Below are 144,179 nucleotides of genomic sequence, written 5' to 3'. Positions count from 1 at the left end.
TATACACATGCATTACGAGAATGAATATTTGAACGATGAGGTATGTATACTTGAAAGAGGAGATATGAATAATTACATTACAAGATATTCACGACTATGTATGAATACTTGCATGACGAGGTATGAATACTTGCACGACGGACAACCTGAAAGTACGTCATCATCTATCTCATTTGAAAGAGAAAATTACATAGAATACGTTCATGGTTTTAGATTTGCAAATTTCCTCACAGATCGTTAGAAATATTGACGAGATTGAACGAAGAAAAAAAATCCAACTCTAAAAACGTGTAGAAGATGTGTGTATGATGTGTCTAGTTTTTTTTTTTCGAAATACTTGTTATCTTAGGTATGAATACTTGATATATTATATATTAACACTTGCGCGCATAAGTATCCATATTTGCACGTGTCACTTATAAAATCTATCAAATATTAAGTGGTCCCCTAAGTAATTAATGAAATACAGTTAGTTAACGCAAGTAGTTATTGACTGAGGAATGAATGAGAAAAATTGACTGAAAAATAGTTATTCGATCCCTTTTATCTTTTTCCTCCAGGACATAAGGAAATGAAATTCTTATACCAAAAGAAAAGAAATATGATGGATAGATTTATTGTGGCATGCAGGACGTCTTGCGTGTGGCAAGTTGCTGCCGCAACCCTCAAAGCAAGACATTAATTTTCTTTGAGAGTGATTTCGTAGAATTTTCTTTAGTATAAGAAAAATATTTTCTTCCTTTTGAGAAAATTTCTGATGTACCCATCAAAACATCTTAATATCCAATTTACCCATAAAAATTTAATATTTTATGATTCTGGTCCTTCAACGATAAGGATTAGAACTTTAGAAGAAGAATCAGATTAGTCTCCACCTCTGCACGTCTGTTCCTCCTTCCTGTATTGTACCCTCCCTATCCTTGATGGATCAGGTCAGTAGAGACAATGTCTCAAAAGAAATGGAATTTGAGAACTTACTGAGAGTAGAGCTGCTGATTTTTTTTATTTATATCCAAAAAAAATAATTAAATTTCAAAAAATAACCGAAGTTGAACGGGATTTCGAAGTCTACCCAAACCGGAAAAAAAATTTCCGGTTTCAACATTCCAAAACAGAGGCTAAAAAAAAAAGAAACCGTAAAAAAATTTCCGGTTTCAACATTTTTTTTCTTTTTTCAGATTTTTTTTTATTTAAATAGAAATATTTATAAATTATTTATTTTTTGTATTGAAATATTAGAAATATTTAATATATTTCTTTGAAAATATATAGAATACTATAATTTGATTTATTAGAAAGACTGCTACAAATAACCCGGATCAACATTTTTCATGCCGGATTTTTTGCGGCTGTAAAAAAAATTAATATATTTCTTTATGAGTTATTGGAAAAAAAAAATGCTTGAATTCTAAGTTATTGATCTCTGTTTAAAAGTCACTTCTAAGTAATACAGAAAATATTGTGATCCTTCTAGTACATTTAATTTATAAAAAGTTGTATCTATTTTGATAATTCTTTTTAATAATAATCATTAAATAACTTAAAATTTTTGTTTGTTTTCAAAAATAGATACCACTTTTTAAAAATTAAATGTACTAGAAAGATGACAATATTTTCTGTATTTACTTAGAAGTGACTTTTGAACCGGGATCAATAACTGAGAATCCAAACATTTTTAATTTTTTCCAATAACACATAAATAAATATATTAATTTTTCTTACAGCCGCAAAAAATCCGGCATGAAAAATGTTGATCCGGATTATTTGTAGCAGTATTTCTAATAAGAGGAGGGATCAAGTTACAACACTTGAAAGTTACAACAAAGTTACAACATCATTTTTTTTTCATTTTCAAAGTCCAAATCGTCGATCCAAACCGTTAGATATTCAATCTATATTAAAATGTGCTTACAGACCAAATTTTACATTTTTTGAAATTTTTTTGCTATTTATTAAGATGGGTACAAAATCGCTGTTTTTATTAAAATTCTGCACCATTAAAAAACAGCAATTTTGTACCCATCTTAATAAATAGCAAAAAAATTTCAAAAAATGTAAAATTTGGTCTGTAAGCACATTTTAATATAGATTGAATATCTAACGGTTTGGATCGACGATTTGGACTTTGAAAATGAAAAAAAATGATGTTGTAACTTTGTTGTAACTTTCAAGTGTTGTAACTTGATCCCTCCTCTTCTAATAAATCAAAATATAGTATTACATCTATTTTCAAAGAAATATATTAAATATTTCTAATATTTTAATACAAAAAATAAATAAATTATAAATATTTCTATTTAAATAAAAAAAATTCAGAAAAAAGAAAAAAAAATGTTCAGAAATTTTTTTTACGGTTTCTCTCCCTCTTTTTTTTTGTAGGTGCTATTTTGGAATGTTGAAACCGGAAAAAATATTTCCGGTTTTGGACTAAATTACCGGGAAAAAAAAAATTCCGGTTTAGGTAGATTTCGATATCCCGTTCAGTTTCAGTTATTTTTTGAAATTTAATTATTTTTTTGAATATAAATAAAAAAATCAGGTAGAGCTGTATCTGCACATGTGAGTCCTTAAAGATGACATAAAGCAACCTGAGATCTTTCGAATTCATTGCGAATTTCAAAAAGAATAAAAATAAAATATATAAAAATGAAACATATTCTATCATGAAAAATTATATAACACTCTGGGAATCAAATTGCATGTGTTTCTCAGTGTTTTAAAAAACTTTATTACTGGAACAACTAGCATTAATTATAGAAGATCTTCTTTTATTGCAAACAAAGCTATTGTCTCTCATCCTGCAGAGGCGGAGACAAATTTACATTTTCTTCTAATTCCTTTCGTTTAAGGTATGATTTTTAGCGGACAATCAATAAGAATAATGTTGCTCTCAACTTGTAACTTGTAACTTGTAAGGTGTTACACTAAGGGGCACCTCTAATTGCTCAAAAAACTGAAATTAAATTGCAATTGAAAGTAAAGAGATGAGTTTAGAGAAATTTGACATGCGGAGTGATAACAGAGTTCGGCAAAACAAAGGCCTACGTCTCCGGGGCTTCGCAACCTTGTGAGGTGCGCCTTTCTATTACCCAATACGAAAGGATTACAACTTGTGAACCGTTGAGCCCTTATACACCAAGCGGGAAGTCAAACGGCCAACTCAAAGAGATGAGAACAAGGTCTCGATTGTCTAGAAACACAAGAGAAACACTCAATAGATCACTCTAACCTAATCTATATCAAGATTAGTGAAGTAGGTTTAAGGTTGCTTGAGGGATTTTGAAGTTTTAAGCTCTCTCAACAATGGAGTAGGCTAAGCTCTCAGAAAATCGTTTTTGAATTAATTAGGGTCGGCTGAGATAATTTGGGAAGAGATCCCATCACTCTATTTATAGTGTCAGCTCAAAAATGAGCTGTTTGACATAAAACGTTACCAACGTTTTATTCAAATGCGATTTTAGGGTTTTAATTCTCTGATAGCTTAGTAAAACGTTACAACGTTTTAACCTGTAAAAACTTGATCAAAATAGAAGTTATTTGAAGCTTAAATATACTTAAAACGTTACAACGTTTTAAGTTGGTACTGAACAGCTGTGCTTCAATAGTTCTGTAGTTGTTAAACGTTACAACGTTTGTATAACGTTATGACGTTTGTATAACGTTATAACGCTGTAACATAGTTTCTCTTTTGATCAGTTTATTGTTTCAGACTAATGTAAAACGTTACAACGTTTTGAAAACGTTACCAACGTTTTATCCCATTTTAATCAACCTCACACATACTTTACCAAGTTTCTGATTTTACAATTTGTATTCTTGATAAAAGTTTTCGTGATTTCTTCAGTCCAAGCATATTATACTGCAGTTCTTACTCTTCTTGGACCTACATATTCTCAAAATAGAAGAAATCGTAAAATTCAATAATTGTATGTTTTTGCAAATTAGTCAAATAGACGTAAAAGATTATTGTACGAACAACATAAGGGACATCTCCATTTAAGAGGAAGGGGTTATATTTTTGTCAATTTAATATTTAAAATAACTAAACAATAAATTTAACGACTAAAAGGATATAAGAAATGATGTTAAATTTTTGTGGATAAATTGGATATTAAGATGTTTTGATGAGGAAATTAGTTATTTTTGAAAATTTTGATGGGTAAAGGGTTAGAGACTTAGAGTCGTTGCACTGATTCGTGGTATTCAGAATTGAAAGCGAATTAAAAACTCAAAAAAAATTATTGGCTTTCCTTTTAGAATTGAAAGCGTAATCTTAATGCTAATTTTTAAAACAGGACCCGTCAGCCATACATACTCATTTTTCTTAATTTTTTGTCTATCAGAGGGACAACTCAATGATGCAGATGAAGTAGCCTCAGCAGTATCTCTTGTATCAGCAGCAGTATCAGCAGTATCTTTTGTATCAGTGTTTCTTCTTTTATAAACGGTAGTAGGCTGAGACATATCTCTAATGAATTTCTCTGGGTTTGAAGAGGAGAAAATAGTATTTTGAAAGAGAAGAGAAGGAAGAGAGTGATAGCGAGAGAAGGGTTTTTTTTTTGAAGAAGAATTGGCAGCGACTGACAGAGACATATAAAGAGAGAAGAGTGAAACATAGAAATTTCAAAAGGGAGTTTGACACGTGTCTCTTCCACTCTTTGCAAGTACCATGGCCTTACTCTAGAAAGAAAACATTGCCAAGCGAGCTTTGGAAATTGAAACATGTCATTTTGGTCAAGTCAAATTTTGGTCAAGTCATTATTGGCTCTCCTTTTAGAATTGAAAGCGAATTGAAAGCGTAATCTTTTTCTTTTTTTTAGAAAAGAGTGGTATAAGACCACTAGTTTCATTAGAAACTAAGATATTATAATACAAGCAGTAAGCTAGTTCAGATAGTGCAATCAAAATATAAAATCAACCTAGTTGCTTCGCAACTAGGTGATATCTACCAATACATCAAAACATAGAAGCTAATAGTTTGCTAGAGGGGTATTATTACAAAACATCAAACATAATTTGAAAGATACACGGGTTTTAGAGAACATCATTAGAACTGGCATGAGAGATACTGGTATTGTGTCCTGAGGAATTGAGAAAAGCTATATCAGCTTCATCACAGTCTGCTCTATCTCTAAGATACTCATAAAGGTCTGACCCTTCGAGACTAAGACAGGGATCGTCCTCGGAATCCCATGAGCTGTTCTCTTCCATTGACGTATCGGTCTCCGAAAGGATGATAGCGTCTGCCTGAGACAAATTATTTACATCCATGGGCAAGATTAAGGATAATTTAAAGAAAGAATCATCTAAATTAGATTTGCACCAATATGATGTTAAAGAAATTATTTGAGATCCTAAAGAAGTTACAGATGGAATTGCTGTATTAGTAAAGCATGTTTTATTTCGTGCTAACCATACTACCCAGAGAGTAGTTGCTCGGGTGAGTTCTAGTAGGAACATATCTTTCAAGGATATCCATGCATCAAATAACCATAGATCAGATAAATTAAGACAATTATAGTTGAATGCTAATTTTTAAAACAGGACCCGTCAGCCAGATCTAGAATATATAGATGGAACAGATTAGAAAACCCCCTTATAAAAACTCAGTGGTGAGGATTCGTTCTCTCCACTTTAGATCGAGTAATCCAGATATATATCAACAGCAGATACAGACTCATCAAATCCATGATTTTGCATTGATTTATTGTATGGGTGCTCTGTACATGCCACTGAAAATCTAGGTTCTTAATTTGTATGGGAACATTTCTATGTTGCACAGATTAAAAGTACAGGAATATCTGGCATTCTCAGATATTGATTGTGATGTTTAAACTGATGGTGTGTCTTCTTCAATTCAAGTCATGCATTTATTAGGTATATATAATATTTTAAAAATGTAATTCGTGGAGCACATTTTTCTCTTTTAGTAGGGGCAGTGGTGATGTCTCCTTGAGTGTGACTAATATTCAACGGAGCTACATGAAATGTAATTAAAATTAGGGAAAATTTCTGGTGTATCCATTAAAACATTCAAATAGCCAATTTCTCCATCAAAATTTTGAAATTGCTTAGTTCCCCATTCTAAATTGAAATCATTTCTTATTTCCCCATGTGTTGATTAAATTTGAAAATATAAGCTAAATTTATAATTTTATTTTATTTTGAAGTCTAAATGTCTATTTTACTCTTTTCTAAAAGCAGCGTCTCATTTCTCCCTCTTCACCCCATCTTATAGACAATCACTCTTATCTTTGAACTATCGCCCAAACTCTCCCGCTCTCAGATCGAACAATAGTTGGAGAAATAAGAAAGGATTTTAATTTAGAATGGGAAAATAAGCAATTTCAAAATTTTGATGGAAAAATTGACTATTTTGAATGTTTTGATGGGTACACTAGAAATTTTCCCTTAAAATTAAGGTAGTTCTAATGATAACTCCAAATTTATGTACATCTATTTTGATATCTTTCATAATATTATATAAATTAAAATTTAGAATTATATGTGTGCCTTTTATTTCCTAAATAATAATACGTGTATCAAGTATTGACCGATTTGGAAATATTTAGTCTTCTATAAAAAAATATGATCGTTTATGAAAGATGACCAATTAAATTTTAAATTACTCAAATATGATACACATCTTATCTACTTGATTGAGCAAAATATGCGCTTTTTTGTAAGTCCAATAATTTTTTTTTTTTTTCAAAATGTCAAATATACGAACCTTGGATGTGCACTAGAATAATTATATAGTTCTTTTACACTTAATGTTGATTTTTTAATGACGAGGAGAAATAACGTTGTATTGATTGTTTGCAGTAATTCTTACAATGTTTCTAAGATCTATTTAAATAAGTACAAGGTTCAAAAGAGCCGTTAGAGAGCTGTTGAACCTATTTGCTGCCTTGGTACCTGTATAGTAGTGTACCGCTCATTTTTTTCCTAATTCTAGTAAGAGAGATGGAAAAAAAAAAAAAAAACAGATGCTTTACTCATTTGATTAAATCCTAACCGCTTGGTTTATGATGAATAAATCTGAGATCAATCCTTTGATTCTTTTTTGGTTTTCAACACTTAGTTCAAGTGCATTCTACGCACATGTATGACCATCTCAAAAAAAAAATTGCATTCTAGTATTCTACGCATTCCTCTGCATTTACTCACAAGAGAATCTTTTTAATTAATCAATCTCAACCGTTTAATTTTAAACGGAACCAATTCAGCTCTGCTTATAAAAATAGAGGGGTCTTTCAAAATTAGTGTAGATTTTATCCGCACGAATCTTAAAACAGATTGGACGATTGAAATTGATTAACTCAAAAGATTCCCTTTTGAGTTAATGCAGATCAGGATACGAATTCTCATGATAGACGGCATGCATGATTTTAGCCCAAAAAAAAAAAGCATATAAATAATACACTACAAATTTACAATGGTATTATATCGTTCAAGTATTTCATATGGCTGATGCTAGATAATAAAATTTTGACGCAGCAGGTACTTGAAAGAAGGGGATGTGCGGTAGTAACAGGGTGTGATCTCTGTTCGATAAATTTGGTGGAGACCAGAAACCACTTACTATGGAAGTGCAACTACGCAATGAGATTATGGAGAGGTTTAGCAACGCACTACCAATTATCAATAAACGGAGCTAGTGATATTCGAAGGAATAGAAGACTATTCTCGAACAGCCGAAAAGATATACCCCGCTTGGCGCTTGATAAGTGACACGGAAACCGAAATCGAAAGATGAATAAAGTGTGCCTAGCTCAACTGGATTTGTACTTCGAATTGCTAACCGATTGCGGTTAGAATTGTGATTAAATTGTATAGAACAAGGAGGAGTTACATTTTATATCTAGGAAACTTTGTAATTATACTTTTTTATCAATATAACTGTCGGTTGGCACCTTGCCACCTACCATCAAAAAAACTATTAACATGACCAAGAAACCAAAAAAAAAAAAAATTAACATGATCACGAATGTACGTTCCAGAAAAAATTATAATGTCTCCTTACCTAGCTCGTTTCATAATCTAGAATATAGTAGGTGGAGTATGTTTACCAGAACACAGAAACAAGTTGCTATACTGTAAGCCAACAAAATTGACTGTAAGCAAAAAAATAATAATCAACTAGCTTAAGTTTAGTTTAGAACACTTCAAATATCTCCTCAACTACCTACTATCTTCATTTTTAATCTGAAGTATATTCTATTAATTTGGATATTTTGTAGAGTTTGCCCTGATTGATCAGAAACTATACAGTAATACAGATGTCAGTCCCATTTAATTTACTGTACTATACTGGTAATGGAGAGATTTTTTTATTCGTAGAAATTATTATAATGTAATAGAGAAAAATAGAAAGAGTAATGAAAATTTTAGATGATATAGATGGATCAGAAAAAAAGAAATTCGAATCCAAACTTTGGATCCAAAAGAGGTTTTGGCTTCAAAATATTTCAGCTAATGTTTAAGTAAATATGTCAGCACTTTTTCCGTTACAAAAATATTTCAGCTAATGTTTAAGAAAATATCTCAGCATTCTTTCTGTTTAAAAAAATATCTCAGGTAATGTTTAAGAAAATATCTCAGCACTCTTTATGTTTAAAAAATATCTCAGCACTCTTTCTGTTTAAAAAAATATCTCAGCTAATGTTTAAGAAAATTCTAGCACTTTTTCCGTTACAGAAAAAAATACTCCGTCACTCTTTTTATTTCAAAAAATCTCAGCCACTCTTTCAGAAAATATATAAAAAATACTTTGGATTCTGAAAAAATAAAAATAAAAAAACAGTTCCAAAATTTGGACTCCAATTTTTTTTCCGGAACCATCTATGTCATAAAAAAAAAACGGCACCATTCTTTTTGTTTTAATAATTTCTATAAATAAAAATTTATTGGTAATTGAGGGTCCTGTGTTAATATGCTTCTTAATGTGGATTTTCTAAAATATATAAAAATTTATTGGTAATTGAGGGTCCTGTGTTAATATGCTTCTTAATGTGGATTTTCTAAAATATATAAAAATTTATTGGTAATTGAGGGTCCTGTGTTAATATGCTTCTTAATGTGGATTTTCTAAAATATATAAAACTTTATCAGTAATGGAGGGTTCTCTATTAGTAGTGTTCAGCAACCATAGCTTAGAGCTCCTTAGTGATCTAAGGAGTCTTAAGCTCACCGAACGGGTGCTCATTTTGTCCATATTTTTTAAATTTGTCCAAGTTTTTAAGCCATAGTTTCACATGGCTTAAGCATTTTGTCAAGTTTAAAGTGTTTTTAATTACTTTTTTAACTTTATTGTCGAACAGGTGTTCCTTAGTGCAGCTTAAAATTTAAGCTTCATATAGTTACTGGATACTACCCTTTTGTCATTTTTTCCAAGACGTGCCATATCAACTGCAGTTGCAGCTAATTTAATAGCTTAAAAACGTAGAATCCAACTGATAGATAATAAGTACTAAATTAATATTTTAGAACTCTTGAATTAAAGTTTCAGTGGACAATATATAATGAGAGATGTGAGTCATCTTCGTCATTCAAGTTTAAATATATAGTAAATTTTCAATTAAATGTGAGAGCTGATTAGTGATGCAGTTGCCATGTAAAAACAAATTTCAGATATTAATCAAAATAACATAAAAATAATACAAACTTTTTTTATGCAAAAAAAAAAAAAAAAAAAACTTTCTAAGGCTTTCTGTTGTCTATATGAACTTGTACACTACATTATGTTTAAGGCTCATGTTAAACCAGGCTTCTAAATAGCTACCTATAGCGGCACTATAGCTACGCTATAGCTTTTCCGGACCATAAACGCTAAGCTATGAGATAAAATTGAGCTAACTCAGCTACGACCGCTATTACCGCTATATGAGACCCGCTATAGCTACCGCTATGCTACATAGTTTTTAATTTATATGGACTTCTGTACTTCTATTCTTATTTCTAATGCTACATGGTCTTCTACGATAAGTATACTAAACCAAACTATATGCTTCTATTTTTATTTGTGATTTATTCTATCATTCTATATCGAGAAATATTCAAATACTAATTATTCATTTTGATTACTCTTTTTATAGTATTCGTTTGTAAAATTATTATCATTTGTTTCAATTGAAAGCTAATTTTGATTATTATTATAATTATAAAATGTTAAATATGTATATTGACTTCATTTACCTTATAAAATTAATTGTTCTTTGTCTATTATAATATGTAATACCATGAAGTATAAACTATTAAATAATGTTACTTTTTAGATTTTTTTTCATTCTTATTTGCGTAATTGATAAAAAAGTATAGACTTAGATTAGTTGTCATTTAGTTGTTACATCAATTCTCTAATATTGATTATATTGATAATTAGTAAAAATATAGAATATAAAGTTTGAAAAGGGAAAATCGCTATGTGTGATAATTTCCGCTATAGCTACGCTATTCGCAATAGTTTTTTTTTTTGTCTCCCCGCTATGCCGCTATAATCGCTATTTAGAACCTTGTGTTAAACCGAAACCCATGTGTTATGTTTTCTTTTTCAATAATAGCAATCAATGATTGACGTAATAAAACTTAGGATCCATGCACAGAGACAAAAGTAGAATGTGGGGTCTCTTAGCAGGAGAAAATACATAAAAGGAGGTGATGTGGGGTTCAATTATAATTTTTTTTTTATTTCTTTATGAGAGTTGATGTAGGCCTGTAGTGTGAAAGTTTGGTAAAGCAAGTCGTCGCCACAATGTTTATTGTACCAAGCAACTACTCCCCCTCACTCAAAAAAAAAGAAAAAGCAACTACTCCCGTGCTAAGCACATGGTATAGGGATAATAATTTGGTCTAAGAAAATTAAATAGTTACATCGATCTTGGAGAGAAAAAAATATATAATTTTTAATGTTGCATTAATCTTTTTTTTTTTTTTCAATTTGTCTATAGCAAGCACCTATCAATTTGTGCAATAATTGTGTTTGCTTTTCAATTATGAGTAAATTTTGTAAAATTCGAGAATTAGTCTTTGGTCTAGTAATAAAAACAGTGATATCTGTGTAGGATGTCGTGAGACGTGGGTTCAAAATTCAAAAAAGAATATTTTTTTTGTAAATATTAAATGTAGCTTGATCTCTAACTTTTAGTTTAAAAAATTAATAAATGCCTATATGTATGCATATCAACTTGAACAATAATAATAATTTAACTCTAGTTGACCAACAAATTTGTAATATTATTGTCAGAAAGCAAGCAGGACCAAAGAAAAGGGAAATTCTTAGATTAAAAAAAATAAGATTATAGCACTACAAGAGCATTGAGCAGTGAGCATCACATATGACCCACAAAACATGGGTCAAATAAGAGCATTATTAAACTTTTTTAAAAAGCACACTTGCTCTCCATAAATGGAGAAAGGGGAAAAAATAATTGCCAAGAAGACCTCATTAGGTTGTTTCACGCTTGCACTACTTATTTTATGTACGAGTCGGACAATGTCACAATTACATATCTAACGCTCACATTTGAGTAACATTTTCTGATCATCAAAAGTACCAAGTACCATCACAATTCTATATTTTTATCATAGTATCTTTTTAAGTTAGGCCCACAAAAGTACGACACAATTACGTGCCACAAGTCGCAAGAAATGAAAATTGCATTGATCGGTGGGACTATGCAATTGTCGGTGGAAGGATCCGCTGTGGTGTTTCTCGTACAACTAAGTGTGGTGTATTACTTGACGAATCATAAAAAAAGCGACAGGGTTCCAAAGTTTATTTTTTGGTTGAAAATTCGTAAGCAATTGCATTTATATAAAGAATTACAAAGTAACTGTTATATAAGATTAGACAACGAGTGTCTGTGAAAATATACAGCTAATCAAAATAAAAATACACAGAGATATATGCATCATGTTGATGCAAATTTGATCATCCTTAATTAATTGGAGTGATAGAAGTCTAGTGATGATTTCATCTAAATCTAAACCATACTGGAAACTGAATCGACTGGACCAAAACAGTCACCCATTAGCTGAGAAAACAATGAATCAAATTAGACTGAGAACTAAATCAATCAGTCCATAACAGTCACATCTAAACGAAAAGAGAAAAAGAAAGACAAATAAAGATGCATAAAGCAGCACAAAACAACACACAAACTAAAAACGGAAGGTATATCAACTGTATATAGACGAAAGACCACTCGCCCTTCCATCACCTAAGAAGAGAAGGCATCCGTGATTGATCCGTAACTTCAGTCTGATACTCAATACGATGGGATGAACTCAGTGATAGGGGCTTTGCTTTTTTCCTTTTTGTTTCGCCTCTGTTCGTCTTGCTTATCGCACCGCTTTGGGTTCCAAAGTTTTAAATAGGATGTGTAATAGAGAGAATTCTTTTTCCAATGCAATTTAATTAGTAAAAAAAATTGAACTTCATTTTGATGAACTAATAAATTTTTTAAGCAATCGAAAAAACTAAATATAATCAATTGTACTCTTTTGATAACAAATCATATAATTTGAATTCTGATAAAAAAAAAACGGATTGCACGGTTGTTTTCTCAAAATGAACCCTTCATAAATCGAATTCGCATCCTTTGAGATATCTCATATCTTGTGTGACTTTTTGGAAAATCTTAATCGTTTCAATACATTATGTGCGAATCTCAAAGCTCAAATAATACTGGCCCCCCACATCATCTCCGAATAGGCACCGGACACGTCGGTCACGCAAAATATGAGATATCTCAGAGGAAACGCACTCTCATAAATCGCCGCAACCTTGCATCATGCTGATTTTTGTCTGGACTGTGTATTATTTATCACATGAAAACAAAACGATTATATATGCCAGTGAATCCCTCCTGTACTGATACAATTCTCACATGTGATAAATAAAATAATATATCTTTACAGGAGGGATTCATGAAAACTAAACTTTTAATTGATAATTTTTTATATGAAGAATATTATAGACTATTGGATATTTGGATATAATTCTTTTGGTTGGCTAAAATATTGTTCACAAGCCGTTTATCCCAAAATAAAGAGGCTTCTGAAACAATCAAGAAGATTCCAATTTGCAATTAATGTACTCAGCATTAATAGAGTAAGGTTTGTTAGATAAAATTCCTGACTTTAATTTGGACTCTCAACCTGCTTGTCATATTCTATTGCCTATCATATGTGACAGGAAAAAAAAAATGATGTCATTTTCTGAACTGCCTTTGGTTTTATTTCTATTAATACTACTGAAATAAGCATCTCAGTACATTAACAGAGATGTAACATGTTAACAGCAAACGCACCATGTAATTGACAAGACGGAGACAGCATCGTTTCTTGGAAGAAAACAACGGTAGCAAAAACCAAAACCAAAACTTGTTGTCTTAATTTTTATTGGTAGCATAAATTTGAAAAAAAAAAAATGTGACCACTGGTCCTAATAAGTTGTAATGACAGACATCATCACTATTTTATTTTTACTCATTCAATTAATATTTTTCGTCTATATTCGGTTGACTATCATTTTTTTTTATCACCATTTCCTATTTACCAAACGACAGTGGCCATTCTTTTTTACGAAAATAAATCTGCTGCAATTTCAAATCCTTTTCTTGAAATCTCTGCAATCTCAAATCTAGCCATTCAATTTTTTCGAGAACTCGTCTCGAAACAATTAGTTTTTCCGTACATGCATCTCGAAATAGTTCAACGGCTGGATTCAGATTGTAGAGATTCCAGAGTCACTGTTCACTGGTCCCAAATTACAACAGATTCGGAACCCTTCTTTACACGTTGGATATATGATGTAACTGTATTGCAAATTAATCAAACACGCCTCGTATTAAATACAAATATGTCACAATATATCAACCATAATGTCAGGGTCTCACTGTATGTGACCGTTCTCTGGCATGATTCAACAGTTCTGTGTTTTTTTTTCGGTGCATGATATTATTTTGTCTCTTGAGCGAAGACAGTGAAGAAAAATGTAATTCAGACAATATAAAATTTCAGCGAATTATTGTTGAAAATATAAAATAAATTTAAAATATTTGAAAAAAACCATAAAATGATTAAAGTACAACATATATTCCGACAAACTAGACGCTATTTCAACTAAAACTCTGCTTCAACTAATTCTTCCAACAGTGAAAAAATTATTTCGCTTGTGATGTTCGGGTGTACCCAGGCTGGTGGCGTGAATCTTATTACGGTTAACGAGCTGAACGATGCTTGTCGGCGATGTGCAGTTCTAGTGGCGCGAATCATTTTCACAGCTACTGGGCTCTACGAATCTACGATGCAGGTCGGCAATGATAATTCAAGAATCAAGAGAGATGAAAAATTCTCGAAGGTTTATAATTTATACTCTCCATCTGTTATAGAAATTAACAAACGGTATTGTAATATTTTGAATATATATATATTTTTTTGCCACAGTCCAATGTTGTCTAACGTTGACCGAATCTTACGTTGGCATCCATTTATTATTTTTGACAACAGTCTTTAAAATGATCTAAATAAAAAATAAGTTCAAAAGATGTGTCATTTATTAATTTAAATACTACGTACGTCAATTATATTTAATCTAATTAGAATTTTGTTCGATGGTATATTAAAAAATGGTTTAATCTTCACTGTTAAACGTTTAATTATTTTATGATATTCAAACATTATCAAATTAATATTATATTCGATGCATTACAAATTTGAGATGAACTATGGTGAGTTGCGAAGTAAAGCGATTATTTTACTTCACACTCATATTTTGCGATTTTATAGTTCAAAACGTCAATCCGAACTGCTCAACATGATCTCCATATTGAAATGTGCTTGGAGACCAAATTTTACATTTTTTGGATTTGTTTTACTATTTATTAAGCCATTTTGAAAATTGCCGATCTAGTGGTCCAGAAATTTTTACTGTTTTCATTGTTCACTCGGATTTTTAGATTTTCAAAGTGACTTAATAAATAGTAAAAAAATTTCAAAAAATACAAAATTTAGTTTTTAAGAATATTTTATTATGGAGATTATGTTGAGCTGTTCAAATCGACATTTTAAACTTTGAAAATAAAAATATTACATGAAATATAAACGTGTTTTACTTCACAACTCACCTCACCGTAACTCATCTCTACAAATTTAGATTATAACAAACATGCACTTGATCCTTTGCGTGTAGGAAAATTGTAGTGCAGATCACAGTCACAAATCACAAATCGTTTTTTTTTTTCCTTTTGTTCACCTTACATGTGATTTCCGTGCTCTTATATGCCAGTTACAGGGAGCAGAAAAAGGCGTCCACAAATGGCAGAATGCGCAGACAAAAACTGCAAAATTTGACCATGATTCCAGAACAATAGAACAAACTCCATACTTTCACTTCAGCGTTGCATAAGAAACCCATCGGACATTTCCTTTCATCTAAAGACTAAAGAGAGGATTACAAACCCGTACAAGAGGCATATTGCAGAGGACCTAGACGATTGTTCTCTGTTGTGCATATACATAATGCAATATTGTGTCACGAGTCAGAGAACCTAGTTTTGATTCTTGTTACACGCTGGATACAAGGAGTCTGTCTCAATGAATCAAAGTCCTCACAGTACACTTATTTTTTTGCTAAATCGCCATTTCCAAGGACGGACACCTGGCATCTCTGATCTCTGTTTCTCTACTGTTTGCTCACGTTTAAATACAAAAGCATAATTCAGTCAGCATCCAATCTCCTCTTTTACCAATGTAATTACGCGGCGCTTCCCTGTGACTCAATCTCCAGCGAGTATTGACTATTGATGCTCGACGTAATTAAATGAACTCGAGTAGTTTACTATGTAATATAATTGAACTAAGAGCTTTCATCGTTAGCTGCTACATAGAGAGTTTCAGAGAAAAATCCCCAGAGGAAACGAATCTCGTCCGTTCCTTTTGGGTTGAATCTTTACCACGGCACGTCATTATCACCTGCTTGCCACCTCCCCTTCTACCTTGGGTCACACTTACTAGCTCCACCTGTCAACTCTCTCTCTCTCTCTCTTTCCCTCGCTTCGCCCTGCTTTTTATTATGCACACCAACAAAATTCCACACCAAACTCGCCAAATTATATTCGCATAGAATCAAACAAAAGCCACCCATCATCTGCACTATCATCGCCAGTGTAATCCCACCCTTCTCTTTCTCTCTCAAAAGAAAAAGAAACTTCACCATCTTTACATTCTCACCCCACCCCTTCTCTCTCCCTCTCTGCGCAATTTTTGCGCATTATCAGAAAACCTCTCTCCTTCTCTCTCTTTCTCTTTCTCTTTCTCTATCTAAACAATGTGTACGCCATTATTACTCTATCTCCTCTTCCTCTTCTTCCAACTTTCTTCTTCGACTCCGAACAACAGAAGAACACTCCACCAACCTTTCTTCCCCGTCGACTCAACTCCCCCGTCCTCTCCTCCCACACCCCCGACTTCTTCCTCCAACAACGAGCCTTTTTTCCCTTCCTTCCCCACCCCTCCCCCTCCTTCCATCCCTTCTTCCTCATCCGTACCCTCTCCCCAACAACCTACCTTCCCAGCTAATATCTCTTCACTCAATTTACCAAATTCCAATCCTGCCCCTTCCCACCACTCTAACTCCAAAATTGTTCCTGCCATTGTCCTCCCTGTCCTCACTCTCTCTGTACTTGCCTTATCAATTGCCTTCTTCTTCAACCACAGGAAGCGAAAAGAATCTGGGTCCCGACCTGCTCCTGACAGATCCGAAAGCCACCGCCTTTTTCCACCCGGTTCAGCCCTCTCAGATTCAGAAAAACCACCTCCGGCTTCGAATTCAAACCCGCATAGCTCTGAATTCCTCTATCTGGGTACATTAGTTGATTCGAGAACCCGTCATGGGGAAGACTCGGATCTACAATATGGATCCCCTTACAGGAAACTTGGGTCACCTGAATTGCATCCGTTGCCACCCCTTTCGCGGCAATGCCGGTACAATGCTGATGTCGGTATCACCTCTCCTTCCTCATCAGAGGAAGAGTTTTACTCGCCAAGAGGCTCCTCAGCAGACAAGACTAATTCCAGCTCCAGACGAACTATACCGACCATAACGGTCCGGGTAGAAAAATGCCCTTCACGGAGCTCCACTATGAGCACACCATCGTACCCGTCTTCGAACTTCCCATCCCCAGCAGCCTCATCCCCACCGTTACTCTCCAGTCCGAATCATTCCAGCCGTAGATCTTTCAAATTGAGCAATGCCACACCTTTGAAAGCTGCACCTCCTCCTCCTCCGCCACCTCTGCCCCTGTTTGCGGGCCTGCGCCCGTTAACCCCTTCTCCGCCGAAAAGGAAACTACATTCACCGTCTCCCCCTTCTTCACCAATAGAGAAAGACTCCGACTTGAACTCCAGGAACTCTAGTTCCAGCAATTCAACTTCAGGGAACTCAAATTCAAGAATTTCAGACTATGCTGCCCCCCCTGCATTGATGCAGACCCCACCACCTCCCCCTCCACCGCCGCCCCCACCTCCACCTCCAGTTGGGTATTGGGAGAGTCAGGTGAGGAAGCCAGATAAGAACAGAGGAGTTCCTGTTTCACTGAAGAAAGCTGTAGAATTGAAGAGTGTCAATGCCAAAGAAGAAATGGAGAGCAGTGAAAAGAGTGAAGAGACCACTCCAGTTAAGTTGAAACCCTTACACTGGGATAAGGTGCGTGCAAGCTCTGATAGGGCAATGGTATGGGACCAGCTTCGATCCAGCTCTTTCCAGTTAAGTTATTGTTTTTTTTTTTTTTTTCTTACCAATAACTGTGTTTGTTCTGCAATCCCCCTTTGCATCTTCATATGTTGATTGAAAATTTAGATCAGGTGAGAAACTGAGAACTAAATACTTTAAATCTGAAACCATGTCCATCAATATTTCTTTCATTTACCAATTTCAACAAATATTTCTTTCAGTTGCCATTGTTGAGAAAATGTCTTTTCTTGTAATGGGGAGTCTAAACATTTCTCTATTTTCTTGAATTTTTTTTAATTTTTTTTGGAGTAATGGTTGGAAGGCAAGCCACCCAATTATTTATTACCCTTGTTATTATAACAAAGAATTTCTTTCATCCAGGTTTCAAATCATGACCTCTCACGTAGAGACTACGTGACTTTGTCATAAGGAAATTTTTATTTTTTTTATTGAGATGAACAAATAACAAAAAAAAAAAAATTATATTAATGGAAACAAATAAAGAAAGTTTTCTGCATTATTTTTCTCATTATTTATCATATTTTCTTTTCTAGGGTTAATGAGGAGATGATAGAGACTCTTTTCGGTTGCAATGCAGCAACTAATAGTGCAAATAAAGAGGCTATTAGAAGGCCTGCTATTCCAATTCCAAAAGCGCAAGAGAACAGAGTACTTGACCCAAAAAAATCACAAAATATAGCAATTTTGCTGAGAGCATTGAATGTGACCAAGGAGGAAGTGTGTGAAGCTCTCTTGGAAGGTAAAGTTTCTCTTTCTCTGCTTAAATTAATTATTAATCATTTTATTTTCTTTGAAATTGTTGAAGTTGAGAGTTTACAATGTGAAGTGGAATCTTTTGGGTCATTTATTCACTACACAATCCCCATAATTGCCTTTGTTACAAAGTGGAATCTTTGAAAATGTTGAAGTTGAGGGTTTACAGTGTGAAGTGGAATATTTTGGGTCATTTATTCACTACACAATCCCCATAAATGACTTGATACAATCTTTTGGGTCATTTATTCACTAGTAGAACAGAATTTCTATTTAAATTGGTTGCTAGGCACTTGTCTTGCTAAATTCTTTTTTTTTGTTACAATTTCTCCTTCGATACAAGAGAAAAATTAAGCTGGGAAAAATTAAGTTAATTTCCCAATTTGGAAATTATATCTGTTTAGGGTAAATAACTTGCGTACAGAATTGAAAACGGTCAAGTACAGAACAGTATGTGTGAAATTTTCATTTAACATTTTGTTTTATGTCAGATTTTTAAGTTCATACATTTTGAAAAATATTTTAGTGATGTGTGATTGACAATTTTAGTATTTAATCTTATTACTTTTTAGTGCATTCAGACAAGTTCGAAGTGTGATTGCTTTTTTTTGTTCATTTTACATGGAATAGACCCAACAACCAATCAAGTGACATAGACATGCTTAATTCATGCTTTATTAAATTGCCATTGGTCTAATGCCAAGGTGTAGCAATCATCAGTTGGTTTTCTTTATTAAAAATAAAAGAGAGATATTACCTTTTTGTCATTGTCTTTGGGGCTTTTTTTTCTGCCATATGGCCGTTAGATATGAAAACTTCCTTTATTTTTAAATTTCTTTTCTTTTTTGCTATTTGTTCTCATAACTAAAAACAAAGATTAAAGTAAGAACAATAACTGCTGGTGTTTTTACGTTCTTTACCTTGCAATTTCTCTAAAATAAAAGCTTCTCTCGTAATTCAAGTCTTTTGGAAATGTTCATTCAAACAATGTTTTCTTTGATATTCTCTCCCCTTGTTCCCACGGTACAATTGGTTAAAAGCATACAATGTATATAACTTTATCTAATTTTATTTGATTTTCCAAATGAACGATGGTTTGCCTGGTACAATCTCTTTAGCTGATAAGAAGAACAAACAAATATGCATTTTAATCTTATAAAACACTTCGTTATTTTCTATTAATATAAATAGGCATGTGCCTTTTATTTATATACTTTTTAGTTTCTCTCTAAGAATCAATCATGATTTAGTTTTATGACTTCTTTGTGCATGCTACTGTAGTTGTATTTTTACAGTGATAATAGCAATCATATCATCTTGCTCTTGTATAATGATTAAAGTAATCATCTTTGTTAAAGCAAAGATATCAACTTCTCCTTCAGATACTTTATGCCTTTCTCAGTATATGCAGATTTTCTTACTTTATGGGCCTTCTATATTTTTACCCATCAAAATTTTATGTCAGGTACTTATAATGTTCCTTTGAACATAACCCAAGAACAAAATTTTGATCAAAGTACAATAGGCTCCCCCCGCTCGGGAACGCAACTGAACTGGTTAAAGGACAGTTTCTTGTTTGATTTTGAATGCATCAATTTTCTAGTTCTGTTTACAAATAAATCTCTAATAAGTAGCTATTTTAACCATTAAATTGACTTGCAAAATCCTTGATAATTCCTGAAAACAGGTAAAACCGATAATTTGGGGGCTGACCTACTAGAGACATTGCTAAAGATGGCACCAACAAAAGAAGAGGAGATAAAACTGAAAGCATGCAAAGATGACGATTCGCCTAGTAAGCTTGGCCCGGCTGAGAGGTTTCTCAAGGCATTGATTGACATACCATTTGCCTTCAAACGGGTCGATGCCATGCTTTATATTGCAAGTTTCGACTCTGAGGTGAAGTATCTCACCAAGTCCTTTGAAACTCTTGAGGTACATCCTTTTGCTTCCTTGCTTACTAAACAAAAAGAAAAATCTTTTCGGTAGGTTTTAAGTTTATATTTTGGTTCTCCCTTGTGAGGTCAAACTTATCAGTAACACTGACCATGAGATCAGCACCTTTTATTTTGGAGAAAGAATTAGTCTCTTAAATGGCTAGCACACATCTCTTTAGTCCAACACACTATCTTTTAATAAAATACTTATTGTATTAAAAAAATTTTATCCAAAGTTTCTAATTTTTTTTATTCTTGATTCATTGTGATAGACTGCATGCGATGAGCTCAGAAATAGCCGTCTCTTCCTAAAACTTCTAGAAGCAGTACTGAAAACTGGCAATCGAATGAATGTTGGTACAAACCGAGGTGATGCGCATGCATTTAAACTTGACACCCTGTTAAAGTTAGTCGATGTGAAAGGAACTGATGGCAAAACTACTCTTCTCCATTTCGTGGTACAAGAAATCACCCGATCAGAGGGGTCCCGCCTGGCAGCAGCAAGTAGTCCAACCCAAAAGGATGACATACAGATCAAGAAATTAGGTCTTCAGGTTGTTTCAGCTCTAGGGAATGAATTGAGCAATGTTAAAAAGTCAGCAGCAATGGATTCTGACGTGTTGAGTAGTTATGTTGCAAAATTAGCAGGAGGTGTGAATAAAGTTAGTGACATTCTTAGTTTGAATAAAGAAGGGTATGAAGAAGGAGGGTTTAATGAGGCTATGGAAGCATTTTTGAGAAAAGCCGAGGATGAGATCATAAAGGTTCAAGCACAAGAAAGTGTAGCACTTTCTTTAGTCAAGGAAATAACAGAGTACTTTCATGGTGATTCGGCAAAGGAAGAGGCGCACCCATTTAGGATATTCTTGGTTGTTAGGGATTTTCTAGCAGTTCTTGACCGAGTATGCAAGGAGGTTGGAAGATTTAACGAACGAACCATGGTTAGTGCAGGTAGGCAGTTCCCCATACCAGTTAACCCTAGCTTGTTGCCATCATTTCCCCGGTTTGGTGCACATAGACCAGTGAGTTCAGATGAGGAGAGTTCATCATGAGATTTCACTGAGATGTGAGCATTCTTTTTTACTAATGAGGCAGCAGAGAGGATGCACAGTAGTAGTGGGTTTTTTTCTTTTCTTTTTTCGTGTATTTGTAGAAAATAGAATGTATAAGAGTATTTATTTTTGTATTAATTATTTCTATATGTATACAGCATGAAATCTATAGTCAGGCCTTGGGGGAATAATATGGCCTGTCGTATGTAGACTAATGTTATTTAGTAAATTATATATTCCTTCAGCAAATATAGGGGAAATACATGTTTAGAGTAAATTTATTGTACCTTTTAGCATCTAACTTGTTAAACATCATGTCATCACATTTCAAATATCATAGCTTGATGTTATTTAATTTGGTTGGCATTTTCATTATTGATGCTTTTGGAAAAGGATCGAGTTATTTCAGTTAATTTTCCAAGAATATTAAACTGATATATAAAATTTTGCTACATTGTTTTCTTTATTAAACATTTTTTTTTACTGTTATAAGTACTGACCTACGCCGATTGGTTCGCAGTCTAATTTTTGGAATAAGATTATAATGTTGCATTGTTTGTGTTCCGGTTATGCTTCACATTTTTATATTTCTCGGAATTTTTACCATTTTTTAAATGAGTATAAAATCAATGTTTTTTCATGAGATTCTGAACCATCTAAAAACAGTGATTTTGTACGATCAGAGAAAATAATATACATATTTTTAAAATATAAAATTTGGTCGGTTGAGATTCACTTTTAAAAACGGACATACTGTGAAATATGATTACAATACGAAAACAATAAGGTAATTTAACCGTACTCATTTTTACAAAGCCTAAAAATTTAGTGAATCACTACCTAACCTAACACATGTACTACTATCTAAATGAGTATCTTTCTACATATTTATTTATTTAAAAGGTCGCATTCATGACTGTAGGGGTTTGGTAGGCGACCATGCTCCCTTGTCTTTCTTGTAGCCTGTTGCCTGTGTGATACTCGAACTTCGAGCGTTTTTCAGAATCTTAGATGTTCATGTGGAAAATATGACCATTTTTAGGATTAATAAGTGTATAGGGTTTTACTTTCTAAACTTCCCTGTACCTCACACTTTGTACTAGTGTGTGGCACCATTTTTTCTGAATTCGCATCCTCTGAGATATCTCATATTTTGCGTGACCTTTTGGAAACTCAACAGTTGCAATACGTTCTGCGCGAATCTCAAAGCTCAAATAATACTGCCCCCCTGAGCCCTAAAGGCAAAATGCAGCACATATTACTGCATACAGTCCATTTCCCTGTTTTTACTGCACCGTCCACTGAGAGGAAACAGTTCTGAGATCCTAAGACCGGCATGGATTCGTATCCTCTCAAGTATTGCAGAGGATTACCCTCACTTTACGGTTTGAGATTAAATAAATCTCAACCGGTTTGGGATTCGGGCTAACATAGGGGGTAGTATTATTGGGCTTTGAGATTCGTGCCAACTTAAAAAGAACGGTCCAGATCTAGTAATTGTAAAAGATTCCCTTATCAGGTATTCGGACATTTTTATTGATACCCTAAAAAAAAGGTAATTTTAAAATTAACCCTGTATTTAATTTTTTTTCAAATCTAACCTAACCGCCAGGCCCACGGGCGGCCCAGTTAAATACCAAACAGCCTGGCCCTCGGGCGGTTTCCTTAGGACCAAACCGCTCCCCCCACGGGCGGTTTCCTATGGAGACCAACCCCCCCACGGGCGGTCTGGTAGAGAACCATTTAACCCAACCCGTGAGCTTCCTCTCCCTCTCTCTACCTTTGTCCTCTCTCTGCCTTCGTCCAGAACAGAGAAACAAAAAAAAAAAAATCGAAAAACCCTAGCTGCACCGGCCACCACTACCACTGCCATCCTAGCGACTCCGCCACTCTTCCCTCCGCCCGACAACCCCCTCTCTCGCTCTCTCACTCGCTCGACCAGCTGCCACCCTCCTCTCCCTCTCTCTCGGGTAAGTTTTTGATTCGATGATTGAATGTGATTAGGTTATAATTGTTCGATTCGATTGGATTCGATTTGATTGAATGTGATTGAATGCGATTGAATTTGATTAAATGTAATTTTGATTGTGATTAAATGTAATTGTGATTGTGATTGTGATTAAATTGTTCGATTCGATTAGTTGGTGACATATATAATAAAAACCAAAAAAATAAGTAGAAGAATTTGATCCCTCTTCATTTCATGATTTTGGTGTTGATTATCATCAAATTTTGGTAATTTTCGAGTAGAAATAATTATAGTTGGTGACAAGAGCATTGAGATTTTTTTTCATATTATTAATGTTTGCATGTTTAACCATAGAAGAATCCGACCATAAACCCTAAAAATAATTATGTTTTTTTTCATCTTATTAATGTTTGCTTGAATTGTGAGATGTTAATAAAACATTAGAGTTAGGATTTATGGTTAAAAATTATATAATTATTATGTTGTAAAATTATAGTTTAAGTAATTATTACAATAATATTGTGATAATTATAGATATTATTAATATATAGATAGTATATAATTAGTATTTTATTAACAATATATAACTATATAATTAAGCACCGTTATATAATTTATATCGTATTTTGTTAATATATATTATTAATTTATAATTATATAATTAATATCCTATGTTGTTAATATATATAATTAATTATTATAATAATATTATAATATATTATAGTTATATTGTTATAATAAATTACAGTTTTACTGTTAAAAAATAACATATCCACCATATCTCCCTTTACGTCACATAAGCAGCACTGTCCCCATCCAGGGGGAGGGACCCTGTCTACCCAGCCTTCCATCAGTATTTTTCTAATTGATGGATCAAGAGTGCTAATAAATTCTTCATTATTTTTGGGTGAAAACATTTTTTCCAAATTCCTCACCGCGTAGGCTTCAGCCGTCCAAAAATTATCAATAAGTGTTCTTTTTTCTTCACGTTCGATTTGAGTTCTTCCTCTATTTTTTTCAACTTTGGGTGCCATTGTAACTAGGATTTCAAATGACAGTAATGGATTAGACTTGTATTGATTCTAAATAAGGAATGGATTAGACTAATTGAACAGTAATGGATTTAGAAAATAATTAAAAAATATTAAAATTATTAAAAAAAATTAAAAAATAATAAAATATTTAAATTACTTGTAGCTGTAGTCGCCCTCAAAATCGCCGAAAATCGTCAAAAAAATCGCCTTCAACTCTTTCTCCCTTCTCTCTGCCTTTGAGGTGGGGTGGTAGAATGAGTTTGGAGTGAGGAGAGAGAAAAAATCGGGTTAAATGGGCACGGTATGAACCCCTAGGAGACCGCCCGTGGGGGGGGGAGGGGTTGATATATATGCAATTTACTTGAAATATATTGATATACATGCAATTTACTTGAAAAATATATATATACATATTTTTTTTTTCAAAAATATTGATATACATGCAATTTACTTGCAAAAAAAAAAATATATATATATACATATTTAAAAAATATATATTGATATACATGCAATTTATTTGCAAAAAAAAAAATATGCATATTAAAAAAAATTATGCAATTTTTAAACAAATATTGATATACTTCAAAATAATTTGTATTGATGTCATCCGGATTTTGGGTTTAATGGGTACCATACCAAACCGCCTGGGGGGGTGGGGTTTTCTCCCTAGCAGACCGCCCTTGGTCCAGGCGGTTTGCTTATTTAGTGGGCCGCCCGTGGGCCTGGCGGTTAGGTTATTTTTGAAAAAAAAAACAGAACTGATGGTTATTTTTAAAATTAAGTTTTATTTTTTGGATATTAATAAAAATGGCCGTCAGGTATTAGAGAGGATGTGAATTGGACCAGCACAGCCAGTAAAGGATATAGATAAATTTGGAATCTAAGTTGGATTATTTAGTGCTTTTGGTTTCCTACAATTTAAAAAGAAAAACAATTCGACTCGTCCAAGAAGAATATTTTTCCGAACTTATCCAACCTTCATTATGTACTAGGTGTGAACTCTGTACCGTTAAGAGCAAAATACAGCACAAACTCTTGTATAATTTTCAGCAAATATAAATCATTTATAAACAAAGATGCGGATATGACATGATACGACAAAACTGATAGCTGAATTCAGAACGAAATTATCTAATATACCTCGTTTAAAAATGGATAATTAATGCTAAGTTGAGACAAACTAAAGGAGTCGCATAGTTTATGCTAATTTCTACTCTAGTTTAAGAGTCGTCCTACTGCAAGCTCCTAATGGAGATAATACTTGTTAAAAGTTTAAAACCCCTCTTCCGTACCAATAACAATTTGGATCATGCAATAAAACACATAAATATTGTGAAAAACAAAATGCTGCTGTCATGGCAAATACCTTGTCTTTTTTTTAGAACTTAGCAGAGGCTGCCAGCAAATACCTCGAGTTATAACAAGTTTATGACCGATTCATGCATTTATATACATATTTGATATTTGTACAAAAACAGAAGTGAAATATGAATGGCAAATACCCTGTCATTACGAGTTATAACAAGTTTATGATTGATACATCATACGTGCATTTGTATACATATTTGCACAACTACAGAAGTGAAATATGGTACCAAATGTTTATGACATTTTCTACTACGCACATGTACATGTATTCATACAAGTCCAAGCGACATCATTCCTTGATTCACTTATACCAGTCAAGCAACAAAAACAACAGTAATATCATACAACTAGCAATTATTAATTCGAAGGAACATTACACGATCATTAGTTATTAATTATTAATTATTAATTATTAATGATGCAAGGGAGCAAAATATATAAACCAAGTGAAAGAATGAGGAAGAGCTAAGCACCAGAAAAATGAACCTCGATGCAAACCCAACGGTAATGAGTTTCCCAGTCCAATAAAAACTAGCAAAATTAGCTCCTATAACCAAATACTTAAATTAAACAGACAAGGTAATGAAAAATCTGAAACATCTTTCACATACGAACCAAATTGCTACTAAACACACAATAGCTGTTTATAATTACTGACCTAACCGAAAATAAGAGAACCACCTACAACAAAAGTTGTCGGATAATTAACTTTACATGGAATATATATACACAAATGATGCCACCTGAATGGTAAGCTTCATTTATACTACAACATGCATAAAACATCTAATTAACTTGACAAACTAAAACTAGGGTTACAAGAAAAGTCGCAGGAGGGAGGTATAAATGACAAGAATAAATTATACTTCCTTTTATCTATGAGTCATATGGTATGGTATGGCCTGATAGTGTATCAGAACTCAGATTGCATAAGCTTTACTCCTGGCTTGACATTCACAAATCCAAATGGAACTTCTTGGTTCACATGGATATAGTCCTTGGTAGTTAGAACCTACAAAACATTTACACAAACAAAAACTACATGAATAAGACCAAAACTAAACCAGCAAACAGTTCACTACATTTTAATGAAGGTCTGAACAATTAAGTAAACACTTACACTAAAAAGGAAAAACAATACTACACTGAAACTGCACCATTTTTTTTTTAAATGGTTGCAAGCCTTGTTTACTCATATGCCTAGAATCATGGAAAAATTATTGACATACCAAAGTTTCAAAGAACATTCTAGAAGCTTCCTTGCGGGACTTCCCAACTAAGAGTTGATCAACAGCGACACTCTTTCTTCCATGCCCTGTCTCTTCATCAAACAAAAGTTTTAGGTACCTACCAACTCCCCTGCAGCGAAACAATTGAATGTCATCTTACAGTTGTAATCACACCAAAAATCATCAACTACCTTGCAACATTTTCCTTAAGTTATTACCATTGCAAAATTCATCCATTGAAATCTCTAATTTCGAAATTAGCAAAAAAAAAAAGGCAAACAAGTTTTGCTTGTATAATATAAAAGAACTAATATTTTTTGTCCCAATTAACCAGAAAAGAATTTCTTCCCCTTCGCAAAAATAAACACTAAGGCATGATCAACAAATGTGGATATTAGCTAATTAAAGGATATAGAGTTAGTAATGATATAGACAACTTCATGAGTGGCACCAATTTTTCCATTTTCTTTCTTTCTTTTTTTTTTTTTTTTTGACAAACACCAATCCATGAGTAATTATTTTGAGGTTCCTTACCATTAGCAAAACACAGTCAGTGATGTTATTGCATATAGCTCCCAAAAATTCTCCTAATTGTAGCAAACTACTATTTTATGTGCTATTGCATTAACACAACTGCTACCAAGGTTATAAAATATAATGGTAATAACAAAAAGAATAAAAAATATGCAAGTTACCCTATAACCCAAAATCTAAATCGATTTCACCTCATTTTATTTTCATTTGGCTTTTAAGATTAACAGAAAAAAAAATTAGCTCATTTGGAGGGGCACATTTGTGAAAATTTAAAGAAAAGTATCCCACATGTTTGCATAACAGTCATGGGCCACTGTCGAATAATCTAAAATCTCAGTTGCCAGTCACAGGAGTGATTAATGCTGGTAGCTATTTGCAGCAGCAAAAGAAATAGTATTTTATTTTTTTGTGGAGAGCTTCCTGACATGCATATGAAAAAATTTATCACTGTAGCAATGTAGGGTATTTTGAAACCTGGTTCTAGAAGACCATCCACTATTGTCGAGTGCCCGAATCTCTCCTGCATCATCGACATCATCATCTCCTTCTTCATGACAGTCAATTTCCTCATCAGCATTTAGAAAATCTGGGAAGCAAACAAAATCAAATGAAGACCAAAATGAGAGAATAGAGTAGTGAACCGCAAGTGCAACCATGGACTTGAAGGCACTGCTCTGATGGTATATATACTCTATTCAAATCTTGTCAAGTGGACATGGTGATAAAATGATTGATGCAGAATAACTTGACTTTAGATGTAAAGGCTTGGTTAATTTATTTAGCATAGTGAACCATGGACTTGAATGAGCAAAATCGCGAAAACAAAATAAACAAAGGTCACATAAGTGCAAAAATGCCCATTTCCTAAAGCACTCTGTCTGTCTGTGTGTGGGTGAGTGGGTGGGCGTGTGAATATAAATAAAACCAAGGATAGAACATTACCTGTATCCACACCTTCTATTGCACTGCAAAAATCCTGTACCCCAAAAAGAACAGACAAAACAAAGCTACCATATTAGCCACTATCAGAAAAGTTGGCCTTAATTAACAAAGAATGGTACGACTGTTTGGGGTGATTTCTTTCATTATTGAGCTATCATTTTGTGTGTGGCTGTGCATGTGTGCATTAGGTGGGGTTGTTTTCTTACAAGGAGGTGGAGGTGCAGATTCTTAACCAAGTATTATAGAAAAAACTTTTTCTACACTTTTATACCCTTTAATCATTGGTCAAGACACATTAAGATTCTCTTGGGTAAGAAAGCTAAACTTACACTGCTCTCCTTCGGTATAAAGTCATTATGCCCCATGCCCTCCATATCAACAAACCCCCCTGCATTAGTTTCTTGCAATACAGAATTCTCCCCTGCCACTGATGTGACATTCCCGTCATTTTCAACCTGTTGATCAGGAAAGAGAAACACTTCTTCTTGCATAACGCCCTCACCTTGAATTAAATTATTCACATTCTCGACACTACCATCCTCAGTAGCAGGATTTTTCTCTGGTTCAAACAACTTATCCATCTCATCTTTCATCTCATCAATGTGTATTAAACCAGATCCACTCTCTGCAAGGTTCTCCTCAGGCACAAGGAGAGGTTCACAGTTCCCTTGGCCGATTTCAGTGCTTCTATCGTTTTTATCCAAATCTGTTGGTACCTCATCAGAAGGTTGAACATGTTCATTGTTGCTCTCCAGTTGTTGCTCTGGTATAAAGTTGTCATTATTGAGCCCATAAAAGGGTTCATCATGTGGCGGAATAATTAGACTTGAGTCGACTGGATATGCATAGGGTGTACCAGCATTGTTGCTGCCTTGTTCCTCAACTGCTGTATGATATGGTGTATATGGTATTTCCTCATTTGTCACCTTAGGAGCATCTGTTTCTAATTCTTTCCCCTTGCCATCTCTTATTAGTTGTTTCAAAGGTTTAAAGATGTCTATCTCGTAAGCTTGGCGTTGTAGTTCACTTAGCTCCTCTGTAGCACCTGGAGAAAAGGAGCAAAATTGAAACCTCCAAACATAAATACAAGTCCACCATATAAGACCAATAAATAATGCTAGATGAGTTTTCAACTTGTACTTGCAACAAACAAACAATTTCCAGTAGCACATGAGAATAAAACAACAACTCTATATAATACTGTAATGAATTATGCACTAGGACAATAAATTATGTAATGAAATTAAAACAATGCTAATCTCACTTTTATGTTGAGTGGTGTTCTTTGGGGTTATTTTGGCTTGACATTCAGATTTTGATTTTGAGTAGTAAACATATCTGGCATAGATCATACATTTAGTCCTCAATTACTGGGAAGTTAAAAGTTTTAAAGCTGTTAAAAATCAATGGTACTGATGCATTTTATATGCAAAATCAATATTTACAACACAGATTTAAGGATCAAGTGAAACTATTTTTAATTCATCTTCAACCAATTGTTTAATTACATACTAAAGCCAGGTGGATATTTTACAATAATGTCTAATTACTTCAGCTGATTCCCGTGCAATCAAGATCAATAGGAAAGAATTTCTAGAGGAGAAAATGAAGTCAAAAGACATACCGCTGAATAATGTTACACTGAAAATCTCATCTTCCAAAGGACCCTTCTCAATCATCCATATCTCAGCACGAGTACATGGAGCCTTCTTCCTCAAACGGCATATGTCTTCTGTATTTATTAATTGCTGACGTATCACACTGAAAAGTGAAGAACAAAAAAATGAGAGGGGGGGGGGGGGGGGGGGGGGGTAGGGAGCAGGAATGCCAGAAATAGAATTTGGAAGCTATTAGCCAAAAACACTAAAACAAAATGAAACATTTACACCAAGAACACAGTACAACTACCATAAAAAAATGAGATGTGTCAAGAGCAACAATAGAAATAACATGCACAGTAACTAATATTCAATGCCTCTTTACTATTAAGAAATATTTTTATTTCATTAAGATCAACTTTTTAAGAATGAGAACATTATAAATATGACCATCATCATCACAAATAACATGAAAAGGATGTTTTTTGGTTTCATGACGAAGTAGATAATAGACATATATCTTCAGTTGTTATTATTATTATCATCATCACTGTCATCTACATTTAGATGGAAATAGAGAAACATCATTTTCCATTCTATTATGACAGAAATCTGGAAAGTAGTTAACAATTGTCTATTGAACCTAGACTTGTATACATCTGTACATAAAACTGATTTTATCCCACAGATATCAATATGCATTAGAAGAAACCAAAACGAAAACATAAATATCCAACATAATAGCAAATGATAAAGAGCATTTACTCTGCATGTAAGACCATGGCATCATCCATCTGCAACTTCCGCTTGTTGATACCTGTCTTAGGTGTCATCTTCTGACGCTTGAGTAAACTCGACTTGTTAGGAGTGGACCCCAAACGCAGTCCTGGGGTCCTCTTGCCAGCTAACAGAGAGAGAGAAATAAATTACAGGTTACAGTTAGTCCAATAAAGGGATGGTGCATAAATGTGCACTCAACTAAAAAAGGATATATTGTACTTGCAAGGAAACCAAACAATTTACTGTATTTTGGTGTTTTATAGTAGAATAATTGCTGTGTTCTTTTTAGGAAAACACTGGTTGTTATGGATGGTAACAAGCTGAATTTGGACTACCATATTATGAGCATCAACTGTCAAGACATTCAGCTAGTTTAGCTACAAGTGATCCTCCATTGGATCAGAGCAATTAGTTTTTCTTCTTTTAAATTTTGCCTGCCATTTCCCAAGTAAACATGCTAGCTATTTACTTGGTAGTTTACCTATTACTACTTATTTTTACTTCATTTCAGTTTATAGTCCCACATGTCAAAAATGAAAGAATATTGAGTTTGTGAAAATTAACTATTGCAAGCCTAACCATAAGGTTCCTAACTAAAAGATGCCATTTTCTGAAAAAAATAAAATAACTTGGATAAACCAAAGAACTCTGGCAGTGGAGCATTGATATCATGAAATGTATGGAGTACGAAAGGACAAAAGATAAAATTAGACAGACTAAAAGGCCACGAATAATTTTGTTTTCAAACAAAAATTGGATAATTAAATTACAATAGAGAAACAACAAATCTAAATGAATAAACAGTGAGATTACCTAGAATAGAAGCCAATACATCATGGTCATCAGTAAGGAAATCACTATTACTCTTCTTAACCCGCTGCCTGCTGGAAACTCTTTCTGTACTACTCTTTTCAAAATGCAACAACAAACTGTCATCTTCCAAAGGCCGTTTCTGGCCAATCAAACTAACTGTCCTGTCAATGCTCCCATCCAACTCTGATACAGCTCTTTCCACTGTAACCTGTCCCAATTCATCAGCTCGATTTGCAGTATCAAATACTGGTTGTTGAAGCACTTTCTCTGGCTCTGGAAATACACTGCTTGTCAACGAGAAAGCCACATTATCCATATTTGGTGTAGTCAACGAGAAAGCCGCGTTATCCATATTTGTTGTTGTCAACGTGAAAGCCGTGTTATCCATATTTGGCGTTTCTTTAAATTGTAGCTGTTCAGGGGTTTGTTCAACCTCCAAATTGTTCATTGCTTCATCATTGCGAATTGTTTCAGCACCTGAAGAGAATACATCGACAGCAACTTAAACAATATAGCTTCCATATTTCACTTTTTATTTATTTTATATTTTATATTTAGATATATGAATATATGATCCCTTAGAGTTTTGTCTTAAGGAGATGGTTTCAGACATTTGGAAATATATTTCCTTGTTAGTTTAGAAGAAAGGTAGGCTCCAAATTATCAGAAGTAACACAAGAGTAAGTTTGAAAGGACAATAACCAATGCAAAAGGGTACACCAATCTAGTGATTAGAAAATGGCTAGTTATCATAAAAGCTAACTTTACAGATAGCAAACCCTGAAGTCCTAAAGGTAGGCTACAAAAATCAAAATTGCAAGATGAAATGTGGATTTGGAGCAATTAAAAAGGTCAGAATACATAATCAGAGTCAGAAAATTACCAAAAAGCCCAACAGTAGAATCTACGGCAGCTTCATTCAAGTTCACCAAATCTGAAGCATTTCCAGGAATCACACCTTCAACAGGCATGTTCTCTTCACCAAACCGGTCAACACACATGTCAGATACCTCACAATTCATATTAGGTGCATCAAAACTTGGTAAAGGCTTTTCAGCATTACCCTCCAAAGCAACCTGTTGAGCAGACTCACAAGCATTCTCAATTCCCTCTTCAGTTGTTGTATTCTCTCCTGCAGAAGCTGCTTTCAAAGCAACAGTGCCATTAGCGGAGCAAGGTTGGAGAAATGGAGCAGAATTATTATCAGCCTTTGGGGCATCTTCATAATTTACAGAAGGCGATGCATCATTGACCCTGGCATGAGCTGTCTCTTCCATTAACCCAGGAGTAGAAGGAGGGGCGCACTCAGTGGTTTCTGGTGAGTGCACCTCATCATGAAAGGGAGTTTCTGGAAAAGGTGTTGCCGGAACCGAAGAGCCATCCATGTGGCTGCCTTGACCTTGAGAGAAGAATATTTCATTAAGGTCGGGGGTCTGTATATTATAAGCAGGTGTCTGTATATTATAAGCGGGAGTCTGTATGTTGTAACCGGGTGTGGCAATGTTGTACCCCGGAGTCTGGATATTGTACCCGCTCCAATTAGAGAGATCTGTGCTAGTTTTGTGATCCTCGTCCTTTTCAGCATTGACAAGTTCGTTTTGATCCTGGTCTAAGTCCATGTTTGTTGGACCTGCTGACGACTGGCCTTGATGAAAGGTACTGTTTGAGAGAAATGTAAAAATGTCAAGATACCTACCACAGTAATTCCTATATAGAGATTTAAAGCCAAGGATTTGTTGACAGTAAATATGGCTTGAACAGCCAAGAGTAGGGGTGTTCAAATGGTTCGGTTTATTTGGTTTTGAACCGAACCGGTAAGATTCGGTTTAAATGGTTCGGTTGTTCGGTTGAATTGGTTCGGTTCGGTTGATTTTGTGACTTAGTTCGGTTTAAATGGTTCGGTTCGGTTTTTATTTCTCAAAACCGATTAAACTGAACCGACCGATTTTATTGATAGGGTCAAGACTTCTAGTATTATTTTGGTTCATTAATCAAAACCGAAGTTTAAATTGGTTCATTAATCAAAACCAAAGTTTAAATTGAGTATTATAGATGTATTGAGTTTTGATTTTTGAGAAAGTTCGGTTCAACCGAACAAACCGAAGTTTAAATCGGTTTAAATGGTTCGGTTTTAATTCGGTTTGCTATTTTAGTTCAGTCGGTTCGGTTGGATTTTCAAACTTCGGTTTTAAGTTCGGTTTGATTATTTTAGTTCGGTTTAAACCGAACCGACCGTTTGAACACCCCTAGCCAAGAGATATTAATGGGCAACACAATTGATTCTCTCCCTCTCTTTCTGAAAACCTCACTTGCTATCTATACATCTCTATGTATATATGTGTTCGCGTGCGCGTGTGTCCATATGGCACCAGCAGCATGCAAATTCATTCTTTTGGTTATGTACTTATTTTGTCCTCATTTGCTTGAAGTATATTAATTAGGATTTACAGGTTGTCTTCGTAGACACGCATATTTTTTTTTTGTCTCAGACAGTTTTATATGGTATGAATAGAAGTACTATTTATATACCACAAAAAGGAAGAAAGGGAAAAAGTTGGAGAGGCTGAGTTTACCCATTATCATCTGAAGGCAGTCGAAATGAAGAATGATCCATTGCTGATTGATCCTTTGGTAAGAATAAATCCTGAGGACAATTAACTCATCAATTTGGTATAAGAAGCATCTTATCTATCTGTTTCGAAAGTAAAATTTATTACGGCTGAAGAGTACATGCTCATAACAAGAGAAGAAGGATTCAAAGGGTAAATTAGATTTTACTACAAAGATAACAGGCCATTTTCAGCCAAGTAGGCCTTGTTTCTTTCAACAGAAGAAAGAAACTCTAAAGGCACTATTCATACTAACCATTAGAGTTACAAAGGGCCCTTGAATTAGTTTACCACAACACAAGACTACTATAGCGATATTAAACAATACTTAAAAAATAAAATTACCATTTTAATATATTAACAATCAGACAATTATAAATAGGCCCAAAAAAAACATCCAATGTTGTCCATAAAAATAAAGCATCAAGCCCGTCCCAACATGTTAAAGAAAACAATGCAGTCCAACAATCAACCAAGTTAACAACAAAAAATGAAATGATTAAGCAGATTTGTTACTAGGTCGACACAGAGAAAAACATAGCAAATAGTAGTCAGTGATATATGAATCCCTAATTCCATACATTTCTTAGTACAACACATAAAGGCTATATGGTCAAATTATTTACCTCTTCGAGATCCAGGCCAAAGTGGGAAGCATTTCCATCACCAAAACGCTCTGCAACACAAAACACAAAAGTTGTTAAATTCTTAATTAACTGTTAGCATCTAAAGGAAAATTTGATGCTTCATGAGGAGTACAAACCATCCAATCCAAACTTTGAAGTTGAGAACTCAGTCTTCTCCAAGTTATCTTGTAGTGTAATCTGCTCTTTAGTGCTAATATGGTGATCGACATAGTCACTGGAACATAGAGAAACTAAATAAATAACAGATGGAGTCTTAATTTATTATCATGGTGGTATTTCATTTGAAGATAATATTATGCCATACGAATGTGCTTTTCTACTAATAAGCACCCTTGCAAACCTTTCGTTGACATGGTATCACTTTGTTATGTTTGCATTTGCTTTTATTTTTTCTGCAATTACTACATATATGATAAATAAATTATAACCCTGGCCTAAAACTAGTAATTTATCACACCATAGCATTCTGCTTTGTCTGATTATACCCATCACGAACTCTGCTGGTTAGCACAATCCATTATGCACAGTCAAGATGCAAAACCTTAATATCATAAATTCAACTCTACTCACCCCTGAAATGCAGAGTCAGGCAGCACGAAATCATCAAGATGGAATGTCTCGGGCAGAGTGATGGAATGGTATGGAGCTGTTGACTCCTCTGGTGGGAGATCAACTGCAGTTGACCTGAAGGCCTGTTTTATCTTCAGCAAGGCCTCACTGCAGTCATGGAACAAATAATTCACCTTGCGGGAGTATATTCTCACCACACCAAGCAAGAGATGGCTCGATAGACGCAAAGCAATTGGCACATCAGGAAAGAGAATAGAATCTGCAGTGGTTAAAATATGTAAGGATGGAAAAATCCATAGATTACTCTCTGACTGAAATCCTGGTCCCCTGTGTATATTTATATGTTACCAAATCATAACATTTGCAAACTATTCTGCATTGATTTTAAGTGTTGCACCATATACGGAAATAATTTCTCTTTCAAGGCTTCTATTTTACTCTCCCTAATAAACAAGGTTCTTTCATAGTCTGATCCTTTGTTTCCTAGAAAATCTCTATTTTTATAAATCAACCAATTTCTCCTTTTGATCATTAAACACAATTTCTCCATATACCTCTCTATCCTTGTAGAAACTATCCTCCATAAACTGTTCCGTCCTCTATCAAATTTGTTTTACCTCATCAAGTTCAGTATCTCAGCAGATTTTTGAATTCTCTCTTTCTAAATAACAACTATATGTATTTTCATCCTCAACAGGTGTATTTCTTTATCTGAGTTTATTTTATCTATTCACAGTTTTTACCACTTGAAATATAACTATCCTGCTATGTTCAGACTTCATTGACTTCGCTTTAATTTGTCCAAAACCTCAATCTTTCTTTTACTAAGACCCAATTCTTGGGTAACCTTTCTTGTATGTTTTACATGGCCATCATATGCGAAAACACTTACTAATTCTGCACAGTCCATCTGTTATGCCGGTTCCCTTAGCAAATAATAGCAACGTTCTATAAAAGGCCATAACTAAGCACATATAAAGTCTTGTTTTTTGAGGTGGGTTAAACAAAATTGAATGGAGCTAGATTTTTAATCCTCAATAAGCTATTGAATTAGAATAAAACTTACCAACAGAAACACCAATGTCAGTATCAGCAACCTGATTCTTCCGCAATTTCCTCTCTAAATGGGCAGCAATCCAAATCGTGCCAAGCGGCCCTTTTTTCGCCAAAATAAACTGAGAATAGAACATTTTGCGGCTGTTACTTCACAGAAAACTCAAATTTTCACAAAACGCCCAAATTCTCATCCGAATCCCTAGTTCAGGAGCTCCCGTCAAATTTTAAGTGAAGGAAGCTCGCTACTAAGTGTTGGAACCTAACTCAATTTGTCTCGTTGGAAACGCAGCGGAGTTGAGTAGAACACCACAGCACGGTACTCCAAACCCTAAGGGAAGAAACCCTAATTGCGACGAAAATTGGAGTTTCAAGCCAAAGTAATTGAAGGGATACTGACGAATTCTAGCCAAGACTGAAGATCTACGATTTCGAGTAAGAAAAGTGTATAAAATTTAAGTGGAGAGAGAGAAGATTGATTCGAAATCTGGGGTTCGTTTGAAGTTCACGAAATCGAAACCGGGCTACTCTCCTTCTCTCTCCCCTCCCTAATAGTCAAAATAGGTTGACTATACAAAAACTCGGTTTATATTAGGACAGTATACACCATCAAACAGTTGGGACCTGGTAATTAATATGAGATAATTTATTGGTCAACATTTCCCGTACAGTTTGCTCCGTGTCTTACAGAATTTCTAACAGCGAGTGTGACTGGAAAATTTTGAATCAATCTCCCAAATCTCAACCCTCAGTTAAAAGTAGTTGTTATTGTTCCGTCCCCAGTTCAAATTTATAAAATAGCATCTTTTATTATACAAAAATAATTATTGTTATTTTATGCAGATTTAATTTAAAAAATAACATCTTTTTATCCCCTGAAGTAATTTAAAAATTCTAAACCATTCAAAAATGAATTCTGATACAATCTCCGCACCTCAATTCCCGCATTTATCCCCGCACTAACTTCCACAACTATTGTAGGGACCATTAAATCATTAATAAAAGACAATTATTTAACATGAAGCATTAAAGTATTTATCTGGAATGTATAAGTATTAATCCTTATGTAATGAATTCTATTTATGTAAGCAGAAAAAAGTCCATCAGTTATCCAGTGCAAAATTTCTTTTTTCTCTGTATCGTCCCCACACTACGAAGGACCACTAAATAAACATCAGGGTCCAAACTTCATAGGGATAAATACTTGCCGATACAAAAAAATGAATATTTTATTCTTGAACTTGTCAACAAGTAATGTATCTTCATGTTATAAACAATGATAAATAGTTAAATACTTATCAGGCATAATGATAAATACTTGTCATAAATAATGATAAGTATTTTCTTGAACATCAATAACAGATAAACATTTATTTCTAAATATTTTAATTGCAACTTTCAGTAAAACATCTATGACTTAAATAAATTAGATGAATATTTTATGATACATTGATAAATACTTGCCAATACAAAAATGAATACTTTATGCTTGAACTTACTAACAAGTAATGTTTAATCAAATCAATGTATCATTATGTCAGAAATAATGATAAATAATTGTCATACATAATGATATATACTTGTCAAGACATAATGACAAATACTTTGTTGAACATCAATAAACATATAAACCTTTATTTCTAAATATTTTAATTGCAACTTTCAATAATACATATATGACTTAAATAGATTAGATGAATATTTTATGTTACATAGATAAATAATTGACAAGACAAAAAATGAATACTGTATTCTTGAACTTGCCAACAAGTCATATTTAATCAACTCAATGTATCATAATGTCAGAAATAATAACAAATACTTGACAGACATAATGACAAGTCATGTTTAGCATGGACAGTATAATTTAATTCAAAAGTTAGTTAAGGCAGTTATTAGCGGGACCATTGGCAGTTGAGGAAGTTAATATTTGATAATGATAGTGCGGGGAAAAAGTGGAGACAGAAGTGAAGGAAATAATATAATTCTTCTTCAAAATAAATGGTTTTCTATCTATTTAAAAAGTGAGTAAAAGAATTAGGAAGCGTCTAATTGTCCACAGACCTTTGTCCACCATTTGTCTACAGATTTGACTTGCGCGAATACTGTAAAATTACTTCTACATGTTGTATAATTATACAATATATCACATAAAATATATCAGTTAATCACAAAACATCCAGCAACTATTTGAAGTGGTCTCATGATAGTTAGAAACAGATTGCAACTTGCACAACAGGACAAAAAATGTACTTTCAAACTGTACTTTCAGAAATAGCAGTTATAGGAAGTTATTGGCAGTTAGTGTTAGTTATTAGCAGTTATTTTGACAAAAAACGTGATAAAAATGCAAAATTAAATTTTTCGATTATTTTTTTTATTCTTTTTTCTTGATTTAATGAACACACAAATAAATCATCAAAATAATGAATACTGTAAAATTGCAGTCATACAAAATTCACAGATGAAAACGATAAAATATAATGTTAAAAAATATTAATTTTCAATATTGTAAAAATATAAAGTTATACTGTAAAAATAACATGTAAAAACTATAAATTTTTAACAATGTAAAATTAGCAGATGAAAATGATTAAATAAATTTAAAAAGTATCAATTTTCAATACTATGAAATTGTAAACTTAAAATGTGAAAACAAAACGTAAAAACTATAAAATTTCAATAATGTAAAATAAGCAGATGAAAATTATAAAACAAAATGTAAAAAATACAAAAATTTAATATTATAAAATTGTCAACTTAAACTATAAAAATGAAACATACAACCTACAAAAACCAATACTATAAAATTGATATATCTAAACTATAAATCAATTGCATATATACAACATCCAGAACATTCAAAATAAAAAGTCAAAAAATAAAAACAACAATATTGTAAAATAACACATCTTAACTACAAATATAACAATTTCAAACTGTAATACACAATTGCTCAACAAAACACATAAGTTCAACACATCCATAATATTCACCACACAATACTAAACATAAGTATATCATTCAACATCCAAAATAGTATCAAACAAACTATGGAAAAATAAATTTCTACATTAACAAACTCCTGTGAACATTGTTGGGATAAGTAAGAAGCTTTATCACAAGAACCACACGTTCTTTCGAGATATCATCATGCATACAAATAAAATAAACAATGTAACAAATTGGATTTATTACATGTAGGTATTGTAAAAGTAAAACTGTGAACTATATCATATAAAACATTCTATGTATCATGTAAAACAGTGAACTATATCATGTAAAATTGTGAACTATATATTGTAAACCTGTAAACATCAATAATAATAGATACTATAAAATAGTGTATATATCATGTAAAAATGTGAACTATATCCTATAAAAATACTCTACATATTTCACCAGATCTGAAGTGGTATATGTTAATTGACTACTTCAAAGTCGACAAAATCCTGTCGTGTTCTTCTTTCGAATGTGAAATTGAATACTGTAAAATAAAATATAGAATCATGTAATTTTGTACATCAGACAATTCAAAACAACGACATAAAGAAAATGAACTATGCATTTCAAATCAGACCATCAGATAATAAGAGATTTGTTATTGAACAATAAATGATACAATTAAAATTCAAATCAATGTTCATATAATGCATACACGCCTGAGACTATATCAATTCAAATGAAACTTCAATAGAAGCAAGGAAATCATGATTATCAATTCAAATCAATAGAAGGAACAAAACTTAAATAAATTAGTAAATAAACAAGTTGTTTTGAATACTGTAAAACCACAAGATGCATATTGTAAAACTACAAAGTGAATACTGTAAAATAACCCAATTATGCTCCAGATCGTCTCGCTCTTATCTCTTCTCCAGATCGCCTCGCTCTCATCTCTCTCCACTAGATCGTTCCTCCAGATCGCCTCTCTTAGATCGTCTCTCTCCATTAGAATCTAAGAGAGATGAGAGCAAATGATGAAGATCAGAGATGATTCGTCGTGTTCTTCTTTCAAAAATGAAATCAAATATTGTAAAACAAAATATCAAATTCTGTAAGTTTTTAAATCAGAAAATTCAAATCGACGACATTACGAGAACTATTTATATAATTTTGAATTCAAATATCAAATTTAGAGAAGAACAAGGTGAATATAAAAAAAAACTCGTAGATGAGTACATCAAAACCAAAACCAATTGAAGCCTATTTAAAATATAAAGGTTCATTGTGAAATTTGTCTCAAGACTGCAACTAGCAACTCAGATCTCATTCTTGGATTCTACTTCCTATTGCATTGAATGATGGATGCTACCAAGGCTTTCAAAAAAAATGCATTGAATGATGGATCTGAATTCGCATCAGTTAAATCAATGCAAAAAGACTAGATCTAAAGTCAGGGGTTAATGGCCAGTGAGCAGCTTTTTTTTCACACAAGTTGAAATCACCTCCAGCACATGAAGTGTCCAACTCAGATCCCACCCATAAATGATTTCAATTCGTACTAATTCTACCTCAAAAGTTCCTCCAAATTCATAGCAAGGATCCGCACGCGTCGGGCGTGGGAGAGGATGACCACTTTCGTCTTCATTGGATTGATTAGCATGATGACTTAGAGTCAGTCTCACACTGAAATGATGGATTCGAATCCAACCGTTGATTACCAACGAGAATGTAGGCACACGAATTGATTTATTTTGTCGAACTGTTGAGGAGGACGTTGACGACGACGGCCGGACCGGTCAGAGATGGCCTGATCGGAGCATTGGCTGATCTGACGATGATGATTGGTTTTGGTGAGGAGGAAATGGACACTGAAGTAGTGACGGTGCTAAAATTTTAGAAAATAATAAATAATGTGTGTTAGAGAGAAGGAGATCTCGGAGGAAGATTATTAAATAGGTGAAATTTGAAGATCGACAGTTAAAAGCAGTTAAGAAGCCTATCCAAATATTTGTGGACAAATGGTGGACAAAGGTCTGTGGACCATAACCTTTTCTCAAAGAATTATTAAAAATATAAAATTTTGTATGTAAATATATTTTCATATAAAAATAATATTAATAAACAGTTTAGATTGATTGTTTGAACTTTAAAAATGAATATGAATTAACCAAATTGCAATATGTACAATACTGTAGCCTCACTCGAAAAAATTTGTCTCACGAGTAATGTGAATCTTTTACTGTAAAGTCAAAAGAGTTAATCGATTAAAACAAAATTAATGCAACAAAATGATCACGAATGATCAAAAATAAATATTTAAATAGTGTTTATCGCGTCATAACAGAATGGCTAAAAAAACGATAATATGTCCATATAGCGCCATTATAATGCGAAATAGCACTGATAATATCATGACTTTTATGGTCTGAAAACGCTATAGCGAGTGCTACTATAGCACTCTATTTAGAACCCTGATCAAAACAAAATTTGGACTTGTAACATTTTTTTTTCCGATTCTAATTGTACGAGAAGTGATTTCAGATGTATGCCGCGAAAATAACTCGCGGTTCTGGGAAAACCAATCCTATGAGAACAACTTGTAAAACTGAGTTGAGATGATTCTTTTGTCTCTGAAGGAAAGTGCTTATGGTAGGAAGTCCGATCTCTTTATCAGGACCTAGGTCAAGTTAGGATTGAACTAGAGACTTTTCTTTCTACTTTACTAGTGTAGAAATTAGGGATGTTTATCTGTCCGATTTGTTTAAAGAGAAAAGGTCTTTGTCCATAGACCTTTGTCCACTATTTGTCCACAATCTTATCCACTCTCTGGTTCAATTGTCTTTAACGACCTTTGTCTCTATTTCATTTTCCTACAATTCCTTACGCAAGTTGCAAAACTTAGTCTCCATCTCTCTCTTGCTTGCGGGGTGTCATTCTTTTGCAGTGGTGACACACCAGTCCACCGTTCGCCGGTGCCGAGGAAGATCTAGACTCGACCTGCCGACTGCCTTTCCTCCGACGGCCTCCCCTCAACGGCCTTCTCTCTGACAGATCTCCAACCTGATTCTTGAATCCATCGTGCGGCACTTAATTCTTGGCCGCTTTAAATTTCCACCTATTCATATTTTTTTTCTTATTCGTATTTTTTTCTTTGTTTCCATAAGGCGCTACTTTTTATGAATTATTCTATTCAACTTCGTGGAAATATGAACTATATGCAATCTTACTGGCAGGATTACGATCACATCTGAGCCTCTTATTAGTGGAAATCTGAATCATTATATTGAACCGACGGTGATAGGATCTGATCCCGATTACGATTGCATCTTACTTTGAAGCTGATCTAATCTGTTCTAAAAGATTAGTTGTCGATTTCATCTGATTTTGTAAATTTTTTATCTTAATGTCTAATTTAAATTTTTTTTATTTTGAATTTGATATTTGAATTCAACATTACATAGATCGATTTTGTAATGTCATTTTTTGATTTAAGAACTTAAATGATTCGATATTTTATTTTACAATATTCGATTTCATTTTCAAAAGAAGAACACGACGAATCATCTCTGATCTTCATCATTTGCTATTTGGATTGAAGAGCAGCGGCGAAAATCATTTGCGATTTGACAGATATATTTGTGTGCTGAATATTATGGTTGTGTTAAACAGATGCTTTTGAACTGTTATTTTTTGTTGAATAATGATGTATTATAGTTTGTAATTGTTATCTTTGTAGTTAACATAAGTCAGTTTACAGTATTGAAGTGTTATAGTTTTTATTTTTTTCACTTTTTTATTTTTTATGTTTTGGATGTTGTATACATTCAATTGGTTTATAGTTTACATCTACCAATTTTACAGTATTGACATTTTGTAGTTTGTACGTTTTGTTTTTATAGTTAATAATTTTATAGTATTGAAATTTTATATTTTTTACATTTTTTTATCGTTTTTATCTGCTAATTTTGCATTATTGAAATTTTATAGTTTATACATTTTGTTTTCATAGTTTAAGTTCACAATTTTACAGTATTGAAAATTTATATTTTTTAAATTGTATTTAATCGTTTTCATCTTCTAATTTTACAATATTGTAAATTTATAGTTTTTACCTTTTGTTTTCACAATTATAGTTGACTATTTTACAGTATTGAAAATTCATATTTTTTAAATTTTGTTTAATTGTTTTCATCTGCTAATTTTACAATTTCGTAAATTTATAGTTTTTATCTTTTGTTTTCACAGTTTAACTTGATAATTTTACAGTATTGAAAATTAATATTTTTTAACATTTTATTTTATCGTTTTCATATGTAAATTTTGCATGTTTGCAATTTTATAGTTTATACATTTTATTTTTACAGTTGAAGTGGTCTATTTTACAGTATTCATTATTTTAATGATTTATTTGTGTGTTCATTAAATAGAGAAAAAAGATAAAAAAATTATTCGAAAAATTTAATTTTGCCTTTTTATCATGTTTTTTGTCAAAATAACTGCTAATAACTAACATTAACTGCCAATAACTTTCTATAACTGCAATTTCCGAAAGTACAGTTTGAAAGTATATTTTTTTGTTCTGTTGTGCAAGTTGTAATCTGTTTCTAACTATTATGAGACCACTTCAAATAGTTGTTGGATGTTTTGTGATTAACTGATATATTTTATGTGATATATTGTATAATTATACAGTATGTAGAAGTAGTTTTACAGTATTCGCGCAAGTCAAATCTGTGGACTAATGGTGGACAAAGGTCTGTGGACAATTAGATGCTTCCTTGTTTAAAAGCAAGATAAAATAGTTAAATTACAATTTTATCCGCTTTTCAACAATACAACCGAACCAAAAAAAACTGAATCTAACAAATTGAACTAAATTTTGGTGTATTCGGTTGAACGAACATAAGAAGATTACTCATAAAAGTAAATATTTATGTTAATTTTTTACTTTTTTTAAGATGGATTGTAAAATTTTGTTTAGTTCGGTCTAACTGATTTTAAACCGAACCAAACAATATACATTATATTGTAATTTTTAAATTTTTTTAACTGTTTGGTTCGGACAGAGTTAAATTTTTTGATTAGTTCAGTTAACCGGTTACAAAATTCTAAAACTATTAAACTAGTTTTTTAAATGAACCGAACCGATCTATTTAACTGAAAAACCAAACTGTTTAATCTTAACTCTCTTGATTCGATTTAAAAACCGATTAAATCGATCAGATGAACACCTCTAGTAGGAACTGAGTAGTTTCCTATTGGCGGATCACCAACGGGTTTCCTCTCAACCAAAAAAAGTTTCCTATTAGTGGGGGATATCATCATATCAAATATAAGAAACAGGGAAAGACAGTAGGGGTAGGTGCAAAAGCCCAGTATGGAGGTTGTTTAAAGTGGATCTCGGGCTTAATATTATCAACTTAATGCATCTTGCTGCCTACGGGCCTGATCCATGCAAAAAAAAGCAAATAAAAAAAAAATGTGTATGCATCTTTGTTAGCAAGCAGGTCGTGTACAAGAGAAAACGAAGCTCTGTAACCACTCCATGATTTAAATTTTTTAATTATGTAGATTAAAATTAAACTGTATTTTTATTTTCTTAAAGTTCTTATATAATTCACTTCACTTGTAAATTATTACATGTGTGCTTGTAACTTAATGATTAAAATTCCAATTTGTTATTGAATTTGTTATTGTGAAGATATGAGTTTAAGCGAAGATACGAGTTCAAGTCCGATCATGTATATGCATTTTAAATTTTAGTCCTTTCTATCTAAATTTTTTTTCTAGTTCTATCCCTGCTAGCAACGATTAAAAACCCAAAACTTAGCTTGAAGAATTGAAGAACTATTTGGTTATATAATTCATTCATCAATACACAAATACTGGGAATCCAAGGTGGAGATCAATAAGACCATGCTTTATTGCTAGAAATCGTCTACACATGGTAAAAGAAATGGATAACACTTGAAACTAAAATGATTAGGTACAACTGTTCATCTTAGCGTTGCAAAAGACTTTTTAATTCGTTCTTACTCTTTTGCAACGCACACCACCTGTTTGCCCACATTTCTACCACTAAACAACCCCACCAGTGCACCCGGTGCACTCTCCAATCCCTCACTGACATCTTCAATGTAAGTTATCTTCCCTTCCTTGTAATATGCTTCAACACAATCTAAAAACTTTGGATAAAGGTGGAGATAATCGCTCTGTAAAAATCCCTTGATATTCACGCGGTTTTTGACAATAGCGAAAAGATTATGTATCCCTTGCATATCAGAGAAAGAGTGCTGAGAGACCATCCCGCAAACAGCTATACGTCCATGCACCCTCATATTGGCCAATGCCGCATCAAGCATGGGTCCGCCTACATTGTCAAAGTAAATGTCTATTCCTTGTGGAAAGTACCTGTAAGTGAATATTGAAAACATTAAATTACCGGCAATAATATCTCATTTTAGCCATCTTATTGTTTTGCTAGCTTGGCTGTCAATAAGTCTTAATTGGTATATAATTTTTGTCTACTCAACATCTTTTATAGAGAATTTAGATGCATTATTTATTTGGCACCGTCATCTGAACATTTCCTGCTAATTTTGTCAAAGGCCCATAATAATAGCCACCAGATACAAAATTCTTTCAGATGTGATGGTCCTAAGAGGCGTTTTGAGCTAGAAATAAGAAACCATAAAAATTGAATATACCCTTTTGTTTGATAAATACTGTGTGATTTTAATGTAGTATACTTTTGGCCAGAGTGTACTTTTCTCTGACCTGAAAGCTGCTTTGTAGGATAAAGAGACTACTTCCTATGAATAAATCAGTTATAGGTATTAGTATAACGGGCTGAGGAAAATCACCAACCTTTTCAATGTGGCTTCTAGATCAGACTCCTCTTTGTAGTTGAAAGCCTCATCAAATGATAGTTTGTTCTTTAGAAGTTCTACCTAAGTAAAATCACACAAGAAGGAAGTCAGAAAAACCCAATTATAACTGTCAGTAATGCAAAGAAAAATTCAGAACTGTCAGAAAAACCCAATAAAACAAGAAAAGAACTGTCACTAGGAGACCAATACCAGTTTACGGTCTGACATGGTAGCATTACCCATCAATTTGCAATAAACAAACACTAGCCCAATTAAATCTGAACAATGAAAATTTGCCTATAACTAAGGTTATTTTTACCTCAGTTAGGCCGCCCCTAATTGTACAATTGTGCCTTCAGCAAGGAATCTATATTTTTAACCCATTTGTCCTTAATTTCCTCTCAATTATGCAAGAACCAACCAACGCCTATAAGGCATTAAGTTTTGATGTACAACATAATTGCAGATCTCAAAAATGTATATGATGTTGATAAGAGGAGATTTTAGTTAATCCTAAGTTAAAAAGGACAACCTTCTGTTTTGAACCGGCACTTCCAACGACATAACAGCCATGAAGCTTTGCTAACTGACCCACGATCTGACCAACTGCACCTGAAGCAGCTGAAACAAACACAAAATCTCCTTTCTTGGGCAAACATACCTCATGGAACCCTGCATAAGCAGTAAAACCTGGCATGCCTACACCAAATTGATAGAACTTTAGTGGGAGACTGGGAGCTATAAGTAATTAGTTTATTGTCCATATTTCAAATGACACATGTACTTCCAAGGAACATTCAAAATGGTTTGGGTTATAGCAAGTATCAATCTGTCAGCCTAGGTTTAGGAAATGAGGTTTTTAAAATGTTGAATGTTTTGCTTACAACTTTAACAAGCCCATTTTTCATTCCTAAGCTTGATTAATATAAAATCAAGGCTGGTAGATTTCCATGTTGGTTTGTAAATTCTAATCTCAATTTTAATGGTGGGTACTTTTGCAGAATATTTTAAAGAAATAAAAGAGCGCCACACGTGCGAGAAAGGTCGAGTGATTATGTGCAGAAATAAAATTCAGGAGTACTTTGCAAATGGAACAATTTTCTACAATTGTAATGTTGGATACCAGTACATACTTGTATTGAATACCGAAATCATTAATAGTACATTAGTACCAATTTTTTTTTTTAAGTACTGTTAAGAAAATGCAATCAGTCAATCAACTAATTTTCTCCACAACTTAAGGTACTTACCAAGGAGTCCAAGATAGTAGGAGAGTGGAAGGTCAGTATTCACAATTTTTCTCAGCTTGTCAGTACTACGGATCAAGCTGTACTCTTCCCAACCTGTTATCCCAGAAACCAGGTCTCCTTTACTGAAATTGGGATCAGTAGAGTCGATCACTTTGCACACTCCAAACCCCTCTATTACCTTCAAAAGAAGAATTTTAACAACTGACAGAATTAAACCTACATCCTTTTTGTACAAACAATATTCACAACAAATAAGATCAAGCTATCAATAAAAAAGAGGATGAAGTAATAGAAAAATGTACCGATCCGGGCTGGAAGGGAGGGATGTAAGATTCGTAGTATTCTCGCATCCGATTTCTCATGTATGGATCGCAAGAGAGGTACAAGTTTTTCACTAACACTGCTCCTTTCGCCTCTTCTGGTACTTGAAGAACTATTTTGTCTCCTCCTTTGACCTCCATGTCTGTCTCCTTCGGAGCTCCCGTTATAAACCATTTGAGCACAATTTTTCTGTTTTCGACCTCCATTGTTTTTCGAGAGTAAAAGAGAGAAAAACTTGGTTTCTGTTTAAAGGAGGATACTTGTTTCTGTTTAATATCCTCTGAGGTAATATAATATTTCTGTTTAGAACCCAACTGTAAGATCAGAAATGGAATGATCACGTCCCTTTAATATTCCTGAGGATTCTAATCGGACGGTCCGATCTAAGCAGAAATATTTTGTTACCTCAGGTGATCGCCGGTCACATTAACAAAGAGAAAGAAGCTTGTATTTTGAAAACAGAAAAAGAAACGTGATTCTGACTCGAGCACTTACATATTTTTCAAAAAGCCCCTGAATAATTAACACGTTGTAATTTGGGCGAAAATTAATTATATTTGTTAATTTGTTATGAGAATATTACATGCGAAAAGCATTTAAAATTTTCAATGACCTAGTGGCTGGATTTTTTTTAAAAGCCATAAATAAAAAATAATATTTTACTAAACCAACTTGATTGCTTTGGTTTTTATAAAAGCAATAAGAATCGAAATGCCATTTCGGTCTGATTTTTTTTTTTGGGACGAAATGATATTTCGGCCCGAGCCATTTTCACAGATTTCGATAAAAAAAAGATGGTAAAACTTGTGAAAATACCTCGGACCGAAATGACATTTCAGTTCCGGAAAAAAATTCAGACTGAAATGATATTTCGATCACAAAAAAAAAAATTCAGACCGAAATAAAATTTCAGTTCCAAAAAGAAAATTTTTTGGACTGAAATAATATTTTGGTTCTTATAAATTTTTTTTATGGTTTCATAAAAATCAAAGCTGATTAGGTAAAATATTATTTTTTATTTATGGTTTTTAAAAAAATTCTAGTGGCTGTGCCGTAATGTTTGACGATCGAGTTGATATCTCCTGTGTTTGACCAGTCTTGTCAATTAAGAGCAATTTTATACACACAAAAAAAAAAATTGAGAGTAATTTAAGAAAAAAAAAGAAACTCTTGAATAACTTGAAATTTGATAATTAAGCTTTTTTTTTTAACTTAGAATCAATCGAACTATTGGACTTCTATTAGCTAATTTGTCGGCGATAATGAAAAATTATTTAAAATAGTATTGACAATTAAATTTAGTTATTAATTCATTGATAGCCAATGTTCTTAATAGCGCGCTATAGCGACACAATAGCGTTTTTGGACCTTAAACGCTACGCTATGAATAAAAGTGCGTTATTTTAGCTACGACCGCTATAGCAGTAATAGCGGTCCGCTATTTGCACTACACGCTACGCGCTATAGTACACACTATGCTACATGGCCTTTTATATAAAGACCCAAACTAAAAAATTTATTTTATAGATAATTTTTTTCAAAATCCATATTGATTTGGCTTGTAAATAGAAAAATATAGATAGTTTATTTCATGATGTCTATGTTTTTTTTAATAAAAAATATATAATTTATGCCATAATGCTTAGGTTATTTGAATGGAAAAGTTAAATAGTTTATGATATTATTAGTGATATTTTGAATAGTAATTTGGACTTTATACTGGTTCAATATGAATATTCTAATTCCTTAATAAATTTTGTGTTACTTATTGCTCTATAAGACTTTAGATAACGTTGATAATTAGTAGAAATGTAAAATATAATTTAAAAAAAAACGTTATGTAGGATAGCTTTTGCTATAACTACACTATTCGCAATAGCTTTTTTTTCTAGCATTTCCGCTCTGACGCAATAATTGTTATTTAAAACCTTGATATTATATAGACGAATGAACTCATTGCAGGAATGGAATCCCAGGCACCCAGCTCAGATAGCCAAGTTGTGCACTCCACTGATGAAGAATGATACAGCTTTTGAAGCATTGATTTTGCATGGCTGTTATCTATTTTATAGCTTCCATCTATCTCCTGTAATTAAAATTTTGCAATTTTTTTTTGGGAGCACCTAGCTATCCTTCGTAACAATTCTCTATTTATCCCCCAATTATTAACTACTTGAATAACTACTAACTACCTAAGGGGATCACTTACTATTTGGGGACCATATAATATTTAAAAGATTTTACAACTGGCGCGCGCAAGTATTCATCTATAATGCATTAAGTATTAATCTATAACACATCAAGTATTCATCACTAAGATATCAAGTATTTTAAAAACAAAAAATGGACACGTTTTTAGAGTTTTTTTTTCTCCGTTCAATGTAATTAATATTTCTAACGATCGGTGAGAAATTTTTCAAATTTAAAACCACGAATGTTTTCTACATAATTTTATCTTTCAAATTAGATCCATGACGACATACTTTCGAGTTATCCGTTACACAAGTATTCATCCTCATTGTGCAAGTGCAAATATAAAAACTTAACACATCACTCATCCATTTTTTACACGTTTTTAGAGGTGATTTTTTTTTCTCTGTTCAATCTAACCAATATTTCTGACAATCTGTGAGGAATTTTACAAATTTAAAACCATGAATGTTTTTTACACAATTTTATCTTTCAAATGAGATCCATGATAACATACTTTCGAGTTGTTCGTTGCACAAATATTCATATCTCATCATGCAAATATTCATATCTCATTGTGAAAGTATTCATCCTCGTCGTGCAAGTATAAATACAAAAACTGGACACATCACTCATCCATCTTTTACATGTTTTTAGAGATGATTTTTTCTTCTCTGTTCAATTTAAACAATATTTATGACAATTTATGAGGAATTTTGCAAATCTAAAATCACAAATGTTTTATACACAATTTTATCTTTCAAATGAGATCCATGATAACATACTTTCAAGTTGTTCGTTGCACAAATATTCATATCTCATCACGCAAATATTCATATCTCATCGTGAAAGTATTCATCCTCGTCGTGCAAGTATAAATACAAAAACTGGACACATCACTCATCCATCTCTTACATGTTTTTAGAGATGATTTTTTTCTTCTCTGTTCAATTTAAACAATATTTCTGACAATTTATGAAAAATTTTGCAAATCTAAAATCACAAATGTTTTATACACAATTTTATCTTTCAAATAAGATCCATGATGACATACTTTTGAGTTATCCGTTGCACAAGTATTCATATCTCATCACCCAAATATTCATATCTCATTGTGAAAGTATTCATCCTCGTCGTGCAAGTATAAATACAAAAACTGGACACGTCACTCATCCATCTTTTACACGTTTTTAGAGATGGTTTTTTCTTCTCTGTTCAATTTAAACAATATTTCTGACGATTTGTGAGGATTTTGCAAATCTAAAATCACGAATGTTTTCTACACAATTTTATCTTTCAAATGAGATACATGATGACATACTTTCGAGTTATCCGTTGCACAAGTATTCATATTTTTTCACGCAAATATTCATACCTAAGATATTAAGTATTCATTCATACGCATTGAAGTATCATTCTAAGACATCAAGTATTCATTCGTATACCTCTAATTTTTTTCAAATTTTTTTTTATATCATTTCTTAGTACACAGTGGCTTAATTTATCATTAATAAAATTTTGTTCTTTGCAAATAACTCTCTACTTTATGAGGATAGAGAACATAAACATGAAATGGATTAATTGCATCCACAGATACAAAATATTTTGATACGGTCGACAGTGGTGGATCTGACTCGGCAGAGACGTGCTCAAGTATTCATCTCGGCAGAAGCGTGCTTGATTGGGATGGAGTGACGGATAATCTCCGGCAGAACGTCCGTTGGGGCGGGAGCTCCAGGCATAGATGGAAAAATGGAGGCAGATGCGGAGGTGGAGGTACGAGAGGGAGGGAGCTTATCGTATTTACTATTTCGAGATGGGAGAGGGAGATAGCTTATCGATAGAAAAACGGAGGCGGAGGCGGAGGTGGGAGAGGGAGGTAGAGGCGCAGGTGGGAGAGGCAGAGGTGGGAGAAGAAGATGGATGTGAAAAAGGAAGATGGAGGTGGAAGAGAAAGAGGAAAGAAATAAAGATTGTTAGAAATGATAGTAATAATTAAAATAGAAAGTTAGTCAGTTAAAAGATAAACGAGGGATGAATATGTGAGAATATTATAATTACTTTTTTTTTTATAACTCATGAAAGTAGTACCTTAAACATCTACAAATATATATAACTAGCACCAATAATACAGAACCTGACATCACTTTTGCTCCCAGGAGGAAACTCGGAAAAGTGATTAGACAGTTCGAATGTGAACTCAAACATTAGGTTTAGAAACTTTAAATCCGAATCTTCTAACATAACTCAAATTTTGAGTTTGAAGCTAAACTATCTGATCAGAATTTAAATTAATCTTATCCGAAATAAAATGTACGTTCCCTTTAATAATATTTACGTCAAAGCAGATAATTGGACGGTCACAGATCCAAACTCAAATTGAGTTACTTTTAAGGGATCCGAATTCCTGAGGTAGGTGGAGTGTGTAACATCTCAACTTTTGCGTGACCGACGTGTCCGGTGCCTATTCGGTGAAAGTGCAAGGCCTGTATTATTTGTGCTTTGAGATTCGTGCAGAACTTATTTAAGCGGTTCAAATTTTCCATAAAGTCACGCAAAGTTTGAGATATCTCAGAGGATAAGAATTCAGGTAGGTAGAGGTTTGCAAATACCCTAAACGGGATATTCGAACCCGGTCCGCCCGTACTCGTTACCCAAGGTATCCGTACTCGTGCCCGGGTATAGGGGGGTAAACGGGTACACGGGTACGGGTTTGAGACGGACCGGACACCAATATTTGAGAAAAAAACCCGTCCAACCCGTACCCGCCTACCTGGACCCGTTGTATCCGTACCCGCACCCATTTACCCGAACCCGCATACTTTACCAGTTCTACCCGCACCCTTTATCCGTTTAACCCGTACCCATTAACCCGTTTAATTTTGAAATTCAAATTTAAAAAAAAAATTACCGCCGGTTTGTAAAAAAAAACACAAAAAAAAGGAAAAAAACACAAAAAACAGTAAAAAAAACAGAAAAAAACCAGAAAAAAAAAACTCATACCCTACCCAAGATATCCGTTACCCGTACCCGTTATCCGAGACGGGCACGGATATAAAACGGGTAGGGTACAGTTTTTAAAAAAAATATCTGTCCTATCCGTACCCGTTCTATCCGACTACCCGTCTTATCCGTATCCACTCTACCCGTTACCCGTCTCGGGTTTACCCGAGGTACCCGTACCCTACCCGGGAGCACAACACTACAGGTAGGTGGGGCTTGTGGTTGGTGAAGCTACACGACATTACGAAATATTGACACGAGTTGTCTGTCCACTCGTCGAAATAGAGAACCGACGGTTTAAAGAAGATTTATTATAAGATGTACTTTTCATTGAAGTGCAGAAAACCAAAAGCTGTATATTCTGCGCCTTATTCTTCCATGTTTAGGATTGTCAACGGGTACGATACGGATCGGGTGGAGGCGTTATGATAACAAAAATAAATCTTTATCCTTCCTCATCTTTTTAAATACAGTATTGGTCAGATAAACGGATTAAAAAAATATCATTAATATCTTGAATTGTATTTTTGATAAAATACTTTTCAAGAAAAAAAAATAATGAATATAGTTAATTTGTATTATGAAAATTTAATAAACTACAAAATTTTATTGTGTCATGTATCATCTTCATATAAATATATATCTATATATATAATTTTATTTTTAAAAATTATCTTATCATGATAACGGGTAAGATAACGAAAAAAAATTGTTACCCTTACCTGCACCCGATAAGCTAATGAAAAAAATCACCCTTACTCATATTTTCAGATACGATGCAGATCAGATAAATGAATAAAAGAGTGCCATTAACACCCCTATCCATGTTGGTCAGTTGGTGGTATTTTACACTGAATACCCATGAAAAAGAAGTCGTACATTGATTCATACTGTAAATTTATATCTTTATTTTTAAATTCTAGGCATCAATCTAAATTGCTTAATATAATTTTCATATTAAATTGTACTTAGAAATACAATTTTGTATTTTTTAGAATATTTCTATCATTTTAGATATATAGAGAACCACTTTGTTTAAAGATTATGAGCCAACTATAAGTAGTAATTTTCTACCTATAAAAAAGGTAGAAAAAAATATAAGAAAAAAACATGTATAATTTGACTTTGTAGTACATTTTCATATATATATTATATTGAGCTGTTCGGATGGATTATTTAATTTTGAAAATTAAAATATGAATCAATAGTATGGATTGATGTGCGCTATGCATAGTAATATAGTAACAATGGCCTCACTCCTAGGGGTGTCAACAGGGGCCTCACTCCTACCCATATCCATTAAGAATTGACTTTACTATATCCTACTCTTATCCGTTAAAATTATCGAGTAACGAAACAGTAGCGGGTGAATAACGAATAATACTAATATAATAATTAATTTATTATAATTTTACAAATAGAACATTAAAACTAATTCATTTGGCAGATATGAAATAACATTACTAATTAAGAAAAATATGCAATCAATTTCAACTAATTATTTTTTTACAAGACAAGAAAATTAAAAAATCACGAATATCTCTTTCGTAAAAATTCAATTATTTAAGCAAATAACAAGACATAAAATAAAATAAATAATATTTCAACAATTTTCTTATACAATAAATTAACATACACTAAATAACAATAGTACATCACTAATTATTATTCAGATATTAATTATCGTATGAAATATCACACAAATCAATTTTACCATAAAAAAAATAGATTTTGTTATTGATGAGAATGCTCCATCAATTTCATTGGAAAATCTATCTATTCATAATATAATTAAATTAGAAAAATGAAAAACATAAAAAATACTACCCATATCAATTTTACCATTTATGTCCCGTATCAGATCTTGCTCAATCATTTTGCCATTTATGCCCTATATGAGAACTCAATTTATCATATGTAACTAGGGGTGAAAACGGAGCGGATACGGAGCGGATAATGCTAATACCATATCCGCATCTGTCGGATAATGAGCGGATACGGATACGGATACGGATAGTAAACGGATATCAAAATTCAAAACCAAATCCGCCTTAAACGGATACGGATAGTCCACGGATACGGATTCGAATACGGATATAAAACGAATAATGGTCGGATAATTAAGATATATGAACTTCTAAAATACAAATATTAATTAAAACATTAAATATAAATATTAATGAACTTATAAGAGATGAAAGATAATCTATTCATATAATATATATATATATCAAATAAGTGTATGGTAACAAAAGATGTTGTGGTGTAGTGGTTTGAAGCTTGGTCTTAAGGCATTGAGATGGGAGGACATGGGTTCAAATCCCACATATAGCAAATATTTATTCCTCTTTTATATGGGTTTGGCCAAATTATCCGAATCCGGATAATCCGGATATCCGCTCCGTTTAGGACTCCGAATCCGTATCCGGATCTTTTATGGATTTCCGAAAATTATCCGAATCCGTATCCGGGAATTATCCGAATCCGGATTATCCGGATTCGGATTATATCCGGATACGGAGCGGATATCCGCCGGATAATCCGGCTCCGTTTTCACCCCTATATGTAACATATTGGTTTGAATTTAAAAAATAAAGATGTAACTTTTACTACACGGGTTGCTCAGTCAAAGCCAAGCTACGCCATTTGTATCATATACATCTACATTTACATTTCATAGTACTGAGTATAGCATAGTTGAGAGAAAAAAAAAGGACAAGAAAATGAAGAGAAAAAGAAAAATATATCTGACACATTATTTGGAATGCACCAGAATAGAAGAGGCGCAATTTAGGTGCGCTGAAATGGAAATAAATTTAGGTGGGCTGCCGAAATTTTTAAATATATATACCATACCTAAAAAAAAAAAAAATCAAATAATCATGTTTTTAATTTTTTTTTAATTATAACACGGCCGCATTTAGAGAAAGCGGACTCCTATTCTGAGGACCGCATCTAGGGGCAACCCCCCCCCCCCCCCCCCCCAAGCACCACCACCATCTAGTATAAGGGTCCGTTGTTTTCATTTTCCTCACAATCTCAAACTTCTATCGAATCCCTTCGAATCGGGTAAGTTTCTTCTTCTTTTTTTATTTTAATTTTTAGTTTAGATTAGGAGTAAGAGTAGGATTAGGATTAGAATTAGGGTTTAGGATTTAGGATTTAGATTTGTAACCAAAATTTTAACTAGTTTAATTAAATTATAGAAATACCAATTGTAATTAGCTATTGATCAAAATAAATACGAATTGTATTTAGGTTTATTTTACCAAAATTAATTATTTTTACCAGATAAATTAAATTAGACCAATACCAATCTGTAATTGTTGTTATTTTGCTTAAATTAACCAATCTGTTGTTAGAAGTTACATTAAATTAGGCCAATACCAAATTTTGACTAGTACTTTATCAAAATTAATACCGATCATGTTTAGACCAATACCCAAATTTTAGTTAGGTTAATTTTACAAAATTTAATTGCATACCCTAATAAGACCAAAATATAAAATACAACATGGCATCTGAGAGAGATATACCGTCTTCTAGTAGGGATGTACCCTCTTCTAGTAGAGTGCAACCCCTATACCCACTCCGTTTGAGATGTCATAGTACATTGATACATCATTGACATCTGTGGTCCTCGGTATCTGACACCGCATTAATCGGGTATCCGACTTTCTCTAGTACCCGAACGAGGAGCACTGTATCTTAGAGGCTGCCACTCGGGTAAGTTTTATATTATTAATAAAATTATAATTTTATTTATATGAATATTTGAATGATCTGACATTTTTTTTTAATTTAGGAAATATATGCAATCACAGTACGCCACAACAAGATGTGGCTCAAGTACCAACTGACGCAGTATCCTCCCTTCTTGGACTTTCCTGGCACCTCCACACAGTATCCTCCCATCTCCTTGGAGGATCCTATCGTGAGATGTGCCTACTCTTTATTTACGCCGGTTGAGTTTGGACATACAGTAGCATTTGGTCCTGTAGTCCAGCAGTCGACAGAGATGGAGGAGGTTCATGCAGAGGATGCTTAGGCCGCTGACTCAGATGATTCTCTCAACGAGACGCCACTCGTAGTGCGGATTCGGGGTTTGAGGGTCAAGAAGGCGAGGCAGTTGTTCAGTCCTTCTGACTATTAGGTTGTAGTTTTCGTACTTTTTTTACTCTAGTGTATGTCACATACTGTGATTTATTATACATGATACTTATTTTGTTAGATACAATTTATTTATTGTACTATTTCACTTTTTGATTTGTTGTTTTTATTATTTATAGTTTTTTTCGTCATAGTAATATTTCTTCTTACATATGCTCAAATGAATGACATTTTCAACATAATATTTCTTCCGACACACATAAAATCTTTTCAAAATAATTTAAAAACTAAAAAAACAACAAAAAATCAAAACCACAAAAAAATATACATTCTGGAAAACAAAATGGGGGACAGCTGTCTCTAAAAGCGGTCAGGGATCGCTGCCCCTAGAAGTGGCCAGGGATCACTGCCCCTAGATGCGGACCCCAATTTACGCCGCTGCGCCTAGATGCGACCGTGTCAATTTTAAAATTTCCCAGAAAACGTGGTTATTTGATTTTTTTTTTTTTGGGTATGGTATTTTTAAAAATTGCGGGGTGGGCTGGAAGTGGAAGGTTAATTAAATAGATATAATATGAATTAGTTTTTATAATTATCCTATAAAGTAACAAGTACGAAATAGTCTTTATCTGTATTCTTATTCGTTTAGTTAACGAAAAAAATTCTTTACCTATACTTATACCTGATAAGCTAACGAAAAAATAACTTTACTCATATCCGTCTTATCAAATATGGTACGGGTAGGATAAACAATTAAAAGGATTTAATTGACACCCCTACTCACTCCTTAGAATCACTAAAATATGAAGGTTAATTGCTAAAGTTGTCATTAAAGAATATTCTAGAGTGATTCGATCTGCTCTGGACTCCAATTTTGAGCGAATTATTTTTCAGAATCAACTGCAGCTGTTGATTCTTTTAAAGGTAAAATTGGTATAATACTCTGTTAATTTCTATTAATATCTCAAATAGATAATGTATCAAACTTAGTGTGAATTCAAAATCAGTCAGAGATCAATCAAGTGATATGAAAAATTTAACAATTCGACTTTATCTATCAAGTGATATTGTAAACGTGCGATATTTCAAAAATTAAAATGACAGGCATTTAATTTTTCTCTCAAATGGGTCCCATAACAAATTTAATCGACTATTTAACAAATTGCAACTTTCATTTTTTTTTAAAAATAAGCATATTAATGTCCGTTTCATTAAGAAATTAGTAATGGTTACACAGTATCTAAAACCATCAAAAGTACATCCCACCCAAGTTTTCTCCTTTGCCTCAGCTAGGTATTTTGAATCCTTGGCCCACAAAATATATATCAAAATATCTGTAATTTAAAACTAACACCGGGCGGATCCAGGATTCTTGTCGGGAGGAGAAAAAATTATCGAATCGGGTTTAAATTCATTAACTAATTCAATACTTGATAAAAGAACAATGTTTTGACTTATATTTTCCAATACTCTGACTTATTTCCGTTACTCTAACTTATAATTATAATTACCAATCATAATTTAAGAAATTTATTTTAATTTTAACTCTAAATTTAACCCGAATTACAAATTAAATATTCATATGGGGGGGCAAAAAAATTTCAAGGAGGCAAAGTCGATCGGAACCGATAAATCACCACTAAAACGGGAGAGGGGATACACCTACACTTAATTAACTGGTACTTAGCAGCTATTGCAAGAAAACAATCAAATAGAAGCATGCATGAACCATTTATCGTAAAAAGGTCGAAACCCTGATTTCATCAGATGTTTTCCGATAGTTTCCTTATCCAACCATCTGGTACACCCACACTTGGCACATGGACACTTAATGTGATCACCACTAATTATATTTTTTTTGAATACCAAATGCATATTAAAAAAAACTCTCAACACCCTTAACAAATATGAGATTCATTCGCTTGTTCACGTAACGAGGACCGTACATCCGACTACGATCACCCTCTATTTCTCCAAATCATGACATACACATTTATAAGATATTGTATAAACATGACATAAATGCAATAATTAATATATGACATTCTTGATTATTTAGAAGAACAACAAATTATATTACTTTAGCATTCTCACTAGAATTTTGACTCAAACAAATAAACAATCCAGATCTATATTTTAGACTCTCCAGATGTCATCAATTGATGACGGGCCCTCTAAAGCAAGTCATGGAAGAAATTCACAATTAAAAAATTAAAATCACAATCAATTGTTGCATAATCCATGCAACAGGACTTGCATACAGCCATACAAGCGGCATCTACACTACATAAACTATGAATTTAAACATACGTACCAGATAGAGAGAGAGTACGCTTCGCTTGCATTGCCTTGCCTTGATTAGGTCTAAATAAAATAAAATGCACACGAGGAAAAAACAAAACTTAAGAGTTATGCCTTGCTTATTATTTTGACACTTCAATGAAATAATGACATTAAATATAAATAGGTCCAAAGTCGTTAGTCTTTTGGGACTTACAAAGGGATGGTGTACAATCATATCCCACTCTTTGAATGCTATGTCTCAGTAGTGAATAAATATATGTGGATTTAGTATTTAAGAAAAACTCGGCAGCATTTCTCCTTAGTTCCCCGAGTACGCGTTAGAAACACGTTCTTTTGAACATGTAATTCAATACGTACTCATAGGAACAACAAAGAAAAATGATACCAAATTTTTCTTAAATACTAGGTCCACAAATATTTTTTCACATCCTAAATGAGACAAAACATTTAAAGAGCAGTCTCAAAACGGGGACTATTCAAAATTAATTCCTATTAGATTAAATTTTGAACGGGTATAAACCTAAAAGGCATACTAAATGTTTCGGTTTAGTTGGATCATAAAACAATACTTTATTAATAACTAATGAATTGTACTATGCAATTAATAATATAATTAACTACCATTTCATTAAGAGAGAGAGAAAACTTGCCTGACTACAAGCAATTCTTCTGAGGCTCTTTCCTTCTGCACCTGTTAATTCAACATTTGATTGATTAGAATGCAAAAAAATATCAATCTAAGGCATCTAGATAAAGAGAAACTATATCCTAATAATCATTTAAACTTACGTATAAATGTTGTTCTAAAAATTTGGGCATATAGCTTCATTATTTATAAAAAAAATGAAGAAGCTTACAATAAGCTAGAAATTTCAATTTATAGTTGATCCTACCACTACCGCACCGTTTAATTACGCAATAGAGGATCTTGATTTTTTGGAGATCCCAATTTCTTAATGCTTCTGATTAAAATTTCCTAAAGTTAAGAGTTATTGTAGCCAAGACATGTTTTGAGAGCAAAATAAAAATACAAGCAACAGTGCAAGCTTTCTTAAATAATTTGAAGATAATAGTGAGATATTATTAAATGAGCCAAATGGAGAAAAATAGCAGAAAAAGTCTAACTTTGAAAATACTTTGAAAATTTCTAGCTTTGTATAGTATGTTGTTTTATTTTTGAAAAATCTAACTTTGAAAATAGCTAAAAAATAGCACAAAAATTCAAATGGAGAAGATTTCGGCTCTAAACCACTTGTTTTTTTTCTCCTCTATCTGATTGTGTAAGTCAATTTTGAATTTGGACTTTTGATCAGCCTGCACTGACTGATCTGTCACAGGAGTAGCCAACTTATTATATATTCTAACTTTGCTATTCTGCACATGACATATATTATATATTCTAACTTTGCATACGATTATGTAATAAGGAATCCAAATTCAACTTTACCACAACACATGTAAAATCAATCATGTAAATTAAAAATGAACCGCAAAAAAAAAAAAAAAATAGCATCATACCTATCCGAATCCAACCTCACCGCTTCTTGCAAAGAGGATACATGTCAGCACCGACTGCTGATACTGGTCGCAGAAAATCTGTTTTGCTGTAGTGCCTGGATGCACTATGTTGCATCATTTTTATTTTCATCAATTCATTAACGCACGTCTTGTGCATGCATTAGATAACGGATTGCACAAATTTATATTTTGCAAATTAACCCCGATTATTGACGTTGATTTGAATTCTGTTCTCCAAAAAGGAAATTAATATTCGCCATGTGGTTTTAATCCATGCTCCAAAAATAATTTTTATATTTTGAAAAATATTTTATCACACAAATTGTCGGAGAAACGCTAATGAATAAACTGGAGAATAACATTTATTTTTGAAATTAATTTAAATAAATAAAAAAAATCATCACATTATATCCCCAGACCAAATAGAAAAAATATATGACAATTGCTGAGAAAAAAATAATCAATCAAATCCATAAGAATCACCAATAGAATAATCAATTTGTTGAGCTTCAAAAAGTTATGATACCAATTGTTGAGCACAAAATGCTCGATACCACTTGTTGCATACATAATAGAGGTAAGCAAATAAGAAACCAAGAGCAATAAACAAGTAAGCATAAGAAATTAGAGATGACACAAGATTTTACCTGAAAATTATTTTGAAAAAAAAAATTACAGAAGCACACAGTACAAATATACTAAATCAAAGAGTCTTTACAAGTATAAGGAAGTTAGAATTCTCAATAACACTCTCTCACATGCTCTTTTAATTAAGTTTCAAGAAAAAGATAACAAACTTTAAAAAAGGCCAAGTGAAGAGGTAACAGACAGACAACAGACAAAGCAGCTCAATCTGAAATTCACGAAATATTGACTTAGATCTCTCTGGAAGCAGCGGCATACCCTTTAATTAAAATCAGAACAACATCGGTTGATCTTCCTTCCGATAGTAAAAGAGTCCAAATAAAATACCATAGGCAGCTGCTTAAATTGAGCGCCTTAAATCTTAATCAAGCACCATTGGTTGCCTTCTTTTGTCCGATATAAGAAATATCAAATAGCATCGGTGCAGCCCTTCTACCGATAGAAAAGAAAATCAAATCCAGTCGGTTTGGCTTTCTTATTACCGATGGCAAAGCAACAGAACGCCAACTGTTTTGTTCTCACCCGATGGCAAATGCAAAACGGACTGGACCGTTAATTGTCTTCAAACCAACACAATTAAATATTGGGTGATAGAAAAATATAAGCGTGACATTGCGAAGAAGAAAATAATCAACCACATCCATAAGAATCACCATAGAATAATCAATTAAATATTGGGTCATAGAAAAATACCGAATTTTTTATTAATAGAAATAAAATAAATAAAATATTTAAAAAGAACACTACTGTTGAGTTTTTTCGAAAACTAGGTAGACCGGGTCCTGTAAACCCGTCCCACCGGACGGGTCCAATTGACCCGTCCCGGTTAATCAGATTAGCTGTTAACTAACATCACGGAAAAAAAAAAAAAAAATTCCCGGACGGGTTTAAGCATCTCGTCCCGAGTCTGTAAAAAAAAAAAAAAAAAAAAAAAAAAATTCCGGACGGGTTTAAGCATCCCGTCCCGAATCTGTAAAAAAAAAAAAAAAAAAAAAATCTGGACGGGTTAAGTAAACCCGTCCAGAATTTGAAACGGTTTGAATTAATTTAGTATTATATTATTATATTATATTATATTATATTATATTATATTATATTATATTATTATATTATATTATATTATATTATATTATATTATTATATTATATTATATTATATTATATTATTATATTATATTATATTATGATTTTATATATATTATATTTTTTTGTTTTTTATATTATATTATTATATTATTATATTATGATTTTAAACATTTGAATTAATTTAGTATAAAGTCAATCGGTCAAGATTAAAAGATTAATAAATTAATTTTAGTGCATTTATTTTTTGAACGTTTTCTTACCGCTTGACTTTATACTAAATTAATTTGAACGTTTAAAATTTTCACATGTAGATGCATCACTCGCAAGATAGGCAGGTTCTAACGGTTTGGATTCGTCATTTGAAAACGATTTAATAAGTTTTGGAGTTAAGCTCACCAAACACTTTAGTGAACTTAAGCACAACTAAACTAGTTCTATTCATAATATAATATATATATATATAAGTATATTAATATAATAATATAATATAAAAAACAAAAAAATATAATATATATAAAATCATAATATAATATAATATAATAATATAATAATATAATATAATATAATATAATATAATAATATAATATAATATAATATAATAATATAATATAATATAATATAATATAATATAATATAATATAATAATATAATACTAAATTAATTCAAACCGTTTCAAATTCTGGACGGGTTTACTTAACCCGTCCAGATTTTTCTTTTTTTTTTTTTTTTTTTACAGATTCGGGACGGGATGCTTAAACCCGTCCGGAATTTTTTTTTTTTTTTTTTTTTTTTTTTTTTACAGACTCGGGACGGGATGCTTAAATCCGTCCGGGAATTTTTTTTTTTTTTTTCCGTGATGTTAGTTAACAGCTAATCTGATTAACCGGGACGGGTCAATTGGACCCGTCCGGTGGGACGGGTTTACAGGACCCGGTCTACCTAGTTTTCGAAAAAACTCAACAGTAGTGTTCTTTTTAAATATTTTATTTATTTTATTTCTATTAATAAAAAATTCGGTAGAAAAATATAAGTATGACAATTGCAAAGAAAAAAATAACCAATCAAATTCATAAGAATCACCATCAATAGAATAATCAGCCAATAGATTTCATCGCCCTGTTCCGTGCCATTTCATCCACTTTGACATACAACCAACCAACCATTTTCCTAAAAAAAATAAATAAAAAAATACAACCAACCATTTCGCTGCAAGTAGTAGCCTAGATACTTGGACAAATATAAATTAATACTTGCACGCAAATGTATCAAAGATATATGAGTAGAACTAGGGGTTCTTAAGTTCATCAAAGTATTTGGTGAGTTTAACTTCAAAATTCATTAAATTTATTTTAAATAACAAATTTGAACCGTTGCGAGTGATGAGTCTACATATGAAAATTTTAAATATTCAAATTAATTTAGTATAAAGTCAAGCGGTCAAAAAACGTTCAAAAAATGAATGCACTAAAATTAATTTATTAACTTTATAATTTTGGCATATTGACTTTATACTAAATTAATTCAAATGTTTAAAAATTTCACATGTAGACACATCACACATAAGATAGGCAGGTTCTAACGGTTCAGATTCGTCATTTGAAATCGATATGATGGATTTTGAAGTTAAGGTGTTTGGTGAGCTTAAGAACGCCCTAGTTCTACTCAAGATATATATAAATTGGTGCTTGGAGAAATATATATAAGCATGACAGTTGCAGAGTCTCCATTCGCTTCTGTTGTCAATAGAGGTTTGTTAAAACCCGTAACGGGGTTACCCGAACCAGGTCCGTCCGTACCCGTTGCCTGGGGTACTCGTACCCGAGGCCGGGTATAAACGGGTACACAGGTACGGGTATGAGACGGGTCGGACCCACCTTTTTTGAAAAAAACCCGCCCATACCCGTACCCGCCAATACCTGTACCCGCTAGTTGTACCCGCCGCCTGTTACGGGCGTACCCGCCACCCGTGCCCGAACCCGTTTACCCGTTTTCTTTAAAAAAAATTGAATTTTTCAAAAATTTCCCCCAAATTCATTTTTTTTCAGATTTTTTGTGACTGCACGTGTATATATATTCATGTATGAACTTATGGTACATATTTTTGAAAAATATTATTCAAATTAAAATTTTAAATTGTAAATGTGTTCTTAGTTATTTAGATAGGGCACGTATTAAATTTTGATCAATTTAAAAAACGTTTAGCCTTCCAGCAAATTATTTTTATTTTTAACCATTAAAATTCTAATAATTTTATGATGAGTGCAACAATCAAATTCCAAATTGTTCAAATATGATACACGACGTCCTATCTAAATAATTGAAAACAAATTACAATTTAACTCTTGTAATTTGAATAATATTTTGTTAGTTTGTAATAATCTAGAAGTCAATAATACGATAAATTATCATAAAACTTTGTTCATGAATTGAATGTTTATTTATATATCATTTTGTTGCCTTGAGTATTATTGAATTTATGGATCATTTCGAGTTCACGACTGAAATTGTAAAACTCCATAATATAGATGATATATACTCTTAAAAAGTCACTGACCAAGGTAATTAACAGGAACACTAATTATCGCGATAAAGTTAGTATGTGGATTAAAAGATGGTTAAGTTTTACAAACCACCTGACACGAGATGTCATTTTAATCACATAGATACATGTTCTAGGAACATGGCATTTGACAGACCCCGAATGAAACATTAAATAGAATTGTGTTCATGTCATTTATGTTTTCATTCAGTGTCAGGTTCTACAGTATGAGGTATTTATCGTTCCCACTGAGAAATATGTATGTGTGATTGTTATCTAACGCTGTCCGTAAAAAGCAGTCATAACGGTAGCTTTTCCATATCTATAGCTTAGCCGAGGAAGTGATAGTTTACAAAGAATACTATTTGTCTCTCGTATTTTATACGAGCTATAGCATCACTGGGCCCCTTGATAGAGTAAGATTATCTGCTAGCGGTTTAATTACAAGAGTAATTATATTTGATAATCTGCTCAAGATCAAGAAAAGATTCAGTTAGCAAGGATGTCACACATCTACCTTGAAACTAATCTGATAGCTATGAGACAGAAGAACAGACACAAGTAAATAGTTTACTGGATCGTGATATTGTACAGTACAACATCATCTGTGTAATTGGATGATCATGATGTATACTGCCAGATATCGCTCATGATTATAGAAGTTAAAACAATTTTAACTCTATTTACCAACATAACACACATCCTATTGGGTCACACCATATAGGAGTTAATCGGAGAATCTTATTGTGATTGATTATAAATTGGTTATGATCAATAGTAAGATGGTTATAATTAATTATACGTGTTATAATTAAATTATAAATGTCATATAAGATGACAAGCAAAAACAACGGTTAATTTATAAACGTACACGGTAGGTTGTATAAAAGTTATCGAAACAACAACCACAAGAAATATAATTGTTAAGAATAATTATACGAATATTATTTGTATTCGGGATGAGGGCATTCGGGTTTTTTCAGATTCGTCCTTATCCGCATGACATGTCATCGATCCTATCCAGATGACACGTCATCAATCCTATCCACATAACACCTCACCCCCTAGGTGGCATGCCTTGTTATAGGGGTATTTTGGTCTTTTCACATCATTTTAGAGGCTATAAATAGAGGGGTGCATGAAGAGATTAAAATTCTAATTCACTCATATCGTTTCGTGTCGAAACGAATCAGTATTTTCTCTCTTTCTCGGTTTCTCTCCCAAATAGTGTTTCGGTTGAGAAAAGAAAGTTATACGTAGTTGACGTATAATCTTGCGGGTTGTTGTGAAGTATATTTACGGGATTGATGAATAGTGTTTTCCCGAATTTCACGGTATTTCAGTTTTGCTCATTGATGAAACTGAGTAACCGAAAATTCGTGTTTACGGGATTTCGTTTTTTTCTTCGTGAATAGTGTTTTTGTAGAATTCCGCGGTTTATAGTATTTCTGGCAAAAGAAATAAACCGCTCTCCGGTTAGTCCTGGTGGATAACCGATAGAGGCATCAGATTTCTGATGCTCCGAGGAGAATCATTCCCGTGATGTAGCTCTACTCGCTCGGTCTGCATTCCAACTGTGATTTGGAAACAAGGTATAAACATGTTATATTAATCTATTTAATTGGTAAGTAGATTAAAGTTTTAGAAATCAATCATGGAGTAGATCTGTAAAAATGATTAAATTGGGTTTTGATGCCAAAGGAATACTGAAGGTGGACCGCCTTAGAAAGTTTCCTGACATACCCCGTTTAATCCTGAGCTTAAGTTGGCCGTAGAAAATTTCCGCAGCTTAAGCCTAAACGGGTTTTGGTTACCCCGAAACCCAACATATTTTTCATATATATTTATCTTAAAAATTGAATGTACACTGCAATTATCATAAACTAAATATAAGTTGTTACGCATAATAAACATTATGATATAAACTATCAGTATGATTACAAATAAATATTTTTCTTCAAATCTTAAGCTAAACTTCAAGCTTTATATTTATTTCATACATAAAAGTTATTATAATTAGTGTATAATTATATGAAGTGTAACATCATTTTTCTTGATGCCAGCATGGAGTTAAAATAAAAAAAATATAATTTAGTGTCTAATTAATTTATTAATAAAAGTTGTCATTTTAGTTTAAACTTGACTAATCTGAGTTTCTGATGGGTCTGATATATTTTAAAAAAATATTGAACAAAGATGATTTAATTAGAAGGTTAAATATGATATTATGAATTTTAAAGAAAAACATATAAAAATATTTTAAGAAGGTTAAATATGTATATATAATATATGTATATATAAATAATTAGAAGGTTAAATATGAATATATAATATATGTATAATATATGCATAATATATGTATATATATGTATATATACGTAGAGGAGGGATCAAGTTACAACATTTTTTGAGTTACAACAAGTTATAACAAGCATTATTTACATTTTCAAAGTCCAAATTGTCGATCCAAACTGTTAGATGTGATCTCTACAATAAAACGTGCTTGGAGACCAAATTTTACATTTTTTGGAATTTTTTTACTATTTATTAATGTGGGTACAAAAACTAGTCAAATTCATACCATTGAATTTTGTACCCATCTTAATAAATAGTAAAAAAATTTCAAAAAATGTAAAATTTGGTCTCCAAGCACAATTTATTGTAGAGATCATATCTAACAGTTTGGATCGACGATTTGGACTTTGAAAATGTAAATAATGCTTGTTGTAACTCAAAAAATGTTGTAACTTGATCTCTCCTCATATATGTATATATAATATATGTATATGTATCTCTGCTGGTAAATTAGCAAGTCTGTACTGATACAGGGACTAAACTGTAAAAGTGATTACACCAGCATCTAGAGCATTAAAAAATACACAGAATTGACACAAATTTCAATTTATTTGGATTTTTCTACAGTTAGTTATGAATTTCCAAAGTTCTACCGCAAGAAAAAACTTTAAACATCTATAACTTTGGCTAGGAAAGTCGGATTTGTGCGTATGACCACTTTTTGGAAAGGGGAGAACGAGACGGATCCAATTTTGCCCGGGGAAAACTCTGGACATCGTCAAATCTGAAGCATCAGAATTTAAAAAAAACATCGTTTAGTGCCTCAAAAATTCAGTTTAAGTTTTCGTTCGACGGTAGGCATACAACGATCGGTATTTTCAAAGTGGCTTAATAAATAGTAAAAAATAAATCAAAAAAATATAAAATTTGGTCTCCAAGCACATTTCAATATAGAGATAACATCTAACTGTTCAGATCGACTTTTTGAATTTTGAAAACGAAAAAATAACTTATAAGCATATAATATACTCTCATATGCTTATGTAAGTAGAGTATCCAACCTCTATATTATATATTATATATATTTTTATTTTTTAATCTATTATTTTAAAATAATTCATGATTATTTTTAAAGTAATTGATTTAAGATATTTTTTATTTATATTTTATTTAACCTATTAAAAATAAATGAATATTGTTTCAAAAAAATTTATTATAATTTATTATAAGCAATTTATTATAACATTGTTTTAAAATTATTGAGTTAAAAAAAACAGAAAAAAACAAATTTTTTTGAAGTAATAAATTGATTTAAGAAATTTTTAATTTATATTTTATTGTTTTAATTAGAATGAGAATTTCAGAATAAAATAAAATGACTCGTGTAAAGAAATAAATAAATAGATTTGTACTTAGCTGTATAAATATACAAATTTTCGCATGAATAATTTTTATATATAAGTTACAAATTTTATTTATTTAGAAATTATAAAGATGCGACTTGATAATTTTATGTATATATATATATACTATTTGATATCGAACTATTCAGATTTTAAAAATCGAATTATAAACACGTAATAATATTCGTACGACACTGTAAAAAAAAAAACAGAAAAAAAACCGGACCCTACCCGAGGTACCCGTTACCTGTACCCGAGGTACCCGTTACCCGTACCCGAGGTACCCGTTATCCCTACCCGAGACGGGCACGAGTATGAAACGGGTAGGGTAGAAAAAAAATCCACCTACCCGTACCCGTTCTACCGGAGTACCCGTCCTACCTGTTACCCGCCCTACCCTTTCCAAGTTTACCCGAGGTATCCGTACCCCACCGAGAGCAAACCACTAGTTGTCAATCATTGGTGCATGCATCATGCATATATATATTTATTGAATCTCAGTCCTGTACAGTGACCAAGTCCACTATAAATTAACCTGTCAAATTAATCTCATTTCAAAAGTAGAAAAATTGGAAGAGACCCTCTGTCTATAGCCTTTCATCTCTACAGTACCACCACATTCCAAATCTCCGTTTTCTCCTTGACCACAGTTCACCATGGGATCGAAGACTACCCTGCCACATGTGCTCATGATCTCCTTCCCTAGTCAGGGTAACATCAACCCGCTCCTCCGTCTGGCGAAGCAGGTCGCAGCCAAGGGTGTTCTCGTCACGTTCACCACTGCCTCCAACACCGGCCGCCAAATTATCTCCTCATCTGATGCGTTCCCTCCTGACGACGGGTTCCCGATCGGCAGTGGCCGCCTCCGTTTCGAGTTCCTTGACATGAGTTGGAACACTCGTCATGATCCGAAGCGCATTGGCGAGGACATGCTCCACCTGGAGACTGTCGGTCCAGTTGCTGTCGCCGATTTGATCAGAAAACAATCAATGGCTGGACAACCGGTAATTATAACATGTCAAATTAAGTCAAGCAGTTTATGGCTTGTATTTGCATAAATGACCAGCCGTATTTAGCTTGACTTTTTATTTACAACATGAGAAAGTTATAAACTATACCTTTTCTCTTACAATAAGTCACCTTTTTCCGTGCTCAGACAGCACTTCTACTTGATTTCAATGATACTTTTTTAACAATTTATTCTATTCGTGCCATATTTAATATTTAATAAGACGGATATAAATAAAAAAAATCATTAACTTATTATGAGTATAGATAAGAAACCTTTTGTTAACTTAATTATTAGATAAGAGGAGGGATCGGATGACACCGTGTATTTTCAAAGTCCAAACGGTCGATTCAAACCGTTCAACTTGATAGATATGTTAAAATATGCTTGCAGATCAAATTTTACATTTTTCTGAATTTTTTTACTATTTATTAAGATGGGTACAAAAATTCAACGGTCTGAATATAGCGATTTTGTTAATAAGAGTTATTTCGTATGAGTTACCTTATAAAATATATAATTAATAAAGATGAACTTATATATAATATTTTATTTGTACATATAAATATATAATTTTATTAGTATAATTAAATTGATTTATATTACATTTTATATAATTTTTTATATAATAATTTATGATAAAATAAATTTATCCAACATTTTATATAGTTCTTAATTATTAATTTATTATAAAATTGATTTATACAATATTAATTGATATCTAATAAAATAATGTGATAAAAAATTATAATAAATGGGGATAAAGAAATTATAATATTTTATATTTTTGTGGTATTAAATATATGATGTATATAATATATATTTATTTTTTTTATATTTCTGAATTAAATTATATATGATATCATTTATTTACTAATTATCATTATTTATTTCATTACTCGTTATTTTAATAAATAACAATAGAGTATGGATAAGTTAATATTAAATGAATAAAAAAGAGCATAAGTAAGATTAATTTTAAGTAAGTATGGATATGAAAATATTTCACATTAATTATTTTAAGCCAACCTGCTTTTCACGGCATATATAATCATAGTCATGGTCAACTGCTCGACTATACAGTTATTTCTATAATGATATACTAAAATTGTCATGGTCTACCATACGAGGCGACCTAATTAAAGCCACTGATTACTGCTTGGAGTGGCTCGACACGCAAGCACCTCAATCGGTAATTTACATTTCTTTAGGCAGTCTATGTACTTTTACCAAAGAGGAAATGACAGAGATAGCATACGAGCTAACGACCAATGGTCGACCGTTCTTATGGGTTGTGAGGCCTGACTCTCGCGAACTTTTGCCACAATGGTTCCTCGAAGAGGTCAAGGGAAGAGGCATGGTGGTAGGATGGAGCCCACAAGACAGTGTGCTAAATCACAACTCGACTGGTTGCTTTCTGACACATTGCGGTTGGAACTCAATGTTGGAAACTTTAACTGCTGGAGTGCCAGTGATAGCTTATCCACAATTGGGGGATCAAATAACGAATGCCAAGTTCTTGGTCGACATTTATAAGGTCGGAGTACGACTAAAGGGGCCGGTGCAGCGTAACGCTTTGCATGCGGCAATTGAGGGGGTAATGGGTGGACAAGATGCCGGGGCAATAAAAGAACACTCCGCAAAATGGAAGGAGGCCGGGAAGACTGTAGTGTCCAAAGGCGGATCATCTGACCGCAATATTCAGGCCTTCGTTCATGAGGTAATGAATAGGGCTACTGCATTTTGAGCTTTGAGCTTTGTGATCCTTCCACATTGTTTTCCCTTTTGCTCTTGTTTTACCTGTGTTTGTGATCATATACAAATGCGACACACATTGTTTTCCCTTTTGCTCTTGTTTTACCTGTGTTTGTGATCATGTACAAATGCGACACACATTGTTTTCCCTTTTGCTCTTGTTTTACCTGTGTTTGTGATCATGTACAAATGCGACACACATTGTTTTCCCTTTTGCTCTTGTTTTACCTGTGTTTGTGATCATGTATAAATGCGACACATCAGGAGCTTTCTGGACCTCAACAATAAATCAACGAGAACTTCTATTGAATAATTTCAATAACCCAAGTTCAGCAAATACGTGATAATCCCTACCTTCTGTGCATGCGTAATTGAGTTGACAAATCTTAAATTGATTGAAAGAAATTATTGCCCTTTATTCATTAAGTTGTGTCCTTTATTTATTAAAAAAACTAACATTTGATATCACTACTAGAATCCCCAATATTAGCAAGCGTTATTAGCAAGCGTAGGAAGCCCCCTTGCAATAGAAATAGAGCTTTTGAATTTCGCTGATTAAATTAATATTGTTTCAACGGGAGGCGCTTGCAAATAATCATGCTTGCTAATGTCTTCCACTGGCCCTTGCTAATGTCACATATTCCCCCTTGCAAATAATAAGACCCACCCCAAACACCCCAGACACACATTTGTTGCAAGGGCAACCGTTGCAAATAATGTTTAGAATTGTGTTTATATTATTTAATTGTGAATGCCTAAACTATTTGCAAGCGTCGCCGTTGCAAATGTATTTAGAGTGGGTTTTTATATTATTATATTCTGAAAGACCTTATTATTTGCAAGGGCCACCGTTGCATAAGTTCTTAGGATGCTATTTATAATATTTTATTGGTAATACGATATCTATTTGCAAGGGCCACCGTTGCAAATGTTTAACCATATTTTTTAATATTATTCTATTATTAAAGTCAAGAATATTTGCAAGGGACACCGTTGCAATTGAGTTTAGGTTTCAGATATATTAGTTTATTGTGAAGGGCTTAACTATTTGCAAGGGGCACCGTTGCTAATGTTTTCTAAGTTTCGGTTTATATTATTTTATTATAAAAGGAGGAATTTATTAGCAAGGGCCACCGTTGCAATTGTTTCTGACACCCTTAGAAAGAGAGACACACCTAAATTTGATATCTCCATTTGTGACACAATAAATATTAATACAACAATCACATAAATTCGAAATATTAATATAACCACAACAGAATAGAATGTTATATTTTGAAATACTAATAACCAAAATACCATATTAATTAGCTTGTGAAGATTATGGAATGAAAAAAACGAAAGGGTGCCATTTGAAGGGGTGGATTCATTGCTTGTAATTAACATCCACAACATAATACAATTTTATAATTCCAAAAATTAATATAAAAAAAAACATATTAATTAGCATTGGATGTGAAGGGGTGTCACCAGTAGATTCTGGAATGAAAAAAACACAAGTGTTTATGAAGGGTTTATGAAAGGGTGGCATGTGAAGGGTTGAATTCATTGCTTGGGCAATGAAGGGTTTATGCCTTGACACTATTTAATTAGAAATTGTTGCTGTCTTCTCCCCCATAGTAGTAATCTAATATGCAACAAACACCATATTAGAGTTTTCATTAGGATTAGAAAAAAACAATTTAAAGAATGGAAAATCCTAATCCTAATCATACTCCTCTTAATCCTAATCCTAATCATCGAAATTCTCATTCTAATCATCCCAATCCTAACCCGGTGCCCGTTATTGTGCAAGGGGCTGACGGGTTAATAATCTATAACAGGCCAGTGGTGACTCAACCCGGAGATGGTTCTGAATGGAGAGTACCGGATCCTCCAGTGCATGAGATTGGCTCTTCGGATGAAGAAGTGAATTTGTTTGGACAGAGCCCTCCCGGTTACCCTTACGGCCCAGTAGGAGAGCCTGTGAGTTTGGGACTGAGGAGAAGCAAGAGAGTTTGGAAAGGGGTGGAAAGGCACAATAATGGGCAACGGGTCAGATATTTCCCGGCTAAAAAGAAGAGACGCCCACGAGGGGGTCAAGATGACTAGTTTGGTTTGACATTACTGTTTTTTACAAATATAACCCTAGGGATGGGGTAATTTGTTTATTTGTAGATGATGTTTTTGGTTGTCAGTCATGTGATGGTTTTTAGAGTTTTTTGATAGAGTTTTTTTTATGCTTGTGATGTTTTAATTCTAAGTTGTTCCCTTCTACAAGCATACTGTTATGAGCAAAATAAGATTGAATGTTAAATGTTAATATTAACATAATAAGGACCAAAAGGAATAATACGGCAATGCACTGACCTCACATAGAAGCAATCGCACATGCATCAGATAGGCATAGTTGCTGATAATGTGGAAAAAATTTGAATATTTGTGAGCAATTAGATCATGTTAAATTAATATGTGCATTTATACTATGTGCCACTAACTGAGCCACAATAGAACACAAGAACAAAATGCATAGTATTGAAGCATCTATACTATGCGCCAGTAACAGCATCTGTCTAAGGCTGTGGTAATTGGTAAAAAAGGTGAGTGCTTACCAATTAAAAACCATCTTCCTCCGATTCATAGAATTGACCCCAATAAGCTTCTTGCTGAGCTTGATCCATTTCATCCATGTCATTATCTTCCTCACCATCCTCTACCGGATTGCTATCATTCGTCGCGCGTGGGGGTGTGACCTCCATGATGTCGTCCACTAGGTCGTACTCGTCTTCTTGAATGACGGCATTATCCCAATCAAAACCTGGTCCGTTCGAAACCTCGATGGGAATTGCCCCCATTTCCTCTTGGTAAAATTCAAGGTTTGTGTCGTCTTCATCATGACGAAACTGGCCTTTCGGGGATGTTTTGAACGCAACCCACCATTTTTTTCTTTCAAGAAGCATTGAAGCATAAGGAAGGTAGCTTACTTGGACTGCTTGACATGCCAATACAAATGGTTCATAAGTTTTCAGCCGAGACTCGTGTTTAACCTCGACAATCCCATGTTGGCGGTCGACCTTTACACCATTTGTTATATCAAACCAATAACACTTAAAGAGTACCACCTTGTTGCCTCCTTCATATGTGAGCTGAATGACCTCTTCGAGAACTCCATAGTAGTCTTGTGGGGTGCCACCTGATTCGGTTTCTCCTTTGATGCAAACCCCGCTATTTCTTGAACACTTGTCTTGCCCATGAGATTCAGTGTGATAGCGGTAACCATTGATTTCGTACCCTTCATAACAACTCACTCGTTTGAGTGGTTTCATTGCTGCCCTTCGAATGTATGGGTCGCATTCAAGGTCTTGTATTATATTTTGTCTTAACCACTCTGCGAACAGATCTTGACGTGCTTTCCAAAGTCTTTCCGGGGTGGTACCCTTGTTGAGCATAACTGCATCAAACTCCCTACATTGTCCAAGAGCTCTATTAAAATAATAATTTAAGTCATAAATAATAGTTAAATCATTGAATATCATGATATCAGATATCGATTCAGCACTTCTATTAGCACCTTTTGTATATTAAGAGATAATGGAAGTGATAAATAATAATATTGTACCCCAAGTATTTGTCACAGATCTCCGGGCAGTTGAGTAGGACATAAGTGTGTGCTGCCTTATATTCATCGTCAGTGAGAGTCCTTCGATTCTCTCTACCAATGTGATGACCAGTTTTGTCAAAAATCGAAAGGAATCCCCTTGAAGTGTTACATTTTTCATTTCCTTTTGGGTCCTTAATTGTTAAATCTTCAAAATAACACCTAGAAGTAGTGGAAATCTCTTTGACTATGGTAGCCTCAACGATTGATCCCTCAACACGTGCTTTGTTGGTCACTCTCAGCCGTTGTTCTTTGTTACGCCTTAAAATGCAAAAGTGTATTTGAGTTGAGTAATATACTACTATATGATTACAATAGTTTAATAGAAAAGACAATTTAGACTTAAACTTACCTTTCACATGGATACATCCATCGCGACCCTACTGGCCCACCCATTCTAGCCTCATGTGCCAAATGAACCACAAGATGTTGCATAGAATTGAAGAAACCCGGGGGGAAAATTTTCTCCATTTTGCAAATTGTGACAACAATATCTCTTTCTAATTGGTCGATACGAGATGGATCCAGTTCCTTGGCACAAATCTCTCTAAAAAAGCTTGAAACCTCACATAGAACATCCCACACGGGTTCAGGGACAAAATCTCGAAATGCAACGGGTAGTAGACGCTCCATGAACACATGCCAATCATGACTCTTCATCCCAAACAGGCTGTTTGTTGTTAAGTTAACACACCTTGACCAGTTCGATCCGTGGCCATCGGGGAACTTGACTTTATCTTTGATCCAAGTTAGAACTAGCCTCTTGTGCGCTTGTGAAAGTGCGAATGGTGCCTTCGGTTTTTTAATCTTTCCTGGGGTTGTGGTACTAGAGGTTAGGTGTTGTTTGGGTCGATTGCACAAGAGAGCCAAATCTTTGCGAGCTTTTTCGTTATCCTTGGTTTTCTTTCCCATGCTTAAAAGTGTGTTAACCAAAGCTTCCGTGAAATTCTTCTCCGTGTGCATCATATCAATATTGTGTGGCAAGAGATTGTCTTTCCAATATGGCAAACTCCAAAAGATACTCTTCTTTTGCCAATGGTGAGTCACACCATAACCCTCAAATTGTGCTAAACCCACATCTTTACCCCATGACATATCACCTAGTTTGTTCACTTCCTCGAGTATTTGCTCTCCCATCAATCTTGGTGGTGGCCCATCCCACTCTTCTCTGCCTTTAATGAAATTTGTTTTATCTCGACGAAATGGATGATCCATAGGCAACATGCACCTGTGACAATCGAACCAGCATGGTTTTCCACCATGTTCCAATTGGAATGCCTTTGTTGCACCTTGGCAATAATAACAAGCCAATTTACCTTTTGTACCCCACCCGCATAGCATCTCATAAGCCGGATAGTCGCTCACCGTCCAAAGAAGAGTTGCTTTCATGTTGAAATTTTCCTGTCTAGATGCATCCCATGTCATTTCACCGACATCCCACAACTTGTTTAATTCATCGATTAAAGGTTCTAGCAAAATGTCAATGTCCCTACCCGGATGCTTCGGTCCGGGTATGACAAGCGCTAGAAACATGCTTTCCTCTTTCATGATCATCCCCGGGGGTAGGTTGTAGGGAAAGACAAATACCGGCCAACACGAATATGGAGCTGCACTCGAGTTGAATGGCATGAACCCATCCGTCGTTAACCCTAAGAAGACATTTCTAACCTCTTTAGCGAACTCTGGATACTTCTTGCAAAAATGCTTCCAAGCCTCACCGTCAGCTGGGTGAACCATAATCCCGGGTTTGTCACGCTTACCTTTCTTATGCCACGTCATATGTACCGCATTTGATTTGGTCATATAAAGCCTTTGCAATCTTGGTGTGATTGGTAGATAACGAAGTTGCTTTTGTGGGACTGGTTTTGCGTTAGGATTAGGTCCCGGTGGCTTGTACCTTGACATACCGCAAACATCACATTTTGTCTTTTTCCCCCTCTCCTTGCCATAATATAACATGCAAAAGTTCGGGCATACGTCTATTTTCTCATGTTCCATGCCCATTCCCTCAATCAATCGCTTTGCTTGGTAGAAATTATCCGGCATATTCTCACCAGAAGGTAGCGTGCTCTTAATGAGAGCCAACATCCCATTGAAGGTTTTCTGACTGAGTTGGCTTTCCGACTTCAACGCCAAAGCTTGTGTCACTAAAGACAATACGGTTTGTTCTTCGCATTTGAGTTCACCAGTAGCATTGACTTTCCAAAGCGGCGTTTTATTAGCCTCTATCATGTCGAAGAACTTCTTAGCCGCTCCAGTAGGTGACTGGTCATCCCAATTGAAGTCCGGACCAGCAACTACCCTTACCATCTCTTCCCCTTGATCACTGGTTTGATTGTTTAAATCATCTTGAACATTCACTTGCACCTCCCCATGCTTGTGCCAAACAGTATATAGTGCGCAAAAGCCGACCTTATAAAGATGTACAGCAACAGTATCCACATCTCTCCTAACTAGGTTTCCACATTTTTTACATGGACACGGTATGCATTGCTTTGCATCATCGTCAACAGTCACAACAGAAGGTTTGGATAGTGCTGCCTCAAGAAACAATTCAACCCCATCAACAAAATCTTTGTGTAGACCCCCACCGGAATCAAGTCTAGTGCCGTACATCCACTGACGACAATCCATGTTTTTCCTATTTTACAATTAAATTGCAAGGTGTGAGCTAATATAATAGGTGTAAACAGCATGCTGGTACTGATACTTGACCAAAATAGAAGCAAAATTGGTACTGATACTTGCAAAATTGGTACTGATACTTGACCAAAATAGAAGCAATAGTGTAAACAGCATGCTGGTTCGATAAGCATTAGTGATATATTAATGATTCTGTCTATGGAAACAACAATTTGATAAAGCTCAAGAAACCCTTGCCACAGAGCTACGAACCTGATATCTGAAATAATGCTGGCAGTGATGATTCTCGGAGCCAGAGAGAGGCGGAGGGAGAGGCGGAGGGAGAGGCAGAGGGTGGGAGGTAGTGTGAGATAACGGCTGATAAGAGTGGGAGAGAGAGTTTTGAGGTAACCCTTCTTGATTTAGTGTGGCGGCTAAGGTGGGCGCAGATTTCTCAAAAACGAAAGGTTTTGAGTTGATGAGAACGGAGTCGCAAAAAAGCTCGCGAAGCAACAGAGGGTGGGCGTTATTTGCATCGGAATTCCATAGAAAATACTAGAACACCTCATATGAAAAACACATACAATTTTTTTTGCGTACCCAATTTGTACGCTTCAAAGAAGGGTTAAATGTGCAACCTCATTCATAAAAACTGGATTACACACCCTACATATTGCTAATAAAAATATAGTTTACTTCACATCCTATTTAGTGCCCTCTCATTAAATCCAATTAAATATTTAGTGCCCCTCATTCATAAAAAAGATTCACATCCTACTTACTGTTGGCACAAGGCCTACATAAACTTAAGGTACTTCTCACATTCTACTTGTAACAACACATAACAAACATGCTCAACACAACACTTATTACAAATAGTCACAACAAAGTTAAACTGTTCTTCCCAAGTTAAGGCATCCACATCTGTACTTGTACTACTCAACTACTTCACGCATTATCACCACCACCATTGTCTCCTGAACCAGTTTCGTTGTTGGATGACCCCTCCTAAAAATCAAATAAACTTAGTCACGTATTTAAGATTTAACAATTTGTATTTATAATTTTCTTGCATCTATTTAAATAAACTGAGTACTTACACCAAATTTGGGAGGCTTTGCTCCGAGTTTATTGTAGAGCGCCGCGATGCATGTTGCGCTCCATTCATTTTGTTTACGGACAGCTGCCATTTCGGCGGTGTGTCGCTCCTCTTGGGCAGCGGCATCATTTGCAAATACACGACGTTCGGCCGCTATCGTCTCAGCAAGGAGCTCCGCCACCTGTGTTTCTGTGAAGGTTTTTGTCGCACCCTCAGCAGATGTGGCCGTGCTCCTCGTTGGATCTGTTTGGGATGCCTCCATTGCCTGAAACATGCTGTTGGCTCTGCATGTCCTGGCCTTGTTACCAAATCCAAACACCCTTCCACGCCGGTCCTCGCCTTCAGCAGCCATCTCCCACAACTTCTCATCTGGCAATTCCCCTTGATGAAGCTCCTTTAGGGTGTTGTACTTGCTCTGCATTAGACATAAAAAACATGGCAATACATAAGTAAATTATTAACCATACCGAGGTGAGGCCCATTAAGACTACACAGGTAAGAGAACCTCAATTAATACAACAAAATACAAAGATTCTCTTACCACCACTCTTTGTGCCCTCTCATTAACATACACCGTGCCATCCTTTGTGTGAAGTCGATCAAATAAAGCCTTCATGCCAAAATCAGTTCCCATTTCAGCTTCCTGAAGTATAAATAGATAGAAATTTAAAAGATGCAAGTAAAATCAGTACTTACAAGTAATTACACCAAAGTATGGGATTATTGTTATGGAAAATAGCCAAAGTAATTTCTTCTAAAATAGCCAATTAAATTATTAAAAGTGGAAATCCAATTAAATTATTTCTTCTAAAATCCCCGTCAAAATATCATAGTGGAAATCCAATTAAATTATTAAAAGGACTAATTCACTAATATTAAAAGTATTAAAAGGACTTTATTTCTTCCATCCCCTTACACCTATGACAAGGCTCAAGCACTTTCTCAAGTTCTCTGGTATTAGGTCAAGTGAAAAACCTAACCTAATATTAGGGTAATGGCTATTTTAAAAGTTGGGCACACCAGAAATTTTCCCTTATTCAATACAAGAGTCATAATATTATTAGATTAGGGTGTGGGGATTACCATGGCCTCCTTGTGCTTGTATGCGCTCCTCGAACCACCCACATGGTTAATCTTAGGATCATTATCTATTTTGTTTTTGTGATTTCGGAACGACTCTTTTTCCCAATTCTCGTTGGACCAAATATCACACAGTGCCCTCCAGTTAGATTCATCCTTGCACCATAGTGGACAATCCTGTTTCCACAACTCCTTCACTGGTCCATACTTGTTGTCGCATGCTTTCCTTGCCTTATTCAATACACGAGTGTATGCCTCAGCAGCAATCTTTTCAAAAACCTCGATACAACGCCCCTCATCTTGACCAGGACCCCATGAGTACCTTTGCAGGAACCGTCGCAAGATTTCTATCCTGGACCGCGATGGGAACCGGCTGTATGTCCTACAAGGTCCCGGCATTTCGGTCACTGTCAGCAGCCTTATGGTACTTACCACCTTAGTGCACTTGGGAGACGACCTGAACTCAGCGTCACCCACAACATAGAGTTCAGGTCTACCCTCTGGCCGAGCTGGTTCACGAGCCTTGGCAAGACCCCTTCCACGAGGCTTTTCATCTTTCTTCCCTTTCCCCTTCCCTTTCCCTTTTCCTTTACTCTTCCTTTTCTTGCCAAAGAGTTCTTTCTGCTCCAAAGGATCAAGTTCTTTCCCAGAAAGGCCAGGAGCTTCTATACAGTAGCTTAGGGGCAGACGCAAACGGACCCTCCTACAACCATCATCCTCAACTCCCACTTGGTCTCCAACCATTTCAACGGATACTTCCGGATTACCACCATTCCCCGGGCACCCCTGATCAGATGACTCCGAGGAGAGGGGGGTGGATCCCTCTGGCCTCAGCAGTGATTTCTTTGGTTTAAAATTAGGATTGGTGGGGTTGGGTCCACGGAAGGTTTTCACCGAGGAAACCGACTTAGGACTATTCTGGGAGGAGAGGGGAGCAGAGATTGGAGCTTTAGGGGCTGACTTGGGACATTGCTGAGGGGTTGGAGCAAGTTTTTCACAATTGAGCCTCTTCGATCTTCTAGGCGGTACCTGCCGGTATTGAGGGGGTGTTTTTCTTTTGGGCTTTTTCAGCGGCTGCATTTCAGCACCCGTCGCTGCCTGGTTAGCCACTGGTAGAGCAGCCGTCCCAGCCTGGTTCAGTGGTGGCGAAGCATCCGAGGGTGGCTGAGTCTGCGCCAGCGGAGCACCCGATGCTGCCTGGGTCAGCTCTGACGGAGCAACTGTCACTGACTGGGTCGCCATTGGCGGAGCAGCCGTCCCAGCCTGGTTCAGTGGTGGCGAAGCATCCGAGGGTGGCTGAGTCTGCGCCAGCGGAGCACCCGATGCTGCCTGGGTCAGCTCTGACGGAGCAACTGTCACTTACTGGGTCATCACTGGCGGAGCAGCCGTCCCAGCCTGGTTCAGTGGCGGCGAAGCATCCGAGGGTGGCTGAGTCTGCGCCAGCGGAGCAACTGTCACTGCCTGGGTCGGCTCTGACGGAGCAACCGTCCCCGCTTGGGTTGTTGAACCCGTCGCTGCATTCAAATCAGATGGCTTTGACGGAGCAACCATCCCGGCTTGGGTTGTTGAACCCAAACCATCCCTCATTTTCCTTTTCGGCGGCTGCAGGGGTCTCGACCAAATATTATTACTGGGTCGCCAACCAGATCTAGTCACAACTGGAACAGTCCGAGTGAGACTCTCAGGTTCTCGTCTAACTTGGGGTGGTGGTGACTTTGGCAAGGGACAACGAATCATCCCCGTGTCAGCAGGCCCGGTACTGGGCTTGAGCCTAGGGGATTTCCGGCGCTGGTCTGTGTCAGCCATGATAATCTGTGACAGTTAAATCTGTTTAGTTACTGAACAGCTCATGAATTCATCAAAATGATGTAATGGGTTGTGTAAATAAATGCAATACTAAATGAACAATTGAATACTGTATAAATTTAACACTTATTGAATATATCGTTGTCTTTTGAGAAAATTCACAAGTATTACGTCATTTTTATATCTATCTCCAATCTTTAGTCTATAGTACAAAAATATTGGAAATATTGATGATGTATATTCATTATAGATTCTAAGTGAATAGAATTTAAATATAGTTTGCATTTTTATAACAGAACAACTCCTTCTCAGTACCTTAAAAAAAAAACAAGTGCCTTAACAGAAACCCTTGAATCAAACATGGTAGAATTTTCAAAATGCATCTAAATTAAGAATAAAATATTGGTACTGCTATGCACATAAATGACTCATCGGTAAATACAAACCTAACCTAATTATACTATGTACAAAACATTATAATATAATTACTGGTATCGTAGCTATGAATTAGATCAATGAGAAGAGCTAATTGCTTGGGGTATAATTCACTTACATCAGTGTTCCGATCTACTAATGAGTTGGACCAGAATTAACTCCTTGAATAAAATGCGGCTTGCTTAGATCTGGTTTAAGAGAAGTGAGAAAAAGAAATTAGGAATTAAGCAAACTAAACAACAAATGCATTTTTTATTTATATCTTCAACAGATACTTGCATTTTTGCGTAAATAATTCAAGTTATTTCAAATTAATAATTGATACAACTAATTTATGGTACTGAAAACATAATAGTGCTTTCTCGATTATTCAAAAATAACCAAGACCGACAAATCTATGTACTTATCCCTAAACCCTAATTTCACATTTCAATTATGAAATATAATTATAACTTGTAGACAGACCTGTTTCACCCAGTTGAAATGGAAAACCCTAATTTCACATTAAAAATTTGCTGGTAAAGACAACATATTTTGGTGAAAAATTAAAACCCTAGATCGATGAAAACTTAAAAAGAGTACCTAATACATGATTGCGACCTCCTTAATCAGAAAACGGCACGTTGTTTGTCGAAACTAATCCTATCTCCAATCGACGGAGTAGCCGCCGTCCTCTATTCAAGATGAGAGAGGCGAGAGAGTAAAGAAATGCTGTCGGAGCGGCTGAGAGAGGCTGTCGGAGCGGCTGAGAGAGGGATCCGATCGGGTGGGTATCGGAGCAGCTGAGAGAGTTTGCGCCAGGGAGAAATGGCGAGTTGAGAGAGGCGGTAGGGTTTTGAAAAATAGAGAAAGGTGAGAGGGTTTTGAAAAAATGCTAAGTCCAAACGATTTGAATGCCCTCTGCCTCGCATTTACTCAGATGCATCTGCTCCCTCCCCGTTGCTACCACTGCGGTAAAGTATAGTTTATTTTAAAATCTTAGCCATCTGATGCCATTATGCACGAATCTTGATTGAAGAAAACCCCATCACATGTGGCGGATTTGAATGAGCCAATCCTAGTTACTTGAGAGGAGAGTAAGCCCTTGCTCTTATTCCTACGGATGGATGCATCCATTGCGAATCAGAGCCATTGATTGCCTATCGAACTGCTCAGAATTACTGTCAAGCATATTTTTTATAGTGCATGTACATAAATGGTTATCAATAATTCATAAAATATAAATTATATATTTTTTAAAATATTCTCTACACAAATAATACATGTAGTAGTTATTTTTATTGAATATCAATATATCATCATCATTTGCGTGTTTAAACCTTCTAATAACTTCCCAACCGTTGGTTTTCGCTTTAAATCTCAACGGTCGATTTGCATTAGAACCTCGTTTAATTGGTTTCAAGATGATCAAAGTAAAGAATTTAACATAGTGAATAAAATAAAAAAAACATTTTCGACCCGAATAGGCCTCGATCTAGCGATAAGTGTTTATAGCCGTACGATATTCCGTTGTTCCGTTGGTTCGATGGATAGGGTAATTAACATCAAACTTAATCAAACTTTCCAAGAATCAATTAATTACGATAAATTTCTATTTGAACGGTTTCGATCGATCAAGGAAGCAATTATATTAACAATCCTTTAGGTTATCATGCAACCATAGTTCTTGTTACATGTTCATCTATATGGTGTAAGTGTTTTAGAGAAGACTATATATTTCATTATATCAACATCACTTGTCAAAATAAAATGATAATATAATTTACACCGTCAATCATCGATTATGTCCTAAATTTCGTCAATATCATTTTCAACTAATTTTATTCCAAAATAATGTGAATAATTTTATAAGTACTGTTGATTTATCTAATTATCAACTCAATTACGAGTTGTTACACACAAACAAAAACCTTATTCTTTTTACAAAATGTTAAATTAAAATACATATATATGGCTATGACCTTATTTACTATTACTTTACAGTATAAATAAGTGCAAATTTATTATTATGTTATTTACTCTTCTTTCTACAAAATAGTAAATTCAAATTCGAAGGAACAAAATAGTGAATTCAGATACAAAAATCATAATTTATTAAAAATAGTAAATTAAAATACATAAATTAAAAATTGTATAAATTTTACAAATTCAATTGTGCAAATAAATTTACTAAATCCCTATACCCCTAAATCCCTAATCAAGTAAGCAATGGCACAACAGATGATTTCTGAGAAATGATGACTTTTCATTAACAGAGCAATAATAGCTTTGTGCATTGCACGTCTTACTCTTTTAGACCTCCGAATAACACTACCAGTGTATTACATGAAGTGAAAGAAGCTCTCTGTATAGCTGCGAAATTAGGTTTTCCCCCCATAATTCCCCCCCCGAAATTTCATTTCCCTCCAAAGTCATCATCATATCGGAGCCCCTAATATACCTCACATCCTACGATATAAACATTAACGGTTGAGATTGGCAATGGCGCACGTGTCTAGATAATGTTCTCATCATGATTCGTGCCCAACTAATGTAACGACAAAGATTCGATAATTTACCTGTCGCCTTCGGTTAGATATCTCAGAGGAGAAAAAGACTTCCCCCGACTAAAACCCCTTCCCCCGCTTCTCTCATCCATACCCTCATTTCGTATCGACCCCCAATTTTTCAAAGAAAACCCAAGTAGTTGTCTCGCCTCTCTAGCAGCACCATTGATGACCTTGCTGGACTTTTAGGTCTCATCAGTTTCGAAAACACTGCAACAACAGCACCTCTGGTTGTAAGTAATTTGTACCTGGAACGTATTACCTCAAGTTGTTTATTTCTCGTTTAAGTACTCTATGTTGCAAACCAACTCGAAAACTTTTAAAAATGTGGTTTTGTTTTCATTGCATGCAAGTGCTAAAGTTTAGCTGAAATGGGTTTTTGTTAACATGTACCAATATTCACACACTTCTCTGAAATTAGAAAGAAAGGGTTACGATTTGTATATTTTGGCAAATAACACAATTTATCCATATTATTTTGGGTTAATTTTGGCCATCACCCTTCAATACATCTCCAAACTCTTAGTTGTTTACTAATTTAGCTATTTTTCATTTGGTAACACACTTGTTACAGAAAAAGGGCAAGTTTGTCTTCTAGTTTTTTTAATCAAAGTTTAATCAATATTTTTTATAATTTAACTAGAGATAATTTAGAATTGATTAAGTGTCTGTTAAATAAGACATCATTGTAAGAGTTAAGGGACAACTAAGTCCAATTTAAGACTTGAAGGGTAAATAAGAAATTGGAGAACACTTTTACCAATTCTAGGAGATTAATCCAATTTTTTTAATCATACTCATATTTATTTGTTAATATTTTACTAGTAATTAACTAATATATCATTAATTTCTGAATTTTCTTCTTACTTAAACGGTTCTTAAGGGTTACACTTAAATTGACAACAAAGTTAAACTTGGTTCTTGTTGACAATATTATCATAATTCATTCAAAATGATGAAGGGTTACACTTAACTTGGTTACACTCAAAACTAAATTTAATTTTGATAACATTTATCTTTCTATAGGTAGACAGAACAATATGCCTCCTCGGAAATTGGCTCTGAAAAGGTCAAAGGCAGCTACATACAAAAAGAGAAAGCAAGCAACCGATGCCTCTTTGGAAATTGGGGGCAGTTCAATGGTTCCGACAGAAGTTGAAGTACCACCACCAAAGAGAAAAGGAAGAGGCCCTGCAATTGTGCGAGACGCGACAGAGGTGGTCGAAGAACGTCCGATCATATGGGTGGTTGGGAAAAAGGAGTTCACCTGTGAAGAAACAGAAAATGTTAAACCAGGGGATATCACCAAATCGATCACTAGGCTAGCTCTCAACTACATGCCTGGACCACTAAGAAGTTATCACAGCTGGGATCTCAAACGGAAGAACAGTGTGGAGAGGGCGTTCTTGGTAACCAAATACTTTTATTAGATTTGAAAATAGAAATCATAGTTTTGTCAGAATGTGCTACAATCTATGATATAATATGTGCTTTTTAGATCAAGAATAAATTTGATAGTTTTCGTGTATTCAATCTCTTTACCACTCTTTCTAGCTGCCAACAAGTTTAGTTTTATATTTTGTCCGTGAAAGAGAAGTGGAAGACAAGGAAATGGTAGATTGGTCAATATAAATTTTATATTATGTGCTTGATTTATGAGCTGAAGTATATCTTTGTATAGGCCATTAAAAGCTTAGGTACTGGTTAAGTCCAGGAATTGTACGGTCTAACCTTGACTAATTTGGACTTTTTAAAGTTCTCTTTTAATGCATGTCTGTGATTTTAGTGTAATTATCTATTTTCAAAATATGCTACATATATTTTAGCTGAAGTATATCTGATTTTGTTGTGTATGCACTTATTTCTCACATGAAATGAATTCCATGCATGTCATAATAAGTTTATTACTGTTATTATTTTTAATTAAAATCCACACATAACCCATGATTAAAGTTATTCTCCAAAACAATTTTACTTACTAATATGCGTGTTGGATGATGCTCCTTATTTCCCATTGTTGACAGGAAAGATACAGGTACAGGGAAGACCAAGATGTTAGCCTATGTCGGACCGTCATGGATGCCATTGCAGCCAAACGATACACTGAGGAGCTAAACAAAGCGAGAGCTAAATGTGAGAAGAAATTTCCAGGCGATGTAAAATCATGGAAGACAATGGTTCCTCACTGGTGTCTGGACCCCCCCAATTGGGTTGCTCTGTGTGATATATTTGACACTGAGGATTGGAAAGAACTGAGCAAACAAAACAAAATGAACCGCACCAATTCTGGCACTGTGATCCCCCATTATGGTGGTTGTTCAAGCGCACACCAGCATCTTAACAAACTGGTAAGCTGAAATGCAATTGTGTTAAAAAAAATAAAATAAAGGTGTAATTTAGTCATTACTCAACTTGTGAATACTAATTGTCTACTGTTTTCGCATTTGGAGACAAAACTGAAAAAGGGAGGTGCGCCAACTATGAGGGAGCTCTTCGTCCATCTTCACAGTAGAAATGCAGAGGGGAAATCACCGGTGTTGGAAAAATACAAGGCATCCCAGGAGGAGGCTGCATCTGAAGCTAATGAAAATGATAATGGCGATGTATCGCTGACACCAACTACTGAGGAGACTGGCGCAAAAACTGAATCTTTCGACATCACCTCCTTGAAATTTACCACCCAGAAAGCAGAAAAAGTTCTTGTAAGTTTTAATAACTTGCAAATAATATATTTCAAATGATCAATTATAATAACTTGCAAATAATATATGATTTCTTGTGTCTACTGGCTGCACACAACATAATTGTCATAGACTTTGTCGTTTTCTTACTTAAAATTTACAACTAAATGAACGAGTTTTCAGAAATTGTGCTTCATCAAAATTGTTAGTACCCAACACTTCAAACTCCCCAAATCCATTCATGACATATATTTTGCATTGTAGACCCTGACATTTACCATATTTAATTCAGAGTATATAAAGCTGGTTTTAACAGACACTACACCAAAAGGATGCTGCTACATGTTTATAGCAGTAACAAATTAGAAACACAACTGTACCTCACCACTTTTAAACCCGTATTTAGTAATAATATATATTTCTCATCTGTTGTATATACTAGACAGATGTTCTGGACATGAGGGCTAACAATGTCAACGCTCATATGGATGAGGCTGACCTGTTTATGTCAGCGGTTGGCGGTCGCAACCATGGCCGAGTAAGAGGATTTGGATGCGTCCTAGACCCAAGGTTGCCAAAAACATTTCGAGGCCGGGCAACCCCTACAACATCCGACATTTCTGGGGTTACAAATATTGGAAACAACAGGGTCTTCACGGATGATGTCCTAATCGGAATGTTGAACGAACGTGATATGCAACTAGCTGAAGAAAGACAAGAGAGAAAAATAGAAGGAGCAAGATATAACATGCTCTTGAACAAATTATTCACCCTTGTTGGACAACAAAACCCAAATGTACAGGTAAGTAAGAATAACTTGGTCTTCCATGTTATAACTCCACTCACTGCCTTTATTACAAATTTTATTTATTTTGTCTTCTTCCAACATGACAGCTTGTCCTAAGAATGTTACAGTTTCGTTCATATGCTAATTAGGAATGCAAAAGGAAATATCAATTTAGTTTGTTTTTATTTCCTTTTAACTTTCTTGTTAAATATATATTTCTCATATGACCAATTTAATTTCACAAGATTGTGCAAGGGACTGCGCAAGTACAATAGAAAGTAGTGTACTGTTGCACTATGATGGTTAGCTCTTATTGGTTTGTCACCTATGTAATTTAAAAAGTACTCACTCCTTGATCCTATTAATTACTGATCTCATACCATTCTACATCCTAGTGCTAACCTTTCCTCTTGCAAAATTTTTACATAGGAACCACTTTACAGTTCTCATGCACTGCATGAGGGGGTAATGGGGAATATGCAAACTCTGCAGGTGACATCTTTCAACTTTAGGACTTGATCATTGTAATGTTATTCTATTATCAGATGTTGTTCTTCCAAATGCTAACAATGCCCTTGCATATGTAATTACTAGGGTCAGTGTCCTACATCTCTACCTCAATCTCAGGAAGGAGGCTCACTAATGCAGATTCCACACTCTCAGGTAAGGAGATTTACTAGTACTTGCATACTTACATACCTTGAAATTTTCAAGCAATGACAAGCACTGATAATGTAAAAAGACCCAAAAAAAAAAAAACTGGAATTTCACTGAATACAGTGACTAGGCTGCAAAATCGATTTCATCGAGGGTGCATATGGAAATCTAGCCTCAATAACATGTCACATTTTGTTTCAAGGGTTAATTTCTTATGTACCCTCCAACTCTTACTAAGTCTCTTACTCATCCCTCAAGACTTAAGTTAGCCACATGAAATGAATTATTTGGACTCGAATAAAATTCATTGGTGCTAGATTAATTGAGGTTCATACATTTCATTGGTGAAGCAATTTGCAATTTTGTCAGTGGGCATAGAGGAGATCAAGAGTAGGAAAAAAGAAGAGTATAATGGGAAAAAACATATCTTAGTAATTTTGAACTGTAGTTAACTATTTTTATGGATAAATAGAGAATAATAAAAAGAGTAAAGGGGTATATTACATACAATGAAATGTACAAGGGTAAATAGAAAATTGAATAAGTTTTGAAGGGTAAATTTTCAGATAAACCCTTGTTTCAATGCTTATACTGTACGAACAGTACTAACTTGGTGCTTACCACAATGTATACACAGGGTCTTCCATCTTTGCAGGCATCAACAAATCGAGATGGGGGATTCCAAGCCCTACTACAAGCAAATTCTGAACCAGAGGTGGCCAACCTTATGGGGGCCGAAGTGTCAATGTGTGAATGGTTCGGGCAAGGCAACTTGGACAACAACCCGCTTTAATTGTCTGGGGTATTGCCAATATTTAACCGATAATTATAGATTTTTGGATTTTCAATAGGAACATAGTGGATGTTTAATTTTGGTAAATTTTTGTTGATGGGTGGTGCTCATATTTTGGTATAGGTAAATGTTTCATATTATCTATGGTTGTAATGTTATAACACATGTAAGGTTATAACAGTTTTTATTTTGGTACAATGCATGCTTTGTACATGGTTGATTTTTTACTGTCATTGCTATTTCCAAGCTTTCCTATTCAATTTCAATGTGTTATGTTATGGTTTATTTATTTCAATGTTAAACGTATCAAATTACTGGTACCGGGTTGGTACAGGGTTGGTACCGGGAGAATTTTATAAACATGGCTACTGATATGTTGGCATTAATAGTAATTTTATAATGTTCCGGATTATCAAAAATAAATATGATTAAATTATATTGTATTTGCAAATAATTGGGTGGGACCCACAATAAATACCCTTGCAAATAAAAAATGGGCCCCACTAAAGCTAACCTTGCTAATAACCCGGTAGGTCCCACGAGAGTCACCCTTGCTAATAACCGGAAGGGACCCACGCTGGATACGCTTGCTAATAATCAAGTGGGACCCACATGGGACATCCTTGCAAATAATACGTGGGACCCACAAATAATATCCTTGCTAATACTATGTGGGGCCTACACTACATATCCTTGCTTATACTCAGTGGGACCCACAAAACATAACCTTGCTAATACTCAGTTGGGCTCCAAAAATCAATGTATTAGCAAGCGTGCTATTTGCAAGCGCCCCCCTTGCAGATACCCTGGACAAGAATATTAACAAGCGTAGCCCTTGCAACAAATCAGAATCCGAGTATTAGCAAGGGAGCTTTAACCAACGGTAGTTATTGCAAGCGCCGCGCTTGCTAATGGCCTTTTTTGGGCTTGTAGCAAGGGCACGCCGTTGCTACAATCAGAATCCTACCGTTGCTAATATTGGGGATTCTAGTAGTGTATAGTAGCAAATTATAGTCTCTATGTAGGAGGTCATAAAATTGAAATTCAGATGGAGAAATCATTTGTTGTAATAACAAGGGTATTACATAATTAGATGTCTTAATCTCTAACTTTACTAAAAAAGAAAATGTAATTATGTCAAAATCTAGCAAGTAGCAACTATAACATAAGTATTATATCAGCTTAATTTAGTGTCACTAATTCGAAAATTATCAAATAAGTTACAAACAATGAATTTAAACTGTTCACACCGATCTAATCCACAAGTGGTATATTTACATTCAAAATATATAAATTTCCGAATTCATTTCGTGTGAAGTCAAAGTGTTTTTTTTTTAAAAAAAAAAAAAAGGTTTTTAATAAGTTAATTTTAATGCATTTATTTTTCATATAAACGCATCACTTTCAAGGTAGAATGGTTTGAATATTTATAAATGAGTTCGAATATTTATAAATTTTGCATGTAAATGCATCACTTTCAAGGTAGAACTGTTTGAACAATTTGAGTTTATTGTTTAAAGCGTATTTGAAGAGTTTTGGAGTTAGTAGCACTAAGACTAAAATGACATTAATATCATAGCAGCTGGACTCATCACTATATATAATTTCTACAAGGCTACTAGCCATTGGAGAGAATAGAAAAGAAGTTTATATATCTTTAACACTCTCTTCAAGTTAGGATCATATAGATTGATTGAATCCAACTTGTGTAATATCAATCGTTTGGAAATGTGAAGTATCAAATGCTATAGTGAATACGTTCACTAATTGTTTCTTGCTTTACACATAAGGTGTTTCAATTTTCTTTGAATATTGTACTTTTTCTCTAACGAAGTGACCATCAACTCTGATATGCTTTAGCATATTGTTCATTCATGAAACATTGGGTTAGATATAATACGTCGGGCCGAATTATTGTCGCAGTACATTTTTATAAGACCGTGATGCTGAAATCTCACATCATTCAATTAGCACTTGCTTGGGCCATGTGAGTTCACTTATAGTATCCGTCATTGCTTGATATTCTGTGTATGCACTTGATTTTTTACGACATTTTGCTTTTTTGCTTTTCTAAGTTATGAGGTTTCCTTCGATAAATGTGGAAGCTGTCAGTGAACTTTCTATCACAACTTTCTGCCTAATCTGCATCCATATGAGTATCCTACACTAGTAAAGTCATAATAATTCTTAAACTGGAAGCCTTTATTATATAGATGAACCCTTAAGATATCTAAGAATGCAAACAACAACATTCATGCTGACTTGTATGAGGGACGTGCATAAATTGACTTACTATACTAATTGCAAATGTAATGTTAAGTAGATGTAGATTCAGGATTTTCGTTAGGGCAGGAGGAGAAAATATCGAATCAAATTTAAATCCATTAACTAATTGGGTACTCAATAAAAACCAATGCTTTAACTTATACTATTTAATGTTCTGACTTGTAATTGATGCTCTAATTTATAATTAGAATCACCAATTATAATTCAAGAAATTTATTTTAAATTTAGTCCTAAATTTAATCCAAATTACAAATCAAACATTAAGAGAGGGGGGCAAAAATATTTTTGAAGGAGAGCAAAGTCAATCGAGATCGATAGATCTCCACTAAATTAAATTCAAAATCCAGAAGGAGCGAGTTGCCCTCCCTAGTACCACATGGGTCCGCTCCATAATGTTAAGCCTAATAATGGTTAAAGTAAATTAGTTTGCCTACAAACCTTTGAAATTGTCCTACATTATCTAAGGTTCACCATTCTCAAAATTTAGTTTCTTTTTGTTGATTTTTATTGGTGTAATAATGGGCTTAGCACCCAATTTTTTTTTCGTATCTTTTAATAAATCTGATGTGTATTTTCTCTGTGATAAAATAATCTTTTACTTAAATATGCAAATTCAATTCCTACGAAATACTTAAGTTCTAAGTCATTAATATCAAATATATTATTTCAAATGAAGTTTAGTTAATATAATTTAATTTTTATAACTTTCAATAATAATTAAGTCATCAACATACACTGATGCAATAGTAGTAGAGATTTTGGTTAATTTTACAAACATGGACGAGTCGGTCGAGTTCTTGTTAAAACCAAATTCTAAAATGACTAAGTTTGGCATAGAAAGCTCGTGGTAATTTTTAAGTTCATAAATTGACTTATGCAATTTACAGTCTAGGTTTTTTTTTTCATATTCTATGGATGTTCTGGAAGTAAATTTATGTATACTTCATCTAAGATTCCTTGTAATTTTTTTTTTAACATTGATTTGGTACAAATTTCAACTTTTATTTACCGTAATCAATCGATAATAATATTCTTATAATTGTACTCATTTTTGGGGTAATGCAACAATTGTCCAAGTCTCATTTTCTTTCAAGAACATTAAACTCTTCTTTCATAGTATCTTTCCACAAGAGATTTTCAAGAACATTCAGCCCTAAACCCTAAACCCTAAACTCTTAAATACTGAGATTTGATATATATGTACAAAATTGAGAGGACATATTATCATATCATATGACACTTCAATTGGACTATTAATTGACGGTATGATATGTGACAAAATATTGTAACCTCCTTAGTGGAACATATTGACCTTCGAATATTATGTAAGAAGTTGATTAATATTTCCTTTAGCCACTCTAATAACCCTATATTTCATACCGTATGATCAGTTGTTTCTGAATTAATTATTCAGAAATTTTCATTTGCAGCATTCAGTGGAACAGATTTGTTGAAATTCTGTCAAAAAGGAGGGGTTTCACCGTAAAACAACCGACTTTTTCCATAAGTGCTCGGCCCGGCCCAGTTCCTTGAAAATAACTCGGCCCATCTCCCTGAAGAGAGTTCATGCTAGCCTGTCTAAGCCTTTGAATGAGTTTGGTCAGCGCTGAAATGGAGATAGTTTGGTTTAGTATAAAATCAAGTGGTAAAAAGATATCTAAAAAAATAAATGTATTACAATTAGTTAATAAATCTTCTAATTTTAACCACTTGACTTTATGCTAAATTAATTAAAAATTTTAAAATTTTAACCTATAAATGCATCACTCGTAAGGTAGAAGAATTTCAACTGTTTAGATTCGTCGTTTAAAACTAATTAAATAGGTTTTAGAATTGAATTCACAAAGAGACTTGATGAACTTACGAACACCCTAGTTTTATTCATTTAAATATACATTTAAATGAAAACAATATTTGACAAGTTTATTTGCTATAAGATTAAGGCGCCTAAAACATAAAAAAAAAAAAACCATATAAACTACTGAAAATAATTTAATATTTACGCCAAAGTTATCTATCCCCTTATTATATTTCTTTCTTAAATCTCGAGAAAACTTATTTTTGAATATTTTTATTCGAAAGCTCCATACGATTCCAAATAAATTTCCATCTTGTAGCAACCAACAATAAATTTCCAACTACCCTTTCAACACCCAACTATAATTCTTATAAAATAGATGAAAAATGTATGGAATTTTTTTGGGGATACGCCATCAGCCCATCACATGGCATTTATTTGATTATTCTTTCTGTAATTTGTTTTTCTTTTCAAGCACCCCTTGACACGTTTGGATAAGAATGTAATTAATCAGAAAACTTCACCAACACGTATTTATGTGATCTACTTGATATTTAATATTTATAATTAAAAAACTTGACCCCAATGCTAGTTTATAAAATCATTAGTGTTCAAACTAATAACAAAAAAAATATAAATTATTTTAGAATAACTTGAGAGTCTAATTGTAAAATTTTACAATCAAATTACACAAGTGATGGTCCATAATAAGTGATAATTTATTTATGAGATGGAATAACATGTTAATCATGAAGCTGTATAGAATATAAACACAAAAGTAGAACTGTGTTTTAAACTCACAGAGGTTTTTTTTATGAGCTTAATTAATTCTAAAAGCTATCAGATTAAATTTAAATAATAAATTCAAACTGTTGAAATTAATCCACTTCACAAGTAATGTGTTAACATATTAAATTTATAAATTTTCGAACTAATTTAGTATAAAGTATAAATCTTTTTCTTTTTTACCACTTGACTTTGTAATAATTTTTTTTTTTTGTAGAAATTTGACTTGTAATTGTGTTATTCATGAAGTAGATTAGTTTCACCAATTTAGATTCATCATTTGAAATTATTCTGATTGGTATTGGAGTTAACCTTACAATCATATGGTGAGCTTAAACACAATACAATCATTTTCATAATTAATACTGATAGCATGTCACTAACAAAAGCTGCTAGGGCACATCAAATAAAAATCAATTCCAACTAATCTAGTTTCATTTTACCTAACTAGAATCATATTTGATAATATGTTTGGAGTGAGTCTATGGTACTATGCATATCACGGGTTGTTACCGTGCTACGGCTCTATATTTGAGTTTTCAAATCCTAACGGTCGATCCGAATCGTTCATCTTGTTCTCCATATTAATATGTGTTTGGAGACCAAATTTTACATTTTTTGAAAATTTTTTACTATTTTTTTAGATATTTAGAAAATCACTTGATCTGAAAATTCTGGACCATCCAAAAACAGTGATTTTCAATAAATCTAAAAAAATAGTAAAAAAATTTCAAAAAATATAAAATTTGGTCTCCAAACACATATTAATATGGAGAACAAGATGAACGGTTCGGATCGACCATTGAGATTTGAAAACTCGAATATAGAGCCGTAACACGATAACAAATCACAATATGCATAGTACCATAGACTCACTCAAATTAAAATACAATGATCAAGTACATGCGAACACTTTTAGTTATCTCACGAGGAAATATGTTCATTCGGTGAAGGGAAATAAATCTGCTCTTATTCCAAAGAGATAACAAGACCCTGTTATTTCTATCCTAACCATCCAAAATTTTACATGCACGAATCTCATGAAAAATATTTTTCATACGCGCATCTCAACAAAGATCAACGGCTGTGATCGACTAACAGGGTCCTGTTATCCTTTTGGAATAACAGCAGATTTTTTTCTGTCTTTCAGGAGGTGATTTGGCAATAATTTTCTCGTTTCAAAATTAAAACATCGTCTATTTTTCACCGCGCATTTTAAATTCTTCTCTGTTTATGGCGAACTGTCGCTAACACATCCCCGCAAAATACGGGCAAAGAAAGCGCTCTATTGTCTCTCTCTCTCTCTCTTCGTCTTCATCTCCTCCTTCTTTTCTCTGTCTCTCTCAAAGAAAATCAATCATTCCCAATTCCAATCCCGATTCTCCAAATTTCTATTGATCGATCCTTTCATCTAGGGGGCTCATTGGAGCTCCGTTTTGAGCTCTCAATCCCCCCCAATTGAACCATCCTGCGAAGCATTGACCATGTAATAGAACATCCAAATATCAGATTATCTCCTTATTTTGTTTTGAGATATAATCAATGGAGACAGCGAAACGGGTCATTAGGCGTCAATTCTCCACCGGCTCAATAAAACACAGCCGAAAATTCAATTTTGTGCGGAGCCTGTCCTTTGACCCTCGGCTGGTGGGTCGAGTCCGGTTTGCATTCGGGCGCCAGTCGTCACTTGACCCGAACCGTCGGCTCCGGAGCCGAAGTCCGGTCAATGAGGGTTTGGGTGTGCCGGATAATTTAGATAACACCATGCAACTTCTCTTCATGGCATCTCAAGGTGATGCGAAAGCTGTTGAGGGGTTATTGAAGGATGGCGTGGATGTAAACAGCATTGATCTTGATGGCAGAACTGCACTTCACATTGCCGCTTGTGAGGGACACGTGGCTGTTGCCAAACTGCTGCTCAGCTGGAAGGCCAATGTCGACGCACGTGATCGGTGGGGTAGTACGGTAATTTTTTTTATCTCTGTTTGGTTAAATTGTTGCATATACAAAAAATGATATTTGATAGGAGTTTTATTTGATTGCCAACATCAGAAAAAAAATTATAAATTTGTTGGCTTTTTAAATGGTTTATTGTACAAATTGATTTTTTTCTTTAGAAATTTATTTGTTCCCCTGTGCCATTTTGAAATTTGCTATTTACTTGATCCAATTGTTGTGTAGGCCGCGGCTGATGCGAAGTACTATGGCAACATGGAAGTGTACAACATGTTGAAAGCTAGAGGAGCAAAAGTGCCGGTACTTGACACGATCAAGTCAAATCAAAATAAATCCTAGTTTATTCAAGTAATTGTATTACTAATTTCACAAATTTGATTGGTTCATGTCTCATTTCTCATTGTAGAGAATAAGGAAAACACCTATGGCCGTTTCAAATCCTCGAGAAATTCCTGAATATGAGCTTAATCCCGGTGAACTTCAGTTTCGTCGAGGTGAAGAGGTCTTGAAGGTAAAGACAAATTTTAATTATACATAATAAGTTACTTGAATATTTATATCTATACTTGTAACATACAATAGATTTGTAATGTGTTGGCATGTTCTACAATCTTCACAGGGGACATATCAGGTTGCAAAATGGAATGGCACCAAGGTTTGTGTAAAAATACTAGACCGAGAGAGTTATTCAGATCCCGAGAGCATGTAAGTTTTATATACAGTTCATTCTCGTTACGTAATAAGGCGCATAATCTTCTTTCTTCCGTGAAAATATCAAAACTTAAAAGTTAAGACTGGGGGGGTTGAGTTGATTTAGATTGTCCGATTTGTAATGGACAACCCAAATGTGCCTAAGACTCTTTACAAAATCAATTCAATTGGAAGAATATGAACTCATGGTGAGGGAGAAATTTCTTTTAGGGGCTAAAAGAACAATGGAACAATGTGCAAAAAAAAGGAGAAAAATAAAATTAAAACATATCTACCAGTATGCCTGGGCACTACTTAGCATAGGTACTGCTCAAAGTTGAGTTAATAGACTGCGCGCGTGCAATCCTTCAACATCTTATTGTATAGAATTTATGTTTATTAGTAAAAATGATTTTATTTGGAACAGAAATGCATTCAAGCATGAATTGGAGGTTCTGGAAAAAGTTAGGCACCCGAATGTGGTACAGTTTGTTGGGGCTGTTACTCAAAACATCCCAATGATGATCGTTTCTGAGTACCATCCGAAGGTAAATTCACCTTATTGTTTATTTTTAACTATTTTTCTAATTGTATATGGGGAGAACCAAAGAAATATTGTTGCTTCCAAACTTTGTATCTATGCCCATTTATGCACAACTTTGCATATAAAGCCCTAGTTGTGTTCAGTTTTGCAACTAACCCTCGGTTAATCTTCAAATCAGGACTATACCTCAACAAACTTTCAATTTAGCGCTTGCATACAATAGTAAGAAAAATTGAAATAAATAGTATTATGCTAATGTTAGAATAGATGTAGCCAGTACAGACAGAACATGTTAATGCAAATGTACCAGTACCTACCAAAATGGCAGAACATGTTAATACAGGTGTACCAGTACAGACCAATAGGCAATACGGAACATGTTAATACAGATGTATCAGTACAGACCAAAATGGTAGAACATGTTAATAGATGTACCAGTACAAACCAAATTGATAGAACATGATAATAGATATACCAGTACAGACTGGTACTGTGATATGCATAATGCTATTTTTAAAAAAAAATCTTTTTGGTAAACTATGAAAGGATGATCATAAATTCACTTAAAATTTCTCCATCAGGGTGATCTAGGGAGTTATCTTCAGAAGAAAAGGTTGAAGCCTCAGAAAGTTCTACGATTTGCCCTTGATATTGCTAGGTATTTCTCTCAATATTAATGAATTATTAGAATACGTTGATTTTACAGAATTTTTGATTAATTTCTTAAAGTTATATATGGACTGTCATAACAAATTAGCCGACAAGTGTGTATTTTGTTGTGTTAGTCAATCAATTTGTTTGTGTAATATAAAAACTTGTTAATATTTATAGCCTAGCTAAGAAAATATACATTTCTAAATTTTTCCCTTTTTTTGTTCAGGGGAATGAATTATCTCCATGAATGCAAACCAGACCCAATCATCCATTGCGACCTAAAGCCTAAGTAAGATGATCGAATAATTCACATAACTTTAAGATTTACTAAAACTGTGTTTATTTCATAATTAAGCAATTGTAATTTCGGTAAGGTGCCAGAAATATCTTGCTGGATTATGCTGGCCAAATGAAGGTTGCTGGATTTGGCCTGATCAGGCTATCAAAGATTTCGTCTAATAAAGTACGCTTGGCAAATATCAGTTCACTAGATGAGGTTCTAAGTAAGTTTGTGGGGGATGGATTCAATTGTCAATTCCATTTATTATTAGATTTCTGTTAAATTTACAAGATGAGGTTTATTGTTCATATTGGTTACTCTGTTGCACTCCAAAAAATATACTCAAATCAAACTGTGATATGCATTAACCAAGTAATATAATACATGAGATACATAAATATTTCCCTTAGAACATATAGTAATTAAAATATTAACAAAATGAGGAAATTTCATTATCGCATATATCATCATGAATGTTTATATACATATAGGTATGTATAGCGCACCTGAAATCTACAAAAATGAGATATTTGACAGAAGCATCGACGCGTTCTCATTTGGCCTTATTCTTTACGAGGTTAGTCCCTTGCTGATTTGGTCTAATTTGTAAAGGTTATAAACAAGAAAGTTTCTCTTTAGTTTTCTTTTGTTTGCACTGTAAAAGTAACTTACTTTGGGTTTAATAGATGATTGAGGGGGCCCCACCTTTTCATCCAAAATCACCTGAAGAGGTCATTAAGATGATCTGCGTAGAAGGTAATCGGCCATCATTGAAGAATAAAGTGAAAAGCTACCCTTCGGATCTTAAAGAGTAATTGGGTCTACTTTATCATCTCATTAGCAAATATATATATATACACTTTGGTGGGGTAGAACTAGGGTGTTCTTAAGTTCACCAAGTCCTTGGCGAACTCAAGTCTAAAACCTGTCAAATCTACTTCAAATAATGAATTCGAACTGTTGAAACCCGCCTACCTTACAAGTGATGCATCTAAATGTGAAAATTTTAAACATTCGAATTAATTTAGTATAAAGTCAAGCGGTCAAAAAACATTCAAAAAAAATAAATGTATTAAAATTAATTTATTAACCTTCTAATTTTGACCGATTGACTCTATACTAAATTAATTCAAATATTTAAAATTTTCACATCTAGACGCATCACTCGTAAGGTAGGTGGGTTTCAACGGTTTGAATTTGTTATATGAAACTGACTTAATGGATTTTAGACTTGAATTCGCCAAGGGGCTTGATGAACTTAAGAACACCCTAGTTCTACTCCACTTTGGTGCCTATTCTAGCACTTATTTTTGACATTTTGTTGTCTGTGTGGATGGAGAATAATCTTTGATGTCTTAAATTGCAGATTGATTGAAGAATGTTGGGACCCACAAACTGTGGTAAGACCTACATTTTCAGAAGTGATAATCAGATTGGACAAAATATATGCAAATTGTGCTAAGCAAGGACGTTGGAAGGACACATTCAAGCTTCCATGGTACTCATTTTGAAATTTCTTTCATTTGTGGCCATTGCATTTAGTTAATAGCTAGTAGAGTGGGAAAAATGGCACGGCAGAGCCGGCTCCGTTATGGAATGGCACGGCACGTGTGACTGTTCTGTTCCGTGACTCGCGTGTCCCGTGCCGTGATCAGCTTTTGAAAATTTGGCACGGCATGTCGCGCGAAAAATCTGGTCACGACACGGCACGTAATCACGTGAGTCACGTGTAATTAGGACCGTTAGGTCTTATTCAAATGGTGAATCTTGAATAAACTAACTTAAATTGAATAAACTAACTTAAATTATGAAAAAAAATAGTTAAACGTGAGAAACATAACTAGTTACGTTTGGACACGGCACGCGAGCCGTATCTCGCGTGCCGTGACCATTCACGTGTTGTGACCACTCCTCAACATTTTGGTCACAGTACGGCACGGCATGACACACGTCATTGTTCACTTGGTCACGGTACGGCACGAGACCAAAATCACGGTGTGTTAGTCACGGCACGACACGTTTTTTCCACTCTAATAGCAAGGAACAATTCAGCTAAAACAAGCCAAATTAACCAACAGTAAAAATGAAGTAAAGCAATACTGTTTAGCATCCAATACTAAGTACTTTTTGCTACCTGCATTCTACTTTATTTTTTATGAAGATTATCTTGAAAAATTCCCTTGGCTAACTACAAATTACATGACATGATTTATATTTTCCATTTGACAGGAAATAGTGGCGATTTTAGAGCTGTGCAATGAATTCTTTCTTTCATTTTTGCTTCTACATTTAGCACCAATCCTTCACCTGGAAATATAGTCCATTTTTCTTCTTCCCTGCAAAGGAAGGATCAGCTTAAGAGTTTCTTCATACAAATATCAAACCAAGATACTCTTTTCATTTGCATGAGATATCTTGTAAACAGTGGCAAAAAAGATGTTTCACTTGCTAGAAACATTGTACGACCATACAGTCTTCCTGTATGTTCCTATTTGATGATACATTTTTTTTTATCATTTGTTTATATTTTTCTATGTTTTTCCCACTGTGATGTTTTTCTCTGATCAAGTTGTGAAAAGAATGTTGGATTGGCAGGCTCATGGGCCCAAATTTGTAAGAAACAAATTTAAACCAAGTCTACTATGTAATTGGCCCACGCGACAAGAAAATTCTTTGATAACAATTTTTTTATGTTACTTTCGAGTATGGCTAGTATAACATCGGTGTCATTTCAGTCTATATAACACTAATTTCAAACAGTAAATTCAAACCGTTCAAACCCATCTATTTTATTAGTTGTGTGTTACATGCAAAATTTATAATTTTTTGAATTTATTTAGTATCAGGTCAAGCGGTCAAATGTGCGAGTTTTTAAGTTAATTTTAATGCATTCATGTTTCAACATTTTTGACCGCTTGATTTGATACTAAAATAACTAGAAAATATTAAAAAAATTGCATGTAAATGCATCACTCATAAAGTAAATTGGTTTGAACGGTTTGAATTAGTCGTTTGAAGTCTATCCAATCAATTTTGTAGTTTGTGTCATATGACACTGATGTCATACTAGCCGGACTCCTTACTTTCTCAAAAAATAATTTTTTGATGTTATTAATTTTTCTCCAACCAAACAATACTATTTTATTTCGAAAAAAGGATAAACAGAAATCCACCAAAAAGAAATCAAAGGAGTGTTCTTTAATGTCTTGTTTGGATGGTGCATAGAAAATATATGAAAAAGGGGAATATTTTTAATAAATATTTATTGTTTGATTAAATATATAATAAAAGATTAAATTATAAAGTTTATATAACTTTATATAACCTTTGAAATTTTATATTTTATTACTCCCCAAACTAAAGTGTAATGGGGAAAACAATAATTAAAAAAAAATATGAACAAATATGAAATATGTAACATTTTTGCCGTTTCTTTTCTCAATAATTTGAATGTTAAAATGAAACTGTTAAATATGATATATATTATTTATTATATATACATGTAAAAGGTTATGATATTTTTCAAATTATTAATATATATAAAATAAAATTGAAAAGTAATCTAATTGTTAGAAAATATACAACAAAAGCCGTAATTACAGAGACTGAATAATAAATTGTTATTTAAAATTCTCTAATGCACAACAGTACCACATGAATTCATATCACTTGAGATAATAAAATATTTCTGTTTAAAATTAGACCGTCTGATTAGAATTCACACAAAGTAAAACACCCCGTGCATTCTATCTTAGATCCAATTAATCCGAATTCTAATCGAACATCCGAACAGCAAGAGCATTAGGTAGTAGAACCGTTCAAAACAACTTCCGACTGTCCAATTATGTTAATATTCGTGCCTTCGAATCTCTAAAGCCCTTCCGCGCACCGAGCAGAACTCACAAAATACGAATCAACAGCTACTTCAGTTAAACCGAATGCGTATCCTCTGCATTAACTCACAAGGGAATCTTTTGAGAATCTCAACCGTCTGATTTTAAACCGTCTGATTTTAAACGGAGTCAATCCGACTTTGCTTATAAAAAATTGGGGGCCTTTCAAAATTAGTGCAAATCTTGTTCGCACGAATCTTAAAACAGATTTGACGATTGAGATTGATTAACTCAAAAGATTTCCTTTTGAGTTAACACAGAGGATACGAATTCAGTTAAACCACGCCGCTGAAATGGCGCGCTCTTTCTTCCTTCACATAACATTTCCTCTCTCCATTTTGTCTCCAATCAACATAAGTACGCACTAAAGATTCCATGCCCTAAAATGTGTTAACCTTTCTATTGTAGTTCTAAGACTTTTTTTTTTACATAATTTTCACACAAAAAAAATAATGGGTTCAAGAGCACTAATCCGAGGAAAAATACATCTTTGTCGTCAAATTAATGATCAGATAGCTTCATATATCAGCCCCTATTGCACTAGAAACGCAACCTCCTCTATCGTTGTAAACGGATTTGCAGTTGAAGGCCATTTTATGTTCATGAAACTCGGCAAGTTTCTACCATCAAGTATTAGAGAACTTTCACATTCAATGGAGGATAAGATGCAGATTAAATCAGAAGAGGACAGAAAAGAAAAGATAGATCAGCAAGCTAAAGAGAAGGCTGATAAAAAACATTTGCAGATTGATCCTCTAAAAAGTTCTGAATACACTAATAGGTCGGAACTCTGATCATGAGGAGAATTACATTTTTCTTTTTGGTCCCTCCAAATTTGAACTCAAGCATTCAGTATCACGTGCATGACTCTTGATTGTTTTGGTTTTTCATTTTGTGTTGACAGAGAGAAATTGGGCATCAATTTTCACCATTGGAAGGGGAACTTCATGTCGGCTGTGAGGCATTACTGGCATGGTACAAAGCTACTATGGACAGACACAAAAATATCATCAAAACTATTATTAAAACTTATCAATGGAAAAGAAATTTCTAGAAGAGAACAGAGACAACTGACTCGAACCACATCTGACATACTCAAGCTCGTTCCTTTCTCGGTCTTTATAGTAGTTCCTTTCATGGAGTTCTTGATCCCAATTCTACTGAAAGTGTTTCCAAACATGATTCCTTCGACTTTCAAGGGGGAGGTGCAAAATAAGGTTAATTTTTACAGAACTTTGTTTGTAGAACTTCTAGGTCGAATAACAATTACAAAATTTAATGGCCAAAGGTGCAATGTTCCAATTCATGGAGTGGCCTGGTTCCCCTCTGCACCAGGTTATATGGAGCTTCCCTCAGATTCCAGGATTGTAGACATGGTGCTTTAAGGTTTTGAAGGTTCATACATCAAAATTTATTCTTTTTTTAATTGTTTCCTGATTACTTTAATTGTTCATGCTATTGTTGTCTTCTTTTGATCCATAGGAAGTCATTTTTGTATCTCACCACTTTGAGTTACTGAGCCATTTGCAATTTTTATGTATTACTGCATGATGTTTTTATTGCTTTCTGCTGAATTAAATGTAGGAAAACTTGAAAAGAAAACTAAAAGCGAGAATGGAGTATACAAAGTTACTACAAGAAACCATCAAAGAAATGGAGATAGAAATTGGAAGAACACAGAGTAGTGAGATTAAAAAGACAGCGGAAGACCTTGATAAATTTATGAGCAAGGTCCGTTGTAATTTATAAGGGTTCTTTTTCATTATAATGCTTGATCAGATCGTATATGAAAATTGCACCCCACATTTCATAAATTGCCCACGTTAATGGACATATTGTGGTTTACTTATAGACGCCAAGGCAGGAAATAAATATTGACCAAATTATTCTTAAAGAAGAGGGGATATTACTAAATAGTTTTTTTTTTTTATAGAACTGGAAAGCTAGCAATTAAACATGCCATTTGCTTAATTTTATTCAATTTTTGTTCACTTCAACAAAAAGGTGATTGTTAGGAATATGTGAAACAATGTAACATTGTCCTAATTTTTTTTTGTCTCTCATTATGTACATAGTTGATATATAGTTTTTCTATTAATTTGAAGCAAGTACATCACTTTTGTTTTTTTTACCAAGTACAGCAGTTGTGAGACAAAATATCTAAATCCATTCACAATTGTGAGACAAAGTCCTCATACATCATAGTAAATCAAATAAAAAACACAAGAACTCCTACTACCAGAGCTAGCATAAGAGCTCCTGGTATGCTTGTTTAACTCACACGTATCACACACCAGTTTTTCCTTATTGGTTTTTCCAAACAAAGGAGGATACAACCTACTCAAAACATGAAATGAAAAATGACCTAAGAGCCTATGATAGAGCAGCAGTAAGTCATCCACACTCATCTCAACTCCTCCAGCTCTCTCTATAATGGATGAGAGGGTCGAGTCCATACCATCCCTATCCATGTACCACATGCCACTATGCCATGTGCCAGTCCCAAGTACCTTGCCCGTCCCCTTCTCTTGAAAGATTACCTTGGAAATATCAAACAAAACGACACATTTTAGTTGTGATATAATGACAATTATGAATAAGAGATTCACATGAAAATAAACATGCAAAATATTACACAGAGTCAAAGTGTTGGTACATTTTACCGTATCCTTACCAATTACGGGTTGGGCCGTACCATCGGTTGTCTGGATGTTCGCTGAGATTGCTAGATGAGGATAGGAAGAAAACTCTCTAGCAAAACCAGTCACATGGCGAGATGCACTAGAATCAACTATCCAATCTGGTGATCTAGTCCTGAGTATCTGTGAGGCTGCATCCATGATCGTGAGATCCTCCTCTAAAAACTCCACACCAACTTCTTCCTCTTCCTCTGCAATCATCAGATTTGTCCGATTTCCACCTCTTCGTCCCCCACGGCCGTGTCCACGGTTTCCAGACTGCCCCCTACCACCTACATCTCTCTCCTTTGGTGGCTTAGAGCAAGCCTTGATCAGATGACCTATTTCCCCGCAGTTGTAGCACCTGCGAGTCTTCCTCTGGACACCTGTCATACCTAAGCTCGAGGTGGCCAAAGCTGATCGCGCACCTGGAGGTCCATTGGGCTCAGCATGTAACTTCATGCGACTCTCCTCCTGCATCATCACAGCAATGGCCTCATCCAATGAAGGGATCTTTGTCTGGGCTAGCATAATTGATCTCATCTGATCAAAGGCCGGGTTCAGATGAGCCAAGAACTGCATGGTCCTCATCTGTGCAATAAACTCTCCATTCTTGCAGCTCTGATCACTACAGCTCGACACCTGTGAGAAGTGATCAAGATCTGCCCACAACCTCTGTAGATCTAAGGAGTACTCCTGAATAGATCTATCACCCTGCACCACGGCGTTTATCTCTTGATGAATCTGGAACACTCTCATGTGGCTCTCAGTCCCAGCATAGATCCTCTTTAGCTTCGCCCAGACATCCTTTACCTTCTCCATGCCATCCACTATGGACGCAATAGACGAAGGCAATGACCTCAGGAGCCAGATGTACACCTGCATGTGAGTGGACTTCCACTCATCTCTCCCCGGTGCACCCTCAGTTGGCTCTGCCTTCTCCCCAGTCAAGTACCCTTCTAGATTATTTCCTTCTAGAGTGTACCTCACTCGACGTGACCAGCTTAGATATGAAGCTGGTCCATCGAGTTTCATATCAATAGGTGGAAGATCCAATCTCTGCTGTGTCAGCTCAACAGGAGCTACAGGAGCTTGGCACATGGCAAATTGTCGTATCATGGCAGTTAACTCCTCAACAGTCAGCTTCGCGCAGGCCTCAGCAAACGGATTCCTCTCTTTCACCTCTTTCGACATTGATCCGACTCAGATCTACACCTCACGTATCGATCTAAGTCTAAATCACTCTTACAAATTCGAGTTCTTGACCCAATCTAGCTCCACATCTCTCCCTCTTGACCCGATCTTAATATATCGTATTAAGATTCGAACTCAAAACTCGATCAAATCTCGATTCAAATCCAATACTCGAGTATCGTGGGGCCACACCGGCCAAATCACTCAACAAGAATCAACCTTACCTTGAGGCCGGCTGACCTAGAATAGAGAAAGAGGAAAAAACGGGTAGGTTTCGGCTGGAAAGAGGAGAGGATCTGCTGGTCGGTGGAAGAGGAGGCTAGGGTGGAGCTAGAGGCCGGCGGAAGGGACAACTGAGAAGGGCGGAGGCTGGCGGAAGGCTAGGCGGGCGGAGCCAGCGGCAGATCTGACGGGGCGGACCTCAGCGGTCTGAGCAGACCCGATCTGTGACGGCCAGGGCGGAGCTCGGCCAGTGTTCAGCGGGGCTAGCTATCCGGCGAGCGGCGCTCAGGCGGTGGCGGGCGGAGTTGGCGGGCTGCTGGCGGAAGTTCGCTGGTTGACGGGAGAGAAAGAGAGAAAAAAAAATAACGGCTAGGTTTTGTTTTGATTTGATAAGATCGACAACTTACGTCCAAGTCTTTAGAGTTCTCTATAATTTTTTTTTTACCAAAATGACCTTCTCAAAATCTGAAATATTGAAAATATAATAAATCTCAACACCTTATTTTCGGCATAAAAATTCTCGATCCATTTTTATTATTGCTCAAATAGCTTTTGTTATTTCTTCACTATCTGTCTCAATGTCAACATGAAAAAGGATAACCTGGGTATCAGTAAAAAAAACCTTTCAGAAGAGGATGGAGAATAAAACACAGGCCATATAATATAATTCTTATATTATATTCTGCAGACCAAGGTTATTGAGTACGTGTAACATTATGGGAATCCAGCATATTATGTCAGATGATGAAATGTGAGTCTTACTTGCTAGTACATTGACCCAGTAAAGCATCTTTCATTGTATCATATGATTGAATTACATAATTAATTCTTTTTTATAGGCTAAAAGATGATGACATATTAATTTGGCGAAAAGGCATCAAATCGCTTTCTGATTATGAACTCGAGCAAGCATGCAGATGCCGTGGCTATCTTGGATTGTTATCGAAAAAGCAGATGTTGCTTAAGGTTCATTTTGCTTGAGTAATATTTATGTACATTTTAATCAGTTATGTCTTTGGATTTTATGCCTTTATAATTTCATTCAGCTTCAGGGCTGGCTGGATTTGTCTCTAAATCATGCTGTGCCAATATCTCTGCTTATACTTTCTAGGTATGAAACTTCTACAGCTGTTGTCCTTCTGTTTTGTGTTTTCTTTTATCGAATTGTTCCCAATGTTACATATTTCCAACTAAACCCAGAATTTGTCATGTTTCTAGGTTCCAACTGACCCATTGTTAATGCAGATTTTCACAGAAAAAGAAACAAACTTTACTGATTAATGAGACCAGGAGAGGTTTTTTCTGTGCTTGCTTACCCCAAAATAAGCGAGGTTGTTTATATTCTGTTTATAAAAGAAATTGGTTTATATGTTGAAAATTAAAGTTCCACAAACACATAGAAGCAATTGTTGGGTTGATATGAAAAATTAATTGGTTTATATGTTGAAAATTAAAGTTCCACAAACACATAGAAGCAATTGTTGGGTTGATCTGAAAAATTCAAGCCCAGAAAATATACTATTGTTAATTGCAAATATGAAAATGTTTGGTGTCCAGTTGAAAATACATGAAATTTAAGGTGCATAAATTATTCACTCCAATCAAACCAACATATATTGTTAAACACTTTAGTAAATGCACATCTTGTTAGGCCATTTGCTGTTTCTGACAAGGTGAGTTGTGTGGAGGCTCTAAGAGGTGCAATTTCTTCTCTACCTGATTCAGTGGTCAGTACACTTGGTACTGTCCTGCCTTCTGATTCTGAGAGGAGGAGGAAACTGGAATTCCTTGAAATGAAGGAAGCACTTATCAAGGTTTTGTGATCTCCCATAATTTATTGTCTTGCCGAAAACACCCCCTATGTGTTGCACGGTATTTTATGATAAACCAAATATGTACAGTTTTTTATCTACTGAACCTATTGAAAGGTGAAGTCAATAAAGCTGATAAAATAACCCTATTATTCTGTTATCCTGCTGAAAACCTTATTGGAAGTAATCTGCTTAATTTCTAGTGAATTCAAGGCTGATTACCTTATCAAAGCAGTATATTTTAATTTTTCCTTGGACATAAATGAAGATTATCTGGTGGATGGGTCAAAATTTGGGGAAATGTTTCCATTTAATAGTATTCGGATGTATGATTGGTATTTCCGTATAACATAATATATTATAGAGCAGGGACTAAGTCGCAAATTTGAGCGATGTAAAGTGACGTTTGCAAGGGTTAGAAACAATTGGGGGCTTCTATTGCAGATTTTATGCATATCATAATTCTTCATCCTTTCATGTTCAGGAGGAAGAGAGGGGAAGGTCATTAGCTGCTCAAAAAGCCAAGGAACATGTGAGAAGTAAAATGGAATAAAAACAGGTGGACTTTTGCAAAATTAGCTGCGCACTTTCTCTTCTGGCTTCTGCATCAGTAAGAGCAAGAACTCATTTCTTTTTATTTACTTGATGTAGACATTTCTTTGATATTGTTAGTACATTAGAGCAAGATCTTATTTGTTTTTTTTCTTTTGCAGTCTGTCAGCAAAGAGCGAGAGGAATTACTCAGTTTAGTCAATAAAGAGGTAAATATTAATTGAATCTGGTACCAAGTACCAACTAATGTGTAATGCACATAACCAGCAAGGTACAAGGTTGCCATGACTGGTTCATGTAAACTGGAAGTTATACTGATACACAATCCCTGAATCCCATCACTCTTGCGGATGCTGTCAGAAATCAAATCAAGGTACATTTTATGTTGCAGATAGAAGGATACAACTTGATGCTTGGTAAAAAGGGTCCAGCTAGAAGTGTACATGAGGCAAAAGAAGCTTATAAAAAAGCAAGGGGCGCTCTTGGATACAAGCCCTTGTCAGAACTTGCAGAAAAGGTAATATACCAGATTATGTCGCCAATTCAGGTTAACAATTGAATATTTTATTATTTATTGTTTCAGATGCAAAATGTTCTTCACAAGAAATTTTTCTTTCATACTGTTAGGTGTCTTGGGGGATCTGTAATCAACCAGAAACTTACACTCTAGCTTCTATTCTCTATTTTGTAATGGTTTTCTTTCTTATTTGGTGCATACTTTAGGTGGACTGCTTGCTTGAAGAACTTGAGAAGGAAATTGACGATTTAGATGCCATTATTGGCAGCCAGGAGCAACTACATGACAAGTAAATCCATATATAATTGGTTCAATTTTTATTTGTATTTCTTGAATCAACAAATTTTCTCTGAATTAGTTGGGAATAATATTGGTTCATATTTAATTTGGTACTCTAAAAGCTAACTCAGGGCAAGAAGGTAGTGAGGATTATTTGATGCTTTGAAAATGGACTCCACTGTTTTCCAATGTCTCGTTAATTATATTTTCAACAGAGATCGTGACGGGAAAGTGACATCAGAAAAACTGGCAGCTGCAGCTGTATACTTTAAAGAGAACTTGGATAAGGAAGGTGTGCAAGAAATAATTGCTAACCTCTCCAAAGACAAAAGTGCATACATTTTTAACTAAAAAATAATAAAATAGGAAACTTTGATGTGATGTTTTTACATACATGTAATAGATTTCACTAATTTGATTCCTTGTAACAGATGGGAAAGTTCTGGTTGAAGACATAGTTAAGCTTGGGTCAAAACAACAGGATGCTATTAATTCACAAAATGGATGATTTCTTTGTGGTAAATGACCTATTTGTCCATGCCGAAATGTTAATTTGTGTCAATCCAAGAACAATGAGTGCGCAATCCTAGTTAATTCTAGTAAAATTTAAATTTCCAGTCATTTAGATTGTGTAAGCTCTCTGAAGAGGTTAGTTTGTAAAATGAGGTAAATAGAGTGTATATATGCAAAAGGAGGATTGTTCTGTTAATGGATAAGTTCATAAGGGTGGATGTTTGCACTTTTGAAAAAATAAATAAATAAAAACAATCTGCTCTTTCTATTTTGTAAATATGTCATGTGCTCAGTTAACTTCGTTGAATGTATTTGCTAAGTGTGTTTTTTTTTTTTTGGGGGGGGGAATAACATTAACTTTGTAACTAGCCTCGCAACTAAAACTCGAGTTTAGGATGCATTACACGTTGTTAATATTCAGTTTTCGGTTTGGATATCTCCAAAAACACTGTCATTTTGATGGTCTCAGTCAGGGATCAATGCCAGAAAACGATTGCACAATTTATTGCCCATTTTCAAGTTCTCAACAAGATTTTAGGAGTTATGCTATTCGTATGGAGAGTTCTTTCGGAAAAAAAATAATATGGAGGGCAACATTGTCAAAATTACCAGCTATTTTAATCAAGTTGTCAAAAAAAAAAAAAAAAAAAAAAAAAAAATTTTCCGTTGCCGGGACTCGAACCCGGGTCTCTCGGGTGAGAGCCGAGTATCCTAACCAGCTAGACTACAACGGATTGTTGCTATTAATGCAAAATATAATAATATAATTAGTACCACATATATATTACTTGTAATTTATTAAAGGTTTTTAAAGCTAATTGTTGATGTCAAAATTGGTGCCCATTGTCCTCTAATTAGGATTTTTTTCTGGTGGCCAATCACGAGCAAAATGTAGATTATTGTCTCATCATATATACAACAAGCGCTACAAATCGAGGCAAGGTTTACATCATAGAAGCACCGAATGTTGTCAATTTTGAGAAAGTAGTAGGTTTGATGTCTATGGGACCCAATCTAATGGGCTCCATAACCGTTCGATTTATTTTAAGATCTGTGTGCACAAAAATTGATGCGAATATATACTAATATTAAGGTGGAGCGTACATATTTAAAAACGGATTGGACGGTCCAATCCGTTTTAAGTTGTTCAGTTACCAATAAATGTGAGGCCGACAAAGATGACATTACGGAGTACGTGCGGAAGCAAATCTGCTACGATCCTACAGGATCACAGGGTCCTGCGATTCCAATTTCAACCCTTCATTTATTACAATGTATGAATCGTAAAAGAAGATAGTTTTTGTGTACGGATCTCAAAATATATGAACGGTTGAGATTAGAATCACAGAGACCTGCGATCCTACAGCTCAAAACCAGGTCAATCCTACTCATCACTTATTTTGTTTTGTGGAGGGAGCGATGCTCGCGACTTTTCAAAGAGATAGACAAGACGGCTGAGATACATAAATAATTGGCACTGATCTCCCTCTGAAAATTATAAAAGTCGTACCAGTACTGGTACTGGACATCCCAAGTGCCCTTTTGGTGCTTCTTTTTTAATATTTAACTTTGTATTTGTATTTGTATTACTTGTTAAACGAGTTCAACTGTTTTGAGCATTTATCTTTCTTAAATTCTCATTTGGAGTTACATCTCTCTGTTAACTGAACAACTTATTTAATGGAATATGGGCATTGATCGACCCATGTTTTCCCTCAAAAAAAAAAAAAAATGTGTGTGGGTTTCCTCAAGTTATTATTTGTTAAGATCTGCAGTATATATCTTATTTTCTAAAAAACAATGATACAACCTTTATTCAATATATAAAATAAAATTTATACGTAATCTACGCTTAATATGATCTATCAATTTGTATATAATTTACCTTTATTTTATTGGATTCAAACTTAATTTGTATAAATTTAAATTTATACAATTCTAAGTTCTAACGCATCAACATTTGTCGCAGAATCAAGAGAGCATTTATTGGATTCACACTTAATTTGTATAAATTTAAATTTATACTTCTAAGTTCTAACGCATCAATATTTCTCCCGGAATCAAGAGATCAAAAGGTAAAACTTCAGATTTTGTATCTATTTTTGAAAGTTAGGAGGGTGAAAATGAGAGAAATAAACTAGCTGTTAAAAGGAATAACAGAAACCTGTTATTCTGATCTCAACCGTTGATCTCTGTTGAGATTGGTGCATGAAAAAGGTTTTTTTTGTTAAGATTCACACATATAGAAATTTGAAGTTTTGAACGGTTAGGATCGAAATAACAGGTTCATGTTATTCCCTTAGAATAACAGCTTATTTCCTTCATGTTATTTCTCCCTTAGAATAACAGCAGATTTATTTTTAAAAATGAGGTGGAGAACTTGAATTTTTGTGAGGGGTGGGAAGTAACCATGCAAAGAATAGAGAGTTCCTTGCTAAGATGATTGTAGTTCATGAGTTGCCGTTTATGTTTGTAGAATATCAATGGTTTAATATATTCATGAAAAAAAATTAAGATTAAAAACATTTGGAAGAATGTTAATAGGAGCTTTCTTGCATATCACTGTTGGATTTCAAATCAAACCATTGGTTACATTTGTTTGACAAAACATTACATGGATGCAAATGGAACTCAAAAGCTGAATTATTAGCTTTAATGAGCTTTCACAGCCACACGATGGTGAAGTTATTGCTGATGCAATTGCAAAATCACTAATGAAGTGGGTTGTTTAAAATAAAGTTGAAACTATCTCATTAAAGAGGACGGTTCAAATGCCTTCATTTTTGGTGCCTCCACCATACCTCCATTTTTACAAGCATTAATAAATCAAAATTTAAATCATAAATATCAAAATAAAACCGTTAAATGTGATTTATGTTATTTTCTCTATGTACCCATAAAAAAATATCACATTTCGATTTTGTTTTTATGTGAATCAATCATAAAAGATCCACATTAGTACGTTTTTACAAGCTCTTGATAACAGCCAAAACAAAGTTGAAATATCATAATTTTTTACACATGCATAAATAAAATAATATAGATTATATCCAATGATTTTATTTTAACTTTTAAGTTTTAAATTTTGAATTATTAATTTTTTTAAAAATGAAGGTATGATGGAGGCTCAAAAAATGAAAGCATTTTAACCCTCCCTGTCATTAAATAATGCATCTAATAATATTAAGGCAGCAGGCATTTTAAAGTTGAGTTTTGAGGCACGGGATAAGTTTTTATTTTCACATTAGATAATGTGCTTGTACAAGATGGGATTAACAAAATTGAAAGTTGTCTTTGCAAGATTAGAGAAGAGGTAAAATACCTTAGGAAATCGCAGAGGCAGCTTTTAAATTTGGAAGATAATCTTTCAGGTTCAAATGCCTTCATTTTTTGTGTCTGTATCATGCCTTCATTTTGTTAAAAATTATGACATTTCAACTTTGTTTTGGTTGTCATCTTAGACGTTGATTTTTTAACACATTGATTCACATAAAAGCAAAATTAAAATGTGATATTTTTTTATGGGCATATAGAGAAAATAACATAGATCACATCTAACGGTTTTATTTTGATGTTTTAGTTTTAAACTTTGAGTTATTCAAGTTTTTAAAAATAAAAGCATGATGAAGACACAAAAAATAGAGACATTTGAATCCTCTCATCTTAGATTCAATTAAAGATACTCACTAGTCACTGGTCGGTCTTAAAATAAAGTTGTGGTCTCACTAAAACCTCAAGCAATTTGCAAACCTTTTTCACCTTTTCTCATTCAGTCTCATCAGGAAGCCACTGAAAATTGGAATCTCTCAAGGCCTTTTTGTAATGAAATATCAATTCAAGCATGCGATGGGTTGAGTTTTCTTGTTGTGACATCTGTGCACAAAGACCATCCAGTGAGTATATATCTAATTGAATTACCAATTTTGTTCAACTCATCTCGTACTACCAAGTTCAAGATGTGAACACAACATCTAATGTGAAAAAAAGCCTTCCAAATGCAACTTATCTCGTGCCTCAATACTCACTTGTCAACATAAATTACATAGTTTAATAAAATATTGATAAGTTATCAATAAGGACAACTATTATACACAAACGAGCATTGAAGAATTGGTAGTAAAGCTGACCATAATATTTTTTTACTGATAAACTGTAAATTATTTATATTCAAAATAAAATTAGGCCTTCATATGGAATTCAGATATCAATTGACCATACTATTCGTAAAGCTAACCATAATAATAGAAGTAAACAGGAAGTAAACCAAAAATTTGCAGATATTGAAGTAAACCAAATTTGCATGAAAATTCTTACTAAATAGATTACAAAATAGAAGTAAGCTAAACAGTTCCTTAAATCTGTAAGTACCAGATTTAATTACAGAAAAAATTGAAACAGATGTAAAACTGGAAGCACCAGATTTAAGCTGGAAAATTTGAAAACTAAAAAATTCTTACTTAACAGATTAAAGGAAAATGTGAACAGTAACTTTATGGAAAATGTGTACGGGAACTTTATGGAAGTACAAAATAGAAATTTATGACAATATGACAAACTGCATACCAATTCGTTCAGAATTAAGCTTCCAATTTTCAAATAACCTTGCTATTTTTCTAGCAATCCAAAAACTCAAGAGGATGTACCAATGTTCTTGCAATCGAGTTCGTGTTCCCCAGGTACCTGAGGTGCAATTTAAAATAATAGACGGTCCAGATTAATTCCAGACGAACCAAACTCAATTGTCTATTAGATGTAAATAGTGTGGGAGAACTTTAAATTGTGCCAAGTTAAAAGAACAGTCTGAATCTAACACTTGCACCTCATATACCTGGGGTGATACAGATTCCTTGCAATCCTCTAACAATTCTACCATGAAATTTATATTTTTCAATTGTCTATTGAGGTTCAACAAAGAAAAAGGAATAAAAAAGAAATCAACTTAGGATTGGCACTAAGTTTCTCCATTAGATGTAAATAGTGTGGGAGAACTTTATGCTACAAAAAACTTTTGTAATTATTCTTTCTTATTAATATATAAACAGGTTGAATTGTTTCATAAACTGTGTTGAGTTGTTTGATCTAGTGCACTGAAACCAAGTCAATTTTCATCCATCTCCATGGACGTGTGTGTGTGTCGAATATGTCAGTAGTGGTTTGCTGATAAACTAAAATTTGTAGAAAAAATGCACAATCTACAGCTCCTTGGCTGATAAGTCTGAATATTAAAACAGCAATCCTACTTCCACATTCTGGAAATTGAGATTTACAATAGTACTAAAATAAAATAAAATAAATACATACCTTATTGTTGTCTGGTAATTTGTCAAGTGTCAAATCAAAGGTTGAAGCTTCCCTTCTTTCAACAAACTATGTAAAAAGAAATCAAGGAGAAAGCACAAAAAGTACAAAATGGAAGTTATGAAAATATAAAAATGAAAAACAAACAAAGAGAAATTATTGTGGAGACCTATCCCGCGGGTGAGGGTGAGTTGAACCAGGGCCCATTAACCTAACAATTTCATATATACCACTCAAAAGCTGTAATTTGAATTACATATTTACCATCCAAATTTCTATAATTACGCATTTATTATCTAAAAATCTAATAACTCACATATTTATCCAATATAACTTTATTATATATCAAATATATCTAAAATTCATATTAATTATGTTAAATATTTTTAAAACTATAATTAATTAAGGATTAACTCAGCACCATTTCTTTCTTTTTTTAGAAAAAAATATTCTGAAATGAACCTGTCAAGTGGAAACAATAACAGGATCTTTCATTAACTCCAATGAAATTGGGCACCGAAAATCATCAAGAATGAAAGGATCCTTTGAGTTCCCATTAGCTAAAAGACCTACTCTATTTTTAACTGAGCTAGTAACAAAATACGATGGGAGGAAAATCTATGCGTAGAAGTGGAAGAGATAAAGAAGGAGAAGAGACTAAATAACTTATTAATTATTTTTTATATAATATTAAACTTAATTAATTTTATTTTATGATTAATTGAGTAAATATGTGAGTAATTAAATGTTTAGATGGTAAATACGTAATTGTAGAAATTTGGATGGTAAATATGTAATTTTACTTTTTTTTTTGTTGGTATATATCAAATTATCCCAAGTACGAATATGTAACAAGTAAAATGAATAAATTGAGCATGCACGCACTAAACTATATATATTAGAAATGATCAATTCATCTATTAATGTAATTAGCATTTCAAGATAGCTTGTTGACAGTTATCTCGAGTGAATTTTCCATTAGCCTCACAAAATTGTATCAACCTTTTTTGTTTGTTTGTACTACCAACAAAGTTATTCCTATCATTAATTCATGAAAATTGGTGATTTAAACAAAAAATACACATACGCTCATTTCCTTTATTCCTATTTCGATAAGTTTGTCATATCTAGAGGTGCTATCAGGTCAGGTCGGGTTCGGATACTATTATATTTAGACCTATACCCTAAAAGTGCTCGGGTCCGAATTTCAATCCATATACTTATCTGTTTCAATTTGGGTCGGGTCCGGATCCGGATACCTATCTACCTATAGATATTTTGAGTCCAGTTTTTCAGTTCCGGGTAGATAAATATCTATAACTTGTTTATAGATTATCGGGTCCGGTTCGGATACGAGGCGGTTTCGAATCCGGAACTGATATATGTCAAAAAAAATCAAGAGAATGGAGAGAAAATAACTTTTAAAAATAAAAATATTGAAAAAGAGATATAATTTCAAACTTAGACTCAAATTTAGAACTGTTATATATATTTAAGTAGTACCAGTGTACCACTACTTAATTTGTTTTTCTTGTACTACATTTTGTTCCCATATGTAAATTACAACTTGACATGTGAAATCGAGAGAAACACCTCAAGCTAACACCTGTATGATACATTCCTATATATGATACATTGAATATCATAATAATTTGGATACAAGTACCGGTACTACTAAAAAGACCGCACAATTCTCATCATTTTTGAAACATGGAGCTAACAACTTGCTATCCCTTGGCAGCAACATCTAACTCTCCTGACTCTCTCTTCTGATCCATTTCATTTCCTACGAATACTGATGCAACCTCTTTATTTTGCTTGACTACATTCTCATCGGCAACTTTTTTAAACAACACTTCCATGTCCTCCAAACTCCTTCCCCTCGTCTCAGGAAGAAAAAAATAGACAAATATGACCCCTACCGTAGCAACACCAGCATATAGAAAAAAACTCCCGGCTATGGTGATTGCTTTGTACAGTGATATGAAAGTCATTGTGATCACCCCGCTCGTGATTCTATTCACCGCGGTCCCCATGCTTGCCCCCTGAGCCCGGAGCCTCAGAGGCAATATCTCCGAGCTGTAAACCCAGGCGAGTGGCCCATAACCAATAGCAAAAGAAGCCACAAAAGTTAGCACCATTGTAATGCTAAGCGCCCCTGCCCATTTCTTGTGTGGGTAATGGTCGATAATTGTCAAGCTGGATCCAAGTGTGAGGAGCGAGATGATCATTCCAGCTGAACTGGCAAGTAAGAGGGGCCGTCGTCCGACCCGGTCGACAAAGAATACAGCTACGAGAATAAACGCTGTTTTGCAGAAACCTACAGCGACTGTAGCACCGAGTGAGTTGTTATCGGACTTGATCCCTGCTTTCTCAAACACTCTCGGACTGTACAAGACCACCGAGTCAATGCCTGATGCCTGTTGGAAGAACTGTAAACCAAGAGCTGCGATGAGAATTCGCCTAACTGATGGTGTTGGATGTATTAACAGTTCTTTCCAGACTCCTTCTCCTCTGCTCCGTTTTAGCATGGGAACTGATTTATCATCCGTACAGTCATCTGGTATACCTAGAGTATGTTTAATGTCGAGTAGCCGTTGTTCAGCCTCCTCAGTTGAATCTGAGGTTTTCAACAGCACACGCTTGGCCTCGTCGAGTCGGCCTTGCATGACAAGCCAACGTGGTGATTCTGGCATAGCAAGCACACCAGCAGCCAGAAACACAGGTGGTATTGCACCGGCAAGAAACATCAACCTCCAATTTAGGTTGATAGGAAGCTTCGCAAATGCAAAATTAGCAACATAACCGAGTAGTATGCCGGAGTTAGCGAAAACTTCCATGAAGGAGGTAAGACAGCCACGGAGGGATGCTGGTGACACCTCAGCAGTATAAACTGGAGCGATCGTTAGGGCATAGCCGACGCCTACTCCTGCCACAAAACGACCGAGCATGAGAATAGCATAATTGGGGGCAATGCCCATTAGAAGAGCACCGACAAAAAAGATGGCAGCTGCTAGGACCATGGTATATCTCCTTCCAATCCAGTCAGATGTCCTTCCGGCTGCCAAAGATCCTACCAACGAGAAAAGGTTGATGATTCCGGCTAAAATCTCGATCTGAGTATCACTAATATGGAGGTTCTTTTGAATGTATATCTGAGCTCCACTCATCACTGCGACATCTGGAAAATGTTGAGGAACATTAACAAGTTAGAAAATAACTTATTAGCTATTTTACAAATTTTTTTTTTTTGAAGGTTAAGGGAAGTACCGTTAACAGATATATTGATAAAAAAAAAATTTAATTACAAATATAATTACATATACTTCCCTCTCCGTAACATCTCATTCTCTGTACAGGGAGTCATTATGTTAACTAATTTAGCCATTATCTAGCCATTTCTCTATCTCCAAAGCTGTGTTACTTATCAGCTGTTCCAACGTTTTATGTTTATTAGAGAAGAACCTTCTGTTTCTCTCTCTCCACAGTGCCCATGTGCCTGCTATTCATATTTCGTCCCAACGAACCCTTCTTTTTTGTTGTGAGAGTGAGTTCCTGTTTGAGTCCAGGCATCTATTTTACAACGTTAAGGCCTAAATTTCTTTACACAAATTTTTGGATAAGAAATGACCTAATTACATTAAAAAGTTATAACAATACTTTTTTTATTTGTAGTCGAATTACACATTAACTATATTTTTACAATATAATTTTATTATGTTAATTTGATTTTTGAAAGCAAAAAACACAGATTATTAGTTTCATTTAATACATGAATACAGAGGACTATTAGAACTACGCACGTACTTCTGTTTGGGGGGGGGGGGGGGGGGGGGGGGTTGTCATGACGACTAAAATAATGTATAATTAATCAAGAGGAGACCAGACGAGTCGAAACAAAATATTTAATTGGGAATGTCACTTATTGTTTAGTAAACTTGAATTGACAAAAAAATAATCAATAAACGGGTTCAAGAAGGATACAATCTCATCACGGTCCAAGAATCTGCCTAAACTATTCCTTATTATCTGTACTTTTGTGTATTTAAATCAGGCAGGTCACTGACACAATCAGATTAGATTCAAGTTATTTAATGTAAGTTTGCACGAATTTTAAAGTGGATTCTCTATATTAATTTCAAATAACCCTGAATTTCTCATGGCTTAGCTAGACTTCATTATATGTTTCCTGTGGTACTGCAAGTATGCAAAGGATACGCACTCCGCTTTTGTAGGCCGCTTAGATAGCCAATTCCTCCTTGGAACCGGAACGGTAACATAATTTATATATATAACTTATAATTAAGAGAGAAAATGAAAGTGAGTGTTTATTTTTGAGGAGACTAACCATAGCCTGATAGGACGCAGGTCATGGAGGCAAGAAGAGCGCAAGCTATGGCATATTTGTTCCTGGTAGGTTTCTTCGACATAGTTGCCTCAGCTGGGGAATTTGTTTTCTCAATGTTCATGGCTTGCTTTAGTTTGTGGATGTGATTCCAAGAGGTGGGGCAACTGAGAGGAGGCAGCAGTTTAATTAGTTCCTTACAAGTTTGAGAGGTCTATACTTTCTAGCTAGCTATAGGTCATATTTAAAGGTGAATCAAAAACATAAAATGCAATGATTGATGGGTCATATGTGCTCACTTTGTTCTGTCAAAAAAAATCTGATAAGGACAGCTCCGGAAACTTTTGGAATTGTTGTAGAAAAATGATACAACTTGTCCAAGCATGTGGAAAAATTTGAGGTCTGAAATTGGGGAATAGATTTTTTTACAAGAAGACAAACTATTAGATAAGTCAGCAGTCAAAGTTTGACTCAGTCAAACAGTTGTAATTAGGACCCTAAAACAGAATTAGTTAGTGGTTAGATAGTTTGTTATGAATTAAAGCTCCCTTATAGTTATAAATACAGGGAGGTGTAACAGAGCAAATGAAGAAATGAAATAAAGAAATTCATTTTCTGCTCATCTATCTACATTACAATCTCAATATCAGTATCATACTATCATTACTTTTCAAACTCCTCCAATTTTAGTACAGGTGATCAAAAAATTCTCAAATGTATCTTTATCAGTTATTCTAACTGAGGATTAAAATAAAAACTTCTGAATTTAATCTTGTAAAACTTACTTGACCTCCAATGGAAATTAGTTAATATGAAATCTTATGATCATAAGAGAAGATTATCACAGTAATTTCAATATATAACATACATATTGGATACCAGTATAACTTATCTAACAGACCTTATAATTCTTATGATTTTAAAACAGCCAGCAACTCGCTATCACTTAGCAGCAACATCTAACTCTCCTGCCTCTCTCTTCTCCATTCCATTTCCGACCAATACTGATGCAACCTCTTCATTTTGCTTGACTACATTCTCATCGGCAACTTTTTTAAACAACACTTCCATGTCCTCCAAATTCCTTCCCCTCGTCTCAGGAAGAAAAAAATAGATAAATATGGCCCCTAGAGTAGCAACACCAGCATATAGATAAAAACTCCCGGCTATGGTGATTGCTTTGTACAGCGATATGAAAGTCATTACGATCAGCCCGCTCGTGATTCTATTCACTGCAGTCCCCATGCTTGCCCCCTGAGCCCGGAGCCTCAGAGGCAATATCTCTGAGCTGTAAACCCAGGCGAGTGGCCCATAACCAATAGCAAAAGAAGCCGCAAAAGTTAGGACCATTGTAATGCTAAGCGCCCCTGCCCATTTCTTGTGGGGGTAATGGTCGATAATTGCCAAGCTGGATCCAAGTGTGAGGAGTGAGATGATCATTCCAGCTGAACTGGCAAGTAAGAGGGCTCGTCGTCCAACCCGGTCAACGAAGAATACGGATACGAGAACAAACGCTGTTTTGCAGAAACCTACAGCGACTGTAGCGCCGAGTGAGTTGTTATCGGACTTGATCCCTGCTTTCTCAAATACTCTGGGACTGTACAAGACCACCGAGTCAATGCCTGATGCCTGTTGGAAGAACTGTAAACCAAGAGCTGCGATGAGAATTCGCCGAACTGATGGTGTTGGACGTAACAGTTCTTTCCAGACTCCTTCTCCACTGCTCCGTTTTAGCATGGGAACTGATTTATCATCCGTGCAGTCATCTGGTATACCTAGAGTATGTTTAATGTCGAGTAGCCGTTGTTCAGCCTCCTCAGTTGAATCTGAGGTTTTGAACAGCACACGCTTGGCCTCGTCGAGTTGGCCTTGCATGACAAGCCAGCGTGGTGATTCTGGCATAGCAAGCACACCAGCAGCCAGAAACACAGGTGGTATTGCCCCAGCAAGAAACATCAACCTCCAATTTAGGTTGATAGGAAGCTTGGCAAATGCAAAATTAGCAACATAACCTAGTAGTATGCCGGAGTTAATGAAAACTTCTGGGAAGGAGGTAAGACAGCCACGGAGGGATGCTGGTGACACCTCAGCAGTATAAACTGGAGCGATCGTTAGGGCATAGCCGACGCCTACTCCTGCCACAAAACGACCGAGCATGAGAATAGCATAATTGGGGGCAATGCCCATTAGAAGAGCACCGACAAAAAAGATGGCAGCTGCTAGGACCATGGTATATCGCCTTCCTATCAAGTCAGATGTCCTGCCGGCTGCCAAGGATCCTACCAACGAGTAAAGGTTGATGATTCCGGCTAAAATCTCGATCTGAGTATCACTAATATGGAGGTTCTTCTGAATGTATATCTGAGCTCCACTCATCACTGCAACATCTGGAAAGTGATGAGGAACATTAAAAAGTTAGAAAATAACTTATTAGCTATTTAATAACGTTAAGGCCTAAGTTTCTTTACACAAATTTTTTGGATAAGAAATGACCGAGTTACATTAAAAAGTTATAATAATACTTTTTTTTTATTTGTAGTTGAATTACACATTAACTTTTTTTTTTACAATATAATTTTGTTCTGTTAATTTTATTTTGAAAAGAAAAACAAAATTATTAATTAGTTTCATTTAATCAGGCAAGTAACTGACACAATCAGATTAGATTCAAGTTATTTAATGTAAGTTTGCACAAAATTTAAGGTGGATTCTCTATATTTCAAATAACCCTGAATTTCTCATGGCTTAGATAGACTTCATTCTGTTTCCTGTGGTACTGCAAGGCATATGCACTCCGTTTTTATAGGTCGCTTAGGTAGCCAATTCCTCCTTGGAACCGGAATGGTAACATAATTTATATAACTTATAATTAATAGAGAAAATGAAAATGAGCTTTTATTTTTGAGGAGACTAACCATAGCCTGATAGGATGGAGGTCATGGAGGCAAGAAGAGCGGAAGCTATGGCATATTTGTTCCTGGGAGGTTTCTTTGACATAGTTGCCTCATCTGGGGAATTTGTTTTCTCAATGTTCATGGCTTGCTTTAGTTTGTGGAGGTGAGTTCAGGAGGTGGAGCAACTGAGAGGAGAGCAGCAGTTTAATTAGTTCCTTACAAATTTGAGAGGTCGATACTTCTAGCTAGCTATAGGATATATTTAAAGGTGAATCACAAACATAAAATGCAATGATTGATGGATCATATGTGCTCACTTTGTTCTATCAAAAAAATTTCTGATAAGGACAGCTCCGGAAACTTTTGGAATTGTTGTAGAAAAATGATACTTGTCCAAGCATGTGGAAAAATTTGAGGTCTGAAATTGGGGAATAGATTTTTTACAAGAAGACAAACTATTTGATAAGTCAGCAGTTAAAGTTTGACTCACTGAAACAGTTGTAATTAGGACCCTAAACCATAATTAGTTAGTGGTTAGATAGTCTGTTATGAATTAAAGCTCCCTTATAGTTATACTTATAAATACAGGGAGGTGTAACAGAGCAAATGTAGAAATGAAATAAAGAAATTCATTTTCTGCTCATCTATCTACCTTACAATCTCAATATTAGTGTCATTACTTTTCAAACTCTTCCAATTATAGTACAGATGATCAAAAAAATTCTCACATGTATCTTTATCAGTTATTCTAACTGAGGATTCAAATAAAAACTTCTGAATTTAATCTTGTAAAACTTACTTGACCTCCAATGGAAATTAGTTAATTAATATGAAATCTTATGATCATAAGAGAAGATTGAGTATCACAGTAATTTCAATATATAGCGTACATAATGGATAACAGTATATATAACTTATCTAACAGAGCTTATAATTCTTATGATTTTTAAACAGCCAGCAACTCACTATCACTTAGCAGCAACATCTAACTCTCCTGACTCTCTCTTCTCCATTCCATTTCCAACCGATACTGATGCAACCTCTTCATCTTGCTTGACTACATTCTTATCGGTCAATTTTTTAAACAACACTTCCATGTCCTCCAAATTCCTTCCCCTCGTCTCAGGAAGAAAAAAATAGATAAATATGGCCCCTAGCGTAGCAACACCAGCATATAGATAAAAAGTCCCAGATATGGTGATTGCTTTGTACAGAGATATGAAACTCATTGTGACCACCCCACTCATGATTCTATTCACCGCGGTCCCCATGCTTGCCCCCTGAGCCCGGAGTCTCAGAGGCAATATCTCCGAGCTGTAAACCCAGGCGAGTGGCCCATAACCTATAGCGAAAGAAGATGCAAAAGTTAGCACTGTTGTAATGCTAAGCGCCCCTGCCCATTTCTTGTGTGGGTAATGGTCGACAATTCTCAAGCTGGATCCAAGTATGAGAAGCGAGATGATCATTCCAGCTGAACTGGCAAGTAAAAGGCGTCGTCGTCCAACCCGATCAACGAAGAATACGGATACGAGAACAAACGCTGTTTTGCAGAAACCTACAGCGACTGTAGCGCCGAGTGAGTTGTTATCGGACTTGATCCCTGCTTTCTCAAACACTCTGGGACTGTACAAGACCACCGAGTCAATGCCTGATGCCTGTTGGAAGAACTGTAAACCAAGAGCTGCGATGACAATTCGCCGAACTGATGGTGTTGGACGTATTAATAGTTCTTTCCAGACTCCTTGTCCGCTGCTCCGTTTTACCATGGGAACTGATTCATCATCCGTACAGTCGTCTGGTATACCTAGAGTATGTTTAATGTCAATTAGCCGTTGTTCAGCCTCCTCAGTTGAATCTGAGGTTTTGGACAACACACGCTTGGCCTCGTTTAGTCGGCCTTGCATGACAAGCCAGCGTGGTGATTCTGGCATGGCAAGCACACCAGCAGCCAGAAACACAGGTGGTATTGCACCAGCAAGAAGCATCAACCTCCAATTGAGATTGATAGGAAGCTTGGAAAATGCAAAATTAGCAACATAACCAAGTAGTACACCAAAGTTAATGAAAACTTCCGGGAAGGAGGTAAGGCATCCACGGACGGATGCGGGCGATAACTCAGTAGTAAAAACTGGAGCAATCATTAGGGCATAGCCGACACCTATTCCTGTCACGAAACGGCCGAGCATGAGAATAGCATAATTGGGGGCAAGGCCCATTATAAGAGCACCGGCAAAAAAGATGGCAGCTGCTAGGACCATAGTATAACGCCTTCCAATCCAGTCAGATGTCCTTCCGGCTGCCAACGATCCGATCAGTGAGTAAAGGTTGATGATTCCGGCTAAAATCTCAATCTGAGTATCAGTAACATGGAGGTTCTTCTGAATGTATATCTGAGCTCCACTCATCACTGCAATATCTGGAATGAGACAAGGAACATAAATATTAACTTGTTAGAAAAGAACTAGGCTATTTTACATACAAAGTTAACGCCTAATTTTCTTTACACAAATGCTGGTGACGTCGGCAGATATGATCACGACTAAAATAATGTGTACTTTTTCAAATCCTTTGCCTGAAATTTCTACGGTGAAATAGAAAATTAATTGTTCGTTTGTCCAGTGGCAATATATACTGTAAAATTAATCAAGATAGAGAAGACCAGAATTCAATTGGTAATTAATGTCACTAACTGTTTAATTAACTAAGTGTTTAGTAAACTTGAATTAACAAAATATAATCAAACGCGTTCAAGAAAGATACAAAATTGTCAAATTAGGAAATCTTACAATCCCATCACTGTCCAAGAATCTGCCTAAATTATTCCTTATTTTCTCTACTTTTGTGAATTCAGATCGGGTAACTGACAAAATCAGATTAGATCCATCTTTTAAAAGGAAATTAAATCCAAATTACTCAATATAAGTTTGCACGAATCTTAAAGTGAGTTATCTATATTTTGTCACCAATAGGCCTAAATTTCTTATGGTTGGGCTGAGACTTCATTCTATCTCATGTGGTATCTATATTTGTCACCAATTTTCTTGTCCATTTTGGAACTGGAAAGGCAACATAATTTATATAACTTATAATTAAGTGAGAAAATGTTTACTTAAAAAAAATTAAGAGAAAAAATGAAATTGACTAACCATAGCCTAATAGGACGGAGGTCATGGAGGCAAGAAGAGCGCAAGCTATGGCATATTTGTTCCTGGGAGGTTTCTTCGGCATAGTTGCCTCAGCTGGGGAATTTGTTTTCTCAATGTTCATAGCAATTGCTTTGGTTTGTGGAGGTGAGGCCATGAAGTGGGGCAACTGAGAGGAGAGCAGCTGGTTAAAATAATTCCTTGCAAGTTTGAAAGGTCTATACTTTAAACCTGAATCACAAACATACGATGCAATTATTGATGGATCATATGTGCTCTCTTTGATCTGTCCAATTACTGATAAGGACAACAGCGGAAAAAAGTGCAATCGTTAGAAAAATGATACAACCAGTCAACTAGTCCAAGCACGTGTATAATTTGTGGTCTGAAGCTGGGGAATAGATTTACCAGAAGACAAACTCTTCAATAATTGGACTAGTCGACTGGTTGACTGGTTGACTGGTTTACTGGTTTATTTGATAATTTCAAAACAATATTACGTGCATTAATTGCATTAATTACTAATATATATATATATATATATATATATATAGAGAGAGAGAGAGAGAGAGAGGAGGGATCAAGTTACAATCATTTTTGAGTTACAACAAGTTACAACAAGCATTTTCTACATTTTCAAAATCCAAATCGTCAATCCAAACCGTTAGATGTGATCTCTACTATAAAATGTGCTTGGAGAGCAAATTTTATATTTTTTGGAATTTTTTTACTATTTATTAAGATGGGTAAAAAAACTAGTCAAATTCAAACCATTGAATTTTGTACCTATCTTAATAAATAGTAAAAAAAATTCCAAAAAATGTAAAATTTGGTCTCCAAATACAATTTATTATAGATATCACATCTAATGGTTTGGATCGACGATTTGGACTTTGAAAATATAGGAAATGCTTGTTGTAACTTGTTGTAACTCAAAAATTGTTGTAACTTGATCTCTCCTCATATATATATATAGGGATGGGCTACGTTACTCCATGGAGTAAAATGAGTTGGTGCTCTACGCCGCTATATTTTTATTTTAAAAATCCAAACGACCGATCCAAACTGTTAGATGTGATCTCTATATTGAAATGTGCTTGGAGACCAAATTTTACATTTTTTTACTGTTTATTAAGCATTTTTGAAAATTGCTGATCCGATGGTCTAGAAAATTTTACTGTTTTTTATTGTTCACAGCAAAACAGAAATTTTGAAAAATGCTTAATAAATAGTAAACAATTTCCAAAAAATATAAAATTTGGTCTCCATACACATTTCAATATGGAGATCACATCTAACTGTTCGGATCGGTCGTTTGGATTTTCAAAATAAAAATACGACGTGGAATACAAACGCGTTTTACTCCATGGAGTAGCGTAGCCCATCGCACACACACACACACACACACACCCACATGTAGGGTTTTCTGGATACCACTTTTGGGGTTTTGCGGTAACCAAAACCCTTTTAGGCTTAAGCTGCGGAAAGAACGTAAAACAAAAATTTTTACTTCTAACTCAAGCCGTGAATTAAAAGGGATATGCCGGAAAGACCAAAGCAGAGTTCCTTCTGAAGTCTTTCATTGCAAGGACCCTTTTAATCCTTTTTACAGATCTACTCCATGATTGATTTCTAAAACTTTAATCTACTTACAAATTAAATAGATTAATATAACATATTTATACCTTGTTTCCAAATCACAGTTGGAATGCAGACCGAGCGAGTAGAGCCTCACCAGGGAAGGAGTCGACTCGGAGTATCACACGTGTGATACTTCTATCGGTAATCCACCAGGACTAACCGGAGAGCGGTTTATTTCTTCTGCCAGAAATACCGTAAACCGCGGAATTATGCAAAAACACTATTCATGGGAATAAGACGAAAACCCGTAATCACGAATTTTCGGTTGCTCAGTTTCATCAATATGCAAAACTGACATACCGCGAAATTCGGTAAAACACTATTCATCAATCCCATAAATATTCTCCACAACAACCCGCAAGATTATACGTCAACTACGTATAACTTTCTTTTCTCAACCGAAACACTATTTGGGAGAGAAACCGGGAAAGAGAGAAAATACCGATTCGTTTCTGCACGAAAAGATACATGTGAATGTGCATATGTATATATGTGAATATGCATATGTATATATGTGAATATATCTTTTTCTCTCTACCCCTCCACCCCTATTTATAGTGTTTAGATTTGGTTGCAAAAGACCAAAATGCCCTCCAAGTTCGGCCTATTTACAAGATATGTCATTGACACCTCATCCTTTTATATGTGAAATGACCAAAATACCCCTTCCACACCCTTCCACATCCTTCTCCATGCTTCTACACATGCAAGGTGGCATAGGTGTGAAATGATCATTTTGCCCTTGTAGATAGGATTGTTGACATGTCATCTGGATAGGATCAATGACGTGTCATGCGGATAAGCTCGAATCTGAAAAGACCCGAATGCCCTCGGCCCGAACACAAATAATATTCGTATAATTATTCTGAACAATTATATATATATTTTTCTTTCGGTTATTTGTTTCGGTATTGATGACGTGTCATCTGGATAGGATCGATGACATGTCATGCGGATAAGGACGAATCTGAAAAGACTCGAACGCCCTCGGCCCGAACACAAATAATATTCGTATAATTATTCTGAATAATTATATATATTTTTCTTGCGGTTGTTGTTTCGATAATTTATACAATGTGTCCTGCACATTTATAAATTAACCGGTTAACTTTTATACAACGTGTCATACACGTTTATAAATTAACCAATGTTTTTGCTTGTTATTTTTACATAACATTTATAATTTAATTATAACACGTATAATTAATTATAACCATCTTATCATTGATCATAACCAATTTATAATCAATCAAAATAAGATTCTCCGATTAACTCCTATATGGTGTGACCCAATAGGATCTGTGTTATGTTGGTAAATAAAGTTAAAACTGTTTTAACTTCTATAATCATGGGTGGCGTCTGGCAACACATCATGACCATCCAATTACACAGATGATGCTGTACTGTACAATATCACGATCCAGTAAACAATTTACTTGTGTCTGTTCTTCTGTCTCATAGCTATCAGATCAGTTTCAAGGTAGATGTGTGTCATCCTTGCTAACTGAATCTTTTCTTGATCTTGAGCAGATTATCAAATATAATTACTCTTGTAATTATACCGCGCGCTGATAATCTTACTCTATCAAGGGGCCCAGTGATGCTATAACTCGTATAGAGATACGAGGGACAAGTAGTATTCTTGGCAGACTATCACTTCCTCAGCTAAGCTATATATATCGAAATGCTACCGTTATGACTGCTTTTTACGGACAGTGTTAGATAACACTCACACATATATATTTCTTAGTGGGAACGATAAATACCTCATACTTTAGAACGTGACACTGAATGAGAAACATTAATGACACGAACACAATTCTATTTAATGTCTCATTCGGGGTCTGTCAAATACCATGTTCCTAGAACATGTATCTATGTGATTAAAATGACATCTCGTGTCAAATGGTTTGTAAAACTTAACCATCTTTTAATCCACATACTAACCTTATAGCGGTAATTAGTGTTCCTGCTAATTACCTTGGTTAGTGACCTTTTAAGATTAAGAGTATATATCATCTATATTATGGAGTTTCACAATTTCAGTCATGAACTCGAAATGATCCATAAATTCAATAATACTCAAGGCAACAAAATGATATTAATCATCCAATTCATGAACAAAGCTTTATGATAAATTATCGTATTATTGACTTCTAGATTATTACAAACTAACACCACACACACACACACACACATATATATGAGGAGTAGAACTAGGGTGCTCTTAAGCTCACCAAAGTTTTGGTGAGCTTAACTCTAAAACTCATCAAATCAATTTCAAATGACGAATCCAAACCGTTGAAACCCGCCTACCTTACGTGTGATGCATCTACATGTGAAATTTTTAAACATTCGAATTAATTTAGTATAAAGTCAAGCGGTCAAAAAACGTTCAAAAAATGAATGCACTAAAATTAATTTATTAACCTTCTAATTTTGTCCGCTTGACTTTATACTAAATTAATTTGAATATTTAAAAATTTCACATGTAGATGCATCACACGTAAGGTAGGCGGGTTTCAACGGTTCGGATTCATCATTTGAAATCGATTTGATGAGTTTTAGAGTTAAGCTCACCAAAACTTTTTGGTGAGCTTAAGAGCACCCTAGTTCTACTCTTAGTTTAGTATAAAGTCAATTGGTCAAAATTAGAAGGTTAATAAATTAATTTTAGTGCATTCATTTTTTGAACGTTTTTTGACCGCTTGACTTTATACTAAATTAATTCGAATATTTAAAATTTTCACATGTAGACTCATCACTCGTTAGGTGGGCGGGTTTCAACGGTTCGGATTCGTCATTTGAAACAAATTTGATGGGTTTTGGAGTTAAGCTCACCAAATTAATATCGCCTGAAACCGGAGTATAGCGGATTTATGACTGTGATTGAAGATTGATCAACTCAGCTAACGCTATTAGTGTTGAATTATCACTGCTTGCAAATCAGGAGACTAGTCAAGCAAATAGTTGGAGTATCACTGAAGCAAGAAGAGGAGGCACTATTCAGCAGCCAAACACGTCACGGCATGTATTTGTACCCTTTTAATTTTATCAAGTTTTAATGGTTTATGATAGTTAAAAAAAAGGGGAAATTAGATCCATGCCATCTCAAAATGGTGAATTTAGAAAAATGTCACTCCAAAATTTTTCTTTTGCTAAATGCCACTCCAAATCTCATATATTAAAAAAAATGCCACCCTATACAAATTATTATACATTTGTAATAAAAAATAAACATAATATGTTGTATTTTGAGTAGTATTTTTGTATATTCCAAAAATACCCTCACCTTTTCATTTCTACACCCTTAATGGGTCCGATCCGATCCAAAAGAAATGGTTAAATAGTATAATAAAACCCTCACCCGTTGTTCTTTCCATTTGTGCATCCTCTCTTTGTCTCCTCTCTTCCCAGTCGAAAAGAAGTTCTGTCGAGCCTCTCCTCCCAGTCGGTACTGGTACAAAGAAACTCAACAAGAGGGAAGTACAGTACGCTATCTGTTTCAACTGACAAGAGGGAAGTACAGTGCAGACAATAAACTCAACAAAAATTATGGTACTGGTATAAAGAATTCGGTACTGGTAGAAGCATCTCAAACTGGTACATGTGCAGTTCTGATAAAGCAAGGTGCTGTGAGGAAAAGAAAAACCGAACCAGGAGTCTTCTACAAAATTCCTACTCCCATTTTAGCTATTTTTATCAATTTTAGTTTTCTCTTTGCTGCTTCCTCGTGCTCAGATGTTTGAGCTTTTACATTTGTTTTTATATTTGTTACAAAACTCATGTAACCATACCATTATCAATGGAATCAGAGGGTTTAGGGTAGAGGCGTTAATTTTGCTCTTTAGTTCATAGCTTCATTTCTGTTAAAATCGCGTTTGTAAGAAGAAAAAGAAATTTGGATCAAGGTTATTTCATTAACTTCAATATATTATGTTTATTTTTTAATACAAATGTATAATAATTTGTATAAGGTGGCATTTTTCTTAATATATGAGATTTGGAGTGGCATTTAGCAAAAGAAAAACTTTGAGGTGGCATTTTTCTAAATTAACTATTTTGGAGTGACATGGATCTAATTTTCCCTAAAAAAAAATTGCCCAAGAGGGAAAACTTGAGTTGCTTGATTTGACAAACAAATGGCATCGGAAATTGCAAAATTTTCGATGAAACCCCCTGATTTATAACCTTCTAAAATATTCAGTTCAAATATCTATTGGCATATCAGTACAAAACGAAATGTATATCAGTTAATGAAATATCTTATGTATAATTAATCTAACTGTAGCATTATTTTGAATTGAATACAAACTGTTTATGTTAGGCTGAAAACAGTTTGTTCTTATTCAAAATATCCTTGTTATTTTTATATTCATTAAGGACAATCATTTATACAAAAAGACTTGTAACCTTTGGCATAGTAAAGGCAATGAAACATGTTGTGTAATTCTGAACTGAGTTGCATCATGCATAGTGCTAAATGTATATTCATAGAAAATCCCTTCTGATAGCAAATTGTCGAAGTATTTCAATAGACAATCATTTAATAATTTTAGATAATAGACACATATTATCTACAGAATAACATAAAGACAGATGAAGTTAACTGTTAGCACTCAGAATTTTAAATAAATAAAATGGTGTCCTTTAATAATAGCAAAGCAAGCATATTTTGATTTTAACTTGGATATAACTTCAGAGATAATAGCAAAGTCCTTACTATAAATGAATGTCCTTTTCATTGTTTTGCTTGCAAGTTAACACCGGACTCTTTTTTTTTTTTTTTTTAATTCAAACTGCTGCCATATGCAAAGTCGCACATAATACATTATTTTTATCAAATTATAGAGAGGAGGATTCAAATGTCTCTATTTTTTTTGCCTCCATCATACCTTCATCTTTTAAAAACTTTAATAACTCAAAATTTAAAATTTTAAAGTCAAAATAAAATTGTTAGATATAGTTTACATCATTTTATATATGCACATGTAAAAAATTATAACATTCCAACTTTATTTTGTTTGTCATCGGAAGGTTGTAAAAATGTATTGATGTGGATAATTTCTAGACGTTGATTTTTTAACTTATTGATTCACATAGAAATTAAACACAATTGAAATGTGATAAATTTTTATGAGCATATATTAAAAAATAACATAGATCACATCTAATGGTTTTATTTTGACATTCATGTTTTCAATTATGAAATAAGAGTTTGATGCCCCACAACCTTCAACTGACGCCCCGCGAAATACCTGGTGGGCTGTGACTCCCCTCTGACGGGCCGCCACTTGGCAGTTACTAGAAATGCAAATTCAGGAAAAAAAAACAATAATTTAGGGACCTGGCGGGCCGCCACCCCTTTAGAAACATAAAAACAGCTGTAAAAACGTTACTGACTGAGAGATTCCAGTTTTACACACTGCAGATTCCAGTTTTACACGCTCCTGGCTGAGAGATTCTCAGCTCGCGGCCCGCCACTACAGATTCCAGTTTTACACACTGTTCGTATTTTGGCCGGCATTTGGTCATACGAGTTCCGATTTAAGTGAATTAAAGCTTGAAAATTTCAGAAAAAAAAAAAAAGAGATCCACAATTTCCATGTTACAAGTTTATTCAAATTATGAAGTGGTGAGTATATACCGACCCTAGAAGACAGCCATCAGCTTTGAAGACTGCTAACCCTGCACATTAATGAGGGGATTTGTTTCCCGATTTGCTTGGCTCCTTCATAAATGCTCATAAACACCATAAAACACCCAGGAGAGCTCCCAACAGATCTAGGTTTGGCCTTAGGGCCATTCTAGCCCTCTCTCTACCAATGTTCTTTCTCCATCTCTCTATATCTCTCAAGGAAACAAGGCACAGAAGGTCGGTGGATCGTGAAGAACTCTCAAGAGCGGCAAGAAGATTAAGTAGAATTGGTTTAATCTTTCTATTTCTGTTATTGAGATGTATTCCCTGTTTTTCATAGTAGTTTGTGCTGCTATATTGAGAGGCTAATCCTCCTTCTAAGGGCAATGGCTCATAAACTTGATGAATTGGTTTAAATCTACCTTATTTGGTTATTTATAAATTGTATTGTGATTGTTTGTGCTTGTTTTATTATTCTTGTGAATTAATATTCGTGTACATGAGACTATCTCGTTTTAGTTGAAATGGGGTTCTATTGGTACTTGATACCGAGTATAGTAGCAAGAAATTGACCTTAGGAATTGGTATTAGTTCCATCCTAGTTCTATGCCAACCCGGACCACAAGCACAATAGTTAATAGTCTATGGCAATAAGCTAGCCGTGAAGTCTAGACGATAGATTAGGGGTATCAAGCTACAATCGAAGTGTCAGTAGTCGAGAGTGGGTTGATTAGTCAAACCAACATCTTGAACAAATTGTGACGATAAACTAAACGTGAAGTCTAATCCGGTTAAGACAAGTTGTCAATTGGTGATAAACTAATCGTGAAACCTCTTAACATGACATTTATACTAGAAACCACAATTACACAAACATGAATATAATTGATAAACCAAGTAGGTAGACTAGCTAGCTAATTCAGTTAGTGAGCCGAGCCGAACCTGTATCGGCTCAGGTATTGTACAATTATTGCAGAGGATCACTTACTTTACGGTTTGAGATTAAATCTCAACCGGCTTGGGATTCGGGTCATTGTAGGGGGCCCCATTTTTGGGCTTTGAGATTCGTGCCAAGTTAAAAAGTACAGTTCAGATCTAGTAATTGTAAAAGATTCCCTTATCAGGTATTGGAGAGGATGTGAATTCGAGCCGAAGCCCCTAGACCTTCCATATATACCTTGTCCCAAACAACCTTTTATTATTTTATATTTTAGTTCACAATCAATTATCTTCGGGCATTGAGCCCAAAACACTGTCGCAACCAGCGATTTGCGAACAAAACCCTCAATTTACTATTCTACACTATTCTAGAATTTAAATTAGACTAGTAATTATTATTGTTTTCCCTTGTTCTTGTATTCAACCCCGATACTACTCTGAAAAATTGTATGCTTGCAACCGATCAACAATTGAGCATTGGGTATAAATTGAAAGCGAAAAAAAGTATTAAAATACTCCTTAAAATACGCGTGTAAAATACTCATCACTCTGCCATCTTTCTACTGGATTAAATTGACCAATAAAACCAATTACCGTGAAATTAAAATCATTTAACTTAGTACCGTCAGTACTGAGTACCTACAATTAACATGGCGACAAGTCCCAACTGAGTCTACTTAGTGCTCGGCAACCATGGCTTAGAGCTCCTTAATTAGTGTTCCTTAGTGCTCCTTAGTGCTTTTAAGCTCACCGAATGAGTGCTCCTTTATTAAGTTTAAAATTATTTTCTTAGTGCTCCTTTTACCCACTTTTCTTAAGCTTGCCCAAGATCTTAAGTCATAGTTCTACATGGTTTAAGCAATTTGCCAAGCTTAAAGTCTTCTTAAGAAAATGATTCTTCAACTTTATTACCGAACGGGTGCTCCTTAGTGCAGCTTAAATTTTAAGCTTGTGACTCTTGCCGAACACCCTAGGCAATGAAGCTAACTACATCTGATCTTGTACTAATGAGCAGGTGGCAACAAACAATCATTTATTCATCATAATTCAACATTACTTTGCAACAATATTAGTTTTCATTCTAAATATTTACATTGAAAAGTTTTACAAATGTTTGCCACTATTCAAAAATTAGTGTACCAAATTATAACCTTAGAGTGTGTGATATCAAAGCTTATAATTGAAAATCAATAATTTGAGTTGTGATATTTGGATTGTGTAATTCTATTTAATTGTTAGAAGAAATACTTCAATAATTTTTAAATTATCACAATCCAAACTATAAGCTTTGTTGAGGAAAAAAAATGTGCTAACTGATTATATTTATTTTTTCAATTATTATTGTTGACTTATAGGATGGCCAAAATCAATTTTTTTTAAAAAAAAATATCTTCTCTATAAACTTGAGTATTAAAGAAAATCTCTTAGCAAAAATAAATTGTTTCAACAGATTGTTGATAACATCTGGATAATAACTACCTGTTACTGTGATCTCATAAGTTGAATGAAGCCATTAAATATAAAATCATTAACAGACGAACACAATGTACTCTAAATGCATTCTATTAGTATATTTTTGCAAAAAAAAAAATGATGTTTCATTTTAAAATTAGCAGAAATAAATTGTATGACCATGTGATTAATGATATTTAAGAATAGGTATCAGTTTTTGGTGATTTTTATAACTAAAATAAACCTTGAAATATTGATTAAAAGCTTCAGGCCTTCAGTGTTGTAAATACATTCAAGTTGCAGATATTCGCAAAAAAAATGTCGTATGATTTTAAATTAGCACAAACAAATTGTCTCGGAAAACAAACAAGTTGCAGATATTCATGGGATAGTGATTGGTGAGCGGCAGGTTGAGGAGGGTGAGAGGCAGAAGGTCGAGGAAGTGAAAGGGAAAGGTAAGGGTGTTATGCTTGTTGAACGGCAGGAGATCAATGAAGACGAAGATGAGGATCTATTGGATAGTAATCCTTTTTCGGTGTTAGGTGCTGATAGGCCACATGGGGAGCGAACAGTAGAGTTGGTTGAGGAGTCTTCGACAGATGTTTGTAGCAAGACGGTAATTAGTTCTCAAGAGAAGAAACAGGCTGCCCCTCTAACTACTACAAGTCCTGGTGGGGAACCACAGAAGGATAAGAGGGTTGGTACGGTTGGTGTACCTTTATGTAAAGACATGATACATGTGGAGAGGAACGTGGTGCTGTTGGGGGAGTCTTCAAAAGCTGTTAGTGGTAAGGAGGGTGCCATGCAGCTTGCCGTAGTACTGCCACCAGTTCAGCCGGAACCGAGACAGAGCACTCGGCTGAAGGAGAAGCTCACTGGTGGACAGGATGCTAAGGGGTTAGATAAGACAACTGAGATGAAGTCAAATAACTCGACAATAATGCAGTCAACAGTGGCTGATGCTACTACAGAGGAGGCTTTACTTGACGAAGTACTGATAAATGAAGGGGGTTCAACTGAGATTCCAGAGGTTACGGAAATTCAACCTGCGGCGGTTATGCAATCAACAGCAACTGCCATACCACTCATGGTTATTCCAGAGGCGACACACCATAGTACACGACAACGAGGTGGCCAAGTACAACAGGTTTTCATCCGACGTGGTCGTGGTAGAGGGGGCCGTAGAGGCAGAGGAGGCAGACAACCTTCCGCTGGACCAGGTACTTTTAATTTTTTCGATGATTTCCCTTTTGTGGACTTTACAGATGATGAGCTGATTCAGCTTTATGAGATTGCTGGTTTTAAATTAGGGGAATGTTATGATGCTAAATTGATTGTTATTCATTATTTACGGAGTTTTAATAAAGAGCGATTTGAAACAGTGATGTCTGATTTGCTAGTCCAACAACAGGCTTTGGGGGATTCAACGATTGATATAAGTTCCCGAGTTATGTTAGAGAATTCTGAGGGTTTAGATAGTTTAAATAATGAGTAGAATTTTAAGTTGGAACATTCGGGGATTAGGAAATCCTCTTGCTAAACGCATTTTAAAAGATATTTTACTTACAAATAAGATAGATATTGTTGGGGTTCAAGAAACTAAATTAGAAGTGTATTCTTCCCGGTTTCTTAGTACTCTAAGTACACGAATTAATTCTTGGCATTATAAGCCGTCAGTAGGCAGTTCAGGGGGGATTTTATTAGGTGTTAATGATGATTTATTTGAGGTAAAGTCGGTTTGGGTCAAAGATTTTTCTATCTCAATTCTTTTAAAAAATAAAGTTGACTCTTTTGAGTGGATTTTTTCTATTGTATATGGACCTACTAATTCAAATTTACGAGGTAATTTTTTACATGAACTCAAAGATATTTGTCAGTTAGGACCTGATGCAGTGATGATTTGTGGGGATTTTAATCTAATTAGGAGAAGAAGTGAAAAAGTTGGCAGAACATACAATTATGTGTTGAGTAATAGGTTTAATAATTGTATTTCAGATCTTGAATTAATGGAATTGAGGTTGAATGATAGATGCTATACTTGGGCTAGGTCTGTTTTTTCAAATTCTAAAGCTTTATTAGATAGGTTTCTATGTTCTACTAGTTGGAATGCACATTTTCCTAATTCAGGGGCATATTCTTTACCTAGGATACAATCTGATCATAATCCGATCATAGTCAGTACACAAGCCATTTCATTTGTTGGGAATAAATCTATCAGGTTTGAGAAAGATTGGCTACACCAAGAGGGATTTTCTGATTTGCTAATACAATGGTGGAATTCATTTTCTCTAACTCACGATTTAGGTAATAGTTGGCGTTTAAAGCTTCAATTTATGAGGCAGAAATTACGGGGTTGGAATAATAATCTTAGGGCTTCTCAACGGAGAGTTAAAACTCAATTGTTAACTAAATTAGATAGCTATGAACGTCAAGCTGAATTAGATTCTTTAGATGACTTGGATCAGCAACAGTGGCAGGAATGTCAAATAGAATTGAAACAATTATTTAGGGATGAGGAAGTTTATTGGCAGAGTAGGGCTAAAACCAAGTGGTTTCTTGAAGGTGATGCTAATACCAAGTATTTTCACATCCAAGCTTCTATTAGGAAAAAGAAAAATTCTATTTTTGCCCTTATGATAGATGGTGTTTTAGTACATGATTTCCGATTAATTAGGAAGCATATAACTCTTTTTTTCCAAGATCTGTTAGGAACTACTACAATTAGGAGAGTGTCGGTTCAGCCTTTGTGGACTGACTCAAAAAATTTGACTACTGTTCAAAAGCAGGCTCTTGAAGCCCCTTTTACACTAGAGGAGATTACAAAAACGGTTTTTTCATGTAATCCATCAAAGGCACCGGGTCCTGATGGCTTCTCTTTTTTATTTTACCAAACTTTTTGGGAAGATATTAAACATGATTTTATGAAATTAGTAGAGGCTTTTTACAATAACCAATTGGATTTGGAAAAGATTAATATGGCTTCAATTTGTTTAATACCCAAAAAAGATAATGCAATAGAAGTTAGGAATTTTAGACCAATAAGTTTAATAAATTGTAGTATGAAAATCATTACCAAATGCTTAACTGATAGACTTTCTTTATGCATAGATGATTTGATTGATTCATCCCAAACAGCATTCATTAAGGGTAGATTAATAATGGATAATATTGTTGTGGCGAATGAAGTGTTACATAATGTTAGATCAAACAAGGAACAAGGGGTATTATTTAAATTGGATTTTGAAAAGGCATACGACCGGGTCCATTGGGATTTTTTGTTAGAGGTTTTACACATGAGAGGGTTTGGCGATAAATTTATTTCTTGGATTTCACTTCTTTTGCATAGTGGTAAATCTTGTATAAATTTAAATGGAGAATTAGGAGATTATTTTCATTGTAAAAGGGGTTTACGCCAAGGGGATCCTCTTTCACCCCTTCTATTTAATCTTATCGCTGATGTTTTAAACAAAATTCTATTCCGAGCTCAACGGGCAGGTTTGATACAAGGATTAGGAAACTTTGTTAATAATGGCAATATCCTTAATTTACATTTTGCGGATGATACATTACTTTTTTTGAAAGCTGATAGGAAAATGATTATCGTGCTTAGGTGGTTACTGTTAGGTTTCGAGAATTTATCAGGTTTGAAAATAAACTTTGATAAAAGTGAGATGGTACCTTTGAATATTGGTGAGGAACAGGGTCAAGCCCTTGCTAGCCTATTAGGATGTAAACTAGTTAAATTACCTATTATGTACTTAGGTGTTCCTTTACATTGGAAAAAATTAAGTGAGAGTGAATGGTTGCCTTTGATTGAGAAAATTGAAAAACGATTACAAACATGGAAAGGCAAATTGATGTCAATGGGAGGGAAGGTAACTTTATTAAATTCTGTGGTTTCAGCTATCCCCTTATATTGGCTTTCATTATATAAAATGCCAAGTAAGGTTAGGTATAAAATTGATAGGATTAGACGTAAATTTTTATGGTTTGGTGGGAACACAGTTAGGAAAAAACCATCACTAATTGCTTGGGATAAGGTTTGTAAGAGCAAGTGTCAAGGGGGACTTGGGGTATTAGATCTTCATAGAATGAATACTTCTCTTTTGGCAAAATGGCTATTTCGATTTTATGATAATAAGGAAGTAGGCACTTGGAAAGATATCATTATTGAGAAATATTCTTATACAGGAGATAAAAGAGTGAAGTCTCCTTTATGGAATGATATTTTAAAATTACGTAGTATTGTGCAGGGAAATACTTCATGGCAGGTTGGGAATGGGGAATCAGTGCGGTTCTGGTTAGATAGATGGTGTGGTGAATCTTTGTTGTGTGTTGAATTTCCTAATTTATTTGACATTGCTTATGACAAGGATATATCTATAGCTGTTGCTTTTCATAATAGTAGATTAAATATTCAATTAGCTAGACAATTGACAGGTACTTACCTTACGGAATGGATAGCCTTGGTTAGTTTATTAACTTCTGTTAGGTTAAGCCATATGGCAGATCAATTAGTATGGAGATGGACTCCACATGGTAACTTCACCGTAAATTCCCTTTACAAATTTTTAGAATCTGGTGGAATTAAGGATATAACCTACAATAGTATTTGGAATGCTAGAATACCTTTAAAAGTTAAAATTTTTTTATGGTTAGTTAGACAGAAGCGGGTTTTAACCAAAGATAGATTAAGTAAACGAGGTTGGACAGGTGATACTCAGTGTGTTTATTGTTCATACGAGGAAATAATTGATCATTTATTTGTGAATTGTCATTTTGCTAGATCAATTTGGAATTGGATTGCTCAATATAATAATTTCTATTTTGTGTATGATAATATAGAAGCTTTGTGGGAAATGGAGTATTGCATTCCTTTGAAAGAACCAAATATTGTTGAAATTATTAGGGGTTTAGTTTTGTGGAGTCTATGGTTGGATCGAAACAGAATTATTTTTCAAGGAGGACAGGTACAAGCGGTACATGTTTTAGGGTCTAAAATCTTAACGATAGCTAGATTTTGGGCTTTAAATCAAAAAACAGATCTTTCTTGTAAATTGAATCTAATTTTCCCTTGTGATTTGAAGGATTTGATAGGGCCTACGGTGGCCATTTCCATGGGGGCGCCGCAGGGCTCAATCCCTATGCTTGGAATAGAGAGCAGTTCCAATGGTGATGAGGACTCGTTTAGTGAGGATTCTGATGGGTGTTGCAGCTCCTTACAATCTGTGGCAATTTCTTAAAATTCTAGGGTCTTTTATGCTTATTTTCTAGAATTGTCATATAACTAGATAAGAAAACTGTTTTTTGCTTTACATATGGATTGTCCTATTTTGATTTAGAGAATATAGTGGTATTGATCAATACCAGTAGATGAACTCTTGTATCTGGTACTAGTTTATTGGTACCGATAAACACTGTATGAGGTTTTCATTTTATTGGAAATCAGTGGATATTTCCATTTCTTTCAAAAAAAAAAAAAAAAAAAAAAAAAAGTCTAATTTTAAGACTTAAAATGAATCATAAAATAATTAGAACCATCAATACATTCAGATAAGTAAAATACTATAAATAGCTAGCATTCACTAGGGGTGGCAACGAGCTGTTAAAGAGCAAGCTAGGTCACACTCGAACTCAGCTTGTTGGTATATCAAGCTGAGCGAGCGAGTTTGAACTTTAGGTCTCGAGCTAAAACTATTGCTCAAGACCGACTCGTGGCTTGTCCGAGCGAGCCGAACTAGCTCGTTACTAACTTGGCAGATTTATAAATTTGTATATTTTATTTCCTACTATATCTTAAATTTTCATAACACATCTTATCAATTATAGCTAAAACAAAATAATATTTATATGACTAATTATTAAGAAATACTCTTAATTCAATTGTAATTAAGCAAATCAACTACTATAAATTAACTTTACAGCTAAATTCATACATACAAATATATCAAAATCCTAAATTCATACAAACATATTCATAGAATAAATTTATGCATACCAAATCAAACAAATTCATACAAAATAACTTAATTGCTTATAATTAATTCACACATATTTCATACAAAATAACCAATAAACTTAAACACAATCCAAAGTGCAATTGCCATAACATTGGCTATAACATTCATAAATCATAATATCTCCAATCTGAAGTGAACAGATCCGATTAAACTATTAAACTATGTATATTAAATAGCTCGTTAACGACCAAGCTGGCTCGTGCCGAGCCAGGCCAAACTCAAACTCATTAATTATGGCTCGAGTATGTAGCGAGCGAGCTAATTTTAACTCGATCCACTAACAAACGAGCTATTACCGATCGAGTCACAGGCGAATACCAAGCGGGCCACGAGCTTTTTTGCCCGTCCTAGCATTCACTCGCAAATATATATATATATATATATATATATATATATATATATATATATTATCATTTATAAATATAACAAATAAATTGTGTCAAATTATAGTTTATAACATTAATTAAATATCTTTCTCTGCACTTATTTTCAAGTTTTCATTATTCGGCTTTTGCATACTTGGCTACAAACTCAACAAAGTTTCTGGTCGAACTCCCGGTTTCTCCCATTGCCTCCTTCGCTTGCTTTCTTAATTCCCTCGCATTGCTCCTGAATTCATTACATCTTTCTCCTTCCATCACCTCCTTCACACACCTCTCGATCTCTCCGGCACCGACCAAACCCTTCTCATCAGCCTTCACCCTCAGCCCCACCTTCCATACTGCCTCCACATACTTTGCATTTGTCGGTTGATCCGTCGACTGCGGCATCGCAACCATCGGTACGCCTAAACTTACGGCTTCTATAGTCGAATTCCAGCCGCAATGTGTCAAAAAGCAGCCCACGGCCTGGTGGCCCAAGATCTCCAATTGCTGGGCCCATGGAACTATTTTGCCTCTCTCTTTAGCCATCTCTGCAAAACCTTCAGGTACTTTTGATGCCTCGGTGGATCTCACTACCCAGAGGAAGGGCTTCCCGGCATTGTAAATTCCATGGGCTATGTTCTCCATTTGAACTGCACTGAGTAAGCTCATGCTGCCAAAGGAGATGTAGACAACTGAGTTTGCTGCGTTGGAGTCGAGCCAGGCCATGCAGGAAGTTTCCGGATTGAAGAGGTGAAAGCCGTAGTGGAAGTCGGGCACGAGCTGAGGATCGAGATGTGATGTCGGAATGCAAGGACCGATTGTCTTGGCATTCCAGGTTTTTTCCATGTACTCTGTCTCCTATGTATGTGGAAATTAAGTTGTGACAATATAGAAAATTAAAGCAAAGTTGTGTGTTTATTTTATTTTATAGGAAATGCTATATAAGCAAAGTGCATTTGTACCTCAGGCTCAAGCTCGGAAAAAGAATTGATTAAGACTGAATCGGCCTTATCAAGTTCTTTGAACTGTTCTAGTAACATGCCGGCATATGCCTGCTTCGGGCCAGATCCAACCAGATAAGATGGCAAATCCTGTGGTCCGAGCTCAGTCGCCACGGGGAACTTGACCGAATCATGTTGAACCGGAAGCGGAACCTGATTTCTCCACACGTATTCATAGAGTGAGTTGACAAAGTTTGGTTGTGTGAAGAATGCCACCGAAGGAATTCGTAGCCTCCTCGCCACACCACCGGCCCATGGGCAAAAGCTGTCATAGATCAATACATTGACCGGCCGGACCATGGATGACTCGGATAGTATGAGCTCTTTGAGGGTTTTTGAACCGATTGAAGCAAGCCGGTCTTGGTAAACCGGGATTGAACCCGCCTCGGTAAACCCACCAAAGTCACAACCATCTGAAATCGAGGCAATGTGAACCGGACCGGGCTCGGGTTTTGTTGAGCTGAGGGTGAAACGGGTTGCTGCTAGGGTGCACCGTATGCCGTGTGCAGTTAGCCGTTTCGCGAATTGGAGCATCGGGTTGACGTGGCCCTGACTTGGATATGGGAGGATCAGTGCATGTATGCTAGTTCTGGCACAATTTTTCTGATTCTCCATTTTTATAAATATTTTTTTTAGCTAGCTAGTGGATTAGAATGATGCATGTTAAATAGCTAGATGGCATTTGGATTCAATTTATAATTGCATTTGCATAAGAGGTTCGGCATCAAATGGCAAACCTGGAGATATGGTTGGACCAAA

The 144,179-nt window shown here is 34.5% G+C and overlaps 12 protein-coding genes, 1 non-coding gene and 1 pseudogene across 16 annotated transcripts; 5 read left to right on the top strand and 9 right to left on the bottom strand.

Moving 5' to 3' along the window:
• Positions 1-15,874: 15,874 nt before the first annotated feature.
• On the top strand, positions 15,875-21,749 carry AFH1 (formin homology 1). The gene is made up of 4 exons (XM_078326075.1): positions 15,875-17,769; positions 18,292-18,497; positions 20,199-20,446; positions 20,721-21,749. The coding sequence occupies exons 1-4, from the start codon at positions 16,334-16,336 to the stop codon at positions 21,498-21,500; spliced, it is 2,670 nt and encodes an 889-aa protein (XP_078182201.1). The 5' UTR covers positions 15,875-16,333; the 3' UTR covers positions 21,501-21,749.
• A 4,664-nt stretch (positions 21,750-26,413) lies between these two features.
• SYN4 (sister chromatid cohesion 1 protein 4) lies at positions 26,414-37,221 on the bottom strand. The gene is made up of 14 exons (XM_078326073.1): positions 36,660-37,221; positions 35,594-35,852; positions 35,140-35,237; positions 35,003-35,052; positions 34,341-34,411; positions 32,651-33,426; positions 31,768-32,244; positions 30,940-31,078; positions 30,201-30,337; positions 28,906-29,621; positions 28,577-28,610; positions 28,109-28,220; positions 27,101-27,230; positions 26,414-26,883 (listed from the first exon to the last, which is right to left on the bottom strand). The coding sequence occupies exons 1-14, from the start codon at positions 36,781-36,783 to the stop codon at positions 26,785-26,787; spliced, it is 3,222 nt and encodes a 1,073-aa protein (XP_078182199.1). The 5' UTR covers positions 36,784-37,221; the 3' UTR covers positions 26,414-26,784.
• An 8,270-nt stretch (positions 37,222-45,491) lies between these two features.
• Positions 45,492-119,789, bottom strand: LOC144575352 (2-alkenal reductase (NADP(+)-dependent)-like). Of its 2 annotated transcripts, XM_078325448.1 has the most exons (6): positions 119,779-119,789; positions 48,014-48,117; positions 47,712-47,889; positions 46,994-47,160; positions 46,460-46,542; positions 45,492-46,003 (listed from the first exon to the last, which is right to left on the bottom strand). In XM_078325448.1, exons 2-6 carry the CDS (start codon positions 48,071-48,073, stop codon positions 45,625-45,627), a joined length of 867 nt encoding a protein of 288 aa, XP_078181574.1. In that variant the 5' UTR covers positions 48,074-48,117; positions 119,779-119,789; the 3' UTR covers positions 45,492-45,624. The 2 variants fall into 2 exon arrangements, with proteins under 2 accessions (XP_078181574.1, XP_078181573.1); XM_078325447.1 differs by lacking the exon at positions 119,779-119,789 and having other exon boundaries at positions 48,014-48,273.
• On the top strand, positions 69,741-71,956 carry LOC144575447 (gallate 1-beta-glucosyltransferase 84A23 pseudogene; annotated as a pseudogene).
• On the bottom strand, positions 74,483-77,342 carry LOC144575446 (uncharacterized). Its single transcript, XM_078325596.1, has 3 exons — positions 75,878-77,342; positions 75,487-75,786; positions 74,483-75,332 (listed from the first exon to the last, which is right to left on the bottom strand). The coding sequence occupies exons 1-3, from the start codon at positions 77,326-77,328 to the stop codon at positions 74,483-74,485; spliced, it is 2,601 nt and encodes an 866-aa protein (XP_078181722.1). The 5' UTR covers positions 77,329-77,342.
• On the top strand, positions 96,177-101,375 carry LOC144575717 (integrin-linked protein kinase 1-like). The gene is made up of 12 exons (XM_078325956.1): positions 96,177-96,866; positions 97,083-97,157; positions 97,264-97,368; positions 97,477-97,562; positions 97,975-98,095; positions 98,673-98,749; positions 98,972-99,034; positions 99,127-99,248; positions 99,517-99,602; positions 99,712-99,836; positions 100,392-100,523; positions 101,255-101,375. Exons 1-12 carry the CDS (start codon positions 96,444-96,446, stop codon positions 101,259-101,261), a joined length of 1,422 nt encoding a protein of 473 aa, XP_078182082.1. The 5' UTR covers positions 96,177-96,443; the 3' UTR covers positions 101,262-101,375.
• LOC144575719 (uncharacterized) lies at positions 103,363-104,733 on the top strand. The gene is made up of 3 exons (XM_078325960.1): positions 103,363-103,699; positions 103,823-104,135; positions 104,503-104,733. Exons 1-3 carry the CDS (start codon positions 103,371-103,373, stop codon positions 104,665-104,667), a joined length of 807 nt encoding a protein of 268 aa, XP_078182086.1. The 5' UTR covers positions 103,363-103,370; the 3' UTR covers positions 104,668-104,733.
• On the bottom strand, positions 105,063-107,648 carry LOC144575718 (uncharacterized). Of its 3 annotated transcripts, XM_078325959.1 has the most exons (3): positions 106,239-107,648; positions 105,575-106,187; positions 105,063-105,458 (listed from the first exon to the last, which is right to left on the bottom strand). In XM_078325959.1, the coding sequence occupies exons 1-3, from the start codon at positions 106,788-106,790 to the stop codon at positions 105,403-105,405; spliced, it is 1,221 nt and encodes a 406-aa protein (XP_078182085.1). In that variant the 5' UTR covers positions 106,791-107,648; the 3' UTR covers positions 105,063-105,402. The 3 variants fall into 3 exon arrangements, with proteins under 3 accessions (XP_078182085.1, XP_078182083.1, XP_078182084.1); XM_078325957.1 differs by having other exon boundaries at positions 105,575-107,648; XM_078325958.1 differs by having other exon boundaries at positions 105,593-107,648.
• On the top strand, positions 107,729-110,908 carry LOC144575445 (uncharacterized). Its single transcript, XM_078325595.1, has 10 exons — positions 107,729-107,763; positions 107,852-107,978; positions 108,059-108,123; positions 108,664-108,826; positions 109,308-109,355; positions 109,537-109,584; positions 109,767-109,892; positions 110,099-110,181; positions 110,387-110,502; positions 110,603-110,908. Exons 1-10 carry the CDS (start codon positions 107,729-107,731, stop codon positions 110,677-110,679), a joined length of 888 nt encoding a protein of 295 aa, XP_078181721.1. The 3' UTR covers positions 110,680-110,908.
• Positions 111,346-111,418, bottom strand: TRNAE-CUC (transfer RNA glutamic acid (anticodon CUC)). Its single transcript has one exon. It is a non-coding gene; the product is annotated as a tRNA-Glu (tRNA).
• On the bottom strand, positions 117,433-120,576 carry LOC144575349 (polyol transporter 5-like). Its single transcript, XM_078325443.1, has 2 exons — positions 120,331-120,576; positions 117,433-119,163 (listed from the first exon to the last, which is right to left on the bottom strand). Exons 1-2 carry the CDS (start codon positions 120,449-120,451, stop codon positions 117,710-117,712), a joined length of 1,575 nt encoding a protein of 524 aa, XP_078181569.1. The 5' UTR covers positions 120,452-120,576; the 3' UTR covers positions 117,433-117,709.
• A 536-nt stretch (positions 120,577-121,112) lies between these two features.
• LOC144575350 (polyol transporter 5-like) lies at positions 121,113-123,470 on the bottom strand. The gene is made up of 2 exons (XM_078325444.1): positions 123,243-123,470; positions 121,113-122,714 (listed from the first exon to the last, which is right to left on the bottom strand). The coding sequence occupies exons 1-2, from the start codon at positions 123,361-123,363 to the stop codon at positions 121,270-121,272; spliced, it is 1,566 nt and encodes a 521-aa protein (XP_078181570.1). The 5' UTR covers positions 123,364-123,470; the 3' UTR covers positions 121,113-121,269.
• Positions 123,471-124,077: 607 nt separating this feature from the next.
• Positions 124,078-126,599, bottom strand: LOC144575351 (polyol transporter 5-like). Its single transcript, XM_078325445.1, has 2 exons — positions 126,368-126,599; positions 124,078-125,637 (listed from the first exon to the last, which is right to left on the bottom strand). Exons 1-2 carry the CDS (start codon positions 126,519-126,521, stop codon positions 124,190-124,192), a joined length of 1,602 nt encoding a protein of 533 aa, XP_078181571.1. The 5' UTR covers positions 126,522-126,599; the 3' UTR covers positions 124,078-124,189.
• A 15,918-nt stretch (positions 126,600-142,517) lies between these two features.
• On the bottom strand, positions 142,518-144,079 carry LOC144575313 (UDP-glycosyltransferase 79-like). The gene is made up of 2 exons (XM_078325407.1): positions 143,382-144,079; positions 142,518-143,277 (listed from the first exon to the last, which is right to left on the bottom strand). Exons 1-2 carry the CDS (start codon positions 144,033-144,035, stop codon positions 142,555-142,557), a joined length of 1,377 nt encoding a protein of 458 aa, XP_078181533.1. The 5' UTR covers positions 144,036-144,079; the 3' UTR covers positions 142,518-142,554.
• Between the last annotated feature and the right edge of the window lie 100 nt (positions 144,080-144,179).

This window comes from Carex rostrata, chromosome 24 (assembly GCF_964058835.1).
Source record: "Carex rostrata chromosome 24, lpCarRost1.2, whole genome shotgun sequence".
Lineage (NCBI taxonomy): Eukaryota > Viridiplantae > Streptophyta > Magnoliopsida > Poales > Cyperaceae > Carex > Carex rostrata.
This window is presented reverse-complemented; position numbering and strand designations above follow the sequence as displayed.

What these genes read in the sequence shown, in the direction of transcription:
- AFH1 (XM_078326075.1), top strand. Translation starts at nt 16,334, where the DNA reads ATGTGTACGCCATTATTACTCTATCTCCTCTTCCTCTTCTTCCAACTT. An exon ending in CTTCGATCCAGCTCTTTCCA is followed by an intron (nt 17,770 to 18,291) that starts GTTAAGTTATTG and finishes TTTCTTTTCTAG; the next exon opens with GGTTAATGAGGAGATGATAG. An exon ending in AGTCCTTTGAAACTCTTGAG is followed by an intron (nt 20,447 to 20,720) that starts GTACATCCTTTT and finishes TCATTGTGATAG; the next exon opens with ACTGCATGCGATGAGCTCAG.
- SYN4 (XM_078326073.1), bottom strand. Translation starts at nt 36,783, where the DNA reads ATGTTCTATTCTCAGTTTATTTTGGCGAAAAAAGGGCCGCTTGGCACG. An exon ending in TGACATTGGTGTTTCTGTTG is followed by an intron (nt 35,853 to 36,659) that starts GTAAGTTTTATT and finishes TAACCACTGCAG; the next exon opens with ATTCTATTCTCTTTCCTGAT. An exon ending in GCCATGGTCTTACATGCAGA is followed by an intron (nt 30,338 to 30,939) that starts GTAAATGCTCTT and finishes TTCACTTTTCAG; the next exon opens with TGTGATACGTCAGCAATTAA.
- LOC144575352 (XM_078325447.1), bottom strand. Translation starts at nt 48,238, where the DNA reads ATGGAGGTCGAAAACAGAAAAATTGTGCTCAAATGGTTTATAACGGGA. An exon ending in CTCCCTTCCAGCCCGGATCG is followed by an intron (nt 47,890 to 48,013) that starts GTACATTTTTCT and finishes CTTCTTTTGAAG; the next exon opens with GTAATAGAGGGGTTTGGAGT. An exon ending in GTGCCGGTTCAAAACAGAAG is followed by an intron (nt 46,543 to 46,993) that starts GTTGTCCTTTTT and finishes GATTTTACTTAG; the next exon opens with GTAGAACTTCTAAAGAACAA.
- LOC144575446 (XM_078325596.1), bottom strand. Translation starts at nt 77,328, where the DNA reads ATGACCAAATCAAATGCGGTACATATGACGTGGCATAAGAAAGGTAAG. An exon ending in TGGATGTATCCATGTGAAAG is followed by an intron (nt 75,787 to 75,877) that starts GTAAGTTTAAGT and finishes TTGCATTTTAAG; the next exon opens with GCGTAACAAAGAACAACGGC. An exon ending in ATCTGTGACAAATACTTGGG is followed by an intron (nt 75,333 to 75,486) that starts GTACAATATTAT and finishes TGGACAATGTAG; the next exon opens with GGAGTTTGATGCAGTTATGC.
- LOC144575717 (XM_078325956.1), top strand. Translation starts at nt 96,444, where the DNA reads ATGGAGACAGCGAAACGGGTCATTAGGCGTCAATTCTCCACCGGCTCA. An exon ending in TTTCTGAGTACCATCCGAAG is followed by an intron (nt 98,096 to 98,672) that starts GTAAATTCACCT and finishes TTTCTCCATCAG; the next exon opens with GGTGATCTAGGGAGTTATCT. An exon ending in TACCCTTCGGATCTTAAAGA is followed by an intron (nt 99,837 to 100,391) that starts GTAATTGGGTCT and finishes CTTAAATTGCAG; the next exon opens with ATTGATTGAAGAATGTTGGG.
- LOC144575719 (XM_078325960.1), top strand. Translation starts at nt 103,371, where the DNA reads ATGGGTTCAAGAGCACTAATCCGAGGAAAAATACATCTTTGTCGTCAA. An exon ending in AGTTCTGAATACACTAATAG is followed by an intron (nt 103,700 to 103,822) that starts GTCGGAACTCTG and finishes TTGTGTTGACAG; the next exon opens with AGAGAAATTGGGCATCAATT. An exon ending in AGGGGGAGGTGCAAAATAAG is followed by an intron (nt 104,136 to 104,502) that starts GTTAATTTTTAC and finishes AATTAAATGTAG; the next exon opens with GAAAACTTGAAAAGAAAACT.
- LOC144575718 (XM_078325957.1), bottom strand. Translation starts at nt 106,790, where the DNA reads ATGTCGAAAGAGGTGAAAGAGAGGAATCCGTTTGCTGAGGCCTGCGCG. An exon ending in TGGTAAGGATACGGTAAAAT is followed by an intron (nt 105,459 to 105,574) that starts GTACCAACACTT and finishes GATATTTCCAAG; the next exon opens with GTAATCTTTCAAGAGAAGGG.
- LOC144575445 (XM_078325595.1), top strand. Translation starts at nt 107,729, where the DNA reads ATGGGAATCCAGCATATTATGTCAGATGATGAAAT. An exon ending in TGAAGGAAGCACTTATCAAG is followed by an intron (nt 108,827 to 109,307) that starts GTTTTGTGATCT and finishes TTTCATGTTCAG; the next exon opens with GAGGAAGAGAGGGGAAGGTC. An exon ending in TAACCTCTCCAAAGACAAAA is followed by an intron (nt 110,503 to 110,602) that starts GTGCATACATTT and finishes TCCTTGTAACAG; the next exon opens with ATGGGAAAGTTCTGGTTGAA.
- LOC144575349 (XM_078325443.1), bottom strand. Translation starts at nt 120,451, where the DNA reads ATGAACATTGAGAAAACAAATTCCCCAGCTGAGGCAACTATGTCGAAG. An exon ending in CTGCGTCCTATCAGGCTATG is followed by an intron (nt 119,164 to 120,330) that starts GTTAGTCTCCTC and finishes AACATTTTCCAG; the next exon opens with ATGTCGCAGTGATGAGTGGA.
- LOC144575350 (XM_078325444.1), bottom strand. Translation starts at nt 123,363, where the DNA reads ATGAACATTGAGAAAACAAATTCCCCAGATGAGGCAACTATGTCAAAG. An exon ending in CTCCATCCTATCAGGCTATG is followed by an intron (nt 122,715 to 123,242) that starts GTTAGTCTCCTC and finishes ATCACTTTCCAG; the next exon opens with ATGTTGCAGTGATGAGTGGA.
- LOC144575351 (XM_078325445.1), bottom strand. Translation starts at nt 126,521, where the DNA reads ATGGCCTCACCTCCACAAACCAAAGCAATTGCTATGAACATTGAGAAA. An exon ending in CTCCGTCCTATTAGGCTATG is followed by an intron (nt 125,638 to 126,367) that starts GTTAGTCAATTT and finishes GTCTCATTCCAG; the next exon opens with ATATTGCAGTGATGAGTGGA.
- LOC144575313 (XM_078325407.1), bottom strand. Translation starts at nt 144,035, where the DNA reads ATGGAGAATCAGAAAAATTGTGCCAGAACTAGCATACATGCACTGATC. An exon ending in TTTCCGAGCTTGAGCCTGAG is followed by an intron (nt 143,278 to 143,381) that starts GTACAAATGCAC and finishes CCACATACATAG; the next exon opens with GAGACAGAGTACATGGAAAA.